This window comes from Condylostylus longicornis, unplaced genomic scaffold (assembly GCF_029603195.1).
Source record: "Condylostylus longicornis isolate FDR11 unplaced genomic scaffold, ASM2960319v2 ptg000004l, whole genome shotgun sequence".
NCBI classification, from domain to species: domain Eukaryota; kingdom Metazoa; phylum Arthropoda; class Insecta; order Diptera; family Dolichopodidae; genus Condylostylus; species Condylostylus longicornis.
The window spans coordinates 14,272,482-14,416,660 of NW_026577973.1; the positions used below are offsets into that span (position 1 = coordinate 14,272,482).

Consider the following 144,179-nt stretch of genomic DNA (forward strand, 5'->3'; position numbering starts at 1 on the left):
TTTTGGCTTTTTAAAAATTTCCTTGGAAAAATAAATATTTAAATATTTCAATTGCAATTTACTCGAAATGTCATTTTTGCAAATAGGCCACTAATGCGCTGAGCACCTCGAATATATATGAATTTTTTGATGTAAAATTTAAAACTATAAATTTTTTATGGTGCATAGAGAGATGCGGAAAAATTTTTTAAATTTTCCTTAATATGTCCAAATAAATTTAATAATCTGAAATAGTAAAATTTATTTACGTATTAGTAAACATAAAATTTTTTAGGTTATGTTTAAATTAACTCTCAAATCTTTCATAAATTAAGTTGAACAGTAAATTATAAGAACATATATACATATTATATACATATATGTATGTATAATGTTTCATTAATAATTAAAATCTATAATAAGCTTTATTGTTTTTTTATATGTAAAACACCTTAAAATTTATCAGCTCAACTATTGTATTTTTTCTTGTATGCCTTGTATGTACGTATAAATTTAAATATATTTATGATAAATGAAATTCACCAAAGAAAAGTTTCCACAAAATGCATAAGTATAAAATTATAAATTTTGTTTTATGCATATGTATGACACTCTTTTCTACTATGTTTCTTTTTTCTTTTCTTCTGTTTTTTTTTGTACTCACATTCATTTTATAGTTCTTGTTTTATATTTTCTTTTTTTACCTATATTAAACTTAAATATAGTGTTTATACTATATATATGTACACGTATATAGTAAACCTATTTAAGTATATAAACTATATACAATGCAACATCCATATATACGAGTATATGTATACATTTGTAAAGTATTATAACGTAGGTATTTCCTAAGTATTAATGTGACAATGCATAACAATAACGGTATAGGATGATAGCCATCTTTATTAAAATAATAAAAAATGAAAAAGAAAAAAAAATATATGTACATGTTTATATATGTACATATTGTATGTGTGTGCATAAGAAATGCAATGTAGTAAAGTGAGTAGCTTTTTTTTTGTACTGTTTATTGTATAGTTTTTATGATTTTCTTTTTTTTTCATATATATAACCAATACTTGCCGGTTACACTTAATTTTAACTAGATTTTATTTAGTTCTATCGAAAACTCTATAACGAAAGGATTGTGTTAATATTTTTGTTAATTTTTGTTTTTAAGTTTTTGATTTTCTTATTTTGTATAGTAAATACATCAATATTATAATTATACATATAACAATTAAAATTTAAATGTGAATATATTATATACATATGTATGTATGTATGTGTATATTTTTATCTTATTTTTGATTACAAAAAAAAATTTATAAACAATTTATGAAATGTGCGCTACTTATACAACTAAAATAAAAGAATAATAATAAAACAAAAAAAAACATAACTTTTAAAATATAAATTAGGTGCGATAATTATTAATAAAAACATTTGTATGTACATAAATTTTATACATAAAAAAGAAAACACGGTAAAACTCTTTTACAACGATTATTGCTTTTTTTTTTCAAATTTTTCTTTACCACAACGATCGTTTTAAAAAATAAAATTTAAATTTAATGAATTGTTAATATTAATATTTAAAATATGTTAGCACCGGTCTATATTAAATTTCGTTTTTTTTTTTGGTTGCTATATAAGAATTATCCTTCATAAATGTATTAGTTTGTGAAATCGGTGTGGTTTAAATAGCTCAAGTTTAATGCCGAAGCAGGAAAATAAGACCTTTAAGTGCACTCTTAGAGTATTGTAAAACCTGATATATTCATGAAACACAAATAATATTTCTTAAGTACATCACTTGGTATTATAGCAATTTTAACACTATCAGCTATTTTCTGATAAGGGCACAACGTTTTTTGTAAAAACTCAAATTTCATTAAAAAAAAAGCTTATTTGGAGTTAAAAACCAATTTAAGTAGTTTTATTTGAAAAAAAAAAAACAAAAAATAAAAACTAAATTTTATATAGCGTTATTCTAATTAATTGATTTCTTTTCGAAAATTTGTATTCAAAACGCTCCCAAGTAAAATTTACTATTTAGCATATCTTTGCACTTCACCTTCAATATACAGGGTAATTCTTTGCTCTTTATTTTCGGTATTATGCAATCAATTGGATTTGTTTAAATTTTCATTTTATATTAATCAAAATTGTTTTATGTAATTAATAGACTATAATTTATAAAATTTAATTACAAAATTTATAGAAGTTATAAGCATTCATTTATATTCAGAAAAATCTGGTCCCTTTTTTTTCACCAAGCTGTAGTACGAAACGCACGATAAATTCCTTTTTTTTTTTGAATGAAATTATAAATTAAATTTTTAACCAGGTACTTTAACATTTGAAATGTAAATTCAAACCAAATCTTTGATGCAAATATGTACATATGTATAATTCATACTTAAGTTAATTAATGATATGTAAATAAAATACGGTAATTGAAAAATTTGAAAATCTAAAAATATTTATTTGGTTCCCTGATTTAAGTTGACCCTTAAAAACAAACGTAAGGTTAATAAATTACAAATTAAATTTTTAATCAAATTAAATTACTGTAGTATATAGCATAACGTCCTTACGATAAATTTTGAATATTGATGTTTTAATCGCAGGCTCTCTAAAATAGTAGATTCTATCTAGTAACAAAAATAAGTTTACCATTAAAAATAATTTATTGTAAAAAAATTTTAAACATGTGTGTATATAAACATAAATTCATACCCATATTAAATAACAAATTCACCATTGTACAAAAAAAAAAACGATTAATAAATGTAAATTATTGTATACGCTTATTTATTTACCTTAAATACATTCATAATATTTATGTAAGTATATGATATTGAACGTTCTTTCTATGGATTTACACATGTATACATGCACATACTTCATAAACGCACTACCATATCATGTAGGAAAAACATACTTGCGAATTGTGGGTATTGTTTGGTATGGTGAAAAGAAACGTTTTTTTTTTTTTTGCATTTCTTATACATTTTAATTTTTGTTCTACTTTCAATTTATTTTTACTACTATTTTTCTCGCACTTCAGTTGCATTATTGCAATAAAAACAAAAGTTTGTTTATTTCTACTTTTGTAAATTTTATTGTTTATGTAACATTATTTAAATGAAAATTTTTCTTTTTTTATCTTTATTATTATTATTATTTTTCTTAAATTTATTTTTGTCACAATATTCGCCTACCGCTTACAAAACTATCAAAAAACCTATTACCTACCTGGGGTTTACCTTCTGAAAATGAATATAAGTATGTACGTATTGGCATATGTATGCATGTTTGTATATTCCTCGTACAACATAAGTTCATATTATATATATATAGTGCATATAATACAACATATTTATTTTATTTCTGTATTTTATTATCTGTTTTATTCTTATTTTTCTGCTTTTTTGGCTTTATGTTGATTAAAAAATGTTATAGATATTTCTATATAAATGTATATGTATGTAAGTATAGTGATCAGATTTTTAGACATAACAATGAGGGACATTTTTTCAAGTACATTCATTAAAGACCGTTTATGTGAAACAATTAAAAAGCCATCATGTAAATTTATTTATGGTTTTTGTTTTGCATTTTACATATAAATTATTTATGACGAACTAATAAACTGTTTTATTGTAGAAATCTTCATTTCTGTAAATTTGTATCAAAGATATTATATCATTGAATGTACATTTTCATTTTAAAAATTTAAACTCATAATATGACGAAGTAAGGAGACTTAGTTTTAAAATAAATTAACACGTTACGTAATAGACGCAAACTCCAATGATATAATATCACATTCGGTTTTATATTTTGAAAATTTAAATTGTTACGTTTTCCGAATTTTTTTTGGAAACGTGGAGTAAAGCAAAGCTTGCTTTCAAAAAGTTCTGGTTGCTTTTTGTAAACTTTCGGGGATAAAATATTCAAAGTATGCGTTTTTTTACAATACTAATTTTTGTCTTTTGGCTTTGAATCGCGTTATCGGTGTAGAAAATTGGCAATACGCAGTAGAAAAATACTCTTTCATTCAGCAAGTTTTTGTTCATTAATAAAATGTTGAAAGATTTTGCCATATTTTCATATTTTAAAAAATGCAAAATTTGTAGAATGGGGATATATAGTTTTATTGTAAGTAACATTCTCTGAGATTGATTGAAATGAGGAGCATTCTATGAGAAAAATGACAATGTGGGACAATCAATGTGATTGAATAGCAATATCATTATTAATTAGAAATATATGGTCACTATATTAATTTATAAAAAAGTATAAGTATATGTATATATATAGAATTTATTTATAGCATAATATTATAATTTAACATACGCAGGTATGTACATATTTATGCATATCTTACATGTTTATGTGCCTCTATAGAAAAATACATTCGGTTATAATATAATATTATACATATTATTATTTCTTAAATAATAATAATAACAATAATAATCATAAAAAGACAGAACGAGCGTAAAAAAACGTGTTAGAGCAAAATACACTAAATAATTGCAAATAAGAGAATTAAAAAAATATAAAAAGCAAAAAAATTGAAAAAAAAATTCGCGCAGTTTTCAACCTGCTAAAATTTTATTTATTTATTTTTTTTAAACTACGAATATTTATGCATATGTATATGTATACATATATATCAAGTAGATATACACACAACACATATAATATAATATGTTATAGATTAATCAGCTAGTATACATGAGGATTTGACAAAATCGAAAATTAAGATCCAGAATTGAAATAAAGGATAAAAAAAAAATTTATTTTTTTTTTCTTTTGTTGTTTAGTAAAAATTGCAATTTGTCGCTTTCGGCGCAATGAATTGAAAAATCGAATTAGAGTATCGGATTCCGAAAGACTTCAAATTTTTATAATAATCGTATTAACACGTTTCATCAACACTATATAAAAGCGTTATAATTACTAATTCAAATAAATAAAAATTATTTATATTATAAATATTTAAATATAATTGAATTTCGTAAAAGATTTTACTAAAACACTCTTTATGTATATAAAAATACTTTTACCCTATAATTTTTCAAGGGAAGTAAAATATATGTACATATATTGTTTTGGTCAATGATAATACGAGTATATATAAATGGTATGTTATTTATTCTTCTTTTCCTAATAGTGGATAACTATGCATTTGTATCAGCAATTATCGTTTTACCATTATGATTACAAAACGTTCGGCTCATATAAATATTATATGTTTGTATAGGTTATTGTATAAATTACTTTTCCTAAATAATATTTATAAGAATATTTATAAGAATGATGTAAATGTAAGATTATACTTGTATAGTACCTAATAAAGACGTAAAATAGAGTCTAATTATTATATGGACAGTAGGTCGAAGTATCGTACTAATTTTTGTGAAGTAAGTAGAATATTTTAGGTGATTCAGTCAACACCGAAAGTTTTACAATGAAAACTTTTAAAACATTCCTCTTAAACTTCATCCAAGAAATTCAAATTTTAAAATTCACGTAAACAAGATATTGAAGTGAAGGATATACTCGTATATATTTTTTTTTTAATTTTACGTAACAAAATAGGCACTTCTGAAGGCAATTTTTCGCAGTGCTGAAATATTAAACGATTTACATAGTATTTAGTTTTATTTAAGAGTTACAAAAATCTCACATAAGTGAAACATGTGAAAATAAAATAAATAATACAATTTTCAAAATAATTAGCACCAATTTATTCTTACTTTTAATTTTGGTTGTAAAAGGTTAAGGCTTCCCTTGGCAATTTAGTTTATTATTGTAATATGGAAATAAATACGCGAAATATCTAATAATTCTAATTTTCGCGCTAGAAAACTATTGTATATATTCTTGAACTCTAGATTTGAAAAGTTGAAAGAAGAAAATATTCATTGTATTGATTACTCCCCCAAAAGAGCAGTGCTGACAACTTATGGTAATGACTCAAATTTTAATTAATTTTACTAAATTTGTATTTTTCATTATCATATTTTTATTTAAGTATTAATTTTCAATTTTTTCTAGTTTCCTTAATAATTTTTTAATTAAAAAAATTTAAATTACGGTCATATACCTTCTATACGCATACATGCATGTACACACATAATATAAATAGATACAATAAATTATTAATTTGTATTATATGTATAATATAACTGTTCTTATATCATCTGTATTTACATACATATAGCAAAATAAATTAATTAAATAATAGTTATATTAAATTCAAAGCATAAGTATTGTATTTATGACTACATTTATACAAATAATATTTATTAAACTGAAATCGACTCAACTCTGATTAAAATTTTTCTCTAAAAATTTTAAAATTACACATGTATACAGAATATACATACATAATATTATATGTACATATGTATATATGTATATTTTATAAATATAGATTTTCGTTTAAAATTGATGGTGAATGTTTTCATTATTCACCTTATAACCATAACATAATTTAATACTGATTTTATCGTAGTGCACAACGGTTCGAATTTGAAAAATAACAAAATATATATGATAAATAATTATAATAAATGAAAAAAAAAGAAAAAGAAAAAAGATCAACAGAATAACACAAAAAAAAAAGAAACGATAATAATAAACGCAGCAGCGCTAACAGCACCACCACCATCCGAAGTAATAAAATCGCGCGGATTGTATTGTGTGAAATTTTAATGTGCAATAATTAATTATTTATAGCGTTAATTATTTTTTGGCAGCAACAAAATTTAATTAATTAATAATAATTATTTTGCGTTAAAAATTTTATATTTTTATTATTAAAATTAATAAATAAAAAGATAATTATAAAAATAACGGAAAAAAATAAAAATATGTACGTAAATATTTAAAAAAAAAAAATTATATTAATAACGTGATGCAAATTTTCTAAATTTATTTTGTTTTTGTTTTTCTTCCTTCCACGCACTTATGTATTTACATATTATTTAGATATAATTATGTACACGGATGTGCATTATTAAGTGTTATTTAAATAATAATTCTAAATTAAAGTTTTATTAAAAGTACTAATAATAAAATTTAAATAAAAATTAATTTTATGAACATTATTTAGTAATTCTTATTATACGTGTTATATTTATGTCGAATCAAATATTTTGAAAATAATTACAAATAAATAATTCATATACAAATGCGTATATATTTGATATATGTACGTTACATACATAAAAAAGAAATATAATATATGAGTGAATGAAAAATTAATATAGTTAAAACTTATTCAAATAAAGTACGTACATATATATTTTTTGTTAAAATTTTTAAATAATTGTTTGATTTTAATTTGTAGATAGTACCTGCCTATATAAATACATATATATTTATAAGATATGTCTTCTATGACTCGCTTTATAGAAAAAAGGGACTAGAAATGTTTAAGTTTTAAAAGAAAATTCTATAACTGATTTTTTCCTTTTTCACTCCTAGTGAGGAGCATAGGGCTACTAGTGCATGATAATATCATGTCGTAGTTTCATTGCGTCATAGAGATTTAAGTAGGTAGGTGACTAGCCTGTCGTAGTTTTTTCTTTATATTAAATATTTAAGTTTAGTAATATATCTTACTGTTTATTTTCCTTAGTGTAATTACTTGTGTAACATTTTATAAGTATTGTATGTATATTAGTTATAATATTAAATATATAATTTTTATAAAGACCTGACCGAAGTTTGTCCCTGCGTCCCTTAAAGTTAAAGGATTGGTGCCATAACCACTGCACTAATGGATAACTGATTTATAATAGTCATATTTTATAACGACACGTATGTATGTATGTAGGCAAATACACACACATAATATACAATCTGTATGTGTATTTATGTAGTTATTTTTATATATTTACATATTACAAAATTTTTTTTTAATTTTGTTATTTATAGTTTTTCATATTTAAATCTGTTCAGGTGGCATTAAGAAAACATTTTATTAATAATATTTTTATAAATTTTAATAACATTTTATTAATAATAATTTTAAAAAATTATTAAAATTAAAAAAAAATTCACTTGTTTTTGTCAAATTTTGAATTACCAAATTAATTTATGGTTTATGAAATTAAAAAAAAAAAAACAAATTATGTGTACCGTCGCATTTCAAACCTGTTATCATCAGCACACATAATACTTACATTAAATTTTAATAGTTGAATTTATGTTTTGAAAATAGAATTAAACGGTAATTTTAGTAAAATAAATATATATATATATATACAGCTATTTTTTTTTATAAAATCCTTAAACATCTGAATATTTAAAAAAAAAATTGCCTTGTACAACTTTAAAACACAAAACTGATGTTATCGACTCTTAACCTTAATGTATATTTTCTGAATAGCATTAAGAAATTTCTATTTTCTAATTATTTTTTTCTCTAATCCCTATTAATTAATTCTATTTTTAATTTTTATTAGATTGACAATTCTTAAAATTAAAATAATTTTTCTAATAGAAATTTAGATACTCTATATGGCATGAACAGGTTGAAAGACATGCTTTTAAAAAAAAATTTATTAATATTTCTCTTTAGAATGGAGAAGTGCATTGGCACCGATATACGAAATTTTGGTGTACTCAAATAATCTCCCTTGTTTTATGCAATAGTTTTGATAAAATAGTGTTCTCGTTTAGTAAAGAAAAAGTGGTTTTGAAATTCAGCTAAACATTAATTACTGAACTCAGATTGAACAAAAATTTTTCTATTAAATTTAAAAACCTTGCTACAATATAGAACTTGAAGAAAGATTATATATACAGATACAAGCTCAATAATTTTATTTAACTTATATCATAAGGATGAATTGTTTGTTTTGCAAGTCTCCAAGTTAAACTTTCAAGCTAAATAAATGGTCCAAATTTTTGAGTTAGCTTAAATGAAAACGTTGCAATATTGCGCTTACAATTAAACTTGAAATTTTCAAAATAAGCCATTCTATAATATTGTCAAAGGATTATGGTAGATTTATCCATGAAACCATATTTTCATAAATTGAAAGAATTATGTAAAGATTTTTAAATCTTTATATAATTTTATAAGAATAATATTTGTTCTAAATATTTAAATAATAAAGTTGAAATGCAATTCAAGTGTGTTTACGCAAGTATGAAAATACTATTCGCATTAAAATAAATCAAATACGGCAAAATAACAGAAACATAGAACGTTATTACTAATAAATTCTTGAGTATTAAATTATTTTTTAAAAATATCTCGGTATTATGTACAGGAATTTTTTATTATTTATTTGATAATAATGGAAAGTAAAAAAGTTACCGACGGTACTAAAGTCTCGTTACTATTTTTATTTATCTATACTACCTATGTTACACTCATACTAGAATTAAGCATAATAAGGTTAATCACGGAAAGCAATTAAAATTAAATTTCGTATACGTTTATAATTTAGAATGCTTCTTAATTGAAAACCGTAGAAGACGTTTCGGGTACATACCTACAAATATTGCAGTTATTTAATATTATCTTAGTTTCTGAGGTTTTATTTTTTTCACGAAATCAGCCTCGTTGAACAGTTCATAGAGTCTGCATTATATCTCTTTCGCCAAAACCCCATTGACGTTAGTAGGACCAAAAATAAACCGCAGAATCTTCCACTCTAAAGTGCCCAAGTGATTTTCATCCGTTTTTGGCATAGTCCAGGCTTCTGATCTATACATGAGGACGGGAATTACTAGTGTTTTATATAAAATCAATTTTGCACTTCGCGGGAGAGCCTGTTTGCCATAATTATTCTGCGATTTATTTATATATAATAAATTATTCCACTACCTCGAAGTTATACTCTCCCGTACCTATATTTTGCCCGATATGCTGGCGGAGAGATTGGTTTGGGGTTTCCTGCATGTATTTCGTGTTTTGTTTCACTGAAAGACCTAACCTTTACATTCTAACGTTTGAAAGGCTGACGACACCTCTCGTTGGTTCCGTGATATCTATGTCGTATGTATACCTTATAACCCGGTGTGATCTTTGGAAAATGGTACCACGGGTATTAATATCAGCATTAAAGAAATCACACGAGTTTCCGTCGCCTTGTGCAAAGCCTTTTAGAGTTTGGAAATTACTAGAAACAACACCATCGATTTTTACAGCACAGAGCGTGCGCGCCAAGACTATTTTGCTGATGTGAAACAGTTTATCCGGAAAACCAAATTCAGTAATGGCTTCATTTTCCCCTTTCGATCTAGTCGTATGCAGCCTTGAAATCAATGAAAAGATGATTCGCCGCCCTGGTATTTGCCGATGGTATTATCCATATACGGCTTGACGCGGACATGCAACTTCAAAATTTATTTACACAGGCCAATATATAAGTGGGGCCAATATATAAGTGGGGCCAATGTGTTTGTTAAAATTCTTTGAAATTGCTTGGCTCTTTCTGGTAACTGCCATACAACTTCAATAGTAGTTTGGCCATATCTTAGAAAATATTGAAAACACAGTACTGAAATTTTGTATAAATTAATATTGTAATACGGCAACTTAAAGTCATTGTCTGTTCCATAGTCAGTTATGGCTTATGTATTCGAACATAGGATAGCAAATTCGTACAGGTATCACAGATCTAACACGATCAACTCTATTTTTTATTGTCACTAAATAAAATTCCATTCAAAGATCTTAAATTCTTTGTATTTAGAACATTCTTTACCAAAAATTATTTTTTTTAAATGAAAGGTAAACAAAATGTAATCATAAAGAGTATTGTGATGGAAGAGTACAAAAATTTATCCTTGACTTCAAAATTATATTATAATAGATCTGTATTTATAATATATCGCTCAATTCAGCAATAATAATTCGTAAGCTTATGTATGGAATATGCAATTACTAAAATTTTGAAGTTAGGGTTTGCGTATTTTAAACTGAATTTCATATATTTATAAATATACATAGATGTGTATTGCATACTTCAAAATTTCAATAATACTTTACCAGTAGACAAATTACTCAATTTTTATTAGAGTATTTAGAACAAACGCCGTGACGTGAGCATAAATAAATTCTGACTGCCAAAATACCGTAAAATGGTATTAATTAACTAATTAAGCAGTTCACACTTAAAAGCAGAATTATGTATTACATAATTACATTTACATTTACTCTTTATTTACAACAAAATTCATGAAAAATTGGAAATAATTCGATTATAACGTTGACTTTGTTCGGTCATTTCTTCTCTTCGTTCAAGTTAATAAGTTCGTTTGTATATGAGTTTAAATATTTCTTTAGAACAATACGTTTTCATCTCTTTGTCTTCCTTCCCTCTTTTTATCTCTTTTTTTTATAACTACCAACGTTATTGTGTTGAAACCACAAATAAATTTTCAATTTCATAAAAGCAGAAAACTAACAACTCCTCTTTTCAAGATCGTCTAAAAACATGGAAAATTGCTGATAATTTCCTCACTTTAATAAAAAGTTCCTGAAAAGAAAAATTGCACTGAACGATACAGTCTCTTTCCGTCCCCTTAAAACTTATAAAATGCCAATTTTCAATAACTTTTTCGTGCAAAATTTAAAACCGTATGTCAATTGTATATAAAAGCAAAAATTAATAAAACGGAAAATATTTTCCTATCAAAAAATGTTCAGTTATATTTTAGTAGTACAATTTAACCTCTATAATGTGCACTAACATTCTTTGGTTTATTAAATGCTTCTCAGGTGTATGGAATAAGAAAATAACTTTAACAAAAAAAAGTGCGTTCTTATCAAAAATTTATTTTTAACAACTTAAATTATTAAAGAAAAATTTGCTACTTTAAAAACTCATTAGTTTGGACTCAAGTTTATTATTTTGTTTCATTTTAATCTACATTAGTTAACATTGCTTTAGGGCAAATACATTTTAAAATCTTCATTTAAATTCCGTAACTTTATTTTAGTATTCTTATGTCCGTTATATTACAATATATATTTTGATTTTATATATACATACTTAGATATGTAAAGTACAATATACTTGTGATATTGTAAATATATAATTACTTTTACAAAGAATTTTTAATACTTCCGAAAGAAAGAAATGTTTTCATTGGGTCGGAATGTTATTTTTCAATTTTTTATTATGATTTTTCTTTTATTTTTATTTTTATGTTCTCCTTCAATAAATAATAAACACAAATAAATCGTTACGTTGAACAGTAAAATATAACTTGCAACATAATCATAAAAGATGCAAATAATATTTCTGTTATCTTACAAAGTTGCAAATCAAAAGTTGCAAGTCAGGCAAGTAAATTTGCAATAAAGATTTACGTATATTACACATTTTTTTTTATTTTGAAATTTTCTGTATATACATTTGTATATTTTGTAATTACTTTGAAAAACAGAGATGGATTGAAAAATTTTAACGAAAATTTTCATATTCATGAAAATAATAGGGAAGATTCACTTTTAAACCGAAGGCGGGCTGGGTGTTAATCATATATAAAATTCATCTTTTATAATATTATATATAGGTTTAGTAAAGCAAATTTTGTTCCAGCATATTATAGACTATAATAGGTAAAAAATATTTTGTCTTGCATTTTTGGTACACTCCGATGAAATTTTAGTATCGGAAACACAATTTACGTAAATAAAAAGTAAATAACAAGGAAAAGTAGAGTTGAAATGTATTTGCTTCGAGTGTTATTTGAGAAGAAACTTAATTAAACAAACTAAGTATTTCGAATGAATTTTTTTAGAACAGCGATACCGGTCTTAGGCCAGAATGCATGAACTATTTACCATTATCCAAATTTTTTCTCATGAATTTATTATATTTCACCAGTGTATGAGCATAATTATTAAAATACAAATTCAACACATATAATCCATATTCTGGTAGTTAGTTGACGTGATGGGTTATTATTCAAAAATTTTTAATATTTTAGATTAAAATCAATTTTAAATTCAATTTTAAATTCCATTATGAAAACTGAAATACTTTTCATTAATATTCAATCACATCAAGTGATTTGACTAACAGTATATCAGTAATTCTTAATTTTAATTTACTACTCGTATTTTTGAAATCTTAATATTTGGTTTTGTTCTGTAAACTTATTCTTTTTCTAATGGGGAGTAATTGAAATTGAAATTTATATAAAGTTTTTATTAGTTAATTTCAAATAAACTATAATACGTATGTACATTTATATACATATGTATATGAATTTTTGTCCAATATCTTTTTTAAAATAAATCCTTGTTATTATGGGTGCTTAAAGTATTTGTTTGCACTCCTACAAATTTATAAAATATGATTTTAGTGTAATTTTGACTCTGAATATTTTTACGAAAATAATTTAATTTTATAATGCATTATGTATATATGTAAAATGCATAGATTCTTGTTATATACTTATAATGAAAATGTAATTTTTATTTGAATTCAAAGCATAATATAGATTACTTAATACTACATTTTCATTTTCATACCAAAATATTTATTTATTATAAAAAAGAAAAGCAAATGCGAAATTATTTATGTACAAATTAAATGTGCGTTTATGTTATATGTTACTACTTATATTATATATATATTTATGTACATAATATTTTAACTAATATGGTATATTCTACCCTATTTATGTTCGCACATTTATATAAAATATTTTTTGAAAAGTTATCTGGATATGAAAATATGTAAGTATTTAAATATTCATTATGTATGTATTTTTAAATAGAATAAATAAATTATATACTGACATGCTTTGTGAACACAATTTTATATTATATATATAATATATGCGTTAACAAAGAAAAATTCTATATACAGAACAGGATACATATATATATATATATATAGATATATATCTTTATAAATACAATTGAGTTGCATACCCTTCTACATATAATGTTATTATAACATATTTAATGTCCTTGTTTGATTTTTTGTTTTGTTATTAAATTCCTACGCATATATACGTTTATATATTAATTTCTTTTCTTTTATATTAAAACTTTCATTAGAATTATAACATTATACAATAAGAATTATTAAGTTGGGGTGCCAAACGTGTTATTTAAAAAAAAAACAGAATAACATTACATAAAGCTTACCAACTGCATCATGCTCTACATTTTAAAATATGTATATAGGTGTACATATTTTATTAAACCTATAAAATTATTCATATACTTATATGTATGTTTGTGTATAAATATGTTAAATACACAATATATGTATATACATATGTATATATATACTTATGGATTAATTTCTTTAATTGTAATATAATAAAATTTCTATTATACTTTATGTGAGACAAAAAATCTTATGTTATTATAATATTTTAATGCGGGTTTTATAAAAGTTTTCCCCCATATACATACATATATACATATACATATATTAATATATTATATATGTAAGTGAAATGTTTTTTATGTATAACTATATATAAAATAATATTTCCAACCTAATTATTTTTATTTTTAATTTCAAAAGTTATTTAAAATTTCATTTAATTAATTTTATATTTACAATGAAAAAAAAAAGTGTGTTAGTTCTTTTTTTTTTTAATTTGAAATTTATGCGGTGTGGGATTTAGAAGAATATTTTTTTATTTTATTATAATAAAATGAAGGATTTTTAATTTTTAAAATAAAAAATCATTTGTCAATTACATAAGTATATATAGACATGCAAGGGGATGATCGCAAGCACTTCATATCCTTCGTATTATATGAAGTACGTGCGTATAATAAAGGGTTTTACAAAAGCAGCTAAATGTGCATATAAAGTATACACTGTAAAAAATGTAAAGTACAATTTTTAAATATTTGGTTTGACATTTCGGTTAAAAATGGACTTTTAAAACTACTTTGGTAATATTTAAGGTAGAAATGTTTAAATTCTACAATTTTAAGCCGTGAAAATTCAAAATTAATTACCGAATTATTTATTTAATATTTTATTCAAAGTCAAAACTCTTACGTTTAACATTTAAAATTTGTTCGTTTCTAAAATGATCAGTTTAATATATTGTAAAAGTTCAAGTGTTAAAACTTTACACCTCACAATTTAAATTTTTTAATTTACGATTTAAAATTTAAACTTTCTGTGATTAAATATTAAATTTAACATAATATTGGGGGTTTTCAATAATTCAGATATGCACTTAAAGTTCGTTCTTAATTTTACATTATTACGGATCTACAAAAACTAACTGATTCATATACTCTTCCAGATTTTTGATATCTTAAATTTTTAAGTATTTTTAGTATCTTAGCATTTAAAAAAAATTTTTAAAAATGCTGAAGAACATTAAGCATGCTATAATTTTCGGACATGCCTCTTTCGTTTAGAAAATATTTACCGAATTTGCTACATTTGAAGATTTTTTAGTTTTGATTTATCGAAAAGGCTTTTATATTAAAATTTGAGTTAGACCCGAATTTCGTGCAAGCGAAAATTTTATTGTGGATTTGTGCCATCATATTTTTTCAAACCAGTAGAACTGTGATAGAGCATTAACTTTCTACTCAAAAGGAATCAGGTTTGGTTTTAGATTTTGTTAGGAGAATTGAGAAATATATGCAACAATAAGAAAAACAATTATTAATAAAATTATTACTGTTGATGTTCATTATTTACAAAATGTTTAACTGCAGGTGATCACTATAATATTCTCTGAAAACATTGTCACTGCAGTATATTAGATTTTGAAATTTGAAGCTGAAATTTAAAACGAGTAAACTGTAAATGAAATGAAAACGCTATTGATTTATATGTCAATTTGCCTTTGTGATTTTATAAATAGGCTATGAAATAAACTATGTGCTAAAATTTAAATATTTTAAATAATTTTCAAAATAAATAAAATTTTATTGTGAATTATATGATTATAATTTGTGGGTATTAAAGAGTTAACGTTTACTACATATTTTATTCATAGCTGGGACAGTAACCTCGTTTCATAAATATAATATGAATGTGGAATACAAAAATTCGAGAAAAATTTTAATATTAATAAATTTGATTTTCATAATATTTTAATTATACTTAATTGTTCACATACATTATGTATGTATGTATATAGCTACATAAATTGAGAGTAAAATTTATTTCTTCTTTTGAAATTTTTAATTTTTGATTTTAAACACAAAATCTAGTCTACAACTCTGTAATATTCAAAAAATAGACTTTTTATCCTTTGAATAAGAATAAATTTATACCTTGATTACAGAATATGTGACTTACATAAAACTGTGTGATTTGTTATTTTACATATTCTATACAATAAATTTTTTAATAAAATCCTTATTCTTTTTTTAAAAAAAATCTTCACGTACACTAAATCTCCAACTCTGTTATACGATTCTTAAAAGTACACAAGTTCATTATAATAAATACTCTATATACATATATGTAAATTGTATACGCATATTTACTTAACCATAGTTATGACATAAAAGCTGTTTGTGTCCCTAAAAAGAGTATAATATAAAAAATACATAAAAAATGTGTGAAATTTAAAGGAAAAACTCATCGATTCCCATTAAAGAATCATATAGGTTGCAATATTTTTTAGATTCTTTTTGACATAGTGTCCCCTTTTTGTCCAAGTTTTTACAGTCAAATCAAAAATATTTGTGTTTTATTTTTTCGTTGAAATTTAAAGAATTATTTTGAAATTTTTTTATACATTTTTATATATTTACATACATACATATGTAATGAAAAGTTTTAGTATAATTAAAAAGCTTCTCTTACTATTTTAATATATTAAAGATACCAAGTTGTATATAATGTACGACATAGCACATACATACTTATATGTATACACAAATTATATGAAGCATATTATTTTTTTCTTTGATTTTTAAATAAAATTAATATAACTTCAATGGAATGACAACAATAACCATAACTTTATGTAAGTTGGCATGCATAAATGCGTATTTTTATAAATTTTGTGTTATTTTTCTTTGTTCGTTGTTCTTTCTCCTATGAAGTTAAGCTAAAAAAAAACAAAAAATACTTGTTAACTTTTTTACGTAGTATGTACATGCATATATGTATGTACACAGTCATCCCCTGATATATTATATGCACTATGCTAAAATGAGTTTTCCGTCTCAGTACAGCGAAAAGCGGAGCGAATTTTTAACCCTTGCTTTTACGTTTTCGCGACGTTCGTTTTCGAGTCATTGTGTATTTAACTTAAATGCGTCAAAATTTCAATGCTCTAATCTTAATCAAAAATATATGTAAATTTTCTCGGTTAATTGATAAATTAAAATAATTATCTTTTGGAATTGCTGGAATCACTGACGACTGTAATTAAGAAAAAATGCCCAACCAATGGCGAAAAATTTAAAGTTTTATTCTTTAAAGTAAATGTTTTTGAGAATTGGCTAGAAAAATCAAAGATAAATTTTAAAAAGTTAACTAATATTGTAATAAATTTAAAAATGTTTATAATTTTACATTTTATGTCGGGAAAACAAAGACTAACATTAACTCCTAAAAGAAAAATATAAAATTATAATTTTATTTAATAGCTGGAAGTGCTCGAAAACAGAAATAAGTTACATGTTTAAATGTTACATCTCTACAATCAATAAACCTAAAAAAAATATCCATATGGATATTTATGGAAGCAATATAATCAATATTTAATAAAATTACGTTGATTTTTTACGTTTTTTTTTTCCTGCATTTTATAATCGCTTTCCAGGTCTATATTGCTTAAAAGTTTTAAAAAATCAGGTGACGCATTTATCAGGGAATTACTGTAAATATATGTGGTGTATGTAGATATTGCGGAGAAAATTTTTGCATCTTAAATTAGTAATTAACTGATTGCGGCTTGTCAAGCAAGATTCTTCTCTAATTGATTTGGTTACATGCATGTATGTAATTATTTATATTATATTACATACATTTTAGCAATATGTACATATATGGATATGATGTATTTATATATAGATACAGATTTATTTTATTTTTAACCAAAATAAAGAATTACACACAACAAAATTAGTAGTATATAGAGTCATAATTATATTAATATTTAAGCAATGAGAAGAGTGAATTTCTTTTACAGAAGAGTCAATACATCAGGCGAAGTTCATTACTGTTGCATTACTTTACACTTTACAAATAATATTTTAGTTGCAATCTTAATTCGTATACAAATAAAACTTTTGTCTTGTCAAAACATTTTTTTTTTTATATTTTTACATTGTTAATTTTTTTTTCATATTTTCTTTTCTTTTCTTTTTAAATCCTTCTTCTGTTTGCCTTTTAATTGGAACTTAACTATATTCTTCACAGTATAATTGTTACATACTACAATAATTTTAATATATCTCGTACAAGTAAGTAAGTAATTTGTATAACAAATTCATACAATAATTTTTATAATATATTTTTACATTTCTACTTAAAACCATTTTTAGTATAATTTCTGAAATTAAAAGAATAAAATTTAATGTCAATATTTTAACACACATATAATGTGTTTTATTCGGTAAATCAACGTTTAAATTACCAGGGTGAGAAAAAAGTGAATGATGAGTGTCATGAATCACTATATAGATTATACTATTTTCAAGTGAAAAGAATATTTTTCGTATTACGTAACTCGTTTTTTTTCAAAAATATATAAAATCAAACATACACACAGTTAATTTTGGAAAATTCTAAGTTCAGTCCGGCGCTTTAAAATTTTTAGCAGGCATTATTGAGAAAAAATTGAAGTGAAACAAATACAGATAATATTTGTAGATAATCTATATGTGAAAGATAGTAGGCAAAATTTATAGTTAACAGGCAGATGGCCAAAGTTGTGAGTTAAATATTTAGATTTATTGATTTTCCTTATTCATTAAGCTGTTTTCAATATGTAACACAAAAAACTTAAAAAGTTTTCAATGAAGTGGTAATAAAATATTTTAATCGAAAAATTGATGTCGGAACCCTAGTTTCTGAAATATTGTAAGGGGGATCATCGAACGGAATTTCTTATACAGCATAACAGTATAAAATGTTATATGTAATTAGACCAATATAAGTGAGTTAAATATTGGTTCTATAACTAAACATAATAAATTAAAATGAAAGTGATTTGTGGAGTAGTCCACAAGTCAAAACATTATGTTTAGATACAATGATAACCCACTCTAATTGTTTAAGTAATGGCAACCAATTGTGAAAAAAAATTATAGCATACTTTTCGAGGAAAAAACAAAAATTAATATAAGAAGCGTTAACATAATGGTCGAATTTGACAGATAATTAGTTGAGTTGAGATAAATAATTGCTTTCATAAAAATTTGAAAAACTTGCAGTTAACGCTACTAAGGCTTCCAAATAAAAAGCGGAAAATTGAAATTTTGCTAACTTTGGGAGGCTATAAATTGAAAGGCAAAAAAGAAAGTCGACAAAAATCTTGTTCCAAAATAAATAATCTATTAACTTCTGAAGATAATTAAAATATTAGATTTCTGACACACACAGACTAAGAGAAACATAAAAGCTAAGATAAAGAGCAAGTCGCTATTTTTCTATGATTACAGGATTAACAAAATGTTTATAAATTCAATATAATAAATTGTATCCAACAACAAATTGTATTTTTTAGATTTTGTGAGGCTAAAACTTTAGGAGAGGGAAAGGTATAGGTAAAAATTTTGTTCAATAGGGAAATAAGTTTTCCAACAAAACTTATTTCCCTATTGAACTATTTCCCTATTTCCCTACTACCGAAGTTTTGTATAGAATACGACTAAAACTATAGAGTAAGGTTAGAAACACCATATAGAGTAAAACTATAATATCTAATCATATTAGAAAATATCAAGCCTAATTTGTTGTAAAGTGTCAAAATTTTGACGATTTGAAATTTAAATTGCCAAAATATATGCAACTTACAATAAAATTTTCTAAACTATAATTTTAATTAGTTATTTTATTTTTTATTGTTATACATTCAATAAAATTATTACACGTTTCACATTATATGTAACTAATATGATTTTGTTCGACGATTTGTTCCGTACATAAACATACACATGTAAACGTTATGTGCATTAAATGCGTATATGCATTTCAAAAACTTAACATTAATTTTAATAAGTAAATATTTTAATTATATTTAAATTTAGGTCGTAAATTAACAGCTTCGTATTTTGATAGACATATGTATTATAAATGCCTTGAAAATTTTATAATTCTGAAATTTAATACAATTTTTAAATTAACATACAAAGTAATTTGGTTTGACAAAACATGATTTTTTTTACATTGAACAAACATACAGATTTTTACCTCAAAATCATTCAGTATAAATCAATCATTAATTAACAATCATAGTTATGATTTCAATTACATATTCATGTTGTATATAATATATACAATTAAAATATATTGTGGCCAAAGCATATTACCGTACGGTTTGAGTATTGTATAAAAGTTTATTTAATTAATATTTTTTTTCCGAATTTTGTCATTCTATTAACGTAGTTTAGCATTATGTGTATACATAACCTTCTGAAAAATATAACGTAAAGACATACATATAACGTATGTTTAGTCACACATTTACACATTACTATCATACCATGTATAAAATAGTTTCTTTTTAATAGAAAATCAAAGCGCAAAATTTATAATATCTTAGGTCTAATTTCATGTTATTTAAGTAGGATATAATTCAAATATTGAATTTAAAAAAAAAATTAAGAATATTATAAATTAAGTAGGTAAATATAATATTGACTGCTATTTAATATTGTACAAACACTATTCAAATATTAATATTGTATATTTTTTTTTTATGTTTACCTTGATTTCTATATATTGAATTTAATATAAAATTAAATTCTGCAGTGATTGCATCAAATTATTTTGAATAGCAAATTTTATTCATATTCAGTATCATTTAGATATCATTTAGACCATAAGTATTGAATAACATATTGAATATTCTTTTTTATAACAAAACTTAATTTATATTAGAAATTATTAGTTACAATGTTACAATTAAATTTATTTTAATTTTTATACTCGTATTAAATCAATATTATTGAAATTGAAACGCGCACTGTAAAGTAGAGTTTTGTGATCTTAAATTATTTTTTGAAAATTATAGGGTTCCTATATGATTTAATATACATATTATGTAATTTAATTTAATTTAAGAAAAAAAAAGACAAAAAAAAATAAAAATTTATTTTCCTGATCGAAAGTAAGTTTTGTCATATTTTTGATATGTATATCAAATTCATTTTCAATATCATTGTTATACATTATTAAATAATTTTCTTAATTCGTAACACTATACTTAGTATAAATTATTCTCAAATTATTATAAGAATAAAAACTCCCATTCAAACAGTTTTTTTTTCAAGAAATGGAAATGAAAAGAATGCAATACGGGTAATAAGAAAGAGTTCAATATATGGAAAGAGTCCGAAATTAAGAAGAGTTCAATATGAATTTGGAATTGCTGTAATTCTAACCTATAAATATAATAGGGGCTAAAAATAAAATAACTACTCTCTTATAAAATTTTAATTTATAACTAATAAACTTGTTTTTACTATATTATTAATTTGTTTTAATACTAGATTCTTAGAAATTTTCTACAGAAGTTTACAAATGTAGTCGTCTTTATTTTATTTGGTCGTACTCGTATTTCCATATGAATTTTAAATTCATGTTTTAATATAGTAAATATATTTTATTTTTTTTTTCTCAAAGTATAAAATCAACTGAAATTTCTATGACGAAAACTCCATATATGCATAAAGAAGATCTCTATATTTACAATTTAAAGAGATCTCTATATTACGAAGTTTCTATTATATTATGAATAAGCTTATGCGATTTTGAGAGATTCTATTGTAACTATGTATATATTTGCATGTATTCATATCTAAACGTACATATATATGTACATATGATACATAGACGTATCATAAACTTTACAAACACACATAAATCATGGATAATATTCACAAAACGAATGTTTTTAAGTGCAAATGCCATTTTTTTGCCTATTTTTGAGAAAATAAAAAAAAAAAACAAAGAAAATTCTTGACACATGCACATACATACATATATATAAAGAAGAAAAAACTAATCCAAAAATGGTAGTGAAAACAAAGAAAGTTTATTGTAAAAGAAAGTTAATCTGAAATGCAATTGAAACCAAAACGAAACCTTTATGGGTTTGTTTCACATAGCAAAAAAAAAAATTTATAAAAATATCACTTATACGTACATTATAATGCATACTGTTAAGCACTTATAAATATCACTTGACCATTGCAAAAGTCTTACAACTCCTAATTTCTTAATTTTTACAATAATTTTTATTTTTTTTAATTTATATTAAAAAGCTTAAATAACAAGATCAGAAAGAGTATTACAAATGCCATACGCATCTAGCAGGTTAATAAAACTCAGAGAGTAAATCAAAAATAATATCCAAATTTGCAATAAAATCTTAATGGACTAATATTTTTAACTATGCAATTTTACATATTAATTGAATATTCAACGTTCAAATTTTAAAAAAATTGGTTTTATAAGTATTTTATATCTTTACTAGAAACTTATTTTCATAGAAGAAAATTTTTACCTCTCTTCCCCCCCTCCCCACTCTAAAAGTTTTAGACCCACAAAGTGCTAAAGATGCCATTTTTTAAGTAATTATTCTAGGAAAACCAGAAACACTTTTTAAATTCTGCAAATTCAAAAAAGTAGCTGGCTTATTCTACTACGGCATATCATATTTGAACTTTAAAAAACAAAATATACGTTAAAATTTACCTTTATCTAAAATCCGTTTTTTTTTTACAAAATTTTTGATACCATTTTTCTTCTAGAACTCAGGTTTTAGGAGTCTGAAATTTTAATAGCTTTTCGATATTTATAAATTGCTCACTTCCTTGAAAAAAAATTTTTTTTCAACTCCACCCCCCGCAGTCAAATTTGTAAAATTTGAATTTTTGGTATTTCATATTTCCTAAACTGTAAACTTTTCCATATTTCTATAGAGAGCTAACCGTAAATGCTATGCCATTAAAAAATTAACCCTTAAATTCGAGCATTATGCTAACGTCTCCTTAAATTTTTCTTTTTTGTTTTACGAGTATATCAAAGATTGCATGCATTATTCATCCGAAATGTATGCAATCTTTGAAACTTATTCTTTTAACTAATTTTAATAAAGTAGTACACACTGTTTACATACCATTGGTTTGGCCCAACTTTATTTCATTGTATGTTAAAACAAAAACGGAATTTTACACTTAGACAGACAAAACAAAAACCAACTCAATTGTTGTATTAAACTAGAAAATAACAATTGTGGAGTTGTTACAGTTCTTCAACAATCTAGTGGTATGCAAGCAAGTATGTACATAATATAACTTTATCAGAAGTATTAAAATAAATTTTTTTATATATGTATGTACTTACATACATAAATGTAATATTAAAAAAAAAATGTAAGTTTCAAATAGGAATGATATGTTGTATGCTATAAAAATTAGAATAATAATTATGTACTTAAATACATACATATGTAATTATGTAATTAGTATATATTTATATCAAAAATAGAATAGTTATTTAAAAATTTATGTATATAACATATTTAATTTTAATTATTACAACAATCTATAATATATAATGTAACTTCTGTTCTGATACGCATTGATGTTCGATTTATGTTGTACTTATACGTATGGTGAGTAAGTACATATAACGTATATAACGTATTTACGAGTATTATAATGGATGATTCATAATAGCATATGCATATATTGTACGGTGTATCCTGTATGTTTTTATGTTGGTCAAATATTAAGTACCTTCATATGTATATAAATAAATAAATATAAATTTGTACATATTACATGCATAGTTAAATTTTAAATTTAATAAATTAATAGTATTCTATATACAAATATAGGCTATAGTATGTGTAAGATTAAATTGAAAAAAAAAATTCCAATATTCTTTGTTTACATAATTATAAAATACAATTAACATTCATAATATTATATATATATATATATACTCGTATATAGATGGGTACATTTGTACATATAAACAGTAAGAACGGATTCTCAACACAACGGATTAGATTGACTTTATGGAGACAAAATTAATATCTGTCTTTTATAATATTATTACGCAGTGGTTTTATTTATCGCTAAAAAACAAATGAAAAAAGCTTTGGAAAAGTATTTTTTATTATACGAATTTATTATTTTTTATTGTTATTCTAAATAAAGCCAATTTTGTTTTTTTTTTTCTGTTTCTAAATGCGTATACATAATATTTATAAATTTGTATGTATGTTGTATGTGTATATATTTTGTATTGTTTTAAATTGCATGCAATTTCAGTTCATTTAATTTTGATATTATTATTTTTTTTTTTGTTTTTTGTTTTATTGGCAAGCAAGCGCCAAACTGTTTCTAACTACTATTATTTTCAAAACTGCATAACAAGACTGCATAATTTACATAAATTGAAAGTGTGAAATAATCACTTCTTATCTGCATACATTTTTATGTTATACTCATATGCATATATATGTACATCATATGTACATACATATATAATAGTGTATATAAACAAAACAAAAATAAACATAAAGATAAGAGTTGAATTAAAACTCATTTACTTTGAAATTTTCTTTGTTTTTGTTTTGTTGTTTTTTTATTACTCTTACAAAATAAAATTGAAAAAAAAAAAATAGCTATGTAGGTATAATCATACTTACATACTTATAGTGTTTTTTTCACTAAACGGGTGGTTTAAAATTTCACTTGAAAGGAATTTGCAATTCCTTATTAAGTATCAAATTGTTTTTTTGTTATTTTTGTAAAATGAGTGTGGCCAATGGCCGTAAGTCTGCCAAGTACTGATTTTATTTTTCGTTATTGTTTTTCTATTTTTGTTTTTTGTTGTTTTTATCGAATATAATATGCGTTTTAAAATACAGTGATCCATTGTCATTTTTGCGTTTTGTTTTCCTCATTCAATTTAAAAGTACATTATTATCTTTTTTTTTTCAGGAAATGAAAAAAAAAAATTTGTTTTTTTTGTTTTTTCATTATTTTTTGTTTCAGAATGATTAAAACATATACGCAAAATTATTTATATGCATGCATTTTGTATAAGTATGTACATAGCTTTCGAAGAGATTATTATATACGTATACACGCATACTTATGATATAAGGTTAATCTAATGTATGTATATATTTATGTCTTTGCATTTAGAAAAACTTTTAAAGCTAAACAATAAATGAAAAATATGAAATTTTGTTTTTTTTTGTTTTTAAATATTTTTACTGAATTAGTTATAGCAGCTAGCTATACAAAAATAAAGCAATAAGGAAAATTTTGAAATTTTAAAAATTAAGAATCTTTTGTTATAAATTTTTACCAATTACAAGAAACAGCACACAACAGATCTTTTTGCAAAACAAAAATTATTGATAAGTTATGATCAAACCGAGTATACTATATAAAATTCCTCATTAAAAGTTTGAAAAAAATTTGAAAAATTTCTCTTTACAGTAAGTCCATCAATTTCTTAATATCATTATAAAATTTTGTTTTATTGCATACTTTTAGGGGGAGATTAAAAGGAACGTTATGATAATCAAGGAACTACTTTCCATAAATTTGGTTAATGATCATTTAAAATATAAAATTTAATTTTCTAACAGAAAGGCACTAGTCTTTACTTCTTTCTTAAAAAAAGCTTACAATTTCAAAGAAATGCATTGTTGAATATCGAAAATGTATTAAATTAAAGAAGCGATACTTCGGGTAATAATAATGATGCAAAAGAGTTATAAATGAGGGATTCAAATTGGGTTGAAAATAAAATTTATAAAAAATTAATAAAATCTCAATTTTTAACAATCTATGTACAAATCTTTTCAGGGAAAATTTATGTTTTTTAAAAATTTGAGAAAAAGCGATTCTCAGGACAACTCTGAATTTTGACGCTACTTTGTTATTCTAATATACTCGTAGTTTTATTATTTTGTCAAAAAAATAGTGTTTTTACAACTTCGAACAGCATAGTTTATAGAAGACGTAAAGTAGATAAAGCACTTTCTTTTATTATGCGAAATGAATTTTGCAATGATATATTATTGCGTATATATAAAATTCTCTCTCAGAGAGAGAGAGTAGGGAGGGAAATTTTTGTTGGAAATTTTCTTAAAAAGATAAATGTTAGTACCATAAAAAGTGATAGTAATTTAACTTTTTCAATCTGTTTTTCCAAATTTTTTAATATTTAATTGCGTGACAATGCATGAATCTGGTAGAATCACAACGGCCCGAATGTACTCTTCGAAATGCTCTTCTTATTCGATTAAGAAAGGTTAGTTATTTAATTATTTTCCAAATTTTAAAAATTCTAAAATATTAGATATGCAAAATATTAATAAAATTTTCTAAAACATTCCTGCAAGGCTAAAGTGGAAATGCGTGATATATACTCCTATATGTAGGAATGTTTATTTAATAGGGTTCGAGATTTTGAAAACAAAAATTAAAATTATTCTTATGCTTTAGAATTTAAATTTAGTTTTATATTTGGAGAAAACATCGTTTTTTAATACCACAACGCAAATCACATGGTATTATGGTACTTGAAATAATTATAGTTTCAAATCAAATAATAAATCTTTTTTAATAAATTTATTGAGTTCATTGCTCTAAATATTTTTGAAAATAATTCAAAAAAATATCCGTAATTAAATGGTTATTTTTTTTCACATTCATTCATTATTATTGAATTAAAAATTTCTTGTTTACCAACTTTTCAAAAATTTCTCACAGTAATAACAAAAATTTTTGTGGAATATTAAAGTGTAAGTGTTTAAATATGTAGGTAGTAGTTTGGAATTTTTAGATTATATTACAAAATTTTCAATATTTTTAAGTTTAAATTACATTTATAGACTGTTTTGTTATTATTTTATTAATTTCAATTATACACAATGTAAAAATATGAAAAAATTTTATGTAAAGCCAATCATTTGCAAATTATTCTTGATTTTTATTTTGCAAAAAAATTATTTGTAGTAATTTTTGTCTATAATTATAAATAATTCAACAAAAATGTTAAAATTTAAGGATTACTACTAACATTATAATTAAAAATTATTAATAATTGAAAATTAAGGCACCCTTAAATTAATAAGAAGCAAAAATAGAGGTTATTGTTTGAGTTTTAAGCTTGAAATCTAAATGTTTTTGTTTTCCTTTAACTCTCTAAAAATTCTTTATATCTAACTTGATATTTTAAAAGTACATAAAATACAAAATAACATTATGTGTTGATTTCAAGATCTTTCAAAATTAATTAGCCCTTTATTAGCCTTTTCAAAAACTATTTGTTTGGAGTTTATTTCTTTCTTATAACGGGAGTTATAAACATAAAGAAAAAACTTGAACAAGTATAAATTTTGTGGAAAATCGAGAAAATTTCGGAAACCCTTGAGATTTGCAACCCGCTCTGGAAAAAAAGGTTTAATCATTTTTGATCCTCTAACGGTCTAAAAAATTGTATATATTTTTGTATGCCTTTCTAAATCATCCTGTATGATGTGGAATACGAAGAGCGGCATTATACGGACGTACCGAACATCGTTTAATTTTGCGTTCAATGAAAATTATAAACCACCGTTATAGAGTGAACTTGTCTTAATTTTATGTGTTGGACGAAAGGTCGTTAAGTTTTTTTGCTTTCAATTCAGAAATTTGTATTTTCGTTAAGTTTGATTTTTTTTCGTCAATTCGTCTTTTACCCTTCCTACTCAGCGTGTAATAAAATAATTAATAAAAACAAATTTTTATTTTACATATAAAAAAAAATTGTATCGATGCTATCTCGAAAATTCCAATTTTATATTATTAGAATCTAACAAAACAATATTGTTATAAATGGCACTGATTAACAAAAAAGAAAAAATACATAAATAAATTTTCCTTTTCGGAAATTTTAATTAAGGTGCCTTAACCCTAAGACCATTATTACCTTAAAAAAAAAATAAACTTCTTCTCATAGCTCAAACATTGCAACATTCCACGTTTACAAAAAAAAAAAACATGAATACAAACATACTAACATTCATACTTACCATACATAGATTATTAAAAATGATCCTTTTTATTTATCGTTTAAAATTCTTTTTATTTATATATATATATATATATATATATTTCTTTTTTTTCGCTTTCTTATAATAAAAACGAACGAGCGAATTCAGTAAGTTCAAACGAACGAAAAAGGAGCAGAAAAATTTTCGCGTGATTAAAATTTTGCAATAGATTAAATATTTTTACTTTTTTGTTTCCTTGGGTGAATTTACAAACCAAAAAAAAAAAAAACAAAAAAAAAACAAAAAGGTCATCAATCTGATAAAAATGTTCTCCTTTTAATAAATAATTTTGCAAGGCTGTTAAAATATTTTTTATTGCTGGTTTATTTTAGATTTGATTTTTTCTTTTTTTTTTCTTATAAGAGTGGTAACACACGATCGACGAGTTTTCATATACATATATTATATTTAAAATTTTCTCATACATAAATATGCGATTGTATATATGTATATAATAACATATACACATATTACGGTTAATGATATTATAAATTTGTGATCCACGCAACATATTAGAAAAATTGATGATATAAAAATATTTATTTGGGTATTTTTCATATAAAATAAATAAAAAAAGAAAAATATGTAACAGGATTGATGCTCAAATAAAGAAATAATAATTTCAAGTTTTTAATTATGAAAAAAAATTAGTTAATATATTTGAATATTTAAATAAATATATTCACATACTAAGTCAACAATCTTATTTCAATTTATTTGCTCTTGTATTTAAACTTTGAATTTTAAACTTTTCTGTCACAATGAAAAATTTTATTAATTACATACTTTAATTTTATTATTTTGTACCTATTTCAATTTTATATACATACTTCAAGATTTTAAAATAATTTTCTAAAATGAAATATGATTTGGGTGTTATAAATGTTAATATAATAAACGATTTGAAAATTTTCAGTTAAGTTTACTTAGATATTTTAGGGTCTAAGTTCAAAAATAATTATTACTTTAATCAATGAATATATTTTTGCTGATTAAATTTTTGTGTAATATGTAGCTAAATATATAAATAATTTTGATCTGCTTTGGTTCTAAAGATAGCTATTTTAATTTTTTTATAGAGAATTGCTACATTAAAATTTCTCAAAGTTAAATGCAGTAATGACACTTATTACAGAAATTCAGCAATAACATTTATGACAGAAATTTATGACCTGCAAATTGCAAATATATAACAATGCAAGGCATTGTCAGCTTGTAAATTTATGAAAATTTTCAAAATTTATAAATATTTCCTTCAGTTGTCGCGTTTAACAAGTTTTTCAATTTCTTCATATATAATTTCTCCATTTTTCTAAGTTTTTATTTTTAACAGAGTTTATCACTGACAAGTTTCACATATGTATTCCTAGGTTAGATTAGGTCTGGTTGACTCGAATACGATAAGCTAGACTTCGGCTCGATAAATGCATTGTGATACAGTTAATTTTCACATGAAGTCGTAATATTATTTAAATTTTTGTGTTAAATCTAAATATAATATGGTAGATTTGAGAAAAATATTTGAATTTTGTATTAGCTTTTTATCGAACGAAAACTTAAAAATTATTAACTCTTTATAATTTTGCATATTTTAAGGGGCATGCATCTTTTGTATATTTTTCGGGGATTGAGCTTAATAAAAAAAATACCATAAAATGTGTATACGCGGTTTTAGAATTTTCTTTGTAGTTCAATGGGTAATGAACAATTTTTTTTACAAAATTTGGAATGTTTCTACAAAAATATATGTATAGATAAGTGAAAGGGGATAATTTTTAAACAGCTAGCGTAACGGGTACAACAATTGACATTTGAAAATTCGATACAATTATTAACACCCCAATTGCTATAGCGCTTTTTAAGTATTTGTAATTATGACATTTTTGTAATTTGTAACATTTTGTATTTGTATGACATTTTTGTAATTTATGACATTTTTGTAATTAATTTGTATTTGACATTTTCTTGATTTTTTGTTTATTATATACTCAATTTTTATTAATTATTAGGTATTTAATTTTAAAAAATGAAAAAGGAATAATAAAGAATTTATTTTGGGGCAAAAAAATAGTGAAAGAACTTCAATATGTAAGTTTAGTAATTTTTAAGGTTCTTGCAATATTTTTAATATAATTATTGCTCTGTTTGAATAACTGAATGTTCAATTTCATATTTATATTTAGCAGTTATTTAGCAGTTATAAAATAGTTCCGTCAATAATTTTCGATAAATTTCTATTATTGACAAGGGGTGTCAATAGCTTAAAAAAACGAATATGCGTTTATGTACTCACATAGGAACACATACATACATAATATGTTCTCAAATATCAGTTGCAGCAAGTAGTTCTTCAGTAGTTCTTCCCTTTGCTGATTTATTTCTTCTTAAAAATTTGCAAATTGTGCAATTTTAAGATGATGTCAGTAATTGTAACCGGTACGCTATTATATGAATGAGAAAAACACTTAACAAATATTCATTTAATTTGCGTTTGCATAAAATAAAATATAATCAACTACATTTTACATGTCTTCTCAATTTGACTGAAGAAAGAATTTTTGCAATGAAACTTCTCACAAAAATTATGGGCAATTTTACATATCTAATTTAATTTTATTTTTTCCCCGACAAAATACTTTATAGTCAATTTTCATATTTTAAAGAATTAATCAATTTGGAATTAGAAAAAGTGCCACTTTATTTTAAAATTCAAAAGTGATACTCAAAATAGTGAAGGCTACAAACGATATTACATAAAAAGTTTGTTAATCGTGTGTGTTGTTCTTAAAAATTATTTTAAATTTTTTTAAATTAAAATCAAAAGGACTATAAAAATTCCATCTTTTTATTTCTTCTTTTTTATTCTCAATTTTTTTTTTTCTCTATCATTCCTTTTTTCTCTTTGGTGTTTGTTCTTAGTTTCTTTTTGCTTTTGTTGAAAAAGTTTTCTTACATCACCATTCTTTGACAAAGGTAACAAAAACATAAACAAGTGAATAACGAACCTTGAACTAAATGAAATAATAAAATAAAAAAGAAAGAAAAAAAAATAATAAGAGAAGGACAAAATGAATACAGAACGGAATCGCAAGGAGTGCTTATAACTATACAAGAAAAACACTACACTTATAAAAAGAAGAAAAAAAAAAGAAATTTTTGAAAAAACTTAAGCCTTAGCGCCATACCGCCAATTTTTGCGTTTTTATTTTATTGTTTTTTATTTTTTGATTTTTGTGTTTCTGGAACATAATTTTGTGTCTACCTCAACACATTTTTGTTTTTGGTTTTTTTCCAAAATAGTTTTGCATCTTCTTTTGCCTAAACATAAAAAAAAAAATTTGATTTTTTTTTCTTTTTGAATTCCCCAACTTTACTTGATGAGAGCGGTCCAATTCCTTTTTACATTTTAGTTTTATTTTAATTTCTTCTTCGGATTGTTTTTTTTTTTTAGTTTCTTGCTCTTTGTCTTTGTGAAAAGAAATTCAATCTATGTGATTTTCATAAAAAAAAAAATATATAACAAAAAAGGACAAAAGTTGGAAGCTATGGTGCAGATAAAATTTTTTTCATTTATTTTCATTAAGAATGTGAGTAGAGGGGAACGAAAGAAATTTATTTAAATTTATTGTTTAATTAAAATAGACACTATACAGAACTCAAATCTTTTATCGCACCCAAAATGATTTGATGACGAAAAATTTATTAATGTTTTGAAATATTTTAGAAAGACATACTTATGCCATATATAAGTGTAGAATAGTAATTTTGAAGCATTTAAAACAAGCTAACCTACATATTTTACGAAACATTATTGCTGTCCATAAGTAGAGCCATCCATAGGTACCGGAACTGACCCTATACATTTATTTTAATTGAATATTTTACTGTTTAACTACTTATTTTAAAATAATATTAAAAACTCAAAATCTTAGTTGCAAGTAGCATTACTCATATATAAGTTTTATTTAAAAAAAACCTTGTTAATTTTATAGATCCGCAAATAAATAAATTTTTTTTTTATTTTTCATAAAATTTAATTTTATTATCTTAATTCTCATCTTTTGTTTACTATACATACATATATAATATGTCAATACTCGTATTTTAAAACAAAGAATTGTATGACTGTTTTCATATTTTTATTCTCATATAACTAAAATTAAAGAAAAGGAGAATTCTTTTATATTATTTATATGACTAATTTTCATATAAATATCACAATTTATTCAATAAATTTTAGCATAAAATATGTCTACAATTACAGAATATCATTCAAACATATAGTTTACTATAGCTTACAGAACATCTTATCTACAATATTAGTCAATTTAATTAAATTAGTTTTATTGTAATTTTTATCAAAAATAATGGGCTAACAATAATAGAATACAGCAACTTTGTTCCTTAACCAATATTTTAAGAATTAGATTAAAGATATAATTTCTGAAGATAATTCAGAAAAAGAAAAAAAGGTGGAATATGTAATTATAACAATGAAACTATAAAGCATTCAGGTCCAATCATTCCGAGCTTTTAAATATAAACATTGAATCATTTAAGCGGTATAATACAGTTGAGAGGTTTTACTACCTGTTGCAGCAAATCTATTCAATATAATTTTGCTAATTATTTATGCGTCATCGAAGTTCATATATTACAGATCACCGCTCTTTAATACTGGTATAGTGGCAAAGTAAGAATTTGTTTAACTTCATAGACTGACTGCTACATAATAAAATAAATTTATTTTGTGCAAAATTTATTTGAAGTATCCTCGTTTTAAATTTTCAATATGTATGTGCATGTTATGATTTTTTTTATTATAATATTTAAGTATATGTATGTGTATACCTACGTATAAATAGACCATGAGAACTTCAATATAAATTTTTGAGAATTATAAGAAAAGATGCAAAACATACAACTGACAAATCATATATAAAAAAAGGCATACTAAATAAATTCATAAGGTCTTATATATATTTATAAACATAGTAATACATGTTCATAAGGAACCCAGAATAAAAAATATTTATTAGACTTGAGGGCATGTTAGTAAATGATTCGTAAATCACAACCATTGCGCTAATATTATACAGAAGGATCTGAAAAAGGTTTCTTATTTTCACACATCTCGGTTTTTTTTCTTTTAATTCTTTTTTTAAAACATTTATTTTTTTATTTTCACTTTTAATTTTTTTTCTTCGTCACAATCAAATAGTTTAAACTTGGTCCTACTGAAGTTGAAGTTTTTTTTTCTCGCATATTTCTTTTTTATTCATTTGAAACGGAAATAACCGGAATTTTCTACTTCTTTTCAAATTAAAAAAAAAAAAAAAGAATTTTTTTTAAAACATTTAACTGAAAATCTAAACGATCTTAAAATGAGAGATTAAATATTTTAAGCATTTCAAAATTAAACTGAAAAAATATTCCTATATATATGTACATGTGTGTATGTATATAGAAAAGAAGCAATAAAGTACAATTTAAGAATGTAATTTAATATTATAACTAAATTTAAAAATGTGAATTTTAAAAAAAGAATATGGACAGAAGAGCTCATAAAGAACAAATTATGCAATATAACGAATATGTCTAACCAATTTCTGAAATTATATATCATTTAATATTTAGTGATCAAGAAATGGAAAATTCAATAAAAATTTAGTAAATCTTAAGATTTATTTCTACATCATAAATGCTTTTGAAATTCAAAATTCTGCAATAAATATTTTTAAATATGGTTTTTGATTTTACGTCATCATGGCGAGGGTAATACGTTTGTCTAGCATTTTTATTTTTAACGAGAATTTTGCTATATAAAAAATGGCTAAAATAGAAAGAAAATATTTTCGTTTTGCAATAATTTTTTATTAATTAAGAAAAACAACTTTCACACATTAAGTTTTAAGAACATTTTCAAAAAAGAAAATAAAAATTTTATAGTTTTATTAAGTTTGCCTTTCTGTACGTTCACTTACACGAAATGCAAAAGTATAAAAATTACCAAATAATAGGGCAAGAAATTGTGTGCCGAATAAATTTTCCAATTTAAACATTTCTTCGAATCAAGATTTTTTTTTAGTTTTTACTATCTTTTTTCACTTTCGAACTATAAGTACATATAGTGAAATTTTTGGCGATGTTTGCTTTATTCTTCTTTTAATTATCATGCGATCGAACTGACGGACGGACGGATACATAAAAATCAAAGCATATTACTTGATATATGACAAATTCCATACCAAAATTAATTTCTTTTCTTAATTTCGCAAGTAGAAAAATTAAAGATCAAGGGCCTCTTTGCAAAATACATAATACATATATAAATAAATATACTGTTTTATAGCAGACTATATATAAAAACTTCTCCTGAATATATGCAACGCAATAAAAATTCTAATTGAATGTAAAACTCTTGTCAAATTGTACAGTTGTTCTAAAATTTCTCGTGAATTTGTTGTTATCATTATTAGAATAAATTGACAAAACTTATAGAAGATTTATAATATAATAATAAATGTGTTATGGCAGGATATAGGAATATACTCGACTTTCTTCGCATACCCTCCAATGTAGGTCGTAATCCCATCCCCCATATTATATGAGTACTCGTGTACCTTATAATTTACTGCTTGATTGTATTTTTTACTTTTAATAAATCGTATTTTACATAAAATTTTTTAATTATAGTTGACTTTTTAAATTCATTCAAACAATTTTATTTATGACTATTTAAAAGCAAGCCGATAAATTTAATTTAATGTAAATATATTTTAAAAAAGGAAAAATAAAGATTTTGTTATAATAAAATTTATTAGAGTTATTAAATAGTAAAAAAATATGGATAAAACTCCAAATTCGAATATTAATACAAAAAATTTAGATGAAATTACTGCATCTTCGCATAATCAATATGATTCACCAACATCAAGTCAAGAAAATCAAGCTAATAATGAAATGTTAAAATTATATTTAGAATCTGTTCAAAACCTTCATAACATTCTTCAAATAGAAAATAAAAAACAAAATAATTCAAATTTATTAATAAAAGCGGCATTTAATGATCCAGAAACTATAAATTATAATATTGAGGACCATGAAAATACTACACAAGTTGAAAACAATTTAAGAGAGAAAACAGAAAATTATGATGTTCGTTTGAAAGAAGAAGAAAAATCTAAGAGTACATAATTATTTACATAACAGTAATTTCTGTAATTTTTTAATATACAATAAATTTTGATATAATTTTCATTTTACATAAATTGTGTAACTATTAAGTAATTATTAATTTCATAAGTAGATATAGCAAATGATATATATATAGGTATTGTGGGCTTTTGTAGCGGAAAAGAAGAAGTAAAATTAATAATGTTAATAAGAGATTTTCTTCGCAATAATAGAATAAATACAAAATAGATTAACACACATCAGAATATTAATAGTCCTTCAAGTTTCCTACGTTCTATCCGGATTTCAATTTCTGCTTTTAAATTCTAGTTTATTCTGCGTTTATTCAGCGTATTTCTTTAAACCGTTTCGTATCATTTTTTAACTAGTTACAGAAGACAAAGTTAATTTTTTTCTACTAATAATTTTTAAAACGCAACTACTTTTTCTAAGCTGTGCTTCCACTAATCAATTATTTTTTCATTATATAAGCTACATTAGATCTAGTTAAGTTGTAAAATTCTAGGAATTACACCATAAGAATGACCAGTATATAACGCTTTTCATAATAATTAATTTCTTGTTATTTTTACAAGTATAGGTCATTCATGCACCATGGCAAATAAATAAGGCTAAAATGAATCATCAATCAATAGATTTTTTAATTATTTTTGATAAATCTTACCTTTTAAATCAAATCGGCATCTCATAAATAACTGATTTTTGCTGTAACTTCTGAATAGCAATTATAATGTACTAATTATTAATAGTCTACAATTTGTTTGAAAAAATTTGAACTTTGAAATTCTTTATTGTCTCTCAAGAAAATTTTGACCAATAATGGTGAAGAAAAAGTTGTTGCCTTATCAATCTATGACGTCACAAAGTATAAATCTGGATTACTTATTTATTAACCACCTTTAATTACTTATTATCTTACTATTTAACCACGTTTCTACTACTTTCACCATATTTTTTTACTATGTAATCTTGCGGAACAAAAAAATTTATATTTCAATTTTGAAAAAAAACCTTTTTGAGAAGATAAAAACATTGTATTTAAAATTATTAGAAAATCATCATGAAGTTATTTCATTATATCTTTCTGTTTCTTTTTCTCTTTCTCTCTCATTATTTTTTTTTTTTTTATTCCAATATTTCATTTGTTGCAAAAAAATATAAACGATAACTGGGTGCTAATTTCTAAATTTACATAACGCATTAAAAACACCAACGCCATTATTTTATTTTTGTTCTTTTTTTTTTGTTTTTATTTTGTATTTACCATTAACCATTTCGACAGAGATAATCTAATTGCTTAACCTATTTGTTATTCTTCATTTATGGTCTAATATAAAATATGCAGAAAAGAAAAATTATAAAATAAATCTCAAAGCAATAACAGTAACAAAAACAACAACAAAAAAAAAAACTAATTAATAATTCTTAATATGTAACGTCAAGTTTATATCAATTGAATATTTATGGTTGACATGTGCCAAAATCTTTAATTGCCTTAATGTATAAATTAATCAAAAGTCGTGCGCTCTATTGAAATAAAAATAAAAAAAATACAAACATTTTAATATTATGTATGTTAAACTTAGAGCCACGTATAATATAAAAAAATAATTTACATAAAAATTATTCTAGGTTAAAAATAGAAAATGTCTTTGGAATTGCAATATACTTATGCTATATGTGTATGTACATATATATTTGGATATATGTAAATATTGTAAAAGTAATAAATTTTAATGTATGTATACGGTCATAGATATTTGTAAGAATATACAGGAACAATAATTATTCTAAAATAATATTATTTTATATTACTATTAAACTTCATATGGACATAGAGTATGTTATGTATATATGGCGGGGGTAGCAATTTTAAGCTGTTTTTTTCAACTGTTATATATTTTGAAATTTATTTCAGTAAATTTTAGTAATTATTCAATAAATTAAACTTTGTTAATTTATTTACAATGACAAAGTCATCTTTATTGACATAATTAACAAATCATTTTCTATTTTTATATACATACATACATTTGATTCTAGATTTTGAAATTAGACATAATTTTTTTTAATGCAAGTTTAAAATATGTATAATGTACATCTACGTTGTCTAACAAAATGCTGGGCTTACTTCTTTGATTCAAAATGATGAAGTTCATTAATAAATTTAAGACAAGTGTTATTATGCAAATAAGTATGGAACTCCTGAAACATACATATTCACATTTATATGTACATATTTAAAATTTAGTCAAACAATGTTCCGAAAATATTTGAAAAGTATACATAACATTTAAATGTTATTTAAGCATTTTATTTAAACTCTTAAATTTTGAAATTGATAGGAACACCTACCTATTAGTTTTTGCATTATTTTTTGTAGTAATATTGCTCTATACAATCATGTGCTAACATTATTGTATTATAGTAAAGAATAGATTAGGTTTCAAATCATATAATTTATTTTTTTATTTAATTTAATTCTTAATTAACCGACATTTCCTAGATATACACATAATTTTATAGCTAAATAATCAATTATTTTGACCAAGATTAAAAAAAAAAATTTTCCATTATACAAAAAATTTTACTAATAAAGTTAGATTAAACCAATGGATTGTAAAGTAGCACTTTTTCCTTGGACAATTCAAACAGTTTGATTTGACAGTTAAGTAATTGAATTAAAATAAATACTTATATTAATTTACGAAATAGCACATATCGTTAGTTTTTTGTTTTTATAGAAATTGGGAAAACCTTGCAGTTTCGAATATATAAGGCACCGAAGATTCAAATTTTAGCAATTTCTAGACATTAACTCGAGGGAGAGTGATGGTGGAAAAAATTCTTTTCTAACAGAACAATTTTTTATTATTATCCAAAAACTGCTTTAATTTCTGAGTTCTGTAACCTACCGTCTATAAGAGAAAATGGTTTATTTTCTTTTATGGTTATGGTAACAGCTTTCTTGTTATTGCAATGTTTCACTATATGCTGTATCGTAGTAGAAGAACTCGGTAGCCACTATTCTGCTATTTTAATAAAATTCGCTACGGTAGCTATTTTAATGAAATACTGGTTTCGATACAACTAAAAATTAAAAAATGCATTTGTGCATTTTTAGTGATTACGTATATAACTTTTGTGAAGTGGGATGGAGGGGCGGATTATGCAAAAATTTCTAAGTGAGTTTCTAGATCTATTTGTATACAAAATTTCAGCTTTCTTCAGAAAATTTTTAAAAGTTATTTAAACAGACACAAGGACAAACTGAAAAATAATAAACACTTTTTTCCATTTTTTTTGGAAAAGTGTTAAAAGTGAAATAATATTAATTAATAAATTTCCTTACTGTTTTGTTCATAGTTTAAAATATAGCACACTCTTGTATATTCATGGCTATAATAAAAGTTTGTAAAATAAGCTTCACGAAATTGCAGTTATCATGTTATGTGAAAATAAAAGCCATAGAAATAAGTATGTAATGTACATTCATACATATATATATATATACATTTGTAACTACAAATATTTAAAATTTGATTAATGCGTATCTATATATATGTATGTATGTATGTTTGTATATTAAACGCAACATTAAAATTTTTATATTATGATAATTCATTAAAAACATCTTAAATTTATTTGAACATAATAAATTAGGTATTTTGCATTAACTTGAGAAAAAACCAACATTATTAACATAAAGCATTTATGTATCCATACATAAACTTTATGTATGCGTATGCATAAAGTACAGTCATCCTCTAATATATACGCTATGCTTAAATACAATACTCATTTTAGTACTAAAAAAAGCAGAGCACATTTTTATCCGTATTCAAAGTGAATTTAATAAGTGGGTTTTTCACTTTTCCAGTGTTCTTGTGTCATTTCCCAGTTATCTGATAAATGTAAAAAAAATGATATTTTTTAATTGTAAGCAGTTTTTCTTTATTTTAGCCCGAAAGACACAAATGTATCTTAATGTCGTGAATGAAAGACACAAATGTAATTTTTTATGTCATGAATGATTGGGGGTTTTCGTTTATTCAGTTCTACAATAGTTCTAACTTGTAGTACGTTCGAAAATTCACGCTACACGTATAAAAATATAGATCTTTCCGAAATTTTTGGCTGCAATAAAGTGCGTTCGGAAATTTAATCTGAAATAAAGAAATGTTAGAAATTTAGCGCAGACCTCTAGTATAAATTTTGTCGCTGCCTCGTGAAATTTTTTTTTTTTTAATTTAAAATTCAAAAAAAATTTTAACTTTCAAAATGACAGATTCAGATATTAATACAGTGTTAAAGTAAGTTTTCTTTAAGTCTTCAAACCTTGTTAAAATTTCCTTATTTTGCAGTGAATTGGGAGGCGAAAAGTATTGGGATATAATTTCATAAACAATGCCATTTATATTATTTTCGAACGTTAGATTATTTAGAAGTTTCGAAATTTGTAGACTGCGTAAACAAAAAAAGCTTAGAAAAAGTTTTTGCATATTGTTTAACGCTGCAACTTAGAAATTTTCTAATGTAGAACGCAGCGTGCATAAAAGAAAATCCTCATTTTATTTCGAATGATGTCAATTATCAAATTCAACAGCTTATGAAAAAAAATTTGAAGTTCATTCTCTTGCAAACGCATTAATTTTATTCAAAAGTTTTATTTGAAACGTTTTAAATTTATTTCATAGCCAGAAAGTTCGTGTAATCAGAATTAAGTCGCGTGTTAAACAGAACTTAATTCTGATCTCTACAATAATAGAAATTATGAATGAAAGTTATGTACTTCAATGATCCATATTTATTAAAATTAAAAAAATTAGTAACATTAAAACATTTTTTATTTTTGCCGTTTTATTTGCAGCATGAAAGCGGGGTTTTTTTTTTTGTAAGTATAGTTTTCCCATTTAAACGCTTTTAAAATCTAAAAAGTTAGGCGATTCATTTATTCGGGGATGACTGTACACTAAATACAATTTCAATATGTAAATTTTCAATTTGAGTACTTTAAACATTATATTTTTTTTAATAAATGACATATGGACGAACACAGTGAACGTATAATTAAGGTTAAATACTGATAATTTAAAATTGCCTTGAAAACCAGTATGCGTTTTAGATTTATACAAGAAAAAATTGAATTTTAAAAATTTATACTTTGTGAGTTTTTTTTTTCCTCTCATTTTTTTGTTTTGTTTTGTCATTTCGTTAAATCAGGATTTTTTTTTCGTAGAAATTGTAATAAATTCTCATAAACATTGTTGCTTGCAAATTTTACGTTCATAATAGTATGTAGATTTATATTCTATAAAAATGTTATAATATATAAGTATGTGAACATAAAAATATTGACACACATATTACTGATTGTATGTAAAAAATTATATTATCAAATATTTTGGGCAATAGAGATTAAATAGCAAGATAATCTGTATAAATTATTGTTTCCAGGTGTGAAATTTATTTAAACATATACATACGAGTACAAGTACAGATGCATGTAATGCAATAATTTATAGAACAAATTAATTTAAATTTATTGATTCCAATAATATTATATTATATTGTATTATTTATTTATTAAAAAATTTTAATGTTAAAACATATTATTTAAATCTAGAGTAGATAAATTGAAAAAATGTATGTATACATGAACATGTTATGTTTATTTTGTGATAATAAAGCATTTTTATTTATAACCAAAACCAAAACAGCTTGATTTTATAGCAACAGTGGCTCTTGAAATATAAAAATTACCTTGTATTAAATAATTAATTTATGTGGTTCAGTTTTAATAAATTTAATGTACATAATTAATTTATAGCAATTGTACTACTATACATATTATACTGCGGTTATATGTTGTCCTAAATTTATAATAAAATTAATATTGAAGGATCATTAGATTTGAATAAAATTTAAAAAATTAGAGAAAAATAATTTTGAAAAAATTGAATTGATTTTAGTATAGTTTACCAAAATGTCAAAGAAAAGTCAAATTCATGTTAATAAAGATTTCTACAAAATAAGTTTACTTTTTAGTATGCAGTCAGTCTTAAGAAAAATTCAATTCTTCGATTTTACAAAACAAAAGCATATGAAGAAAATCACATAGGGAAATGTAAATGTATTTTTATTTCGCTGCAGATCTGTAAAAAAATATAAAAATAGATTTTTAGGATTATAGTTAGAAATTTAAATTCACATCTGAATTATCGAAAATTCCCATAGTTTAATAAACACTTCATTCAAATTGACATACATACTTTTTTAATTTTTAAATATATTTTGGCATTAAATTCAATGTAAATTATTTCTAATTGAGTTAAGAAAATTAGAAAATCAATCATAAACGTCTTAATTCAAATTAACGCAACTTATACTAAAATTATAACCACTTGTTCCAATTTATAACCTTTGTATATTAAATTACAGTTATTTTTGGTTATTAATGACAATTAATTCAAAAAATCCGTAAAATGTCAAATTCATATGTTCATTTTTCAATATGTAAAGCCAGTCTTTCAAATTTAATGTTTTTGTGATTACTTTATTTCAAAATTCAAGATTGCCCCACAAATTCAATTAAGGTGAAGATATTTATTACCAATATATGTATATAGCAAAAAATATTTTACAATTCTTGGAAATCAAATCAATCTATGCATGTATATACATATGTATATGTAGACATATGATACTTTTTTTTCTTTGAAGTAAGTCAAAGAAAAAAAGTATGAATTTTAAATTAATCTTATTAGAATTCGAGATTTATTAATATTTAAAATTATATTTATGATTTTATTATATATATAAAAAAATGCAGTTTTGCACACACTTCTATACGGTAAATTATTACGTATATACATACATAATTATGACACACGTATACATTATAATTAATGGAGTTTATTAAATTAAACATAGTTTTATTTTTAATTTTTTTTTGTCTAAATGTATTTTGGTATTATTAGAGGCTTGAAAACTAACCTTTTTTTTTTTGACTTATTGCGTTAAATTAATCGCTGTTTAATTAAATGATAAATTATTGACAATATTTTTTCCCGAAATTTATGCAAATAAAATGTGTACATAATATCGTATTTGTTATCGTAATTAAATGTTGTGCACTTGTACATATTTGAAATAGATAAACTTCATGTCGTATATGGTAACATTTCTATTGTACACAAAGCTAATCTGTATTATTACTCTGTCAAGGAAGAAAAAAAAATAAATATCCGGAAATCGAATGTACGAAAGAATTTTCAAATTTGTCATTATGTCTTGTTAAATTTTTTCTTAGCTACTTCTTAATTTTTTCGAAACTAGTTTTAATAATTAATTTTGTTGTATATAGTTGTTTTTTTATACACACTTAAGAATAAAAAAATTATTTGAGTCAATTAAATTTTGAAATACCTAATAGCCAAAAAATAAAGGTTTCATCATAAGCCTTCCGCTTTATTTTGTATATTAAAATAAAATAATTTCTGATATTTTAATTAAATACAATAAAAAAGCAAATTAAATTAATTTGCAAATTAAATTAATTTTGTCTTTAACTACATAATTTAGTTTTAAAATTATTAAAAATTGCAAATTTATTTTGAATTTAAATATTAGGTTATTTATTTAATAAACTGCATAATTCTAAATTTCGATAAAAATTATTGTTTATCAAGTTCTTTTTACCGATCCGCATTGCATACAATAAGAAAAATTATGTGATGGCACCAAATTTCGAATGTTAAACTTTAGGTGGGAACGCACTTCTTTTTTATTATTTTAATAGTTCTCGATTAAATTTAATCAGAAATAAAGTATAAGTATAACATATATAGATTATATATGTATATATAAAATCTTTTATAGTTTTTGGTTTAATACAAATAGGTGTTGTTTTTCCTGTTTGATTTTTCATATTTTGACACTTCCTACATGATTTTGTACCATTAATGAACGTGAAATTAACGCAGTTTTATTTTCCATTTCAATTTAAGTGGCAGCCATTTTTGAGTTATCGCTTTTCATATTTCACAAAAGTTCATTTTCCAATAAATTATGTGTTCAAAAATATCATCTTTAACGAGCCTTTAACAAAATTAGAGGGTATAACAAAAATATCGAAAATTAACATTGAATTTCTTACTAAGTATGTATGTATGTATTTGCAGAATTTGACCATAAAATTTTAGTGACTCCTATATGTATGCAAAAATATTTTTCGTTAAAGTATGTGAATAATTTTAAAAGAATTTTTTTTGCATTTAACAGTCTCTAACTTTTAAATGGATTAGTTTTCATTAAAATTATGGAAATAATAAGGGCCTATGGTAATTGACCAATTTTAAAATTTTAACAAAAAAAGGAAATGGTGACCAATAATAGTGATTTTTTATTAAACTAATGATTAAAAAATAAACAAAATTAATCTTAATATTATCAAGTAATTTTAATTAAAATAAAAATATTTTTTACGCTTTTAATATTTAAAGAAATGACTTTTAGTTTCGGCAAAGATTTTCCTGTGCGCTATACAATATTTAAGGTGTGCTACCAACAAATGGAAAATATATTCATTTTTTTACAAGAATAAACACACCTAAGAAAAAACTTTAATATTTTATGGTTTATAAAATAACTATTTTTTAGAACACACCGTTAACACTATTGAAATTGTGAACTGCTCTTTATTGATTTTAATCAAATTATTGCACTAAATTTATTTAAACTGCATTTTAAAAACACCAACAACTAATTAATATATATACATGTGTGTTGGAATTCATTTGTAAACATAAAGTGTACTTTACTTCTACGTGAGCAGTAAGTGATCAATAATAATTTCTTTCTAAAGTAGTCAACACTCAACATTGTCATGCAAATTTTAGTTCTTGTCAAATCAAAAAAGTAAAACGGAGAAAAACATAAAAAGAAAAGTCATGATAATTTTAAAAATTATTTAATTTTATATAGCTAATTTAATATTATAATTAATATTCCATTGTAATATCGTATTGCATATACAAGAATAATTAAAACTGAACTGAACTTTTGTAGAATACGGCTGAATTACTTTTAAAGCAAGTGTGTGCATACATACATATATATACAAAAGCCAGGGTAATATTTTCTTAAAAATTCGTTCTTACATTTTCACGGAAATAAATTGCAAATCGCATATCTAAGATAACTGAAAAATTTGTTAGATTGGATTAATTTGGTTAAACGGAAAGTTTATATTGACCAAAGTCCATTGGTAATAACCTCAGTACTCACAGTAATAAACAAAATAGGTGAATAAGTAAGGGCCTATTTTCGACATTTTTGATGTAAACGGTAAAGGTATTCAGTAAAATTCGTCCAAGATAATTTTAGCAATTTCCGATCAGAATTCTCGAAATATTCACATTATATCCGTATATGTACTACATTATGTTGTTATGTTTGCTTTTTAAAGCCATCTATATTATTGTATCTACACTTTTATTATATTTATTATATAATATACATATATATACATATAAAACACGTATGTACACGTTTTTTCCTTTATTATAGAATTTTTTTGCAATCTTCTTGTATTTTAAATAAAAAAAAAAAAAACGTAATGCAAAATATTGAATTAAAATGTTTTCCTAAAACCGAATCACGCAATGGAAAAACGAAATTAAATTAAAAAAAAAAGAAGAATCTATAGTTAAAATAGTTGAACCGTTATACTATAAGGTAATTTCATTAAATCTTTAACATAATATATAAGATAATTTAACAGCTTTCTTTTTTTTTCCTTTTTGACTCCTAGGAGGAGCATAGGACTAATGCATGATATCATAGATGGTTATGCCATAGTTTCATTGCGTCATAAAATTTTAACTAGGTAGGTGACTAGCTCGCCATAGTTTTTTTTTTTTTTTGAATTAAAGTTGAGTCAATGAAATAATTAGATATTACTAAGTAATCCCAAATTTTAAGATAGAAAATCACAAAATAATTTGAATTTGAATTTGAAGTTATATTTAGACTTAATTACAACTACATATGTGGCTCCCATAATTTAATTATTTAACTTGGTTATAGAAATTTAGAAAATTACGGCTACAATAACTCTTTTTTTTCTAATATGAATAAATAAAACAATTGAAAACGATTTAATAAAAGGCAAGTTCTTTATTCTATTTTTAATAATTATTGATTAAAATCATATGAAGTCTTTATTAAAATTTTTAATAAAAAAAGTAAAAGTGTCATTTATTGGAGGAACTGCTTGAAAATTTTGATTTGAAATTCTCAAAACTACATTCACTTAATAAAGTACTTCCCTCATAATAAAAATTTTGTTGCCCTCGTTGGACAAACATTCGATTTGCTTATTTTTTTTTTTTTTTGAGAAACAAAGAAAACATTAAAAAAAAGATTTTCATATTATTATTCCTGTTATTAATAAATCATATTTGTTAATAAGAAAATCATAAAATCACTTAAAACTTCTTTCGTGTTTCATAGTAATTAATTACATAAAGTTATGCATCGCATGATTAAACCGTAACTGACATCATAAACGAATATGCAAACATATACAAAAAAAAATTTTTGTCTTATTTTAGATTTAAAATGAAATTCGCCTAAAGGCGTGAAAATAATAAAATATTTAAAAATCACAAAAAAAAAAACTTTAGCATATAGCTTTCTACGATGAACTTCAGAGCTCAACGCATTCGAAATGATTAATGGCACTGATCTATTTATTGATCGGGAATTCATGTTACGTTTTTGTTTTATTTTTATTTTTTCGCCTCTTCTTTTTTGTTATTTTTTTAGCATTCCTTTTTGTAAACTCAGCGATTAAAAAAGCGTAACATTTTCTTTTATTTAGTTTTCATGTTTCGTTTTTTAAATTTTTTTTTTTCGTTTCTTCTGACTTTCATATGTCCAACAAGATGGATTTATGCATTCATAATAAATTTGCATTTTCGATTTGTACTGAGGAATATGAAAAAGTTTTGAAGAAATATTTTTGCTCGAAATTTAATGGTATGTAGTAAATTTCACGTTCATACATTGTATATAGTTTATAGTGATAATGTTGATCTGTCGATCTGTGTATGTGTACATGTGTATCCAAAGTTCATATCAACTGAAGTGAACTTTTCTAAGTGTTGATTTTACGTTTTTAATAATTTTTAAGAAAGTATTCAAACAATTTAAATTGCAAGAAAAATATTCAACTTGGAGAAGATATATCAAGTGTCAGTTACTTGATATTTTACTACGGGCCAAATTTAAATTCTTCTTCATATAAAGAAAAATATGTAATCAACCAATTTCCTTGAAAATTAATATTTGAGTTCAATGTTATAAAACAATGAACTTTAAATATTTTCGGGAACATAAGAATTCGGAAACCGAACTAGGGAACGATTTTACAATTTTTATCCTTGAAATATTACAAAATCCTTGAAACCTAGTCTATGAGTTCTGTTTGCTACCAGAACCAACAACTTTACAGGCAATTCAGATGGCATTAATTGGACCTTTATTTTAAGAGTCAAAACTACATTTTACAGTTATTTAAGCTAAAAGGGCTCATAAAATTTGGAAGAGAGTTCTTTGGGATTTGGAAGGGGCATTTTCTTAGTCATGTGCAACATCTTTGCTAAATTAGACAAAGCAAGTTGCGCTTGGTTATTGTGCTAACCACATCTGTTTTTTTTTTGCTTTTAATTTATTCATATCGAAATTTTCAAATTTATGAAATTTTTGATCGCCTTTCGTAAATTATTATATATGTATGATACGTATGCACGTATTTACATTTTTTCTCTATTGACTATAAGAAATTTTTTTTTTTATTATTTTTCGTTATTTTAATAAAGATATTGTTTTATTAAGGAATTCCAAATTAATTAACATTGTTCAAGAAAAATAAATATGCATGTGCATATATGTACATACATACGTATATGTAAATATCTACATTATGCACATTATAAATATAAAAAAAAATTATTTTATTTTAAAGGTTTTTAAGTGAAATTCATGGTTATTGAATGTAGAAACGATCATTTTTTTTTACTGCAAATAGTGCCATTTATATTTTTTGTCATTTAAATTACGATTAAATCTTTATTCAGTACCTACATATGTACCTACATACATATGTACATACATATTTTATAAGTATTGAAATAACAAAACTTCGATGCTTCAGTATTTTTAGCTCAGATTATTTAATATGTAAATTATGAATTTTAGTTTCACAAAATATAACCGGTAAAAATAAATACATTGCATGAATCAAAAAATATTAAAGTGCAAAAGCTCTTTTAAACGTATTACTTTATTATTATAAAAGAAATTGTTCAGACAACAATAAGGGTTTAGAACATAATAATGATAACGTAGTCCAAGAAAGTTTGAAACAGAAATGTGTATACATACAAAATGTTTAAACTCGTTCTATTGTTTTACTGTGCTACGGTGATCAGAAAGGGGAAGTAAAATGTTCTACCTAAAGAACATTTTACTTCCCCTTTCTGATAAACTAAACTGCTTTACTAACTGAAACTAAAGACTTCAACACCCTCTCTGGATAACTTCTGTCTAAATTCGCTTAGTTTAAATAATTTCTAAAATAATTAAGATTAAGGCAATATTGATTGAATTTTATTTCGCATGTAACAAATACGCACTTCATTAAAACTGAGTTTTTTTTTTCTATTAGGACAACACCATTAACAATCTGCAACTGTTTACCTAAACACTCTTTCCTAGTTTAATTTCTTTAATATATTTATTCATTTATATTGTTAATGTTTTCATTATTATTGTTAAACCTATCTGTGACTATACATGTTATCTTGTCCGTCACCATCCACATTTAATAGCTAGTTCTTATTAGTTTTGTATATCCGCATAGTCTCATAAATTTATCTTTAGCATATCTTCCTTTTAACTCTTTCATTATAACATTCAAATTATCTTTCGTTATTATTTGATCCATTTCATATATGTAAATGTTTTTCAACTATAGACTTAAAATGTCTAATTTTTAGTCTCCTCGCCCCTTTCATTTCATTCAAATGTTACTTTAATCTTATTCTTACTGATCTATTAGTTTGCCCAATATAAGTAAAATTTGTCGCACATTTTATTTCGTATATCTTGTAATTCTTGTCGTTCTTAAATTTTTCGCTCTAAATGAATTTAATATTTTCCATATATTCCTCCTTTATCCACTATTGCGAAAGCGATGCCAACAACCATAACAAAACTCTATGGGCATCCTACATTTTTTTCCCCTTTTTCTTTCCAGCTTCGTCATAAATAATTGAAGAATAAAATTGAGTTAGTTGTTCCTGTTGATACTTACGATATTGTTGCTGTTCTGATATTGAGTAAATAAAATATTTGATGATTCGATGCATGCTCAAAAATTGATTTTAGGATAGTTTTTAGATAGTTCAAAATATGAAATTGTGTTTTATCTAGTTTTATTTAACAGTTCATGCTATTACAGTTTAGATTTATTTTATATTATTTTATATTATATTAAACAGATCTGTTATGTTGAACAGAAAAAAAACTTTATTTTCTATTTGAAATTTTGTCGAAATTTTTTTAATAAGAAATAATGTGTGCATCCGAATTTTCTCTTTGAGGAACTAGCTTGCGTTAGAATGTGCGTATATGTAAATTACATTCGCACATTCGGAATAAAATTTCTAATATTTAAATTTTAGATTAACATTTATTTTAGATTTGTCATGCATTTTAATTATATTATATAATATATTTGTGTATTACAGAATTATGATATTCAAAAAACTCACAATATTGTCGTTCCTATTTCAAGCCACCGTTTTACAAACAACATTTGATAATTATGCTGAATCAAAAAGGCGTGAAGATGTTGATGAGAATTTATTACGAAAGAGATGTGAATTAATTAATTATGGCTTTAGACTAGATAATGTAAGTATGTATGTACACGTAGTCGGATAACTAACAAAAATTCGAATTTCTTAAACGTGTGGTAAAATACTGAATATAATATTATACCTATAAATATATTTAAATACTTGAAATTTGTTAATTAAATATCAAATAATTTTCTTTCTTTTTTATTTCGAAAGATTTCGTTAGCTCAATGTATTAAAAATCTTACAAAACCGGGACATTGTCCATCTACATCGTATGATAATCGTGAATATTATGGTAAAATGATATGCCTTGAGACATGTCAAGGTCACGATTATAAATGTCCAGGTACACAAAAATGTTGTCATCAAATCGATTGTGGTATGATTTGTCAGGAACCAAATGATTTACATTATGATAATAGTATACCACCAATACCAAGAAACTTAGTTCCAAGAAATTTAAAAAAAAAAGGACGAACATGTGAATTATTTTGGGATGTTCCGTTGATACATGCAAAAAATCATACAGGACATTTTTTATATATAGTTGAATGCCGTTGGCATTTTGGAACTCAATTTTCGCCAAGAAAACTGAGAGAATGGGAATGGTTAGATTATGAGATAACTGGGCATATTTTAACATATAGAACATCAGTGAAAAGGTAAATATAAACGTACAAGATACTTTTTTTTTAAATATTATGCTTGCGAAATCGCAGGCGGTAAGCAGTTGTAACAATAATATATTTTATCGTTAACAGCTGCATAGTTGAATTAACAGTAGCGATGACATATTTTATTTTATATTTCTTATAGAATGCATGCTAGAATAAAATTAAAACGGGGACGTTTTTATCAATTTCGTGTTGCTATGATTAATGAAAATGGATTTAAAGGATATTCTGAACCATCAGCACCATTCCGATTACATGATGGTAAGATAGAAATTAATTTTATTTTAATTTAAAAAGATTTGAGTCTCGTGAAGCTTCAATAAATATAATTTAATTTACTTACTTTTATTTGCTTTTTCTTTCCATTGGAAAATTTTTAGTTTTTCATACATAAATATTAACCTTTATTTTAGTTGCAACTCATATTACAGATCCTAGGCCACCAAAAGCACCGAAAAGTTTTAAAATAACACTGCCGAAATTATTACCAAATAATTCCATATATGCAAAAGTGACATGGTTGCCTAATAAATCAGATATTCCAATTGAAAAATATCATATATCTTGGGCTCTTTACATTAAAGCTGAAAATAATTCTCTTCTTTTAAATGATGCCTTTGTTAAAGAGGTACAAAAAAATTTATATTTTATTATTTAAATAATTACAAACTCTTTAATTATTAAATATATGTATGAGATAAAATTTATTTTTTTTTTTCTATTTTTAGCCAATTCATTCGTATGAATTTTGGAATTTACATCCAAATTCAATGTATTATATACAAGTTCAAGCAATTGCTGTACATGGAAAACGTCGTCCAAAATCACCAAAATCTTCAATTTTTTATAATACAACAATAGAAACTAGTAATAGCTTAGATCATATTAATAGTGAACTTTCAAATAATCAGTATTATAATCGAACAAATCATTATGTTCAACAATCATCAGCTTCATCATCTATAAATTCTAATATTGGAACCTATTCTATTAATTCTACTGGTTATAATATAATTGGAAAATCTAAAAATACATTTTATTCAGAAAATAATTTTCATTCTAATTCACATATGAAACAACCAATTATTACAATCAAATTTTTACCAAATAAAAAATACGGATTACTTGTTCGGGCGGTATTTTCTAAAGATACAAATAATGAAAAATAGTAAGTAAATTTAAAATTTTATTTATATTAAAAAAACTCTTGATTTGATCAAACTAAAAACACAAATTCCAAAGACATTTAATTGGTAAATTAAGAATGTAGCAAAAAAAATCGACTCCATGGCCCGATAACTTCTTTTATTTTGCTGCTTACTTTCTTTTTAATAATGGTAATGCTTTTAATGTGCTTTTTCAATATGAACGCTAATGAGTATACGCATTGGAACTAATATTTATGAATGCATTATTTTATGCGTTTCAGTTTTTAAATATTCTTCAATATTTTAAGTTTGATCTAAATTTTGGACTTTAATCGATATTTTACTGCTATTACAATCTAACTGAGTCTGACTGTATAATTAATTATTCTACAATTAGCGTACAAAATTATTTTAAGTATTCTGCAGACTTTGTTTTTATTAAAAAAAAATTAATAATTTTTTAGCTTACTTGAACTATGTCCTGGAAATTTTTCAAATTGTGAATCAAAGGAATATGAAGCAGCTAAAACAAAGGTAATAATCACTTAAATATACATTTTTTTTAACAACTTATTGTTTTAATGTATCAATTGTTAAAAATTGAAGAAATTTTTCAAAAATTTTCTATTTAATTTTTCGGCAATCATTAATTTGATCTTCATTCTCTAAAACGGGATTATTCAAAACACAACTTTTAGTTAATTAAATCAACAAAAAAAAAAAAAACATTAATCTTTTAATGCATTATAAAAATTTCGAATTTTACTTATATTAATTAATATATTTTTAAAATTTTAAATATTTTTTAGAAGGATCAAATCGATTTCAGTCAATTGAAATTCAATAAACAATACACATTACGATTAATTGATACAACGAATCATATTGATGTTAAAGGAGATGGAATTGTACTTACAAAAACATTTTTAACTCCAGCATGTTCAGAATGGTTAAAAAAGCATCCAAATTTGAAAACAAATTTTAAATGTTAAACAATTGAACCTTGCTACTATATATCTTTTATTTTATATTTTGTTTGAATAAAAAAAAAAAAACTGTTATAATATTTAGAATAATGAATTTTAAAAGAAAAATGAAAAATACTCATGCGCCATATAATAAGTTAATTTTATAAACTGAATATTCCTAAATCTCAGAATTCAAATGACTGGGAACCCACTACTAATTAAAATATATTATATATTTTTTAACAATAACTTTTTATTATATTATAAAGAAACTATTAAACATATCGATTTTAAGTAAAACTTATACTTAATAGTTTTTTAGGATTTTTTTTTTCTTTAAATATACATACCAGTAGAATTAAATTTAATATAAATTATAACGAATGCAAAAAAAAAAAATAAAAACAAATTCAAAGTTAATTTTGTAAGGCATGAAAAAAGGTAAAATAAAAAATATAAAACACTATTTTTGACAAAATTGAGTTAATTACTCAAAACGAAACAGTATTTTGTAAATAAACGTATATTTTACGCATTTTTAAAATCAAATCTTTTATTTTTATTAATTCATATTTTGTCCTTAAGCAAACTGACATTAGGTTTTTATAAAATAACCCTACATATATTAAGCGACATAAAACAAACAACCGGATTAATACCGGCACTGAATTCTTAATAAAACATATTAACAAACGTTTATGTGTATATGTGATTTTTGAGTTATAGGGTCTTAAATTAGGTAATAATTTCAAATCTAATAAGACCGAAATTAAAACAACCAGGTTACTCTCAGAACAATATTAATTTAAATTGATTAAAATAGTTAAAAAATAGTTTAGTTTATTTTTTATTTAATAAAAAATTATTAAACGTAAGATTTTGCTAAATTTACAATTTAAAAAATAAACACAATTACCTATCTGATTTTAGTTCTATTTTTTTTGTAACCCGCAATAGTGCGGGTTTCTTCTTCCTTACTCACCTATTTGTTATAACTATTCGATCATATTATTCAACATAAACTAGAATTTTGAATTTTTGGATTATACTTAAAAACAATTTTTTTTAGCTAACTTGATTGTTATACTACACATCAACTGTAGAATAATCTCTGGTCATATTAACTTTTATATATATAAAATAATATTATTACTATAATCAAATTTAATAATAATAACAATTTTAAATCAAATTTGGCTTCATTAACAGTAAACTCTACTATATTAACTTCAGAGATCACCTTGTGCATTAAGTGACACGGTAAACACACGGTTAAAGTCTACATTTATGAGCATACATACATAATGTATTTTAAATCTTTATTTACATTTTACAGTATGAGATCGAAAATACAATAAAACATTTTAAATCTACAAAAATATTTTGACTAATGGACAACATTACATTGTATTTTTTTTAATAGTTATCTAACGACAGAAAACAAAAAAACTGGTTATTAATCATAAAATTAATACGAACTAATTAGCTACATATTAACAACTGGTATTATCGTATTTCAAATTTTCAAGTCTGTATACCTACCTACATATATTTTAAAATTCACTGCATTTGCACTTTTTTACTAGTTAAGATAAGACATTTTTCTTAGATTCATATAATGAAAAATTTTATTATTAATATAATCGTCGTTAAGTTTATTATAATTTTACAAAGCTGTCAGAGCAGCACTAAACCACAATTTCAGCAAGTAATCAAAACACCATGTCTGACTGGAGCATTAAAAATCTTTAAAGGTGAAGAAGGTGCACCCGGCAAACGTAATAAATGGCAAGGAACTGTTTTCTTAGAGAAATGGCCAAATGAAGACCATATTATGTTAGAGTTACATTTAAGCCATAATGCTAATTTAAGTTTAGTAAGTGAAATATGAGTTGACAATTTTTGTTTATAATTATAAATTAATGATAAATTTTTTTAGGGAGACAAGTCCAGTAAACTAATATCAACAAAATATATTCACAGAATTAACATGACCGAACCAACATCAATTGTAAAACAAATTCACTTTGAGATTGATGGAAAACCAGATCTAGGATTTCCTGAACCAATTGGGCTATACCTAAATGGTTTTGATATCTGTAATTGTACTAAACAGTGTTTTAATAAAGATGATCATGACCCAATGATAAATAATATGTATGCTACCAAAGTTTCAAACTCAGTTACAACTTCTAAGGCATGTACAAGTTTAAAAATTAATTTATATATTGCTTACTTAATTTATGTACATACATTATTTGAAAATATTTAAATCTTTAGAGTGAACTAAATAATGTAAAGAAAACTGACTCATTTATGATAGATGTTAAAGTTGACAATACAAATAATTTATGTGGTCAAAGAAAAAAGTTTCATAAAACTTTGATACAAAATGGATATGATGTGCAGCCTGGTGAATATCCTTGGCATGCAGCTATATTTTTGCGCAAGGAATCTGATTCTCCGAATACTGATTATATTTGTGGCGGATCTCTAGTTTCAAAAAGGTTTAATGATATTACATTTAAATATTTCTGAAAAAATTATATTTTACATCTAATAAAAATTAAAAATTTGTATGTTTAGCACAGTAATTACAGCAGGTCATTGCGTCCACGAAAATTACCACATTATTATATCACAAAGGTTTCTGGTGAAATTAGGATTGCATAATCGCCTCTTGGCCTCATCAAATACTCAAGAACTCAGAGTTTACGAAATTTTGGTACCACCCATTTTTGACGTGAAGTCAAGTAAAAATGACATTGCATTACTAAAATTATCTAATTATGTTCAATTTAATGACTATATAAAGCCCGTATGTTTATGGCCAGCAAAGTATATTGAATTGAATTCAATAGTTGGAAAAACAGGAATGGTAATTGGCTGGGGCTTAGATGAAAAGTCTCAACTCTCTAATATATTAAAAGCGGCAAAAATGCCTGTAATTAGTCAGATAAATTGTTTGGAATCTAATAGAGCATTTTTTGGAGAGCATTTGTCAGTTAATAATTATTGTGCAGGTTATCGGAATGGAACGAGTGTTTGCAATGGTGACAGTGGTGGTGGTATGGTATTTGAAATAAATGGATTATTCTATCTGCGCGGTATAGTGTCGTTAGCAGAAGCGATACCTGAAATTAATCAATGCAATCCAAGAGAGTATGTTCTATTTACAGACGCTGCAAAATTCTTAGACTTTATACAAAATAACATCTAAATTAATTTGTAATTATTTTCAATATATTTTTATAAAGTGCTTTTAATGAATAATTTATATTAATGTAAGTATATATATATAAGTTTTAAATACCCTAGTTTTTGAAAATTTTATATAATGTTGTGTAAAAAGCTTTGAATAATAAATCTCACCATCTGAGGAAAAATATCGATTTTTGTTTAATAAAATCTATTCTATTATGCCTTTCAAATAATTTGCAGTCTTGATTGCACGAAAATCGCCCCTTAGTTGAATAAATTGACGTATAACAGACTTATCCAAATTATTCTAAAAATTGAAGATGATATTTCTAACTGCAATTTCTAGATTAAAATTTGTTATAAAATACTTCTATATCTCAATTTTTTGTCGTGTACTTTATTCACTTTCACTTTAACTTTTTCGATAGATGTCAAATAAAATTTTTGAAAATATTAACTAATCTTATTGTATTCGAAAACAAAGTACTACCAGAATAACTGACTAAACTTCGTTTATTTGTGAAAGAAGCGAAATTCATTTTCTTCTCATCCCGTGTATAAAAAAATGAGATATAGAATTAAACCCATAAATACTCACCAGTGTATCTCCGGTACACGCTTCTAATATATTTTCTGGTTTGACTAAAAGTAAGTTACAGAGAGCGTGGAGTGTATCAAAAAGTTGTGTAACAAGTGAACTGTTCAGTTCTCTTGCTAGTTTGCGATACTCATTTACATCACATATTACGCACATAGCACCAACAATGTTAAATTGTAAGCTTTGTAGATGTTCATAAATAACACGATGTAAACGTATCCCAAATTCAGTCAAAACAGTTTGCAAATTTTCTCCATCCAAACATTTTTTGATCTGTTTAACAGCGGGTTGTAAAGTCTGCACAACATGCAAACAAACCTTAAAAATAAAAAGATAAGATGAAGTAGTATCATTTTTCATAATTTTTAATAATTTTTTTTAGAACTTACTTGAGATGACAATGTGTCCACATCATTTTCAGGTTTGTAGTCTGTTTTTTTCTGTTCAGTTTGCAAGTAAATTTTTACCCAGCCTATAATGGAATTCAAAACGCGATCTAAACCTGTGTCTAATTTATTTTCAATTTGTTCTAACATTAGACGTTTCTTTTGTAAACAGTCAGCTAATTTAGTGGTATTTCTAAAAAGTAAACGCTAGTTTCACAAACTTTATTAGTTTTTGAATAAAATTATTTACTTACTTGACACAGGGAACTATGCTAGCTGTGTATAAGTTCTCCAATAAATGAACAATAGTGTTCGATTTTTGTATAACATCAAAAAAGTATATTTGAGGAAAAACTTTGCTTTCACCCAATGGTATAGCTTGTAATCCTAATTCTAAAGCATAATTTACATGTTCATGCATCAAATACAATAATAAAATATCAGCTATTTTTATCACATTTCCAGCTAAATCGTTTTCTTTCGAAAGAATTCTACAACGTTTCAATGAGGTTTTAGTTTGTTGAAGTAAATTTATAGCGAGTTCCTCAGAGAGAAATGTCTCTCCTCCGTAGTCTTCAACCTGCGCAATATTTATGTTCAGACGATTACTTAACGATGCTTGTACTTCTCGTTTTAAATCTTGAAATCTTTCTGTTTGCTTTTTTTGATGTTTTTTACTGTTGTAATATTTTTCCAATTCGTTTGTACACTTATTTTTTAAACAACGCGTTTCGGTTTCAAGGTAAATTGCAATATCTTTTGCAAAAATATTTGCAGTTAGTTTTGTAAGTAGATCATCATCTGAACTTGGCATATATTTTTGTAAATCTGTTGACAATTTCACAGTTCTGAAAGTGCGAACAAGAATATATAAGATATTAAAATAAAGATTAGATAATTTTCAAAAAAACTACATGTATACTAACCTTGAATACATTTCGTGCAATGTTTTCAAATATTTTTCATCATCTTTTTTATCCTCCAGTTTCATTCTTGCATATTCATTTAATTTTAATTGATAAATATTCAATATAAACTTTGCCATTACTTGATCTGGACTTAGAAAAACCTTTTTAATAATTTCGTTATGCTCCTCACACATAGGCACAATACCGAAAAAAATATCTTTTCCACCATACTGGGTCTAAAATATAAAATTCAATGTAAGTATTATGTTGTTAACACAGTGCAAATTAAACTAAGCGATCTTTTTTAAATACCATTTGGCTTTGTTCTATATACGCATTAATACATTGCGAGTATCCCTTAAAATTTAATAATATTATAGCAATTTTTTTCATCTTTTCAATGTCCTTCGCTTTTTGAGCTGTTGCAAATTCTTCTATTAAACCTCTTTCGATTTCATCATATTTTCTCTCAATTTTCCTTTTGGCCTCTTCAAATTTACTTGCTGGTAAGTCTTGAGATATTGTATATAATTTTTGTATAACATCGGCTGCTTCATAAAGTCTTGACGGATCAGTAAATAAATCGTTAACTATCGGGCCCGGCATCAAAAATTCTGACATGTGATTTAATAATTTTTGTGCTTCAACCGTTCTACTGCGTGGTGTGTTGACATTTTCAAGTTGTTCTCCCAAATGAATAATCTTTCCAGCTACGGAATTAATTTTTTCATCTAACTGGTGAAACCATTCTACAGAAGTCTAAATTTGTTCATCATAAACCAAAAATATATTTAAAAATTATTAATTCTCAATGTGAACCTATCTACTTATGATAAAAAGAAAAAATTAAACACACCAGTTCAAGAAAAAATTCGATACAAACCTGATGTCGCTCTTGTAATTTGCTTACACTTCTGGCATGAACTTTTTGCTCTTCTTTTAAAGATTCTTCAATTCTTTCACACTTGCGTTGTTGCTTTTCTTGCAAAATTTTCAAATCTTTAATAGTATTAACAAATGTTTCATGAAGAATTTCGGGATCAAATTGAGATGATCCCACTTCATTATTTGCTCGCCAAGTTAAACGCTCAACAAAGTCATTGGCATCGAACGGTTCCTAAATTTTAAATCTTGTTTATTAATATATGTAATTTTATTTAACATATAATATTGTAATGTATTACAAGTTCGAGCTCTTCCATATACTGTTGCATCATTTTTGCACTTTTAAATGAAAAATAAATATGTACAAATAAAAATCTTAAAGAAAACTAATTCACATATCTCTTAAAACACTCTGTTTACGTTAATTTATTAAGTTTTTAGTTTTTGTTCTTCAATCTGAATATACAGAAACTAATTCCAACCAAACCTTAGGGGAATTCTTTTTGACATCTCAAAAAAATGAGGAAAAATCCAAAACTTTAAATTCACAATAATATGTATTTGCAGCAGTATTTTTGAAATTCTCTCAATTCAAATGAATGTCTTAACTCATAACTTTTCAGTGCGTTTGCTAACATCGCCGCTGTCTATCTTGAACGCTTTGGCTAGAATCGCCATAAACATAGAATCCGAAAACGCAAGTTCATCTGCTTTAATTGTACATAGTTTCTGTACATTTTTATACATATATATTTATAACAATTCTCTCAACATTTTTTTCTCCATAATTCCCCGGAATAAATGTTTCTTTTTACTGATGCTTCATTTTCTGTTGTATAAAAAATAATATTGTTCGAACATTTATTCTCCTATAGTGTAAACGAGTTGTAGTATTATTATGTAATTTTAAAGCAATTGTGAATATTTATGAATACCCATGAGGCAGAAAAAAAGTTGAAGAATACTTACCCAGCATTTACACGTACAAGTTACTTGCAAGAAAGTTGCAATACATACAAAAATTTTACTAACACATTGAAATATTTCTACTTGCTTGTTTACTTGCAGTTCAACTTGCAAGAAAATTTTGCTGCCAGTAATTTGAGCAAGTAATTTGACATATTGAGAAATTCACAAAAAAAAATTTGTTGTTTTGATTTTTTTTTTTTTTTAATTTAAAATTTTTGAATTTTGTTTTGAAAAAATTAAACTTAGCAAACTTAGCTAGTTGTTTTCTTCTCAAAGACATTTTCAAAAATTAACTTGCTAAACGCCTACGTCATAATAGCAAGTAATTTGACATTTCGAAAAACTAATTGACAATTAATATTATACAAACTTGCATGCAAGTAACTTGTATGTGTAAATGCTGGGTTATAAAAATCACCTACCTAATTTATCTGTTGATATTTAAATTCTGCAATGTTTACTAATTTTCCCAGCTGACTATGTTATTTAGTTATAATAAAAAATTTGCAGATTTGTCGTAATTCACGAATGTGCAATGACAATCAAAATATACTTCATTAACGTACTTGTACAACCAACAATTTTTTATATGCTTTTATGCAGAATTTTGACATTTACACATTTCTGATTCAAAATATAAATTGGAAATGCATAAACTATGCATTGTTCGCATGTTTTCAAAATACATCTAACATATTTTACTGCAAAACTTTGAGGAAAATGTTACATGAATTAAATTTTAGCTCGCATTGTAGTAAATAAAATAAAACAAAAAATAAAATTTTTGAAGAGAAATTTTTGAAAAATTTCGAGTTTTTTAAAAAAATTGAAAAAAAAAACTTTGATAAGTTTTTTCTTGAAAACTGTGGTTTAAATGTATTGATTGTAGTGCCGACCGAAAAAATAGCAACCCATGGCCTGTAAAGCAAGGTTTACAGTTACTCTATGTCGCATGGTTTTGAAGTTATAACATTTATTTATAAGCAGGAAGAACCTGATATCTTTATCTTCAACAAGCTGTAGTTCGAAAAAGAGTACATATATCTGCACCCCTTCTCATTCAAACAACTTTTTGCTGAAAATTGATCAAAGAATCATCCCTGAAATTATTTGACAATACGAAATACCCTTTATATTGCGATATACTGTGTTTATGAAGAAGCCTTAAGTACGTATAGACACACATACTAAGGCTTATTCTGAGTCATAAGTGAAAGTGATATTTATTGCGAAAGCCCCCTGTTTAATAAAATACTGATGGAAAGAATTAAATACATTTTTGTTTTTCTTTAAAATGTTTAGTTCATAATTTTAATTTGTTTTTTCTTAATTTTTTTCTTTATTTTTTTTTTTGTACGACACTAAATAAACAAGAGACAAAATTTTTTATTTTTAGAACATATCATTTTTAACAGAATTATTATAATTTTGATAATCAATTTTTTTAATTTTTAATATATATAGCTATAATTTAATATTTAATAACTTTTATTTTTCTTTTTTTGTAATTTGATTTTTGAGAAAATTCAAAAATCTTTCTATCTAGTCTTTAACTAATTAATTTTGTTTTTAAGTTTTTGGTATGAGAAAAAGATGAAACAAACAGAAATATAAACAAATTTTGAATAGATTTTTAGAAGGCCGCATGTTAGGAGAGAGAAAATTCAAAATTGTACTGCAATATTGATATATTTTTGCAAAGCATAAAAAACTCTAATTAACAAATTTTATAAAAATTAAAATTTAAAAACGAATGGATAAATTTTGTAAATAAACACCGTTACCGTACAATTTGAGCCCTAAATTTACACACGAACTTTAGGTTTTTTTTTTTTTGATATTTCTTTAATGTAATATGTAGATAAAAGAAAAAAGAAAAATAAAATAACTAAAAAAATAGCATACACCTAACAGAATTAATGTTTGATAAAACCTTTTTGTTTGTATTATTTATATAACTAATTAATCGTTATTATTATATTTTCATTTTTGCTTTTTTTTTTTAATATATGTATATATTTTTTTTATCATTCAATCGTAAAAACTTTTTTTTTAAATATTTTTCAATTTTTTTCCTTATTTTGGAAACTTATCTGTGGTGTGTACTATACTGTTGATGATGATGATGATGATGATGATGATTACGATGATGTTGTTGACTTGGTCCGGGTACAGGAATATTACTAGTATTACTACTATTAGTTTGATAATTGGTTGATGCAACTGCGGCTGCAGCAGCAATTGTTGCAGTTGTGGGATTCAAAGAACTATTAAAACGTACAGAAGTTGATGATGTTGTAGTTAAAATTTGATGTTGCTGTAATTGTTGAGATAATGGTAAACTTCTATTACGTACAGCAGTTGTAGATTGTTGCTGTAAAGGAGCTGTAGGTGAAGCAGACGAATTTGAATTGCTACTTGGATTACTGACCGTAGTTGTACTTATATTAATTCCATCATTTGATAATAAAGAACTAGATGCTGATACAGCCACTACCGCCACTGATGATACTGATGATGATGCAATTGAAGAAAATTTTTGGGGAGATGATGTATTGATTAGGGTTGTTACCGGGGATACTACTGCCACTGTCGTTATTGTTGTTGTTGTTAAACTATTACTATTTGTTGCAGTGGCAATGGCTTGCAAATTACACAAATCGGTTACAGAACGTAAACTAGCTGATAAACCTTCACTAGACGCTAATGATGTTGACAAAGGCGAAGTTCGATCAACCGAACTAGCAATATCTTTGAAAACATAGAAAATATTTTGGCTTTTTAAAAAATTATGCTTAAACAATCTAAAAATTTTTTACCAATTCTTTCAGATTCTGGAGACAGAGCATTACTTATAGCACGATTTCGGTTTAATTCTAGCATTTTTTGCTCCATTTGCAAAATAATAGATTTTTGAGCTTCATACTTCTTATTTAATGCCTGCAATAAAAAATTCGTATTCTAATCACAATTTTAACAACTTTCCTCTAATAATTACCGCGAATTTTTCCTCGTACTCATCTTTAACAGCTTTTAATAGGCGTTTCTGATCAGTGAACATCATTTCCTTATTAACAAGTTGCTGTTGAAGCTCTGTCAATCTATACTTCGCGCTTTCGAGTTGCGGAATTTTTTCTTCTAAGTTTGAACGTAACTCTAAAAATATAACATTTTTTTTAATAATACAAAATAATAATAAAGTTAAATATTACCATGGATTTCCAGTTTGAATATCTCTTTTAATTGTTTTAACTCTTCATCTCGTGCTCTCAAACTTTCTAACTCACTAAAGTGTTCTTTACACTTCACTTGAACTTCTCCCATTATCATAAACTCTGACTGCAATTTCGCTAAATCTTCTTTATATTGCAAACCTAATTCAGCTTGATATCTTGTGTTTTCTAGATCTTGTCTTGTATCGAAGAATTCACCCTTTAAATTATCAATTTCGTTTTTGTAATTCTGACAATTTTTAATCTCACTATGGAGTTTCTTTTGCAATTCTTCAAAATTAAAACGCAACTGCTTATTTTCATCTAATTCATTTTGATACTTGTTTTTCCACATTGTTGCTTCTTTCAGCAATTTTTGTTCTTTTTCATTAAAACTCTTACGGGTTTCTTTTGATTCCATTATTAATGTCGCATTTTCTTTCTCTAAGTGTCTCAATTGATCACGAATACGATCATTTTCTAATTCCAAGTTTTTCTTATCTCGGCTTCGACCCATAAGGCGTCTATTTCTTTCGGCATGTATTTCTCTTCTATATTCAGCGTACTGCAGCTGTAAATACAATAACTGAATTTGCTCTCTATATTCATCATCTCTTGTTTTTTGCTCCGTAGGATGTTTAGTTTTGACAATTACTTCCAAAAATTTATCCAAAATTTCCCTAGGCTGTAATATTTCTTGTACTTGAAAGGATTTACGCATTTTAGTTTCTTCCTCAAATAATTCTAATAAATTGTGCTCATAGATATGAGGCCATTGTTCTATAGTTTGCGTGGCAACGCAACTTTTGGTGATCGCATTCACTGATTTTTCTTTTATTAAATTGTGTGCCCCAGTAAATTTTGATATCAATGTTTTATTTCCTGCAAAATTGGCTGTTGTTACATCTTTGCGATCTTTCTTTTGTTGAATCCGGTTCAGTTTAAAATGTGTGGCAGCTGACATTACATCGTCTCCAGAAGGGCTGCTTGAATCATTACCTCCCCCACCACCAGCCATACCAGTGAAACTACTATTCCCACCTTGGGTGATTTTTGATGCACCATTTTGCTGAGCTCCACCTTCGTTAACAAAAATATCCTGATCGGCTATATTAATACTACCATCTTCATAATTATAATAGTTAAAATTCACTATTGGCCAAGATCTTGTTCGCCGAAGTTTCGCATTCGCAATTACAGTTATATATGGAAAATTTTCATTTGCTAGAGAAACAGCATTTATTGGAATAGTTCCACAACTTAAGTAACAACTATTATCATTACTGCAATAAGTAGAAATACAAGAACGTCGTTTTAAATGATTCACGAGCATTTGCATAGATGTGTGGGCAGGCACATGCAGACCTCCTACAGAGCATAATGATTGTTCGTTTTCATCACATTCACCATATTCATTTGAAATATCCTAGGAAATAAAATTGCGATTGAATTTCTTATTGCAAATATGTATTAAAGTATACCTGTAAAGTATCTGAATGATGTGGACCAGTATCACCAAATGCTCCACTACTTGCACATATACCTTGTTGACTTGTTAAAGTTGTAACTTCCAAATCTAACTCTGTAGATAATGTTGGTGAATCTAATGATTGATTAGCCGAAATGAATTTTCCAGAATTAGAGATAGCACTTTGCACTGTTCCAATATTTAAGTCCTTTGTAAGTGTATTAGAATATAACCTTTGTCCACTGCCAAATGTGTTTGAAAACGAGCGATCATTTATTATTTTCATAAATCGTTGAGATGATGGATTTGGTCCAATATTAGTAGCAGTAGTGGTAGTTGTTGTTGTTGAAAATTTAACATGACTATTAATTGCAAAGTTTTGTTCTGTGATCATTGTTGGGAAGTTGAAAGGAGATTGCTCCTTACGCATTGGGGATGATGGTTGACTTGTAGGTAAGATAGCTCTCACTGCTCCAGGTTTGTTAATCATTGATCTTTTAATCGAAATATCTTTTAGCGGCGTTGTTTCAGGAGTGGCTTCAACCGCCGCTTCAGGTGGTGATGAGCCGCTTACGTTTAATAAACTGTTTGTTGTCATAGAGTGATCAGTGCTTGTTGAAACAGATGGTACTACATAGTGGGGTGTAGGTGTATGCGGTATTGCACCTGTAGGAGGTGGTGTAGCTAAAATTTCTAATTGAGGGCTCCAAATTTGACGCTCTGAAAATTTAGATAAATCTGTGATATTCTCACGTTGCATTAAATAATGAAGAGGTGAAGAAACACAAGACGTAATTGGTTGGAATGGAGTGTTACGCACCGATGCTGTTTGAAGCACTTGAGTAGGCAATAATGCATTTTTATATTTTACTGATGAAGCTAATAAATTATCGGTATTATCCTAAAATTGAATATTTAGAACTTATTAAGTGTAGAAATCTTCTCAAAATGTTATATACATATGTATATTAATTTTTCAAAATTACCTGATTGTAAAATGCTAAAGATAGTTTCGCGCACTCAATAACTACATCATGTGGTTGCATATCTCTCCAACGCCCTATATTTGCTTCACTTTCTTTTGATCCCGTAATTAATAATGGATGAATACGTACAGTTTCTAACAGCGGCTTTATTGTATGATGATATATTGCACCTTTTTCTTTATTGACAAAGTCTTTTAGAAAACTAATAAAATGCCAAGGATACATTCCGTATAGTCGATGAAAAAGCATATGTAAACCAATTTGTAAATGAATTATTTGATATTGCGTTAATCTATTAGGATTTTGAAAATTCCATGAAGCTAAATGCCCAAAAACATCAAACAATTCCGATAAAAGATTGGTTGAGGATGGTATAATTGGTAACAGTGTTATAATACAAAGCAATGCACTCATTAATGGAACTATTTCTTTCTCACTCTAGATTAAAACATGTAAAATATTTAAAAAAAAATTTAAAGGAAGAAAAAATTGAATATTACCTGTAAAAGTTTTAAAATATCCTTCATTAACTTATGTTTGGCGACTTTGTGTAACCATGTTGGATGCTTTCGAACTATAAAACCAAATAGAGTTAAGGCGGCTATTCTATTATGATTTCGCATCCATTCGGATAAACGATCGAAAACATAATTATCATGTGGCTGTTGAACTTTAACTATTACTTCAAGTATTCTAGCAGAATTTGTTTTCAGATAGTAATCCATCATTCCTTGTACTAACCATGGATCTTTTGCTAAAATGAGTTTTTGTTACATACATAAATATTTACATACATTAAATTGTTCATAGTTTTTTTGTTTTTTTATAAGTGATTTGACATATTCGAGCAGTATATTTATTATTATTTTATAATATTATTAAATCATGATTAATCAAATTAAAATTTGTTAAAAAAACTTTAACAAAAATGACTTGCTATCAATTAGAAACAGTAGCATTCGCATTACAAATATCTGCTTCAAATCAGATACGATCAGAAGCAGATTTATTGAATAAAAAGTGAAATTTGAAATCACACACAAAATTATCAATCCCAGTAGTGATTGTAATAAGCTTTTGAGCGAACCACAATTGAAACTATTTAAATACCTTTAGCAGATTATTGAAACGGTTGAAAATGGAATTTACATGGATTTTTTTCAACACATCATTTTAAATGCTTAATGTCATTTTACAGCTGTTATATTTTGTTTTCTTCCACTTTTCTGTTATTTTAGGTAAATTGGGTGTGGGCACAAAATATAAAACAAACTTTAATTCTATAATGAAAATTTGCATTTAAATTAAAATGGCTTCTCCTAATAAAATTTCTAAATCCAAGAGAAATGTAGAAAAACTTCAACGAAAATACTTGCAAGAACAACAAAGAAGAATCAAGCCCGGTGAATGTATTAAATACATTAAATGTGTGATTGAAGCATACTCATTAAATTCTTGTCTAATTTCTGAAATTCGACAGCAGTTAGACAGCAACAACATAAAATATTTAATAAATTACGACAAAGTTGAAAGTATTATCTTTTGGGAAAGATCTGATCAACAAACACTTCTAACAACATCAGAAACATTGGTCTCTGAGAAATTCACCAGGGAACCTAATATTTTGCACATCATTAAGGCTGAAGATTTTCTTGAAGGAGTTCAGAGTAAAAGTATAAGACAAAATACTGAAAAACTTATAAAAAAGTTTCCAAATTCAATTGTCACAATCATTATATATGGAATCAAGAATTTTAATACAAATCCAAATAAAAAAGAAATTGAAACAGTACTTCTAGAAATTCAAATAAAATATAATTGTTGTCACAGGTGCTATGAAACATATACAGAAATTGCTCAAGTTATCGTCCAATTTAGTAAAGCAGTAGCAGAAGCGCCATTTAAAATGGAACAAATAGAAAAATTTCGAGATATCGATACTTTTCTTTTGAACGATAATAAAGATTGCGTACGAGTTGAAGGGACAGCGGGACTTTCAAGACTTTGGCAGAGTCACCTAACCCGATTACCATTAATAACTTTAGAAGTTGCTGAAACCATAATAAATGAATATCCTAATCCCGCAAAATTAATCGAGGCATACTCCAATACAACAGAAGAAGAAGGTAAAGATTTATTAAGTAATCTAAAAATTCGTAGAGGATTTGGGCCATTACAAGCAAATAAGAGACTTGGACCCGAATTAAGCAAAAAGATATACATTTTATATAATAGTTTAAATTCTACCGATACCTTGTGACTGTGTTTTATGCTTAATGTATAAATATTTTAAATTTGATGAAATAAAAATTTATGAACTTTTTAAAACGCATTTTTGTTTATAGTTAAGATGTAGCAGAAATTACAGAATTTAAAGACAATAGGATGTAACATTATTTGTCCACTTAAAAGAACGAATAAATTGGCAAGAAATTTGATACTTTGTAAAAAAACTTCCAATTCTCTGCCCTTATTTGCTTTTGCTCATTCAAAATCAAAATGCTTCCAAAGAAGTTGTGAAACATTTTTAAACACAAATTGTAAAAAAATTTCTTTGAACTGAAACAATTCCACTTGAGCCCCAGTCATTTTCACAAATGTATCTTAACTAATAAAATAAATTTTGACATTAATATTCAGTTACTTACAGTGTATAAAAAATTCAGCTATTTTTTGCTTCGATTCATCATATTCTTGTACATTACTGGATTCCAAACCGTTGAAAAGTTTTTCTGGATCCATAATTTTTTATAATAAAAATCATAAAGAAAATGGAGGTAGTAATTTAATGAAATAAGCGGTGTCCACAATTTACACAAATTTATATATTGACTCCCCTTCAATTTTTTTCCTACGATTTTGCTTAATTAAAAAAATTAATTTAATATGGCAAATTTAAACAAATCTCTATTAAACTTTTCCATCGAACAATAATAAAATTACGCACTTTTTGTTCCCCTAATTACCATAATTTTATTCTTTTCTTATGAGAATTTTTTTTCGATGATGAAACTTTTTTACTTTAATTTTTTCTATTTTTTTAGTGCTATAACTTTATATTATTGTAAAATATTTACACTAAATTCATCACTACATTTTACAATATTAAAAAAAAATATATAATTCTATTATGGTACAATAAAATGTACAAATGTTTAAATAAAAAAAAATTACGAGGATTAAAAAGAAAGGAAACACATTCACACCATATTACCAAATTTACAAATAAAAACTTAGCCAAAAAATTAGCAATTATTTCCAAAAAAAGCCATTCTTCTTTCTAAGTAAAAAATTGCTACTTATAGATTGATTATTTGTTTAAACGTCAATGATAAATCATTAGAAATGTTCAGAACTGAATTATATTCAAGTTTTTTGAAAATCACTTATAATAAATTGATTTTATATGCTTGAATATTTCCTAAAAGATTTGCGAAATAATTTCTTACAAGTGCTAAAAAGCATACAATTTAATTATTTTACTGCTAACAACCAAATTTGACAAATATAAGTGTGAATGGCAACGCTACATAGCAAGGGGCCCAGAAAATTTTTTGTTTAATAAAAAAAAGTTTTTGTACCGTTTTGCAGACTTTAATGACAACTCACATTTCACCTTTTTTTTAACATTGTTAAAACTCAGATGACATATTTGACAATTATTTAACGTAATGGAAATTTTGTGGATGTGTAATATAATAAATAAATAGGTATGTTCACATGAGTATGAAAAAGAATTTAAAACCCATTTAAATATACATGGTCGTTTCACGAGATTATATTAAATTTTAATTAACTTTATTATAGTAAAATATAAAAAAATTTGTCTCGTAAGCATGCTTTTTTCACCAAGAATAAAGGTTTAATTTTTTTTCAAGTGGTATTAATTTTAATATAATATACTTTGACGTTGCCAAGCAATAGCTCAGTTCGTAGTAGCTTCGTAAATAGATAGCGTCGAGGCTTATTAAGTGCATATTAAAATTTAACTGTGTTTTCTTTTATTTTTTTTTCGTGAAGTACACATTGTAAATCACAAATAAATTAAACATCTATGGAGCAAAAATGAAAATGGCAACAAAAACTTTTAAAATATTACCAAATAAAATTACATAATATAATATGTATTAAGTATAACTGAAGAATAAACTGGAATAATGTTTTATCAAAACTCCTATCAAAAGACTTAAACATTTCTAAAAAGAATTTGAGGAAAATTAGATTCTAATATCAAGTTTACTTTATCCAATCTAGCCACGCGTTTATCATATTTATTAACAAATTAAAAAAAGTGAATAATACAAATGAATGAGTATCTATATCAATGATATGAATGTGCAATATCTGTCTACATATTTTTTTTATAATGTATATAAGAATAGTATAGAGAAGCAAGGCTGTCTTTTGGCCGCGATTTGAAAACTTATGTTCCAAGCTCCTTCTTTTGTATTTCATACTTATTGAATAGATGTACTTTAGTTATAACATAATAATTGTATAAATGTAGTCATTATCACTTTTACTTATTATATGAATACAAATGCTTTAAAAAGTAAATTGAAAGTTTATATTTATTTTCAATAAATATAAACAAGTCAGGTCACATTTTTCTTCTGATTTAGAACAGTTAAATTTATTAAAAATTACATATCTAAGTGATTGATTTGAGAGCAAAAATGCAGTACAAAAATAAACGTATGTAGTAATAAAACCATTATAGCAACTCTGTTTTGAATTTTGATACATATGCACATACATATATAATTTGGATGTACAGATTGTTTGCAGGGAAAAAATAAACGCAATTCTGCAAATGTCAAAAACTCTAGCAGTTTTTATAAATACTTGATTTTTGTTGAGTTATATTTTTTATTTTAAGTTCCTTTATTTTCTTGATAAAATTTCTTATAAGTCTGGCTCTTTCGAAAAATAAATTTTTTCAATTATTGTCATTAAAAGTTTCAATTGAATTTTCGTACTAAATTAGTTCATAAAAGAAAAATTATTAAATAAATCACTTCAAAATTAGTTGTTGAAACCTTAAAAGAAGATTTACTAGTTACGAATATCAAAAATGGCTGAGGAAAACTTAGATGTTAACGATATGAATCGCTTCATTGAAAATTTATTTGTTATTGATGTTGGTGCTAATTTGACGAATAAAAAAGTATGAACTAAAAAGTTTAAATCAATATATGTTTTAAAAATTATTTTTGTTTTACAGTATAGTCGTGATTTGGAATCTGTAGTGCAAAGAGCAAAAGATTCAGGTCAGATGAATAATTTTTAAGATGTTAATTTATTAAAATACTTTCAACAATTAAAAATAGATAAAAAGAAAACGGAATTTCAAAGATGAGTAATGATTTTATTAGTGTACAAAAAGCTTAAAATGATACGCAGAAGAAGTAATGAAAGAAGATTTTTCAATATCAGTTGAATTAAAATTTGGCAGCACACAAACTAATATAATTAATTGCGTACATGTGTTTAGAAAAACATAAATCGCCTTGTCAGTTTAGTTTACATATATATTTCTAACAACATTTGCATATACATACATATGTATGTATGTTTGTACATATGTGATATTATGCGGCTTGTTACAAGATCTTAAACTTTAATATTACCTTGAAAAAATGACTTATGATGTTCAGTTTTTTGTATAGTAAATCTTCCATAGTATTTTAAAATAATAGACATTATCGGTGAATATTTTTTGTAAATAAATTTTGCAAATGTAAATAAATTTTGCTATTAGAACAAAATTCAAAGAAAAAATTAAATTAATAATTAATTTCTCACATTTGATCTAAAGATCCATGCTCAAAATCTAATTTATATAAGTTGATAGCTACACATCTACCTATATAAATATGAAAATTTACTATATTCAAACTACATATATAAAATGAAATAATTTTTGTTTTCCACAATCGCAACATTCTATTATTATAATTTCGTTTATTGTCCTTGGCCTTTCTGATTATAAATATTTTATAGTTGCTTTTATTAAATCATAATTATTGGTTCATAAAATTTGAATTTAATTTTTTTTTTTTTTTAATTAAATTTAGAAATTCTTTTAATTTAGAATGTACTGATCATTAATTTTAATGATCTACTAATGAATATAGAATATAATACATATTGTACCAAGAAAATATGGTCATAACTAAAAATTTGTTTAGGTGTTCAAAAAGTGATGGTTCCAGGAACTTCAGTAAAGTCAAGTAAAGAAGCATTGCGTTTATCCAGAATTTATCCAGATTTTATATATTCAACAGCTGGCATACATCCACATGATTCAAAATCTATTATAGAAGAACCAAATTCTTGGTTTGAATTTGAAAAAATTGCCGAAGCACCGGAATGTGTTGCTATTGGGCCATGTGGTTTAGATTATCAAAGGGACTTTTCAGAGCCAGACATTCAAAAAGAAATTTTTAAAAAACAAATCAGTCTTGCTTGTAATTTAAAAAAACCATTAATGGTACACGAGCGATCCGCCCAAAAAGATGTGCTAGATATTTTAGAAAGGTTATTCGAAAGTAATTTAATACAAATATCTTTTATAAAACAATATGTTTTTACAGTTTTCCTAATGCTTCCCAAATTGTTATTAGAGGATTTATTGGAACTACAGAAGAAGCTCTTAAATATTTGGATAGACATTATTATATTGGTTTAACAGGTTATTTATGTAAGGTATAAAATTTGAACTCGAGAACATAAAAATTTTAAATTCATTATATTCATGGCAAATTTATACTTCAAATAAAAAATTTAGGACAAATCTGATAGCGGTGTAAGAAAATTACTAGAAGATGGTACATTACCATTAGATAAATTATTAGTTGAAACGGATTCACCATTTATGTATCCAAATACTAGAGCATCTAAACTTCCACAACATGTTAAGACTGGAATTTCTGATAGATCGTTACTTTATTTACATAGGTAAGATATTTGTAAATGCATTATAAAAGTTTAAATTAGACAAAAAAGTAATACTATATTATTATTTTAGATATTGTACTTTTCAACGAAACGAACCTTGCAGCTTACCAGCTATTGTCGAAATGATTGCAGCTTTTATGAAAAAAACACCAGATGAGGTTGCGTTAGCTACAGCTTTCAATGCTTTGAAAATATTTGGGCTCGCTTAAGTTTAAATTTTGCTTAAATTCATTATATATTTTTTTATTTAAAAGGAATGAAAATATAATAAGCCATACCAAATACATTATTGAATGTATACATATAACTAAAGAAATTTTCAAAGCTTAAATAATGTATGCATATGAAATATGCACATACCTGTAGCATATAGAAATTATTAAAAATAGATCTGGAGAGTTTTGCAAGGATTTTATTTTATTTTAAAATTAAATTTATTACGATTCGATTCTATAGTTCGAATTATTAATTTTCTTAGTAAATTTTTGATAATTTTACGCCAAACTTTTTTACACTTTAAATAAACATATACATAATTATGTATAAATATTTTTAAATAATTCTAATTTTTGCTTCTCTAGTAAAGTCTTGGCTAAAATTGTTGTACGTGTTATTATTCAAATAACTGAACTTAATTTTAAGATATAAGAAAAATTTATGGCCATTATAGTTTTGCTTTTTGATTTTTTATACATATTTTTAAATCTAGTTTGTATTTATAATGCCAAAATTAAGAAATTAGTATTGAAATCAATAAAAAATGTTATACATTCATTGAAAATTTGATTTCATATCTTACTGAAGAAAAATATTTTTCGAATAATTATATAAATAAAGAGTTATTAAACCATCGTCTGATCGAAATGTAAATATCAAAATTATTATAATACAAATTTTCTCTTCCATGTAGTAAATTTAAGTGCCATAAGTAAAAAAATATATACCATACTTATAAATATTCGTTTTTAAATATAACACTACTAAAACCCTAGGAGATTTTTAAGAAGAAAAATGAAGTTAATTTTTTACTGAAAGCTATTTAAAAAAATATTAATTATTATTTTTTTTATTTATAAGAAAATTGTACATTATTTACATTACAAATATATATATATTATAAAATATTAAAGTTTTGCTTGTAAAGTCCTTACGTATGAAATCCAAGACTTTCTTTAAAAAAAAGTTTATATAATAAAAACTTGTTATTTTTATATAAAAAATACAAAATGTAAAAAAAAATTTTGAAATTAAATGTGATCAATTTTTAAATGATAATTGATTAAATATATGCGTCTTAGTTAGAAATTAGTCATAAGAAACAATGAAATGCATGTAAATATTACTTCAAAGCAAATAAATATCAATAACTGGACAAAAATGTTTAAATTTATTATTTTAAAAAGAATATCTGCAATTAAAATTAAATCATAAACCAAATGAAGAATATGTATTTGTATTTCAATATTTTTCTAAAATACTGCCTCTCAAGTGCTGGAATTAATCTTTTTATTTATTCAGTGTTCTTTTTCAACTAGACTCTTTCATTTGAAATAAAAAGGAATGAAATATGAACTTGAAACAAACAAAAATGTAACTGTGAATTTCAAATAAAAAGAAACGTAATATTTTATTTAACTTTTTTTTTTATTTCAAAATAGATTTTTTCTAACTTAAGAAGTTGCCATTATTAGAGAAATCCTCCAAACCTACTGACGGCGCTTACTTATTAAATAAATAATTTTTTATAATTTTTTTTAAATTATGTGTTATAAAATATTTTGTGATATAATTTGCTCTTAGTCAGCCAAAATTAATAAGATATACTAACTATGTAACTCATGCTCTTAAATAATCTTTAAATTTATGTTAGTAACGAAATCAGACTTAAATGACTTGTTCATATCACGAAAAAACTATAAGTTTAATTTTTTTTATTTAAAAAAAAAAAAATTTATAGTAACTTTTGCAACTATAAGATGTGAAAATTTTTGTTACGCAAACCCAAATATAAAATAATTCATAATAATTAAAGTTTATAAAAAAAACAAAATAATTTGAATTGTTTTAAATTAATAAAACCGTTTTTTAGCATTTTTTTCCCTATAGTACGAAATAATAAAAACTGTAATGGCAACTGCTGCTAACATTCCAAATAATAGTAAGAAAAATATTTTTGCATTCGACATGCTTGGCTTGGGATCTTCATGTCGTTCCCTCGGTGGTTCAAATGTAGCTGATTTGGGAATAATTTTCGTTCGTTCAAGAGCTTTTTCATACTAAAATATTTAAAAAAAAATTGTTTTTAAATTTATTAGATTAGAATTGTAAGGATATGAAGACCTACAGGAAAGTTAGTATCTAAATCATAAAATTTAAACGAATGGAGATCATGATTGTCTGATAGATCTCCCGTTGTTGCTGAAACTCCAAAATAATAACCAGTTGGTAACTCTATACCATTAACGGAAAAACAGTTTTTCCATTCATTTTTATTTTCGAAATCAGTTGATACGTGTAAAACATCATTTTCGTAGCGAATACTAAGATGTGTTTCATAATTAGCATTACGAAAACGAGCTTCACATCCATCTATTTGAGTATGTGTTCCATCTCTATCGTGATCGTAACTTAGAGAACCATTATTTACCATCCCACTGATATATGGATGTTGATGCTAAAATTAATTGTATTTAATTAACAATAAAAATTGAAAATTATTTTTAAAATATTTTACATTATGTGGACCGTTATGATTACTATATGTATCTAAAATAATTGCTAATCCACTAAATAAATCTTTACTGCCGAAAACATCTCCTGGTACCATTCGATCTTTTGCGTACCATATTGCCATTCCATCTCCATACAATTCCGTACCTTTGCCATGAACCTTAAATGTTACTTGGATTTCCCAATTTCTTGACATACAAGGCTATTACAGAATAAGAACGTTGTTTTAGAAATATGAAAAAATATGTATGTATGTACTTATAATCAAGCTAATGCTCATATTTACCGAAGTGTTCCAAATTGCCCCGGACTTTGATTGTAAATCTGGCGTCAGCCTGATATAGTTTGTAGTAACCATTGTATGACCCAAAAAATCCCAGTAAGGTAGATTTAAACCACCACCTCAATCAAAAATATATGTATTTAATAAAATTTCAAAAAATATACTTATACTAATCTTACCTAGATAAGGTTTAATTAATGAGAATTCACGCTTGAAATAGTCATCCGAATTCATGGCACTTATACTATATGAAAAAGATAATATTATACAAAATATAAAATATTTACTTGATATTTTTGGCATTTTTATATTTTTTATAAAATATTTATATGGAAGTTTCATTATCATCGAATTTTACGAAAAACGAATTTCATTCAGTGATCAACAAAGTTAAATGACATTTAAACTACAAGTAATTTATTTAACTATTTGACATATTTCATTCTGAAATGTCAAAACCGGAAACTTAAAAAAACAAACTGACCGCTTAAGCAGAAAACGTTTAATTGTTTTTCTTGCTCTTTTTAAATATCTCTTTGACATTTTATATATAGTTTAAATGAAAGTTACATTACAATTTAATATAATAATAATTTGTTTTAAAGAAGGAAATAGTTTTTAAAAGTAATTTGTATTACCCATTAAAAAATGTTTAAATATACTTAAAATTTACTTATGCAAAATCACATACAAAAATAATATCAATCCTATTCTCGAACACAAAAATTTCATCATAAACGAAAAGTTAGATGATAATTGAAGATAAATCTGTTTAAAATTTTGGGCACCAGACGGATATGCATTTTTTAGTTTTGCAATTACTGGTTGATTGTAAAATTGTTGCGCGCACATCTAAGTAAGTAGTAAATAAACCTTGGCATCAATGCAATCAGATTGCGTTATCTAAAAATAACTAGCAGTTTGTAAAAAATTATACTTTTAAACAATCAAAATCGAATGCGATCGAACGGTTGCAATATAAACCTATGGAATACAAGAGAATTATGGAACAATTAAAGAGTTGTAAAGCTAAAAAGTTATATGGTTGCCTGCTTTGGTTAGATTTTACATTTTTTCCGTTTTTTTTATCGAATAAATTTTTTATGTGAGAAACGAAAAATTGTGGAAGGGAATAAGGTGCTGGGGATTTCGCGACATGAAATTTCGTAGGTATAAATCAGACTTTATTTTTTTAATCATTAATTAAGGGCTTTAAGAAATTAACGTATTATTATAAAACAATGAAATATAAATATACTAAAAACCTTAAAATAATATTATATTAGTTATATTTGCTACGTTGAAATTTTCCAAATTACGCTAACTACTAATTTGAATTTTACCTATAATTTTTAATAGCATTTTACCCAATTTTTTTATATTTAATATGGCAACACTAAACGCGAATAAAAAAGTCGGAGCTTAGCGGAAGAGTTTTCGGTGAAATATAATATTAATTTCTATTATAAATAATAGAAATCATAGCCTAAAATCAATAAAACTTTAAAGATATACTTAAGCTTAAATTAGTTATTAAAAAATTTTTATTGAAACTCTATGAAATAATGAGAAATTTCTTAAAAAATCAAAAGTGAAATTTCGCGAACAAAAGAATATTTTTGCAGCAGCAGCATAAGCAGCCACCATTGCCATTAAAAAGCGCGAAAACACTATTTGTCTTATTCACTCTTATAAAAAAATTCATAAGTGAAGCATGTAGTGATAATTGAAAGAAAAAATCAAAATTTGTCAGTGGATTGGATTGTGTATGTTCTTTAATAGGTTTTTCTTTTCTAATTAAAAAAATTTTTGCTTTTTAATAAATAAATATATGTAGGTACATATTTCAAATTTAAATATAATCATTAAAAAAAATAAATATAAAAGATTTTAATGTAATTTTTATTCTAAGTTAAAAATAAAAATAAGTATAAAAGTGTTTATTAAATAAGTTTGTAAACAGATGTTTAGTGCTATTTTCAAGAGTTGCGGTTAAAAAAATTTCCAAACTTAACAAAAAACAAAAAAAAAAATTAGAAAAACATTAAAAAATAAGAATTAATAATATATTTAAGAAAAAAAAAAGAGTTTAAAATTTGAAATTTAATTTAAAAATTTTTTATTTAAAAAAAGAATCATTATCAAAACATTGTATGTATATATGAATTAATAAGAAAAGCAAAAGCAAGAAAAGAAAACTTTGATTCTGTCCTTTGGAAGTAGATGAAGGTTGGTAGAAATTTAATATCTTAATTTTTTTTTCATGTTTTGTCGCAATATCCTTAAGTAGATTGCTTGCTTTTATGAATAAATAACAATTTTTTTTTTTAAATTTTAGATTTTTAGTTAAGTTTATGTAAATACATACCTATCTTATTTATTAAAAATAATACAATTTTTTTAATTAAGAATTTTTATGTATGTAAGTTAATGAACATAACAAGAATACCTATATAACAATCGAAAATGACTTCCTTTAATTTAGTAAAAAAATATAATCACTTATAAGTAAGAGATCAAAATAAAACATAAATTGTCCTATAGTTTGTATATATATATAGATAAAAATTATCTGACGGATTCAAATAATAACAAGAAATTGGAAATTGCTAGAAATTTACAAATCTCACTGATTTCTTTTTTATTATTTTCTATTTGTGATTGTATAGATGCACAATTTAAATGTAAACCATTATCAATGTATTACAATTTGCTATTTAATTGCACAATAAGTATTTGTTTTTAACAACTCCTTGTAGGTACTTATTTAAATAAGGTCCCTTTATCTAGTACGTAATGAGATAGCTGGGTAGGTAGGTACCAAATAAATTCTCATTAGTTTTGGTGCGAAATAATAGTCCTATTGCTATTTTTAGCAACATATGTATATTGCAACATACCGAAATCCTTTGATGTTATTTCACAATTATGAGGTTATTTCTTAATTATTTAAACAGTAACATAACATTTTAGCATTGGTAGGTGTAAAGTGTATATTTTTAATTTATTTTTGTTTTATAAGTAATTTTTAAATATACATATATGTATTTTTGGTTTAATATTGCTCCATTCATGTAAATTATGTAGGTACAGGTAGGTGTCTACTAATATCGATATAAATATTTATATGAACGTTTAAATCATTAAAAGGGAAAGGAGCTCCCCTTGACTGTTTTTTAGTTCAAGATCATTAATAAAAAATTAATTGAAATAGTTAGGGTTAAGAACGACAAAACACTACTAAAGTAACAATGACTATTTTTGAAATTTTCACTTAAATATAATCAAATGAATACCTTAAATTTAGCTATCATTTTTGAAAACAAATTATAAGTACAAGTATGTCTAGGTCCTATTTCATCAACTAATAATTTAAATAATAAAAATTAGTTTTAAATTTTAAATTTTTTATAATCAATTTGTCATAAATTTGTCATAAAATTTTTGTTGGAGTAGAAGTCAAAACTGAAATGAACATTAATAAAAAAGTACCTAAGTAGGTGCTTATATATTTATTACATCAATAGAATTAAATGTTAATTATTAATTACTAATTATTAAATGAATAGTTTAAAGTAAGTACCATTTGATTTCGAAAAAGCAACTTTAAATTGAACGTTAATAAATAGATTTAATTAAATAGTAAATTTTTTAATTAGCTACTTACTTTTTCAATACTTGTTTATTTATTGCTTATAGAAGAGGTACATACATATTGAAGTAATTACTATTGAATAAAAACTTAATAACTTGTTAATTATTAAAATATAAGTAAACATTTAATCTTACCTCTTCTTATTTAGATAACTATTCGGATCGACTTTTTATTTTCCTATAGAAACTAATCAAGTATGTAGTTAATTTATTATTAAGAAGATATGGTGCATTGGTATGTACACATTTAATAACAACTTCAAATATACTTTTGTCTAAATGGGCACCTATATACATTCATTAAGAATTATGATATTGGGCTGGCGCCCTTTTATATTTATTTTATTTACTTTTAATAGCTTAATTTTTCAATAAGTAGGTATCTAATTCAATATAAAGTGTATGTATTTAAGATAGCAAGTAACTATTTACTTTAGAAGAGTATCTACTTAAGTACTTTAAGTATAAATAATACCTTTATTTTATTAATTTATACTTAGAAAAAGGTTTGTGTTTTATTCTAAATTACATTAAATTGATTTAACTTTCAGTGTCAATCTTTATTAATTAAGATTGTTAAGAAAATTTCATTGCAATGTTTGTTGCTTTGTCTATTTTAAATTGGTAGTGTAAAAAAGATATAAATTGGATTAGTTATTTTTAAATATTAATTCCAAAATTACTTAAATAAAATTTTTTTTACCCTCAATTTGATACAAAATTGATTTTAAAATATAAATTTATGGGGCGCTTTTTTTTATATCTCAACTATTTTTTTACTTTAATCTGACATAATTGTTTAATTTCTGTTTATCACATCTCTAAAAGAGTAACGCTCGAGGCAGAACTTTTCTAAATTACAATTTTGTTCAATTGTTTCCACTTTTTTTATATCTATTTTCCGGGTATTATGGAGGCAATATCTTTTTTATAGTTCTACCTTTTAAAAGTTTTGTCCATTTTCAATTATAAATTCTTTTTACAAATTAACAATTTTTATGTTAATTACAAAATTTTACAAATATTTCTTATTGTATGAATATTCGCGGCTATATTCAATTCAATCGCGGCTATATTCAATTAGATATGTAAATGATCAATTTCAATGTAATTAATTTAGTTCTAATAAATTAAATTTAAATATTGAAACAGATTCTGGTTTTTATAACGAAAATGATGTTCTGTTTAAATAATTATCTTATTACCATATGGAGTCTACATAAATTAGGAAAATATCTGAAAGTAAAATTAAAAAATTACACAAAAGATTGAATTCGGTAGGTATCTATCTATTAAATAGATTAAGTTTTTTTTTTTTTGAAAAAGTGTGTGAAACTCTCATATTTTTTCAAATTGTTGTTACTCGTATTCTTTAAAAATTCATTTAGTATTTTTCATTTTCCTTTTCTACATTTTTTTCTCACAAATTTTATTTTATTTGTTTTTTCTAAATTAATAAGTTTTCTTCGAAAACAAATAATTTAATTAAAATTAAATTTGTTTGCCTTACTTTTGTAATTTAAAATTTAATGCAAATAAAAGTTTAGAAGATCTAAAATACTGAAATTTCGATTTTAATGTATCGGACAATTATGCAGTTAATGATTGAGATATAATCTACGACGTAGTCTAATTAAATATTTGTGGAAAATCCGCCAGAGAATACATGATAGGCGTGATGACTCATTTTACTAAAATTAAGAACACGTAAAAAAAATTAATGTTTAGGGTGTATTTACGCTTAAGCTTTTCTTATACTGTAAAATATTTAAAGTTAAATTTAGAAACACAATAATTTCTTTTTCTATGTAAGTTTTATCAACAATATAACTTCACGTTTACTTTACAACCATAAGATCAATAATAATTATAAATCTTATACACAATTTAATTGATTTTATAATAGTTTATTCATACCTACTTAATATAAATATTTAATTGTTGACAAATAACTTTGTTTATTAAGTTTTTAGTGAGCAAACGGAGATTTTTAAATTTGCTTGCATATTCAATTTTTGTTTTAATGCAAGTAAAAAATTCAAACAAATAGTGTAAAATCGCTAAAAGTGTTAATTTCATTTATGCGATGTCCTATTGTTACCCAATTGTATATCATATTTTTAACACAAAACCATTATTTGGATATACTTAGTATGGATCATATAAGATATGGATTTAAAACTTAGAAAATTTTAAATTTTCTTTCAAAGAAATCAAAATATGGATCTTACTATTAGGTACTTTTAATTCCTAATACTGCATTTAGGTTATATACTTATGACATTACATAAAAAATGGAATTATCTTCGTTCTAAACTTTTCTCTTATTTAGTGGTGAAGCCTTCCAATAAACTTAAAAAGGCTTGACTTTTACGTGTTTCGTTAAATTTTGAAATTATCTCCTAATCGGTATTTATTGTCAAAATAATGTCTATAGAAGTAAAGTAATACTAATTTAAATTTAAATTTACTTTAAATATTTTTGAAAAAAATATATAATAGGTATTTGATGTAATCACAACATATCGATCTACTATTGAAAGTTTTATACGAAAAACTTCGATTCAAAAATATTTTGTAAGTGAATAAAATATGTAAAAAATCTCCCCTCTAGCCTTATATTTTTGTTTTATGAAATATATATGAGTCATAAATGATCCAACCAGATGATTAGGTGACCATAAAAACAGAATAGAGTACTAAGAATAGAGCAATGAAACAACAAGATAAGAACAAGTGTTTATTGATGGCACTCTTTATATTTTTATATTTATGAAATTTTTCAGATTAAAGGTACATAAGTATATGAAAACATTTTCATTAAAAAGTACATCGAACTTTTTTTTGGCACCTGTTATTTAATATTATTAAAAATATTCTTTGTTATTTATTTACACAATAATTACACGTTATTACTTAAAAATAAAAAACAGTGAAAAAAATTATAAAAAAAACGTAACAAAAATACTTTTTATTTATTTACTATTCTTTTAATTTTTTAAAATATCTCTTTTTAAATATACTTAGTACATGTATATAATATTCATATATATGTATATATATATATAATTGTATGTTTTTTTGATATAGTTACTTACTTATATTTTTTAAATAAATAATTAGGTTATTGGAAGTCACAAAATAATATTAAATTTTTTTTTTAAATTTTTATTATAATTTATTTCTTTTTAATCAAATATATATATATATACACATATTACTATACATATAATATATATATGTATATATGTATTCATATATATACCTTCATATATATGTGTATATATATAATTATAAAATATTTACTTCTTTTTTGTAAAAGTAGTTATTGGTTTAATAATTGATAAAAATATTTTCAAAATTTTTTAATATTTGAGACTTTAATTCGTATTTTATTTATTTTTTTTTTTAAAGAAAGAAAAATATCTATATATTTATTTATAGAAAATTGACCTCTACAGAATTTAAAAAAAAAAAAAAACAAAAAAAAAACAGATACACAAGTAAAGAGAAAACAAATATATAATTATTGTGTTGCTATAATTAATAATTATATAATAATAAAATAAAAAAAAACAGAACAGAAAAAGCAAAGTCAAAAAAAAAAAACACATTTAATTCGAAAAATTTATACTACCTGACTTAGGAGAGTTGGTATTAAAAGTTGCATGTTCATGAGCAAGGGACGTCGTCGTATCCAAAACATTAGCAGAGTTAAACATAAATATAACATCGAAAAATTTTGATGATGTCTGGGACATTTAGATACCCTAGTTCGCCATTGACGCTTGGATTTCCTCAGCGAGGTACGATACAAGGTATTTCAAAAAAAAAATTATTTGGTTTTATTCTATTTTGATGTTGTTGTGACGGCGATTTTAAAAATAAATAAAAACAAAAGAAAATGAAATTTTTTATAAAGTTGAAAAGAAAAACATTAAAATATCAAAAAAGTGTAGGATCAAATTTTTTTTTTCCGATATACCTTAATCAATATTATTATATACTTACTATAAATTATTACTTACTTCATTTAGAACTATTTTAATAATATTTTGTAATAAAAAAGAAATCTACGAAAAACTGAATCTTCAGGCTTATACCTTGTAATCAAAACTCTAAAATTGTAATCTTTTGGCAAAACGAGAAAAATAACAAAAAAACAAAAATAAAAACATTTTTACTCTAGTAATTAATTATTTTTTAAGAAAAAAAAAAAACAAACAAAATTCAAATTATTTTCATAATATTTTTTATTACTCATTTACTCAATATTTTCTTCATTAATTTAATATAAATATCAATAATTCTATTTACATATATACTCGTATTTTATATTTAGATTTAATTATTTTAAACGCAATAAAAAAAACAATTACTTAATAATTATATCTTTTTTATATAATCGCTTTAAAAAATTAAAAATAATAAAATATTATAATCGTTATTTAATATTTTTAATCTATTCAAAATCATTAAATATAATATTTTTAAGTAAAATAATAAATAAAAAATAATAATTTTTTTATTCTTATTTCGTTTCGAATTAATTTAGGTAACTCTTTCATTATGGGATCTCGTAATAAAGAAAAATATGAAAATAATAATCGAAGACAACAAACATTTATGTCAGCTGAAGATGTTGCTGCTGGTAAAAAATCTGTTTGGAATGGTGTTGAGATAACAGGTAATTTAAAATGTTTCCTATGGATACTAAAGAATGTTCAAAGCAGTATACTTCTATAAATATTATTCAAAAACGATAGTACTGAATTAATAGAAAGAAAAAATTGTGTTCCTTCTTCAGGAAAAATATTATGACACAGTAAATTTTATTCATAATTCCTTAGAAAATACAAAAACCCCTACAAAGTGAGGTATAATTGAAAAACTTATATAATTAAATAACGGGCATCATCTAAAAATATTTTAAAGTTATACTTCTTTGAACGTCCACCATACAATTTTTTTCAAAATTACAAAAAAAAAAAAGGAATTTTTAAATTTTTTTTTATTGTAATTGAATTTTTGAGTTCAAATTACAAAAAGTATTATTTAGTTAAATAAAGAATTTATATTTAATTTATTTAAAATACAATTTGATTATACAATTTAAGAAATACAATTTACTTATTAATTTTATTTTTTCTAATGTAATTTTTATATATTTTTTTTATTTTTAGGCTATGTTAGAAATATAAGTCCAGCATTATGGCAATTTAGTCATCTTACTGCCCTTTATTTAAATGAAAATAATTTATTAAGATTACCACCTGATATTGGTTTATTAGTTAATTTAAGAGTATTAGATGTTTCATCTAATAAGCTTAGAAGTTTACCAGCTGAATTAGGTGAATTAATTCAATTAAGGTGAGAAAATTTAAAAACAAATTATAAATTTATGTTTTTTCTTTTTTTTTTTACTAATTTATTAAAACACGAAATAGAATAGTATTAAATTTATATTTGATCTTTTGTAATATAATAACCTATAAATTTTGAAAATTCTAATTATTAATTGCAAAATTTGTTTAGAACATACATTTTTTTTTTGCGTTAAATAATTGAAATCGTTGAGTTTTAAGATTTAATTCACATAGGTACATAAGTTTTATATAAAAATATGTTCAAATTTATTTTGCTTCTCAATTCAGCAATTATTGTTAAATAATCTAAATTAAGTAGTTTTCCTCTAAAGATTTAAAAAATATTAATTATTAAAGAATAATAAAGAATAATAATTTGTACAAGAGGGATAATAAATACAAGCTATAAAATTTTTTTTGTTGTCCAGTTAAATGTTTTTCTAAATCAAATTATACGAACAATAGAATTTCAACTAATGCAATTTAATATTTTCTTATTAAATTAATTAATATAGAAATTTTTATATTCGTACGAACATATGTTCGAAGTTTTAATATGTTTCATTAAAAATTGTTGAAATCTCATGAGCACTTGTTATAGCTGCCATACAACTCCAAAGTTATTTGGCATTATCTCAGAAATTATTGGAGCTTAATATAGAAATTTCGTGAAAATAAGTTCATTATTAGGGTTGTTATATGTGAAAAAATTCGTTGAAATTTTATGACTCCTTTTGGCAGCTGCCATACAACATCAATAGTAGTTTAACCATATCTTAGAAATTTAGAATATCAGAAATTTGCATAAATTAATATGGTAATAAGGCAACTGACAAAATTATAGTCAGTTCCATAGTCACCTAAGGCATATTTACTAGCACATAGGGTAACAAATTCGTACGGGTATCACAGAGTTGACATGGTCAACTTTATTTTTTCTCGTTTTAAAATAATATCATCATAAGTTAAGTATTAAAATTTGATATACATATTATTCTTTGAAATGTGTATTTAAATTTCTGTTTGATTGGTATAGTCAGTTCATTACTTTCATAAAACTTTAATGTACACATTAAAAAATTAAAAATATTTTTATTTTGATTTTTTAGAACAAAACGGTAATTAAATTACATGACGAGAATCAGAAATGAAAAAAAAGTCATTGTTTTTGTATTATTCGTAATTTTATCAAATTAATCGTAGAAGCTATAGATTTGAAACATAAAAACTTACTTCGCAATTATTCCATGGAAATAGGATCTTTTCTCCATTTTATTTAATTTTTTTTATAATTATTAGGTAAAAAACTTTGGCAAAGTACGGCTTCAATTAAAATTTATATAATTTCGATTATTAATTTAATTTTAGGAAAATTATAACGGTATAATTTTTTGATAAAATTTTTATTTGATTTTTATAGCTCACACATAAAATTCATAAAAAAATCTATAAATATTGAAAAAATTGCAGGACTTGTTCTTCCTTGTCGAGGGGAGCATAATGTCCAATGAACGTTTAGTGAGGGCATTGATGCTGAAACCCTTATTTAAGACACTCCCGTTCGATTTTATCTTAAGATAAAAACGTTCGGAATTTTTGGATAGCCCTTTTACTTCACAAAGGGCTAGTCAACATAAGAATAAAAATGCAATTGCATACAATATGCGCTTTATAATGTATACAAAATTATAAAGTACCTATTTATATTTATATTCAAATTATTTAAAAATTTGTTAAGTTGGCAAATTGTGTGTGTTGATTATGAAAATTATAGTTTACAAATATATGTATATTCGGATTTAGGTTTATTTCAAATCAAATTTATTTATCATTATTACAGGGTCTCTAACTTCGTAAATAATTAGAATTAGCATTAATTTAGATATTTCAATTTTCATAAGAAACATAAAAATAATTTCATAAAATAAATTCAATTGTATTAAATTCTTAACAGTATGATAAAATAATATGGTTTTGTCTTATTATTATTTTATTTGGCTCATGTTACTAAATTGTAATTATTTTTTAATAGCTAAAATTTATTATTTGTTTTACATTTTATTTCCAGAGAGCTGTTACTTAATAATAATTTTCTTCGTGTATTGCCCTATGAGATTGGAAAATTATTTCACTTATTAGTGCTAGGGCTTCATGGCAATCCTCTTGGTAAAGAATTTTTAAGTATTTATAATGAACCTAATGGAACAGCAAAGCTGTTGACGTATATGTTGGATAACTTAACAGGTAAGTCAATTTCACGTTTGGAAATAATTTTTTTTTTTAATAAATACTTTTGTGCGTTAAAATATCTTTTTTGTTTTTGTACAAGATTTGAAAAAATTATTTTTCTTTGTATATATCTCACTTCAATATAATAAAATTCAAAAAATTTTATTTTGACTTTTTATCAGAAGATGCAGACACATTATGCTGGTTTATGTCTATGATAAAATTTCGTATAAAAGTTTTTCTTATTTGCTACATATCATTTTTTCAATTTGTAGAGAGAAAATTATATTGTTAGCCACATTGTTGCAAAGAAAATATAGAAAGATACCGGAATGTTGACCAACAATTGTAGATTTTGTAAATATAATTTCTGTCTTGTTTTATAGCCATTAACTTACATTATAAGCCAGCAATATACTTTTTAAATTCGTTTCCAAAATAATTTTGAAAAAAAGTGGTTATTAGTTTCACTCTGTTCGTCCTTTGAAGATAGAGCTGAAATATGTAGACCTTTACTAGAAACCTATTTCCGTAGAAGAAATTTTTTTCGATCTATCCTCTAACAGTACTATTACCAGAATCCCAAAAATTTTCAAATTTTGCAAACACAGAAAAGTAGTGGCTTGTTTTGTCTAGTGCGGTAATCATTTCTGAACATAAAAAAAACAGTTTACCATTATCTAAAATGCGTTTTTTTAAATTTTTTGATATCGTTTTTATTCTAGACCGCAGGCTATAGACATCTAAATTTAAGCTCTTAGATCTTAATAAATAGTTTATTTCGTTAGAAGGAAATTTTTTACCACCTCTAATCCTAGTAATTTATCGTCTTTCGAAATTTGTAAAATTCGAATTTTCGGATAATATTTCCGGCAACTAATATTTCCGGAACTGCAAGCAAACTGTTCCAAATTCCTATATATGCAGAAAGCTAACGGTGAATGTCATGCTAATTTTTTTTTCTTCACTAATGATTCGAGCATTATATTAACGTTTCTTTAATTTTTTTTTTGTTTTATTTCAAAGATTACATACATACATTGCTCATCCTAAATGTGTGCAATATGCAATCTTTGAAATATTTTGTTGATGAATGAAAGAAATTTAAATTAAAGGCAATATTTTTTTTTTTTTTTTTTGAAAAGAAAGGTTACAAACTATTGGTTTGATCCAGCTTTATTATTTAAAAATTTATTTATCCAGTTAAAACAGCTCCGATATATTTACAATGTAATTTCTTTTTTTTTCTTCTTTGCAACTAGAACAAAGTTGTGGTTTATATAAACATATAATTAGATATTTTATCTCACCATACGTTTTGATTTTCACCTCATAAATTATCATTGTCAGGAGAGTATTGTTACAGTTAAACACAAAAAAATTATGTGAAATTAAAATGAAAAGTGAAAAAGTGTTGTATATTTTGAGAAAATACATAATACAAATAAACGCTCCAACAAGCTACATATGTATAATATGTGTTTGTATTTATGTGTACGAATTTGCAAAATTTTCACATAATTTTATATAAATAAAATTGGAAAACTAAAAAGTATGGGCGACTAAAATATGAAACATAAGGTGCTTGTTACTTTAACTTCCTTGTTAAATTAAAAAGAAACTCTTTAGTTTTGCTTTTTTTTTACAATATAAAAAAATTTTAATGAAAATCTCATAGTGCATAACTGATTTGAATGAAGTAATATTAATTTTTTCTTTTTTTGATTCTATTAGATTTGAGGTATAAAAATTATCACTTGAATGCAATGATGGTACCATAAAGATAAAAAATTATGCTTTTTATTTTGTGCTTCTGTAAGAAATGCAAAAATTTTTTTTTGTAATTTTTTATTCATTGGCTTTTTTTTTTCTCAATATTGTAAAAACTCCCTTTCAACTAGAAATTTTTTTATATTTTTATTTAAATTTAATTTTCACATGCTAATTATCTTATTTTTATTGGGTTACCATGGTGCTCCACAATTTTCACTTTCTGTTTTTTTTTATCATTTAATTTTTGTTTTTCTTGCATTTGCAAGCAATTCTTTTATTGTTATTTTTTTTATTTTATAAACAATCACTGGGATTGAATTGTTTTTTTTATAGTTTTCGGATTTCGGAATAATAGAATAAAAAGAAAGGGTTTCATTTTGTATCTGGGAAATTTTCATTGATAAAATATAAAAAATGGCTATAGAAAACAATTGACGATTTCATATGAAAGACACGATATGCAAATTTGGAAACAAAAAAATCTTAAATTTTTTTTTTTTGCAAAAGTTGAGATGTTTTTAGTTGATTTTCGTTTTGTCTTGCTTTCGCCGATTAAAAATATAAAAATTTTTTTTAGTTATGGGTTATAAATTAGAATTCATGAAATCTGAAAGTGTTATGATACATAAAAAATATTTTTGTTATCGTGCTATCATCCCGTTATCACTGTCGTACTATTGTCCTACACAAAACAAACAATAAAGGTGCAAAATTTGAGCTGGCACGATTAGTACACGGTACGGCTAACTGCTTAATTCACTAACTTATCAAAAGCAGTGGTACTACAAAGTGACAAAACTTTGTTACAAACGGCATTTGGAGGAATTGGTGAGAAGAGTATCAGAAAATTTGAACATTGACATGTTCAATTCCTTTTTTTTTTTTTTTACAACAATAAAATACAAATTTCGAAAATACAATCGAAATTCCTTTTACTTGCAAAAATTGTTGTAAGCTTTTGAATATTGTCATTTATGATACCTTAGAAAAGATCTTTTTGAGCTTGAAATGGTTTTTTTGTGGCGACTTTTAAAAGTTAGCATCATAAAACCTGCTGCAAAATTTGTAAGAATACTATTCACGAGTAAAATAACTTAAATCATAATAGTGAAAGTTGCTTCGTTTAATTGTAAAGTTTTTTAATTGTATTTTTTGATTCTGAATTATTCCGAGAACAATTTGAATCTGCTGTGTTCTACTTAATGTATAATATAGGTATTTGAAATATAATATGGATTTTAGCTTTCCTGTCGAATGAGCTTTCCTGTCGGCACGTATTAAAAAATATTTTTATATAATCGTTTAAATTTCAACTATAATTTTTTTTTTTTATTTTCTATAATTTCTTTTCCGAATCTTTAAATAAGTTGATCGCCGCCAACTTGTCTTAATTAATTTAATTTAATTTAATTTTTAATATAAGCTTCGCAGTTAATTTTTTTTATCAACTTGAATTAAATTAGTAAGTTATGTTCCATTTCTTTCCTACAAAAATTTGTGATTCTCAAATGTGTTACAGAATTATAATTTAATTAGACTAGACTTTAAATTACTTTACTTTTGCTCATAAAGAGATCACTGACTCCTTTGTTAACATAAAAAAATATTATTTATTTTTCTTTTGCTTCCAATGAAAGTTTGAAAAAAAAACATATTTTTAATACAAAGTAAAACGGTATTTCATATTTTGAATCTATAACGGATTTTTTTTTGTAAAAAATATATAAAAAAATTTTAACTGAACTGTCCCCAACATTTTGTATCTGCGGCATGTGTTATCATTTTGACCCCAAAAAAGAAAATATAATGAAAAAAAAAATAGAATTATTTTTACAATTAAACTTGTCAATTATGAGGTTCACAATTCTAATTCTAAAGATAGAAAAAGACTCAAACTGGAACTCTTCACTTAAAACATTAAAGAATTCGAAGAAAAGAATACAAACTTATTGGATTATTTAAAAGAATTTCTAAAATTTAAATGGTGTACCAACTTAGATATTATGATATCAAAGTGATGAGGACTCTTTTACATTAGGAAAAGATCTAATTAAATACTTTCTATTCTATACTAGGTGTAATTTTGAGTAATCTAGCTGGTGCAAGTTTTTCTACATCAACTGAATAAATTGTAATTTTGAGGCTTCGCTAAGATTGTAGATTTTTTAGATTTCAAGGGAACCGAGTGGGACAGGAGTAACCCCCCAAGCCACCGCAGCCATTCTTGACTTATTGTAGGCTTCGCTAAACTAACTAAAAAACTAATTACCTAAATGCTGTAAACTCATTTTCGATAAATTCTACTTGATAATTCTTTGAAGTTTTTTCTAGTTTTGAATAATTACAAACTGTTAATCAAATTTTTAACATTTAATTTTTCTTTAGCAAAAACAAAAAATAAACAAAAATAAAAACGTTTCTGTCTATCATAAACGACGGTGTTATACCCTACAATATAACAATTTAGCTATAAAAACTACAACTTCGGAAATATTTAAAAACAGTCTTTAGGGTTATATGGCATTTACGCAAACCCTTCAATCCATTCTGCAATCACTTTAAGAATATATCTGAACTGTAACTCGACACAAAACTGTTAAATTTTTTTTCTAGCTTTATTATCTTTTCAAATATTCAAAATAAGCTTTTTAAGAGTTTTGTGGTAGCTACTCGAATCATCGCCATTCAATTCAGAAAGTTTGTTGTTGTTTGCCTTTTTCATTTATGATTTGTGGTGCGAACGGACAGACGGACGGTTGAACAGGCATGTCTAAATTAACGGGGAGTTTTAAGTTGAACAAAAATGTTGAGAAACATGTTCATACTTCATATGAGTTTTTCAAGTGGTTGCGAAACTCCTCATATCCATCAAAATGTAGACTATAAAAATTAAAGTAAATCTCAATTATACTAACGAAATTCCTTCCTTAAAAACATTTTATGGAGATTTGGAGATCCCAATTGCTTTTTATATGCATATATGCTTTTTTTCTTTTTGTCTGTTGTGGAAAAAAAATGTAAAGTTTGACGTAAAATTGTTTTAACATGTGAGTGAAAATCGTGAATAAATAAGTAAATCACAGCAAATTATCTTCAAACACTGATAAAACAATTATTATAAATAAGAAAAAAAAACTAACGAAATTTAATGGTAGTAACGGTAATTATGCAATACAATTCATCGAGTTAAAAAAAAGATTAAGAGGAAAAAGAAAAGTGGGTAAATAATAAATCTTACAGCTACAAAATGTCAAAAAGTGATAAGATAAAATTTAAAACAGTAAAAAAAGAACGTGTATTTTTACATTATAAGCCCTCTTGTGTTAAAACCTCAAAAACAAATAAAAGCAATGCTTGAGAACAAAAGATGTGAGTCATGACTTTATTGTCGAAAATATGGTTTTTTGTTTTTAATTTCATACATATATAAATTATTTATTTGGTTATATGTATATGACATGTAATACATGCATTTGTTTATTTAATGTGTTGCATTTGTTTATGTAAGGAAAAGTAGGAAGACAGTTAAATTTTAATATTTTAATGTTGTACAGATGCAAGTAGCAAATGTGATGCATCAACTTAGTTTAAGATTACAGAATATTGGTCCCATAAGTTGAGGATTTTTTATAATGAAATATTGCATTAATAAAATTATACATATAAGACAATAATTTTCGTTCTAAAATTTAGCACAAATAATTTATAACATATTAATTTTTTATTATAGTTACGTTATTTAAGAGATAGTTAATTAGGAGATTTAATTTAGTTAATTTAGTTAATTAAGAGATATCATGAGTAAATTTATTCAAAGGGAGTATTTTGAAGAATTAGCAGAAAAATTATAATTATAACACTCTGAAGCTTTTAGCAAAAAAACGATAATACTCAGATAATATTAATAAAATAATCAAATATATTACTAATTGATTTGAATAATTTTACTTTTATCTAAATTTGTTCTAATGCAAATTTCTCGCCCTCGGTATTAATAAACGAAGGAAATTTTAAGTAAAAGTTTAACTTTTTTTTGATAAAAACTTTTTTTATATTGTGATTATTGAGTTTACCACTCTGTGTATACATTCGAGGTTTTCTTTGTCAACCATTAAAGTAATTTACAATTATCTGCCGCGTGTTGTCAATCTGTGATGTAGTTTTGAATTTATCACGGGGAGGAATTTGAGTCCGAAGAGGGAGGATTCTGCTCAGCAGGGGAGAAATTTTAAAATTGTTTTTCCAATTTTTTTTGTTATTTTAAAATTTAGAATAACTAAATTTGAATATCTTAAAAGTGAACCAAATCCTTTTGGGTTTAACATAACTCAAAATTTGGCTAATTAAAGTTATTTGCTTTTTAGTATGTTTATTTTCCTATTCGATTACATGAGTTTTCATTGAAACTATTCTCATTGCTTTGAAAATAGGAGTTTTTAAAAATAAAATATAAGTGCAAACGGATTTAGATTTTTTTTTAAATAAATCATCTATATATTGCTTTCGGTGCAAAACCATGGCAAAAATTAAAATAAAAACAGTTTATATTTTATTCAAAGTTTGAAAGAAAATTAAGTAATATTAGAAATGTTGTGAAAATACTAAACGAAAAATCCGAAAAACAAAACAAAAATACAAGTGTCAAAACTGAATATTTAAATGAAAAAAGATGGATTTCATTGAATTAACAAGAAAAGGAGGATTTATTCTTGAGCTTCTGTTGTAGCACATCCAACAGAACCCATTTTATTTAATAATTTGTGGTAACGAATCGACAAGTATTAGGGGTTGGAGGTGATTTTTAAAACTAGCGACGTATTATTCCCCTTAAACTCACCACTTGTTTTGGTTCTTGTGTACATTACTGTTAAATTATAATTTGTGAAAATTTTGTTGTTTTTGAAATTTCTTTAAGAATTAAAACAACAATAAAATTAATTTTTTGGTCAGAAATATTTTCCTTTGTTTTTTCTACTTATTTTTTTATAATAATAATTTCTTTTCTGGAACTATATACATTCATGCATACGCGTTATACACACACATTTATATAAAATAAATAAAAAAATGCTATGTAATCTTAAAATATGACGAAATTTGAAGTTTTCTAACTGCTTATGTGCACACGATATATAAAAATATTATTATTTACCTGTACAGGTAGTTTTATTATTCATTCAAGAATTTTATTTTTATTTTCTTTTTTCTTTTTCATTGTGTTATGATTATTCATTTTACTTATTAAGTAAACGTTTTTCATTCTGTTGTAATTTTATTACTTTGCTGCTTTGACTGCAAGTAAATCTTCTAATATAAAAGAAAAAAAAAATACCCAAAGAAAAAAAAATTAAACAAAGTTGTTAGTTAATTATTGTCAACGCCCTAATATTTTAAAAAACATACGAAAATTTGGGAGCAGAAAAGTAAACGTCTCATATGTGATTTTTTGACATTCTATGTTTGTATTTTATAATTTATAAACATTTAATAGGCAAAAACAAAATTGATAAATAACAAAAATAATCATAACGAAAAATTTGACTTCGTGACATACATACCAAGTATACAATTATTTACAAAAATGCAGAAGGAAAAAGAATTAAGAGAGTCAAAATTTACCTGTACAACTTTGAGATAACACCCCGGTGTCAAAATTGGTATTGGCGCTCGAAAAAATTATTTCTTCGATAGGTTTCAAATAAAAAGTTTGCAAAAGTGGCTACTGTTGACACTAGTAGAGTCTCGAGTAAATTTGACCAAAAGCTAATTAAAATTAGATAAAATAAAAATTTTTGACAATGTAGCTATCAACAAGTAAATTTATATCGTGATCTGAAAATATACACAATTTTGGGCGATGATATTTTGGCTTTATATTAAACATATTAATTAATTGTTACTGTTATAAACGAAATTAAAAATGTGCATTGCAAATTTTAATTTTAGTTATTCTTTTTCCTCAACTATTTTTTTGGGAAGTTTTTAGTAAGTTTAAAGAATTGAGTTATGGGGACGAAATATTTTTTTATGGTTTTCAAAGTTGAAAGAATGAACCCTTTTAATTTTTTATATAAAAGAGTATTATATATATTAAAAATGACAGTACAACAAACAATTACGAAAGATTTTCTTATGAAAACAATAAAAAAAAATAAAAAGAAAAGAAGGAAATAAAGAACTAAAATTGGGTCGGGTTTTTTGTTATATTAGAATTTTACTTTTACTTATAAGAATGCATAAAATTGGGCAAGAACAGAGTTTGTCGTTTAAAAAATAAAAAATATATTTATTTAGTCGTAATAACTTTTTACAGCAGATTTGGGTAGAAAATTTTCGGAGCAATTGAATTTTATCTTAAAAACGCTCTACATTTCCTATAATTATTCTATAATATTGTAGAAAAATCAGTTTAAATTTTGAAATACTATTCGGTTTTTTGGCCTTTCATTTTAATTAGCATTATACACATAGAAGCTTTGTCAAAACATTAATATTTTAACACTTTTTCGAGAAAAATTGGAAAATAGTTGTAGTTAAGCCCGTCAAAGTCCTAAAATTGTCAATTTTGACTATTTATTATGTGTTAAATGTGTGTGTTTATAAATCACAAATATTTTTTAATTTTTACAAACGGAAAAAAGTAGTGACTCGGTTCTTTTACCACGATACAGTACAGTCAAACATCGACATATCAAAATGCCCGTCGAAATTAATCGTTATCTGAAAACCATCTTTTTTCAAAATTATTAATTCTGTTTTTCTTCCAAATGGTAAGTCTAGGTAAAGACCGAAATTTTAGCTGTTTTCAGACACAATTTTAGCTAGGAAAAATTTTTTCGTAACATTTGAATTTTCGCCACTTTATATTTCAGAAACTGCAACTTTTTCCAAATTTCTAATGAAAAATGCCACTTCCTCAAGAAATATAGTTATTTATCTTAACCCAATTACTTATCCGTCGAATTAAAACATGATGTTTCTGCTCCTTTCAATTTTTCTTAAGTTTATCCTAGATGTATGCAATTCTTTGATGTACATAATATGAATGAAAGTATGCATGCAATTAAAATAATTAAGTGGATTTTTTTAAAGCAATACTTCTATTGTTCAAGAAGAAAATATTACTTTAAAACTATTGATTTATTTCAAATTTTATTATTAAATTTAGAATAACACATCTTGTAGTTTAACATGAGAAGTTAGGTAAATTCTATAAGTATTTTATATAGCTAATAAAACAGAAAAGAAAACAATAATAGCTAGTTTGACAACAATAATAATGATCAAAATATTTTTTATTGCTTGTGAAAAATTTTTGGGGATTTTCCATTGCACCTTGTTGATTTATAAAATTTTCCTTTAGTTTTTATTATTTAGTTGTTATTATAATTTCAATTTTCTTTATTATTTTACTATGAAAAAAATTTGAATTTTTTTGGTTAGAAAAGATTTGTTTTTAACGATCGAAGTCAAGACTTAGAATATTTACGTTAACTTTACATTTGCATTTTTAAATAATACCGTCAATTTTGTACAATTCTAGCATTGTGTAAACAAATTCTCTGGTAAATCCTTTCGCTATATATACTATAATACCAAATGATAGCAAACTTACAAGCTAAATACCAGTTATTGCCAGAAGTCGTAAGTTGTGTTTATTCAAATCTTAGAGTTATCTCCGAGAAAATTAATTTTAAAAGCTCTGAAACATCGCACAGAGATGACAAATTTTTGACATAATAGAGCCATGCTACTTTTGCCCTGAAAATAGTATTGTTTTGTTTTGCAATAATCATGAATGACAATAGCGATTATGATAATAATAATTTTTTTTTGTTCTTGTATTGCTTTGAGGCAATTTTTATTTCATTCATCTGTATAATAAGATTCAATTCTAATGTGTGTGAATATGTGCTGCTAGTATGTTATTGTTGCGAAAATATGTTGATTTACGTACTGTTATCTATGAATGATGATATTTTCATATACATTTTCTTTACTGTTGTACCAGTACAGAAAATACTTACATCTATGTACGTTACATACATGCTTGTTGACGTTTTTGCAATTAATTTATTGTTATTGTTGCTGTTTGTTTTTTCTTAATGCTTTTGTTGCACAAATGATTTAAGCGTCTTTCTTAAGTATACTTAACTTTAATGCTTTATTTTATTTTTTCTTCTTTTGATTTTATTTTCTTGTTTCGAGGCATAATGACTTTTGATGATTCTCTTGCAATTCAACATGAATACAAAAATAAATTTCATCATTAGAAATTGTTTTATTTTTGTGTTTTTTTTGATTTTATTTCTTAAGGTTATGGGTATGATATTCATAACTTAGAATAAAATGTTTGAAGTGTCATTTGGTACACATCGTATACCTACTTATTATTTTTACATTATATGTGATGTTGCGTATGTTAAATGCGAGAAAAAATGATTTTTTCTTGCAATTTGAAAAATTTGAGAATGGGATTTATCCCCATTTTCTTTTTCTCGTTCTTGCGTTAATATCTACATATATATTATGTATATTTATTTTAATTTTTATAATGAAAGAGAATTATATAATTTATTGACCGTTTTATATTATATAAATTCATGTTTGTACTCTTATAAAATATTCACTTATGTTTGTGTGAATATATGCAAGTAGTAAGAATTAAAGAAATAGATTCCATACCCGCTTTCTTCATAGCACATAATATTTTATGTGCATGCTAATGATTTTAAATAAAAGATGTGAATTTGAATTCAGTGAAGGATCGGTGATTAATAAATAAATTAATAATTTTTTGAAAGTGCAAAATTCAACCAAAGTTAAGGTAAACTTAATATACATTACGTAATTATAAAAAAAAATTTCGACATTTCTTCAAAACCCTCAATAATTTTTGATAATTAATAATTAATAATGAAAAATGAGTGAAAAATATAAGATTTTTGCGTATGTGAAATTCATGGCGACAACTTGAAAAGTAAAAAATAAATTTATTGTTGGTAAAACGTGAATTTTTTAGAATAAAGTTATTCCGTAACGCATTAGAAATGTTGTTTCGTGTGTGAGTAGCATGTAAAAGAATAGACTTATTCTTTTGTTCCTCTTCTTTAGAATTGTTTTCTTTTTCTACCACAATTTTCAAATTATATAAATTTATTTTACAATATTCAAATCGCCCTAGCAGTTTAATTAGACATTAGTTCAGCACTGTTGTTGAATGTTGGAACCATCATTATTTTATCATTTATCTTCATTGTTAAAGAAAGCAGCATAAAATCAGAAGCTTCTTTTCTCTATTTATTCTTTTCTGAAATGTCTGTATGTTTTTGTTTTTAATGAAAATTGATAATAGAGAAAATGAAGCCTTTGTTTTTTTTTTGTTATTGTTTTTTTTTTGTTGCCGTCTTTCTCCCTTAAATTAAAAGATTAATTTTAAATATTTTATTTTCTTGTCTTAGTGGCTGGTGCACTAAGGCTAATAACATTATTTTCCTTTTGTTTTTCTCTTATAATCTTTTTCTATGGCGATCAATTTATTTTTTTTTATTTAATTGTTTTTGTTTTTTTTTTTTTACAATAAATAACAGTGAATGAAGGCGTTCATTTTCTGATGCAATTTTAAATGTCGTTAGAAAATAATGCTTGTATAACTTGGGGGGCACATAAATAAATGAATATTTTTATTAATTTCAAAGAATTTATCTTTTTAAATCGTTAAATTAATTTTAGAAATATCTTTGAAAAACAACAAATGATTATGTATATATAAATTAGAAAAGAATAAGAATTATCCCATTATGAAAAGTAAAATAATTTTAAAGAAATTAAAAATTATTATGATTGATTGAGTTCATAAATTGTTTTAAATAAAAGGGGTTGATCAAGAAAATTACTTAAATAATTTATTAAATTTTTTTATTAATAATTTTTAAATGTTTTAGTAAAATTTCAATTAAAGTTAAAGTAAACGCTGATTATTTAGGGAAATTATTCTTTTGGTGGATACAAATGCAATTCAGTAGTAATTAGCAGTACAAATATGTATGTAATTTTGAACATAATTTGACCGCAGAATTGTGTATTTTTTTGTCTCCAATATTTTTAATTGAAAATTAACAATATTTGCAATATTAGTAATATTTTCCAAAAGTTAGGTGTCTTTTTAATAATTTAATTCGAATGCTATTTTACTTGTAAAGTAATAATTTAATGAAAAATTCGCATTATTAGTGATTTTTTCATCTTATTTTGTTTGAATTTGGTTCCAAATTAGTTCAATTGAAGTATGTGATTATATTATCAGACAAGAAAGTATTTTTTGTTATTTATTCTCTAATAGACCTTCAGTGAAATTTGCAGTCTCGAGGAACGGTGACAAAAAATTAGTATTTTTGAAATATTTAAGAAAAGCTGCTTTGAGGCGACAATTTCGTTTATATTTTTAAATTCTGCGTTTAATTTTAATTACGTTTCCCGAATTAAAAAATTGTTTATACGGTCCCAGATATTTTGAATAGTGACTAAACACACGCAATGAGTTAGTGAAACACATTTCGCCTAAAATTTTTTGGAACTGTATTAAAAACCTAAGCATTTTTAATTAAAATAATTATTTTACATAATTTAGTTTTATATTCTAGGAGTATATGATGGTAAATTTCACATATAAAAAAATTATCTATAAGTATTATATTAATATAATATGGCAGTATATTGAGGTTTTCTAAATTTAAATCACTATTATAGCTTATTTCTAAATTTTTTTTATTAATAGTGATAAACTGGGTGTAGTTTTATAAAATTCATTACATATTCATAACATTTCGTTAATTATATTATGTAAATTCATTCATTTAATTATAATACAATAATTAATTATTCTTTATATGAATTAAACTTATAATTAAAATTAACAAAATAATTAGATTAGAACTACTCCAAGTTAAAAATCAAAATTAGACGATGATAATATTTGGATCTTCAATAATCTACTAACCTACGTAATTTAGGAATAACATATATAGAAATTTTCAGTTTATATAATGGCATTATGAATTTGCTTAGCGAAACACTTAAATAGACCTCGCACATTCTATTAAATCTTTATTGAATTTCTTTTGTCAAAATGCTTAAATTTTCGTATTAACAATTCAGTGAATAGCACATATTCAATTTTTTATAGTCCATATTCATTTTAAATTTAATTTTTTATAATTTTTTTATAATTATTTTTCAAATTAATGTGAATTTTATCGTATAAAGTTCTTTAAATAAATATTAAATTTAAATATTTCATGGTATTTAAAAGTTAATTTAAAGATCTACCTATTAGAGTAAAAGAAACCTGATGTGAGCGTAATCCCCTCAACTTTTATAAAAATGTTTATTCCAAATACTTAGGTAAATGAAAAAAAAAACACCTTTTTTATCAGGAATTTTTTTGTTATTATTTTTAAGCGCGTGTTACACAAATCAAATATAAAAGTATTTACAGTTGAATTTCGAATAGAAGCACTTGAAACTTCATTAGGGAAGATTAAATTTTGAGTTAGACAAGTGATTGCAGAGCAAGTCATTGTAGTCGTAGAAAGTTATTACAAGGTCGCATTGTAGTAATCGCCTCATCTTTGTTATAGAAAAAACTATTCAACTTATTCTTCACAATCGTTTCAAATTCTGGTTATTATCATTAGAAATACTGTAATTATAATTACAGCAATTCTACAGTAACAGAATTAATCCGAAATCTCTCATCGGCGCCTCACTTTATGGACCGCAACAGCTCATTTAAATGTGGAATTTCTCGATTTTTTATCGATAAATTCGGTAATTATTCCTTCCCATGCTTTAGTAAAAATATTTTAATCATCAATGATCAAATGGGGCTTCTTTTCTATTACAAATATTAACTTATCTATTTTATTTTTATCTGTTTAGCGCATAAATTTACATTTGTGTATAAATGTATCCGAAAGATTTCTTATTAGTGTACAGCAAAAAACCTTAGTGAAATACTTTTAAATCTAGAAGAAAAAATCTCAGTCTCTTGAATTTACTCTATTAATCCGGGTTCAACTGTTTATATACTTGAAGTTCTATACATTTTTACACACATGTGTAATAAATACTCAACGTTTAAAATAAACCAATCGAAATTTCATTGAAGCTTTTTAAATATCCTGAAGAAGTGTAAAATTGTCGTATTCATTTCAAGTACACATATGTATACATAATGGTGTTTCCACATGTGTGTAGGTTTGGGTAAAAAAAAAATACCGTTTAATGCCACTTTTTGAAATTCTTTATTTTTATTTTTAACTTATATTTAATGTAACAAAATAATATGTATGTATGTATGCAAGCCTGTTCTTTCATTCACCTCTGTATATGAAATATAGAATATAGCTAAACTGAACGTATGTATACGATAAGGATAAATGAAAAAGAAATTAAATTGCCTTTTTGTTTTTTAGAAAAATTATTTAAAAGAAAAATTTCTTTGAATTTTATAAATGTTTAATTTTCTGATTTATTTTATTCTATCATTAATTTTTCCTTTAAATAATAAAAAATTACGCGTAAAAAATTCCAAAGGATTTATTGATTTTATTTAGAAAACTTTTATATATTAGTTTGCGTGTAGGTTTTTGTAATCGATTAATATTTTTTCTTATACATTTATAATATTTTCACGTTTAGATTTTTTGATTTTATTGAACTACAATTCTATTTTCGTGTATGTAAGTACACAAATATCTTTTTTTTTTTTTTATAAATATTTAAATAGTAAATTACATATAAATACAACGTATATAATAAATATCTACGTATTAGTTTGCTATTAAAGTCATCGGTATTTTATTGTATCCGAAGCTACACGCGGTAAACCTAGAAGTTTCTTTGTTTTTTTGTTTTTTTTTAGAATGAAAAGTTATAATGAGAAAGTACATTAAGAATTGAATTATTTATTTAAAAAAAAAAATCTTTTTTTATTTTGTCCTACATAGAATAATTTGTTTTAGGTTCTTTTCAAAATTGAATTATTGCTAAAAACAAAGAACATGAAATGTGACATGGAATATTTCTAGTGATTGATGTTATACATACATACATATCTAAAACTTTTACGGTGACACAATTTGTTATCCTTATAAATTGTAATTACGGAAATTATGGAATTTTTATTTAATTAAAAAAATGCATAACATATTTTATATTTGTAATTTCGTTTTTAATGTAAAATGTTTTGCCATAATTGGCTCATGTGATGTAATGGAAAATTATTATTTATTTATAATTCAGACTCAATGGTCACTCTTATCTATTAATATATGTGCTTATATAATTTTATTGCAAATTAAATTTTTTATCTTTTTTTATATTTGATCTAATAATTGAATTGCTTAAATGAAAACTATTAATAACAAATTAAATTAATAATTACAAATATGATAATCTATGACTTTATGGAATGGAATTGTAAATACTTTCTATACTGCAATGTGAAAATACTGCTTTTTAAAACAATCTGGGTACTAAATTATTAAAATTACTTTCATTCATATACGAATATATTTTAAAGTTGCATACATTTAGGATGAGACAAAAAAAAAAAAAAATTTTTTTTTTAAACAGGCGTTAACATAATGTTCGAATTTAAGGGTTAATTGAAGTTAAGGGTTAATAAGTGATTGAATTATATTTTTTTATGGCATTACCGTTAGCTTTTTGCATTTATAGAAATTTGGAATAGCCATTTTGCTTTTTTCAAATATGATATGTCGCGGTAGAAGAAGCCGGCCACTACTTTGCTGTTTTGCAAAATTTGAGAAATGCTTATGATTTCGCTGTAATAAATTTTGCCAGCCATGTTTTCCGATTTGAATGCCATAAGCACTTAATTATTCATTTAATTTACTTATTTTTTATTATTTCACAAAATTTAAATTTAAATATAATTTTCGTAAATCACAAAATATACACATACGTATATTTTCACAGACCTTAAAAATTGAAAATAAAATAAGGTGAATTTTTCAAATGAGAACTTGTTACATTTTGAATTTTGAACGTTTCCAATGCTTATATTACATCCCTATTTGTGCCTTATTGGTTTTTAGTTTTATTCAGAATTGAGAGTATGTCAATAATATTTTGCTTCAAATATAAGCTTTTAATGGAAATAGTACAAATAAAAAATTATTAATTAAGAAAGAAATTAAAAAAACAAAATGCGTCGACTTCTTTCAGACGAACTTTAATATAGTTAAGAAACAGCTAAGAATTAAGAATTTTGTGAATATGCATATATATATTCAAAAATTTACCCAAAACAGCTCTCGCTAGATCTTAAAGTTCAACTTCCAGTCCCCAATTTTTTTATTGTTTGTATTATAAAATAAATTTTTTCAAAATTTTAATTTATTCTTAATAAATAAAAAACTGATATATTTTAATAAATTTGTATTTTTTTCAGGTATGTGGTCCTTAAATATGTGTATTTTAATAAATTCGAAAAAACAATAACATACCGTAAGTTTCAAAATGTTTATTTACCTTATAAATTCAAAATTTGAAAACTGTTGTACTCTAAAAACAACTGATTAAAAAAAAAAGTTTTTACTGTTATGCTACTTTTGGGATATTGAAATTACAAGCAAATCATATAAGCGTTTTTATTACATTAAAAGCGTATACGGAGTTGAGATCAGTTTATTGTTTCGCAAATATAACATTTTTCTGCATGGGAACTCTTATATACATTAACTAACCTGTACACAATTCTGCTGTGCAGAACAAAAACTAGCCTGTAAATTTAAATATCAGGTATTTGACATTTATTTTTTGGTATTTAATTACCCCATTTTAACTGCTATTCCTTAGGTTGGTATATTAGGGGGAAAAAGAGCACAACCAATAAGAAACATGCCATGTAATCGATAACCATATTTGCTTTTAAAATTATGTGCCCGATTTTAATATGAAAAATTCATAATTTTACAGTAATTATTTTAACATATACAGTTATAAAAGTACTGCCAATGCTAAAATATAAAAACGTTAAATTGTTTGTCAATACTCTGCTTTTTTTTGTAATATTCGCATTTTTTTTTTCAACTTTACCACCATAGTTGTCCATTTTTTTAAAATTTTTTTTGCTAACAATTACAAATTTTTGTTATTTTTTTTTAAATAAATAATTAACATAAATATTAAATAAAATTACTTTTCTAGTTAAGGTCAAAAATTTAAAAGTGTATAAACAAAACAAGAAAAAACAAAACAAATTGGCATTAACTTTCAACAAAATGGTTTAGTCACTTTAGGTGAAAGTAACCAAACATATTTGAAAAAAAAATCAATATTCTCTACTGAATTCACAAGTATGCATAAACTTATTCTTTAATACTATTGTGAAAATTAGTAATTAGGTTTTTATGCATATTTAAAACGTTAATGCCATTAGAAAGTAATAAATGTTTTATTAGTAAATAATAGTAATGACAATAAAATGGTAAAATATAAATAAATTTTATAGTTATGACTTTTTTTTCTTTCTATAATAATGACATTTAATTAATAACATATAAACATATTTTAGATTTTGTTTTTGTAGTTACTGGCTGTTGTTTGTAGCAGTGTCTATAGAGTATAATTTTGATCATTATTAACAAAATTTTTCGTTTATGATTTTTTTGTATAATTAATACTTATTTTTTATGAAAATTAATTTTTTATTTATATGTAGTATTTATTGTAGAATATTATAATGAAATCAAAAGAAGTAAACAAAATATACATATACATAAGAAAGTATATGTATGGCTGCCAACTGAAAATATTTAAAAATAAATTGTGTAACACGCAACAGAACTGGAAGTAACTAACTTTTTTTTTAAAAGTTCCTTCTTTGCGGGTTCCATCATTCGTGTTTTTCTCTATTAAGCTCGAAAAAAATATCACGTTTAGAGAATTGCATTATTTTGCATATGGAGTGTATAAATTGAAGTTAACAAGGAGGGAAACTGACCACTATACTACCGAGGATATACCGAAGTTGACTTATTTTTACTGGTTGACCAATACTATAATTGCCTGCAAACCGAATTCTGTCATTTGCCTTAATTATTGTTATGACAAACTAGAATATGGGACTTAAATTTTTCCTTCTCAACATTTTAATAGATTGTACCAGCGTTTTATAAATTTTAAAAAAGACATTTGAAATATAAAAGAGTTTCTGTTCAATGTTTCAAAGGTAATGTGGTTTAAATTTTTTTTAACTTGAACGCTATGTTCATTGAAAATAAATTAAATAAAAATTTTATTACTTTTACTTTATTTTCTCTCATATTTATGAAATTATCAATACTTATATATATTTACATGTGTATAAGTGTAAAGAGAAAATGAAATTGAAATTTTTAATTAAAATCCAAAAAAAAAAAATGTTATCATTGTTATTCTTACAGTTTTTCCAATATAATACATAGTTTCACATTAAACAAAACTTTTAAAAATCTTTCACACTAATAATTATTAGCTTTCTTCACTCTATGACCTACCTAAATGTGTATGTGTGTACTTGTGAAAAATAGAATTCTAATGTCCCTAAGACCGTGGCTTATATTGCGTTCATTATTCAAATTTGTTGATTATTTGCAATTATAATATGTTGTGCAAAAGAACAAAAAAAGAAGAAAAACTAAAAAAAGTTCTTGATAATACAGAATAAAGATTTTACATTCTCTTTGTCGAATTATGCATATGATTTCACAAGAATTTTGTATTTTATTTGGATTTTAATCGAATAACTCTGCGAAAAGGTATTTATAGGATTTGAGACTGCTTTCTAATGCACAGTCATATAAAGCTTAATGTATGTACCAGAAAAATAAGTTGTCGGTTTAAGAGTCGATTTTTACTCTCAATAATAATTTTACTGAAAATTATGTCAGCCAAACAATCGGTTTCTACTCTAGTTTTGCTATCCTTTGTTATTATATTATGAACAAAATTCTTAAATAGACGTATTCTTTATTTTTCAGATTCTTTATTTTGATCTTCATAATCGTAACAAATATTTCCCCTTTCAATTTATTTACTTTAAGATTCTTCTGTTAATTTTATCCATTTCTGTTATCCGTTATTAAAGTGGGAGAAAAAAGAGAAAAAGTTTGCCAACAAAAGCAATAAATTAAAAAAATAGAGACAAATATACTCAATTAAATGAAAATGAATGAAACAAATATTTTTATCTGTTATACAATACATAAATTTTGAATCTACAAATAATAATAATATTGAGTTGTTTTTGTATAACAATATTTATAAATAGTATTGTATAATGTATAATCTAGTAAGAAAAAACTATAAACTTTTACAACATTGTTTATAAACATAATATACATATATATATGTATTTTGATTTCAAGTACAAAAATTCGTTGTGTTTTCATTACAATAATTGTGACGTTTTATATAAAAAATGAAAATTAATTTGTTTATAAACAAGTGAAAGGAAAAATATGTTGCTAAACAATTCATAAACAAAAAAGAGGGGAAAATATAAATATGTATAATGAATTTAAAGCGTTATATTATTTAAACGAGTTTTTCATTTTTATTCTTTATTTTACTTTACTCCAATATAAAAGTAGAAAATTCATTACAAAAGAATAACAATAAAAACAACTCTACAAGAAAAATATATATTACGGTTATTATACTCAATGTAAAGTACATATATTTATTTTACCATTATGCTATTGTTGCTTGTAATTATTATAGGTTGTATATGTTTTCAGTTTTTCAAAAGAGAATTTTATTTAATCTGTTTTTGATTTTTTGCTTGTTTTTACAAACCAAACCATATGGAAAAAAAGAAAAATTTCTCAATTTAAATTTTAGTCGCTGATAGACAGCCGACGAAGATAGTTGGTTGTTAACGGTATTTTAAAAATTATTTTACTCGAATATAAAAGCTTTTCTTTCACAATCTTTTATGTTTGAGAAACTTGGATATTATTCGTATTTAAAATTATACATATGTATATGTATGTATAAATACCTATGAAAACAAATATTTGTTAATACATAGAATTTTTTGTTAACACGTATTTTTCAATATCAACGTTTTTGTGTTGACATTCGGGAATTACAAAAAAAAAAAAAGAATAAAATCATTAAAAAACATTATAACCTTTTTATTGTCTCAAATGTACATACGTGTGTGTACCATTTAAAACGTTTACGGTTTTAATAGCGGTTTTAATACATATTGAAATTTATAAGGCGGGATATCGGTCGTCGTTATTGTGTTACCAAAGAGAAAAATAAAACAAGCTGTTACAAAATAATTTTTAATAGTGAATTCAAATTTTTTTTATACTAAAAATACAAGTTTTTCAAATGTTTTTTTTTTTTGTGATTTAATTCTAAACAAGAAATGAAATTAAATAGGCAAGTTTTATAATAAAATAGGTTATATTTAAAAGGGTTAAGAAATAATAACTTGCATTTATATGTATTTATATATATATGTCGATATTAGTTTTTCTTATATACATACATATATAAATAATATGTTTAAAAAAAAATTGTTGTAATACAGTTATGGTGAAATATGATATTTTGTATTTGGCTTAAATCAGTGAATAATTTATTTAATTAAAATTCTTAATATATGGATAAAAAATAAAAATTTTAAATTAAGGAAAAAATATCTTATATCTTTGGGAAATATATTACGAGAAAAAACTAAAATAAAAATAAGGAGTTATTAACCATATGTTTCGTGAGTGAAATGATTTTTTAAAATAAAAAAAAAATTGATATAACATATTGTAATGTTTAAATTTTCATTTGATTATGATACCACCATCACCGATAATAAAATCTCAACCACAGCAGCAACAACAACAACAATCATCACAAACAAATATTCAAGAAGCAAAAAGCATTACGATAATATCGAAAAACTTACAACGTTCAAATTCTTTAACAATTCCAAACAATACAAACGTAATTGCGGATACAAATCGTCTTTTGATGTCAAATTTAAATAGTCAAAATAATAATAATAATAATATAAATATAATTCACAATAATAATATCAAATTAAACAATTCAATAAATATTATTTCAAATAATGATTCAAAAATTGGCACAACAAATAATTTAAATGATAGTATAAGTAGTGATAAAAGAAGTGCCGAAAAATTATGCAGTATCAATAGTAAAGGTTTATCTAATAATTCTATTGGAATAAATCAATCGCAGAAATCACAGCAGCATTCACAGCAACCACAAAATTTTAATAAAAAATTACAGCAATTACAACAGTATCATCAACAGAGAATATCTAATGTAAATTATATGAATAATTTAATGACATCTAATTGTGGTCGTAATCCACACCAACATCAACCCCATCATCATCTTCAGAATCATCATCAGTATCAGCAGCAGCAGCAACAACAGCAACATAATTTTCATCAGTCGCATCATTTAAATAATCCAACAAATTTTCAAAATGGGCAACCGAATTTTATACCACCTCCAACGATTAATCTGTTTCCACCTCAAATTACAAATCAATCAAATTTTTTAAATTATGCACAACGTGTTTCTTATCAACAACAACCACAAAGTCAGCAACAGCAACAACAAAATATTTTGTCATCACCTTTATCAAATCAACATTTTCATCATCAAAACCAACCACCACCACTGCAACCACCGTCATCACATCCTCATAATCATATTAATTCTAGTACGGTTTCAAATTCAGCTAATGGGTGGGCAGGGATTCCTTTAATCTCAAATAGTTCCGCTATAAGACGACCAAGAAAAATTTCAACAAATTCTTATAACACTAATAATAACAGTGCGCCAACTGCAGTTTCAAATAAAAATGTTTTAAATGGTATTAGTTCACAACAAAATTCAGGTCATCAAATACAAAAAAATAATCAACATAAATTTTTGATTACAAATTCTACTTCTGAATATGATGAAAATGCAATGTCAAAGCTTGCAATACACGCACATGGCGTGCCACTAATTTTGGCTGGCCGTTATAAACATTCACGAAATAATTATAGTAAGAATAACGCAAATAGTCGAAATACACCCAGTAGTAACAACAATACGCGTTCTGATACTACTATCAAAAATGATAATGAAAATCATAATTGCAATTTAAGCGAAGTTGATAAAGCTAACAAAAAAAGGGATGATAAAAATTATAAAAATGATAAAAATCAGGTTGAGTTGATTAAAAATGATTCTGTTGAATGTGTACAAAAATTAAGTATTAGTAATGTAGAAAATTCTAGTTATAATGATTGTAATGAAAAAATTTCTTCATCTTCGTCACTGTCCTCTTCTTCGTCTGATTCGGTATCAGTAAACAGCGATGAGTGTAATACACAATCGAATTCAAATAATACTAAAAATAATAATTTACAGGATACTTGTTTACCGAGGATTATTAAGCCACGGAAACGTCGTAAGAAAGATCGTAAAATGCCTGGAAATGTTTATGTTTCAAATGACCAAACATCATCTTCATTACCATCATCATCTTCTGTGAATAATGGTAGTCAAACAAATGTAAACAATAATGGAAATCTTTATAATGATTCGTCTAAAAATATAGAAAATAAACATTTGAAATCATTTAGTATAACTCGAACACCATCAGTCAAAACGGAAATAATAAACAAAAATTATAAATTAATAAATCAATGTAATCAAACTATGAAAATTCCAAATAGTACACCAAAACAGTATATGAGTCAGTTTATGAATTATAATTATTTGAATAAAAATATTGATTTCAATTCGAATTTAGCTTTAAATTCACATCTTCAATCTGGCAACTCAGAACAATATCATCAGCAATCAAATTTTAATTCAATACATTTATTTAAACCATCATTTGATTTTGAATTCTTTAAAAATATTGAAGTGAAAAGTGCAATTCACCCGTATAATTTTAATAATTCTTCAATTAGCAATAACAATAATTATAATAATAATAATAATGGTGAATTAAAAAATAATACAAGTACAAGCATACTGAAATATAATGAAAGTGATTTTAAGTCAACTTCTTCAACATCATCAATAACTTCATCCTCTGTATCATCGTTATCATCATCGTCACAAGGAATCGGAAATGGTACAACGCCATCCACTACACTTTGTTTTTGCCGACAATGTGATCCTTCTTGTCGTATATGGGCATTCCCATTGCGGAGATCATGTTCTGATAATTCAGCTGATATTCAACGTACCAAAAATGTTGGTGTGATTGGTTCAGGTTCAACAAGAAATAATTCAGCTAACAGATCATCATGGAATTCGTCAGCAATGAAATTAAATAATAATAATGATAATATATGTAACAATAATAATAATTCAATATGTATAAATTTATTTAATATGAAAGATATTGATTTAAATACGTCACAACTATTTGATGTAATACAAGATAAATCTAATTGTAATAGTAACTATAATAATAATGATAATTTCAACAATAACAATATTAATAGTGATAATAAAATTATGTCAACATCTTTATCAACTGCATCATCTTCACGTAATGGTAGTTTTAGTGATTCAATTGATTCATCAAATGAAGATTCATTATCAGGATGTCAGAGTCATGATTCTATTATATTAAATGGTATTAGTTTTATTGAAGATTTATTTAATAATAATTCACAAAATTATCAGAATCAAAATTTAATAAACAACTTATTGAATAATTCGAATGAAATAGAAAATAGTTTAAACAATAAAAGTGAAATTAATATAAACCTTATTGATAAATTAAATGATAAAAATAATAATAATTATATTAGAAATAATAATAATAATGATAACAATGATTTTCCAACAGCTGAATCACTATTAACAGAGAGTATTAATGAAATATCAAAAAAATTAATGGAACAATGTGATTTGAAATCAAATTTGAATAACTGTTTTAAGGATATTAATAGTAATTTTTCAAATAATTCTATTATAATAAATAACACATTAGGATCTGATAATGTTTTTATGAATGATACACCAACAATATTAAATGGAAATGATATTATAATTTCAAATAATAATATAAAATCTTCTAGTGATACAATTTATAATAACACAAATATTAATAATTTCAATAATTTTAATAATGTTCCATTATTTGATATGAAAAATTTTTATGAAACTTTAAAAATAAATCAAAATAGTAATAATAATGACAACAATGTAGAAAATTTAATGATATGTAAGAATGATAATAAAAATAATGATATAAATATAAAAAATAGTAAAGAAAATTTAAATGAAACAATATTATCATCAATATTAAATGAAAATATATTAGCAAATTTCTTATTTAGTGACACCACAACAACATTATCAAATAATCAAATTAATAATATTTTTAATAATAGTAATAATATTACCTTATTAGATAATTTAGATTGTAATAATGACAGTAATAATAATGATAACAACATAAAAAGTAATAATGATAATAATAGTGATATATTTAATTGTTTTGATCTATTATGGAATGATTCAAATAAATTTCATTTTACCAATTTAAATTCAATACATGATAATTCATCAACCATAATGAAATAAATGGAAATTACAGTGGAATCAAGTGAATGCAAAATTATGAAAATTAAAAAAAAAATAACAATTTTTTTATACGTTAAATACAGTTATTAGATATAGAATAATTATTATTAGTGAAATAATTATTATTAGTAATAAATTAATTAATCAAAATTAAAATTTATAACATCTTTAATAGAAAAGTTAAATGATATGAAACAACGTTATTTCAGATTCATAATAATTTAATCGATGAAAATAATAATTTATAAATTATATTAAAAAATATAAAAAAATAATGAATTATAGAATATAAGATTAATCTTAAATATTAATTAATAGTTTTTTATATAATATATTCCAAAGCATCTTTAACATCAAGTTATTGTTCCTATATACGTGAATTTCAATTAAGAAAATTTTTACATTTTCGACATGCTTTTGCGAAAACTTTAATTTTAAATTAAATTTAAGCAGATATTTACACTAAAATTATAACAATATAATTGAGAAATTGATTTAATTAATTGCATCAAATTATTTTTTTTTTCGCCTTTGTTGAAATTATTTTACTATTACGAAAAAGAATATAAAAGATTTGAAATTATTTTGTGTATGTTAAAATGCTAAAAATTTTCAAGCAAAGAAAAAAGTGTTGAAATTCCAAAAAAATAATTAAACAAAAATTTAATAAAATAAAAAAATTAATTAATTCTCATTTAATTGTAAAGTTGTAATTATAATTATTATTATTTTAATTTAATAATATGAGAATTTTTTACACAAAATCTTCAAATATTCACTATAATTTATTGAAAATAAAATTTGCATTTAATTTTATAAAAGTTAAAAATAAAATAGAAATGAAAGTGATATGCGGCAACCCTTTATGATTACTAATTATATTTAATTATTGTTATAAGGAAAAAAAAGCATTAAAAAAAAATTATGAATTTTAAAGGAAATTGAAAAAAAAATATAACATTTAAAAATATGATTAAATAATTATTAGAATAACAAACAAAAAATACAACATATATAATTTAATTATTAAAAATAAATAAAATTAATAAATAATTGTGATAAATTACTTATTAAAATGAAAAAAAAAAATGAAAATTCACAACTTAAAGTTTAAATTTCAAAAATTGCTCTGGCATTTGAAAAATTTTCATTAAAAATTATAATAGTGAAAAAATCTATTTTTTACTTGTAAATATGTAAATGTTTTATGTGTGTGTGAATAATAATAAATAAAATATAAAACCTAAATGTGTGTAGATTTGAGATGTAACAAAAAATATATATATAAAATTAAAATATTATGCTTAAAATTATAAAAATAAATTCCATTAAATGTAAAATTTGTTGACCAAGTAAAAATAAAAGAAAAAAATAAAAGATGCGCAATAGATAATTGAAAAACGAAAGTGTAACAAAATGAAAAAAGGCCTCCACAACACCAAACCACCCAGCATAAGTTGAAGAAATAAGAAATTACTAATAATAATAAACAAAAGGAAAAGTGAATTTACTAAAATCATTACAATGTACAAGAAATAAAAAAAAAATGGTGAAGAAAAAAAAATTTTTTAAATTGCCATTGTGGTTGTTATTGTTATTACCATTATCGTTATTATTGTTACACTTTAATAATAAAAGGTAACATAAACTACCTATCCAAGGTAAAGAAAAGAGAAAAAAAGACCCATTTTCGTATTCTTAACTTAATGTTTTTTCTGTGTTATGTTGTTGGTTTGTTGCTTGCTCTGCTGTTTCAAAATAAAAGAATTCTGTTATAAACCATATCACAACATTTTTATGTGTACCATACACACCACATGGATTATATTCTATGACCAATTATGGATTAATATATGGGTGGATATGCAAAATGTATGGATAGCAGCAGTACAGTTCACGCTTTTGGATATAAAAGTATCTACATTTTTTGGATGAAAAAAAAAATACAATAACAATGAAAATAAAATATGAAAATTGGTTACATGAACCTTATACGAGGTTCAAATAATACAAGACACAAAACAAAAAAGGCAAAAATTTAAATTTTATTTATTTTTAATGTATGTGTATATATATATTATATTATTGTATATTGTCGGCTTAAAAGGAAAATTGAATATCTGCAAAAATTTTATTTTTCCGAAATCGCAAATAAATTAAGTAAAAGAGCGTGTTTATTCCTAGCTTGTTTTATACACTAAATCAAAACAGCTAAATTTGCAGATAGTCAACTTTCTTTTTTACATAAAAATATTATGTTTTTTTTTTCTTCTATTTTACATTTATATTAAAAACATATATATTAGATATATTTTGTACATTAAGGTGCAACTTTTAGTTCATGTTTCTTTTAATGAAATCAAAAAAAAAAAAAAATAAAATTTATATTATTATAGGTACTGTTGTACTTGTACATATTATAAGAAAATATTTATGCAATAATGTAAAATGCTAATAGGAATTACTTTTTTAAGAAATTTAAATTATACAGACAAAAAATAAATTTAATGTAGAAAAATTAAAATTTAATTTCATAAACATTCTTTGTTTTTTCAAAAAGTTGTCTAACTCTTATATTATTGTTAAAATTAATTTGGGTAATAGGGGAAAAATTTTGGGTATAAAGTGAAGGACTATAAAAATTAAGCCAAGAATTCATAGGTTTGTTAACTGAATTTAGTTTGTAATGTCGACTTTGGTAAAACACCGAAAATAATTCGAATGCGTGTAACTTGTATATTTACTTTTTGAGCCTTTGATTACATTTTTTGTGTTTATATTGTGATTTCGTGATGAACAATCCACACATTTATAACTACAATTGTAACAGTGAATTCGCACTGTGAGTTTTTTGTAGCTGCATAATTGTAATGTTGTGACAGTGTTATTAACTTTTGATTTTGTTTTTCGCTTGTTCTAATATCAAAAAAAAATCCGATTGCTCAAATCCTAAGACGTTTTTCTAAATTGTGCTTATGATGATTGATTGTCTGCAAAAATATTGAAATTTTTTAATAATCTTATCTAATCTAACATTAAAATTGAAAATATTTTAAAAAGTTTGTCATTTTGAAATTCAAGTATTTATGGCTTAAATTCAAATACAAATTTTTTTAAAAAACATTTTTCTAAAATTCATTTTGCTAGGGTATCTAATGATTTTCCACTGTTCTTGCAATCTCAAATTTTCTTCATATTACCATTATCTTTATTTGTTTATCTTAAACGCTTTTATTAAGTCAGTTTAATTTTTTTAATCTACATAAAATGTAAAGTGTAATTTTTTTTAGTCAATGATCAGTGTTTACTTGTATTATAACGATTAACATCACAACGATGGTAACAATTACAATGATGCGAAAATTAAAATTTTTATAAAAATTATTTTGGTATTATATAAAATTTATAAGCATAATATAAGCTTGTACATATATAATATTTAGATATACAAATAGAGAGGTTAATGTTCTTAGTAGGTTTATTTTAAGTGAAATATTAAATTGTATCTATGGAGTTTATATTAATTTTAAATATACAATTACTTTCGCGTTTCTAATTTTTTTTGAATAATTCATAATTGATAATCAGATAATATTAAACCGATTATTTCCTTATACAAACAAATTAAATAATAATTTCTATATGTTTATATAATTTAAAGTGTAAGAATAGAAGTGTTCATTATTGTACATGCAAATTTTTTAATATTATCAGGTAAATTATTAATGCATAATTTTTATTCAACATAAGTTCTTTTTACATAAAAAATTTTTTAATATTCTTTGAAAATTTTTAAAACGTATCCATACTTCTTTAATTAAAAATAAACATTTTTTTTATTAAATATTTTGTATTTAAATCACAAATTCAATTATTCGTAAAATTACAATATTATATGAAGTAATTGACAAATGACAAGTTGTTTATAAAGTGTCTTTTCAATTTTTATATCATTAAATTTCAACTATGTACTTATATGTCAAATAATATGACATGTGTCAAATAGATTACTTTGCACTTTATGCTGTCAACATGTAAAATTTAATATGCATGTGATTTGATAGAAGAATGAAAACAATTTTATTATTATCACAATACTAATTAACTTTGTAATTTAATGAAATATTTTTTTTATATTTGGTATATAATTGCCATATCAAGTATCAACATATTGATATAAATACGGTACAATAATCAAAACAATATGTTTTAACACTTTATTAAATGCAATGCTTATTTTATATTTATTTATGAGTTTCCATGCGTTTTCCTTGGAAACGAAATTTAATTCAAAGTTTATTGGTTTACCCTGTTCGAATCATTTGTGTTAACAATTCCAAATTGAAGTGACATGAAGAAGAAAAAATATTTTCAATAATTATTGTTTTTTGAAATGAAATGAAAATAATACTTTCTTTTATCAAACCATTTGGATAACTATTTAAAATAAGTTTCTTTAATAAAATTTAAGTATTGATTTTAGTTGATGTTTAGCTCAGTTTTTTTCTATTGTTAGATTTGTTTATTGCAAAAATGTAATGAATGCTATTGGTACTATATTATAGAAAATTTGTAAGAACAAAAAATTTCTCTTTTTCTATTTTATTCTAATCCAGAGATTTAAATCGTGTAATCAGATATTGAATAATGGTATATGTATTTGGTAAATGCTATATAATGGCTCCACATCGGGCTCCAATTTAAATATTTATTTATTTACATTTGTTTTTTACAAACTCTCTATCTAAGACACTTTCATCTTTAGTTCCGAAAAAATAAGTATGATTACTGAATTAGTTTAACTTAAAAGCAATTAGAATTAATATTTTAACAACCAGTTTATTAAAAGAATCTTTAAATTTAATTAACCTTTTTTAATTTTATATAAAATAATAGAAACCTTATTTTAATTTTCATAACCATATTTATAACCTGATTCAAATTCATTAAATTTTATTGTTAAAAATATTTTTTTTGAGTAAATAATAAAATATTACTAATTAATATAAAATTTTATAGTGTTTCTAACTAGTGTGTGTAGAAAATTTTAGGGAAACATGCAAGAACTATTCTAAGTTTAATAAATTGTAAGTAAGAAAAATTGAATTAATTTACCAAAAATTCTGCACTTTTAGTTCAAATTTCATTTGTATTTATTAGTTTCTAAAGAATTCAGGGACTTCAAAAGGATATTCCTAATTATTATATTTTATTGATTGACCTTTTTTTTTTGTTCTCTTTACGTTTCTTAATTATTGTAGAATGTATATGGAGGCTTAAAATCGAATAATTATCGTTCTAAATTTTTTCATTTTAAATTTCTTTTAAACAAATTTCTATTTCTTAATATTTTACTAAATTCATTTTTTCTACCTTTCAAAACAATTCAGGTCAGATTCCTTCTATTATTATATGTACATATTTATTCATGAGGTATAGAATCGTACAGATCTTTTATTATATTTATGGGCTCTGTTCTTTTTGTTGACTTTTTGTTGTGTACTTTTCCTCAAAATTATTATAAAGAGGAAGGTAAGGGATTCATGTTCAATGTCAATTTAATTTACGTGATATAAATTTATTTTAATGGAACCAATTAAGGGAAGAGCGGAATGTGAACGGCATATAACAGTTAGTATGTTATTATGTTTAACATAATTTTATATGAATATTAATACGCAACATGTAAATTGTACCCAATATTGAACTTTAGCAATTTATTTAATGATGATAGCTTAATGTCTTAAAATAGAAATATTAATAATGTTATGAAATTTAAAAAAGAAAGAAGAGAAATATTTTCTTTGTTTTTGTTTGGCAAATATAAGTTATAAATAAATAAGTTTATGTGTGTTTGTACATTCACGTACAGGTAAATATGTACGTAGATAAGTAAATGTCAAAATATTTTAATATTATAAAATTTGTGAACATAAAAAGTTTAAGAACTTTTTTTTTACCTTTGATTTTTTTTATCATTATTATTTTCATATAATATACAAGTATGTTATATAAGAAAGAGTATGTAATATTGTAATATGGTAACAATAATAATCGAAATTTGAGTAAAATGTGCGCAATTTTTTTTTTGTTTCATTTTCTCATTATTGTTTTTTTTTTCTGATCTCTTATATTTTTATTGTAATTTTTTGCGAAATAAAAATACAACCAAGTAAGAAAAGTTGGAAAATTTCTATTTAAGCCGCTCGAAAGTAAAAATAAAATTTTTTTTTTAACGTTTTTCTTTTGTCATCACCGATTTTATTTTTCTTTCTCATTTTTTTTTTTCAAAGTGGATTGGAAAGAAATTGTCTGGTAACAACGTCGTTTTTTGTTTTTCTTATTTATATTTCCAATGTTTTGTGTTTTCTTCTTACTTGCAACATTTTTTTTTTCTCTTCTTATTTAAGCAACTTCTACACAAGCTTAAAAATAAGAAAGTAATGATGAAAGAGAAGAAAAAACGCAATAAATTGAAAAAATATAATGTGAGAGAGAGGAGAAACAACTAAAGAAGAAAAAGAAGCAAATAAAGAAAAAATAAAAATTAAAAAAAAATAAAACAAAAATAACTTTCACTTTCTCGGCTCAGTTCGCTTGCATACCGTTTATGTTTACCGTTTTATGTTATTGGGGATTTTGTTATGTTGCCATTTTTTATTTAAACGTCATTTTCTTTTTTTTTATTATTTTTATGTTAAAAATATTTTTTTTTTGTTTTTTGAATTGACACACAGAATACATTCATACTTGCATTAAATTGTACTTTTGTATATACCTAAGTAATATTCTATTGTATTTTTATTTATTTGAACATAAAAAATAACATACTTACCTATGTGCATATATTAAAAGTGTAAAATAAAAATTTTAATTCGATTGCCTCCGTCTGTCACTCTTTTAGATGGTAATAAGAAATGAAAAGGTTTAAAAAAATTATTTTAAGTACTTTATACCTGACTCTTTTTTTTGTTGTAGTTCAATATTTTTTTTTAATAATACTATTAGTATTTTCGCAATAAAATAGCAAATATGTATGTATACATCTTTATATAGAAATATGTATATGCATATGTAGCTATATGTTTGATTAAATTTGTTGTTACCTTCATAATAACAATATGTGTTTTTGATAAATTTTGAAAGATATCAAAGTATGTTTGTGTATGTTTCGATAAACATTAAAATGTCATGTAAGGTGTGATTTAAGTACAAACATATTTCCTTTCGGTATAATTTTGCATTACTTGTAATAAATATACATACATTCATGCTATTATGATAATATAAACAAATTGGAAAAGTACGTACAAACAAAAATATTCCAAAATTATAATTTTTAATAAATTGTAATTTTGTAGATTAAATTTTTTATAATCACCCATTGTTGGGCGCCAGTCAATTCTTTTCGCTTTGGTATTGTACTAATTTTGTTTCCAAACCTCATCCTTTGTAACCTACCCATCATAACGTAGATAAAATGTTAGGCACATTTAAGAAAAATATTTGCTAAGTTAAAAAATTGGAAAACAATCTTTTTGAATTGAAACTCAAAAATATTTATAACTTTGCCTTTATAATTTAATTTCTTTATTTTATAAATTTAATAATGAATATTGAAATGTTATTTAAATGTCGTTGATATAAAAATATATGTATTGCGATATTTTTGAAGGGTTTCTATAATATTGCAATTTCAAATTAGATTTTGAGTTTAGATATACGAACTTAGTAATCATGTGGATTATAGTATAAAGCAATGTGAAAAACATTTTGTCGGCAATTTCTTGGTAGATTTCTTGGCAGTTGGTAACTAGAAAACGATAGGTAACTGGTTCGAGTCCAGTTCGAGGAGAAAATTTTATTTAATTTTTCTGCCTTTAACTCGTTCCTTTGATTACGTTATGCATTTGTTCTGCAGTTGTATGAAGAAATTTCCATTAAGTTAAAAAAATAAGATTTCAAATATAATTTTATGTAAATTTTTGTTTATAAAATTTTGAATGGTCCTAAAAATTAGTAAAAAGAAACTACTTATTAAAGTAATAATTTATAAACTTAACAATTTTTAATTTGAACACTTTAAAATCTGTTTGAAGTTAATGAAATTCAGTTAAAGTCTATCAAAATCTCTTTAGATGATTTTACTTTATTTTTTTTTTATCTTACATCGAATAGCATTAAGATTTGAAAAGAAAAAATCCTTAATTATTTTAAATAATAATAAAAAATTCTATGACCGGTTAAAAATACACCAACGGATTAGCAAGCAATAATAACGTTTTTCTTAATTCATGGTCTTTCCATCTTTGTAACTTCATTTGTGTTTATTTTGCTGCGTTTCAGTAATCTCTTAAATCATTTAAGCTGGATTTTTTTTTGTTTTTATTTTGCCTTGCCGAATGATAACAATCAACTTTTGTTTTTTTTTTCTTCTCAGTTCCGGATTTTCTTTTGCGTTTTTTTGTTTTTTTTTACTAAACTTCAAAAATAAAAATCGAAAGTGAAATTTTCCATATTTTTTTTGTTTACTTTTTTATTATTATTTTTTATTTGTTGTTCCTCTTCTAAACCATAAATTTGCGTTTTATTTAATTTTCCTTATAGCAGCAGAGATTTCAGCAGTATAGGTTTTTATTATTTATATTTTATTTTACCAGAATAACAAAAAAAAAAAAATGATTTCCTCATAAAAAAACATTTATGCTCTTTTTATTTTTATATTTTGAGTTGGAGGAACAGAAAAAAAAGATGAAAAACGAAAATAAAAACCTTGTAAATTGATGAAAGTTGTAAAATAATTTTATGCTTCGTTCTTTTGTGGTTGCTTTTTTTTCGATAAAGAAAAAAAACATAAAGGTTTCCCCCCTAATTTAACTTGGAAGTGGGTTTTGATTTGAAGAATCATTGATTACCGATTTTAAGTTGACTAGATAAAGAAAGCAACCAAGAAGAAGAAAAATAACAAAATAAAAAATAAAGTAAATACGAAAATTATATGGAAATTGGTTTCATATTTTTTTTTTTTAAGTGATTTTATTAGGTTTACATTTCTTTTTTTTTATGACAATGAGTTTTGTAGGGCCTTAAATTACAGTGATTACCATGTGACGTAAACGAAATGAAAGTACAAAGTATAACATTTGCTTTTACTGCAATTATGTAAATTTGCTTATTCGTTTTAAGGTTTCAGTTTCTTAACAGCAATTTCATTTTTTAAATAAATTCCAACATATCAATCTGATTTTAATTATTAAAATTTTTTTTTGGTCTTTTATTGAGGAGCAAACCAATATAGTGATTATGGTCTCGCAACATCAAACTATTGAAACCCAAATATTGTTTAGTTATTGAACTGCCATGAAGTTTAATCTCGATAATTGATTTTAAATTTTGTTGGTTCTCGACTGCTAATTTTTAGTTTTTTTTAGAATTTTTTTCTCACCATAATTTCTTTATTTTGTAGTACATAATCGAAATTTCAAAAAAATTGCCTACTGTTAGGAGTATTTTTCATTTTCTGAATTTTTTGAATTCGTTGTAATAAATTAGTATGAATTTTGTATAACGTAAGATCATTATGAACTACAATGGATCTCATATTAAATTATAATTAAACAATTATGATTTAAATGATATTATTGTGGAATTTTCTGTTCTTTTTTTAAATAGAGCACATTTTAAGGATTTAAAAAATTATTCATATCAAACTCAAATACTTTAATATAAGATGGTAACTCTAATATTGTTTTGGATTTTTCCATGCTTAAAAATGTTACAGAAACTAATTTTTTTCAATTCTGTTTATTGCCTTTCATATTTTTCTTTTTGTATAAAAATCGATTTAATGATAAAAGGTTTTCATTTTTTGGTATTTTTTTTGTGGTTTTTTCAATAAATAATTTTTTTTCTTTACATGTGTGTAGTAATTTTATTTAAAAATATCAATATTCATTTTTATTTTATAAAATTATTTTTTTTTATTTTGGTTTGTGGAAATTTTCAAATACGAAATTTTTATTGATAACTTAAAATGTTTAATGATTTTTTATGAAAATTTTGAGAAAAGAAATAAAAATCAAATTTTCATTGTTAAATCCATGCATGGTAATAAATTTTTTATTTTTATTTTGTATTGTTATCAGAGCATTAAGAGACTTGCATTAGTAATTTTTTTTAAAATAAAATAAAAAAGAAAAATTTTCTTCATAATAAAATTTATTTAATAAGGGTATCATGGAGTTGAAAATTTTGAGAATATTTTGCTTAATTATAAATTCTTCCATATTTAAAAATTTAAATTTTAAATATGTGTTGAGTTTGATGAATATTTAGAAAACTTCATTTATTCAGAACTACAAAGCACAAAAATCATAGTCAGTTTTATTGGTTTGTTAACTGGGTTTCATTGATACATTTAGATATGTAAATTATAAATTCGTAGGGTAAGAATGAAAAATATTAAAGAGCATTAAAAAATTTAATTTCAAATTTATTATGTGGACTAAATAAGAGCTTAAATTACTTGAGTTTAAATTTTAATACTAGTTTAAAAATCTTTTAGAATGGAAACCCAAAAAAAAAATGGAAAATTATTTAAACATACTTATTGGTTTTAACATGATTATCCCCTTTGCAAAATTTACAATGAATATAATGTAATGAACGTGTCCGAAATGATGACATTAATAATTATTATTATTTACTTAAACTATGCTATGTACAAAATTAATAAAATTTGAAAACAATAAATCGGAAATTCTATGAAAATATTAGTTGAATATGTTTTAGGGTGGTACGTTTTTAAATTTTGATTTTGTTTAATAGCCAGTTTTTTATTAAATTTTCTAAATAATAATTTTAATTATGTACTCATATAAATATAATTTAAATATATAGCTGTTAACTTCAATAAGAACTTTATTTGAATGGGAAGATAATTTAACATGTAATCATAATATATACATAAAATAGAGAAAGCATTATTCATATATTAATACAGTAATATTCATTTTTATATAGAAAGAGACAATTGTTATATTCATAATAATTAATATTATATATATACTGCTTTAATATAATACAAATGATATTCTTCGTTTACATGATGTTGACGATAAGTAGGTATCAATCACCCCCTTCAACTTCATGTACCATAGTTGTATAAATTCCAACAGCATTTAAAGATTTTTTTAATTTAGAAGATGTAACACCTTTTGTTAAAATATCTGCTGGCATGTCAGTTGTTGGTTGATATTTTATAATTACATGTCCATTTAAAATCGTATTTCTTATAAAATGGTGACGTATGTCAATATGCTTATTTCTGTTGTTAATTATATTATTCACAGCAATCATTTGGGCGCTTTTGTTATCGTTTAAAATAATTGTAGGTTCAGCGATTTTGTAGTTCATTTCCTTTAGTAACTCTCTTAAATAGATCGATTCTTTAGCAGCTTCGGTTAAAGACAAATATTCAGCCTCGGTACTGGATAGTGCCACAGTTTTTTGCTTTTTACTTTCCCAAGAAATAGGGCTACCAGACCATACGAAAATGTATCCCGTATAAGAGCGACGATCATCCAAGTTTGAGCCCCAGTCAGCATCTGTAAAGCCCATTAATTTGCTATCATTAAAAATATATTTTAAGCCGTAAGAAGCAGTGCCTTTAAGATATCTTAGGACTCTTTTGGCGGCTTGCCAATGAGCTCGCCCATAATTGGAATTAAATTGACTTAAAAAATTAACCACGTATGCAATATCTGGCCTAGATGTTGTTGCAAGATATAACAATGAGCCGATCAATTCCTGATAAGGAGTGTTTTCCATTTCATCTTTTTCCTTTTGATTTTTTGGGCACATAGACTTTGATAATTTAACATTATAATCCAAAGGGGTTTTTACTGGATTGCAAGCTTCCATTCCAAACTTCTTTAGCATTTTTTCGACAAATTTTCTTTGTGTTATTGTAATATTACCTTGATCTTGATTGATTTCGATACCTAAAAAATGTTTTGCCAATCCCAGATATTTTATTTCAAAATTTTGTTCTAATATTGATTTGAACCATTTTACAGTATCTTCGTCTTGACTTGCTACTATTAAATCGTCCACATAAACTAAAACGAAAAGTGTTTTATTTTTATACTTTTTTATATATAAACAAGGTTCATATTTTAACTGAATAAACCCATAATTTACTAATTTACTATTTAACTCAGAATTCCATTCTTTACCACTCTGCTTCAAACCATACAGTGCGCGATTTAGTTTTAATACATTATTCTTTTTCAATTTTACTTTATTTATTTGTTCAAAATATTTTGGTATTTCCATATATATATCTTCTTTTAAAGTGGCGTTTAAATATGCAGTCACAACGTCGAACTGATAAAATTTCATATCAAATTTCACTGCAATAGCTGCTAGGATCCTTAAAGACTTCATTTTTGCAACTGGCGCATAAGTTTCTGTGAAATTTACACCTTGAATTTGGGAAAAACCTTTTGCTACTAACCTCGCTTTTCTAATAGTATTCTGTTCTGAATCATTCTTTTGGGTAAATACCCATCTGCATCCAACTGGTTTAACATTTTTTGGCCTATCAACAATCTCCCAAGTTTTGTGTTTTATGTGTGATTCTAATTCTTTTCTAATAGCCGTTTCCCATTCACTTTTGTATATACTATTTTCAATATCCATTGGGCTAGAAATTTCTTCATAAACATTAAAAACATCCTCTTCAGCAGTCTCATAATTAATATCAATATCATCATTTGGAAATTTCTCAGATTCTGGACTTTTGTCTTTTTGTGATTTTAGGCGATATAATTTCTTTGGTCTTCCCTTTTTGCCTGTTCTCAAGAGTTTTGGCCTTCCTTTACTTATAACTTTTTCAACATTTTCATTATTTTGTTGACAAACATCTTTATTTAAATTTTCACTAACATTTTCATTTTCGATTTTCTTTGTCGGTATAATTTCAATTTCTTTTTCGGTATTTTTATTATTGGTGTCATTGTCAATATTCACAATTTCTTCTTTGATATAATCATAATCATCATAAATATTATTTGGGATTACTTTTACACTTTCTCGTTCTGTACCACATTCATTTACCATTGCTACTTCTCTGCTTTTGATTATTTTTCTATTAGTTTTATTCCACAATCTATATGTTTTTGAATTTTCGTCGTAACCGACTAAATAATATGGTGAAGATCTGGTATCTAATTTTCCTTTGTTAGGCGATTTATTCAGCACATATACTAGTGAACCAAAGGATTTAAAATAATAAACATTTGGATCCTTATTATACCACAGCTTGTACGGTATTAAATTATTTAAACTTTCTGAAATACAACGATTACGAATGTAATTTGCAGTTGATAAAGCTTCTGCCCACAGGTATTTTGGTAAGTTGGATTGAAATAATAAACATCGTGTCATTTCTAATAATGTTCTGTTTTTTCGCTCTGATATGCCATTTTGCTGTGGTGAGTATGTATCAGTTGTTTCATGTTTTATACCATTTTGTTTCATAAAATTTGAGAAGGTGTGGTTGATATATTCGGTTCCGTTGTCCGTTCGCAAAATTTTAATTCTTTTACCAGTAAAACATTCAACTTTCGCTTTATAATTTTTAAAATTTGTAAATACTTCTGATTTATTTTTCATAAAGTATACTTCAGTCCATCTTGAGAAATCATCAGTAAATGTAACGAAGTAACGTGCTCCACCTAACGATGTTACATTGATTGGACCGCATACATCACTATGAACAAGTTGAAGTAGTTCTCTTTTCGAATTTTCTTTATTTAATGTTTTAAACGGTTGACGACACTGTTTTCCTTGCAGGCAAATTTCGCATTTTGGCAGATTTTCATTATTCAGTGAAATTGAATTTTCATTAATTCCAATTATTTCTTTATTTCTTATCATTTGTTGTAAGCTCTTGTAATTTAAATGGCCAAAACGATAATGCCATAGTTTTAAATTATTTGTTGTCTGACTAAAATTTGCATATTCCAATGTATCAGTTTGTATTTCATATAAATTGTTTCTTCGTATAGCCTCAAAAATTAAATGATTTTTAAAATTGAAAATTTTTGCTTTATTACCACAAAATTTTACCTGCAATCCGTTGTTAGTAATTTTGCTTACCGAAATTAGATTTGTGCGTAATTTTGGTACGTACAAGACATCTTGTAATTTGATTTTTCTGCCATTCAAATAAATTATAATTGTACCTTTACCTTTGACATCGGTGGTGCTTTCATTTGCCAAGTTCAACCTAAAATTCTCCAAGTTTTGTATATTAGTGAAAAGTTTTATATCATTTGACATGTGGGAAGTAGCACCACTGTCCAAAATCCAAAGCAATGATTTATTGTTTTGATTTTTAATATTTAAACATAATTCCTCAACTAATGAACTTTTTTCGTTTTTGCAAAAATTATTTCTACACTCTGACGATTTATGACCATATCTTTTGCAGGTATAACACATGATCTTATGTCTTAGAGGCTTCTTAAATCTATTTTGAAAATTATATTTGCTTTTGTAGTATGTGTTGTTTTGCTGAGCTATCAAAACTTCTGATGGTTGAGTAGATCGTGAATAGTATTCTTCCAGAATTTTTATTTTAAGTGCACCTGGCTTTGGCAACTCGTCCCGAGCTTCGATAGCTATCCTAAAATTTTCAAATTTGTCGGGTAAGCTATAAAGTAATAAAATCGACAACAGGTCATCGTCTATATTGATATCTATCGATTTTATTTTATTTACTATATCGAAGAAATCTGAAATATGTTGTTCAATATTGTCATCATTTGCTTTTGTTAATATTAATTTTTTCAATAGAGCAGCTTTTCTTGTTGGAATTTTTGAATCAAATATTTGTTGTAACCTAACCCATAGCTCATGTGATGTTTCACAATCTTTTACATCTTTCAGTATTGGTGGACTTATAGCCAATAATAATTTTGCTTTAGCTTTTGCGTCATTTTTATTCCATCTAGTTAATGCTGCAAGTTCTTCTGGCTTTGCATTTACATTCCTTACGTATTCCCAAAAATCTTGTTCAATTAAAAGCGATTCCATTTGGATTTTCCACGTGTCATAATTTTCATTGTTAAGCTGGTCGAATCTAAACATGGTGTTTTGTGCCATTTTTTTTTTTTTTTTTTTTTTTTTTTTTTTTTGAAATATTATTCAAAAATAATTATTACGAAGAATTTAATTTTAATTTGCGATTAATTTTATAGTTGATTTATTCCAAAATTATCGTTGATCACCAAGATCTCAAACGATTCCTTTTTGTTTTCAAATTAACACGTTACTTTATTCAAGTGAAAATATATATATATTTATTTACTCAATCCAGACCGCTATCTAGAAGACCACATAATTTTTACTCTGGGCCCATAACCCATGTTAACTTCAATAAGAACTTTATTTGAATGGGAAGATAATTTAACATGTAATCATAATATATACATAAAATAGAGAAAGCATTATTCATATATTAATACAGTAATATTCATTTTTATATAGAAAGAGACAATTGTTATATTCATAATAATTAATATTATATATATACTGCTTTAATATAATACAAATGATATTCTTCGTTTACATGATGTTGACGATAAGTAGGTATCAATAGCTCCCCGTTATTTGATATTAACCAAACTTGGAATAAAAAATTAATTAAATATTTTGACTAAATTACCAATTCTTTTTTTTTCAATTTTACTAATATTTATGCAAATTTCATAATTTTGTTTTTGTGTTAAATTGTTCGAAAATTTTATATGTATAAGCAAATTATTTGATGATAAATATTAAAATATATTTTAATTTTTTTTTGCTTATGCTAAATATTTTTTTTTTTTGAATATATAATTATTAATTTTGAAATAATGCTACCACTAATTAAAATTCAACAAATTTCATATATTAGACTACAATATTTTAATATTTTAAATTGAAATTTGAATACAAAAAAAATATACCTATAATTTGTTTACCTTATTTATACCTAAATAAATTATGTATGAAATAGTTTTATCGTATTTGTAGTAGCAGTAGAGTGTGATATTACAAATTTTTCATATTAATACGGCTACAAACAACAAAATTTATTGAGTTACAACAAGAATTTAAGTACATTGAAATTCGTATATGATATTGAATTATTCGCATTGAGTCTCTTTGCATTTTCCCATCAATCATTTCAATATGAAAGAAATTAATTGTATTGAGGAAAACGTTGCGGAAAAACAAAACTAAAGAGACGTGCTTAAGAAAAAGTATCAATAAACACTGTGAAACTTTTATTAACTTCAACATCTTTATTCTTAAGTTTTGCTTAGATTCAGAAATAAAACTGATCTACTCTATGTTACAATGGAAAATTTTAATTTTTTGGAAATATATTTTAAATCTTTTTACTACACATCTACTATACATTATTTCAAAATTAACATAATAAACAACTTCTCATATTCACAGTTTTTCCCATATATATTCAAAATTTCAATTATTATTTAAAAATTATTGATTTGTATATATATTTTTTAAAAGTGGCGTAAACTCACATTAATTGTTTACACTAAAAATAATTATTGAACATTTCATGAATATTAAATGCACATGCAATATTGAAATGTTCAATAATTATTTTTATTGCTTTTTTTTTTGTAAAAAAATTTACTGATCATTAACGGTATATATATAATAAACATATTTGCTTTGAAAATGCCGTTTCTTTCCGTAATGAAAAAAAATGGTTTTTCTATAAAAATATTTTTAATATTTAAAATTTTCTTGAAAATTGCATTGATTTGCGTTTCTTAATTCGTAAATTTAATTGCAAATTCGAATAAAGCAAATATTTTATGACATTGATTTCAAAGTAGTGAAAGTGATTTTTACCACTTTAAAAATAAATGTTTTATTTTTTAAAAATAAAATATTTGTGGGTTTTAGATATGCAATCGACAAACAAAAGGACATTAAAATTAAAATACACTGATTAATTTTTTTTTAATGAAATAACTTATAACTTTTAAAGGGTGTACAGCTGTACATTTTTATTTAAATAAAAAAATAAAATAAATAAATAAAAAAAAACCTAACCACTAATTAAAAATTAAATAAGTAGTTGCTATAGTCATAAAATAAATAATTAGTTACACCTTTTGTAATTGAAGCGTATACATTAATTTATATTTTATGACATATCCTACATTCATCTTTCATAAACACATTTGCATATTACAAATACCTATATTATACATAGTAATTGTTATATTTTTTATACGAATATATTTTGCCTATATACACACTAGTATATTTAATTATACTCCCCACAGATATTGTACAAACATAATACCAAAGTGGAGAGGGTACCAATATCATAATATTTTTATTTACATGTATACATTTCGTTAAAGGTTTAGAGTACTTTCTGTTATGTGTTCATTTTAAACTCATTTAGTTCGCATATTTATGTATATAACTACTAAATTTTACAACCACATAATATTATTAATGTCATGCCACAGTGGGATTAAAATATATTTATTACTATATGTGAGAAATTCTATATTTATTTACATATACGCGTACTTATGTAAAAATTATGTTAAAAAAATGTTAAAAAAATTACACTATATAAACATACATATGTATGTACATTTCGCGTATGTTGAATTTTATGCATGCAATATATCAAAGTGTTAACAATACAAAAAAAAAAGAACCTAAAAGGAGGCAAACAGAAAATAAAAAATTACATATTTTTAATTATACACGGTTTATTTTTAGTTTGTCTTCTCGTTGATATTTTTTTTTTGCAACAAACTGTGTTTTAATAAACACCAAACTATCAGGTTCGCCTTCACCGTTACTGAAAACATCATGTTTGAATGCAAAACCTGCAAAACCTAAAAAAAAAAAATTGCAAAAAAAAAGTATAAATAACTCATGTTTTCCATTTCATAAAAAAAAATCAAAAAACAAAAATAAAATGGAAAAAAATATTGAAAGGCACATAAAAACCGAGAGACCAAAATTGAAAGTGGTGAAAGTGAATTTTTTTTTTGTGTTTTTATTTTCAAAGCTGTTACTTTTTAACTTGGTTTTTTTTTGTTTTATTTTTGTTTATAAAAAATTTTCAGTTTCTCTCATTCGTGACGCATTTAAGGTTTCCATCCAAAAAAAAAAACAGTAAAAAAACCATCCAACCATTGTAACAAATAAAAAAAAATAAAATAAAAATTGTTGGTTAGGTACATAAATTTTCATTTCTTTTGTGTTTCATTTCATTTATTTCCTCTTTGTCTCTTGGTGTTTCTCAAAACAATACTCCACTCTTAGCTCTTGTATATTTTGTGTATTCGTAAATGCAATGTGGCTTCTATACATTTTATATTTTGCTTTTTATTGCTCAAATTGCAGTTTATTTACTATAAAAGAATATACTTACAATTTACTTTCATATGTATTTAATTTTTGTTTTTTTTTTTCGAAAATTTAAAAATTTAAAATAAAATTGGAAATTATAAAGTTGAGCTTCGGTAAAACCGCATATTATATTTATGTTTGTAATGAAATTTTCGCTTGCCTATATAAGACATGCTGCGCACAATGTAGATAAAAACACGAGTTAGGTATTTCAACATTAAGTATTCCACATGAGGAATATTTTATTTCATTACTTTCCATTTAGCTTCTCTTCTGTATAAATTTAAAAAGAGAATTCAAAATTTTATTTTAAATTATGAAAGAGGATTTAAAATGAAAAGTGAATCGTTTCGTATACAAAATTGTCTAAAATTTTTTCTGTCATTGCTCGGCTGCTGTGGTATCGGACATTTCAGAAAGTAATTTAATATAAAGCCACGCGCATGAATTCAAAATCATTTTAAACAAAGCTTACAAATTTCGTATTATATTAAGAGTCCAATAGAAACTTAAAATTTCAAGGTCTAGAAAATTAGGAATATTATTTGATTATGTCTAATTTTTTAATTCTATAAATAACGTAATTTCAATTAATTAATTTCAATTATTTATTTTAGAAATTTAATAACATTATTTCACAATTTACCTTAAATATCTTTAAATTTTGTATCTGAAAGGGGAAATTATGGTTTACTTTTGAAAAGAAAAAAGATCAACTTAAAATCAGCTCCTATATAAAACCTTTTTTCGCTCTAAAGAGTAAAAGTTTCAGCATTATGGATTTTAATTTTTTTTATATTGAATGTAATTACCATACAATACGTATGTACAGGGGTTTCAAGTTAATATAAAGCCTACGTGTACAAGAAATTAAATGATCCATGCAATGACGATGAAATGAAAACTGTGTAATACTGTACAATTTTTTCTGTCCTCTCTTCCTTTATATCATCTCATACATTATGTATATATACAAATTTAGCAATTTTTATAAGACTATTGCGAATGTATGAAACTAATATCGTAAATTTTCTTAAAATAAAAGAGAAAACACCATAAAAATTTGAAATAAAAATCATTTACCATGTGGTTTTGTATACATACGCTTTAACTGTATACAATAAACTTTCAAATGTTTATTAACTTTTTCTTATTACCAATTTTGTCTTTACTCAACAAAGTATTTAAAAATATTGTCTAGCTAGAATTATATAGTTGTAATAATATCACAGTGATCACATGAGTTAAAAAAATGACAAAATTAAAAAAAAACTAAGTAAACCATACATAGTTAATAATTTGCTTTGAAATAAAGTGTAATTGCATGCTTATTTAATTTTTCTCCATTTAGTTTCAAATTTAGCATGTTTGTAGATATATAAAGAGATTGTACAAAGCCATAACGATGTAAGTTGATAACTATCTACTCGTTTTTTTTTACTATAATAATAATAACTGCCAAGATTTTTTGCAGTTAGCATTTATTTTGAATTACTTTTATTACTTCTACTTTTATTTTTTCTCTGAATACTTAGATTAGCTTTCTGAAATAGAGTATTATGCTTAACATATTCACTTCTAGTATGGTGTTATTTCACAAAAATTTCAAAATAATGTACACATTACTTGTAGTCGTATGTGTTTATGTGTGTATCTGTTAACTTTATCTTTTTTTTATTTAATATTATAGTACATCGTACATGTTGTAATATTATATGAAAAATAAAATGAAAATGGTTAATGATGATGTTTAAAATAAATTTTATTTATTACAAAAATTTAGAAATTTGATATTTGACAACATTTACCATCTTTCCTTAATTGCATGAAGTCACCGATTTGTGTCATATTTTGAAATATAGTAGATTTTTATTTCATGATTAAAATATTTTTTTTTCGAACTACATGTAAAATTTTATAAAATTTGTAAAGCAGAGAATAAATTTTCTTTGAAATTCCAAAAATATTTTACGTTCTTTTAAAATAAAAGTAAATTTAAGGGTTTATTAATGATCGTAAAGAATAACGATTTTAATGAATTGTGTAGCCAAAAATATTTTTTATAAATATCACATATAATATAAAATAATGTCAAAATATCAGATATGATACCGAAATTGACATTAATGTTAACTATTGACAAGAAAATTTAGTTTTTAACTTATATAACAAAATAATTTACGTTTTGAAAATCTTGACCAAGTTACTTGGAATTCTAAAAAAAGTAGAGTTGAATATAGAACACAAATTGTTTCTTCCTTCATCCTTTCGTATTTAAATTGGTTCTGTCAAGACAGCAGGAAAGTATTTATTCAAATCCAGTTTCTAAAGGATAGAAAAATTTTTTACCATGTTACCGTTTTCATCTGTTCTGCGGTTGCTCTTAAAAAATAAAGTTATCTTCTCTTTTTATTTCTAAATGAAATTTATACATTCTTTTTTCAAATAAACGAAAAATAATAGCATGTTTTTGAAACATTTTGCACTAAAATGCATGAAACTCTTATATAAAACTTATTTTTTTATTGCACAAATATTAACTATAAATGCTGTTTTTCACCTATGAAAAGTTTAATATAAAATATATAAATACAGGTTTTTTTTTTACATATTATTTAGAGAAATTATTTTCGGCTTCCAATAATATTCAATAAAATTTTTGATTTAATAAATATAATGAAAATTTTTTGTATACATGTTATGTACGTATATACACACAATATTAGAAAATGATAAATGACTCAAACTGTGAAAAATTTCAATTTTTAATTACTTTCCAAATCATTATTAAAATAAAAATATTATAAAATAAATTAAACGTTAGATAAAATGTAAAATTTATTCATAAATTATATGAAATTAAAAATTGTGGAAAGTTTTTTTATCGTGATCAGAGTTCACTCATTATTTTACAAGAAAAAATTATGAGAGATTTAAGTAAAACGAAAAAACGAAAGGAATTTAAAAAAAAAATCTGGCAAGTCTCAATGAATTCGTGAATGTGCGTTTTTTGTCATTTTGAAAGCGTCGAATTAAGTATTAATCAATAATGTAAAAGGCGCGTTCAATTCTTTTGCATCTTTCTCGATATTGTTGTTAAATATTGTAACTTTTAATGTTATCAACAGATTTTGCCAACAGAGAAATTCAAATTCTGACAAATAATTTGTTGCTAAATTGTCAACAGGGTGCATGTAAAAGTTGTATACGAAAATTGAATCCAAATATTTTTTTAGTTTAAATTGTTGATTACGGGTTGATGACCGTCAGATGCAATTGTTGTCGACCAACATTTGATATTATCAATAACAATTTTATATCATATAAAATTACTATATACAATACTTAATCAAATAAATCTTATCTACCTTCCATATAATAATATAACCAGAACTTTAAGAAATAACGAAATTTGATGGGAATAAAGTGATTCACGAGTGAGTAGTCAATAATAAAGTGAATTTTTCACTTAATTAATTTGAAAATAAAGATTATTTTTGTAAGATTGTATTTAATATGGTAAAATTCATTACATTTTATTTAATTTAATATTGTATAACACTTTAGTTTTTGTCAACATTTAAATTTCCTCGAAAAAATCTATATTGTAAAACTTGTTAATTATTTGCACAACTCAATTCAATTGAATTAATGAATAAATTAATTTCAAAATTAAAGTTAATTGAAATTAATAAAATTATTTGGAAATCTTGTTTTATCAAATAAAATCAAATATTTGAAATATGTAAGAGAAATAACAGTATTTTATACAATTTACTATTGAAATTTAATTAATTTAATTAATTAATCGAAAGGATATTATCATTTTTCTGTCTAATTGATGTTAGTTTATTGTTTTTTATTTTGTTTATTTTTTTTTTACTATCTTTAATTTATTTTCACTTAATTAACTTTCATTTTCATTTGATTTTTGTTTTTAGAGTCTTGTTTTATTTATTGATTACATTGAATTTTATGTGTTCACGTATAAAAGTGAAAAAATAAAAATTTTTTGTTTTTTGTTTTTTATTTTTAATAGGGAGTGAAATTCAATATTGTAGTTTTCTTTTATTGCCAATCGAATGAAATCGAAAGTTGAAAAAAAAAATTTTTTTTTTTATCTTCTCTTTTTGTTTTTTCATGTTTGTCTTATTTTTTAATGCCAATATTCAACAATCATTAAATAGAAATTTAAAAGAATGAGTGAGTAGAGGAACAGGGAGAAATGAAGAGGGAGAGCAAAAATAAAGGCATAAATTGAATGTCATTTTTGAAAAAGAAAGTGAATTTGTTTTGTTTTTTCTTTTTTTAATGAAGTCACTGTTATACAAATACCAGTATAAAAAGTCAAGAGGTCAATATAAGTCATTATTGGTATCATAAAGTTGAAATCTGACTGTACTAGAGTAAAAAATTATTTTCTTTTTCTTTTAAGATTTATTATCTCTCGACTCTCGAACACACAAAAAATTATAATAAATGTCGGATATTTCATTTTCTTTTTTTTTCTGCTTTGCCAACTAATTGGAAAAAAATATACACAAAAAACTTATAACTTATGTATATAAGTATATAGCTAAGTATCTTGTTGAATGAAGGTGAAAAAAAAAGTAAAGAAAAAAAAAAACCAAAAGCCTAATAAAAGTGTGAATGAACTTTTTGAAATTTCAGAAAAGTGCGTGTTGCGGATTTCCTTAATTTACACCTTTCTAAAAATTGAATGCAATGTGAAATCGATATCAAACAAATTAATGTTAAACATTTTAAAATAGTGTACATACAATAAATATACATTAATCAGTGTCTTATTGTATGCATGAATGTGCTTCTACAAATTATTTGGATTTAAGACTATTTAATTTAACCAGGGTGCGGAAAATAATAGATCAATTGTAAAAAATTAGTAGTTATCTACATTGCTGTATATGTACAAGAAGTTGTTGGAAAAGCTTAGATTTTATTGGATTTCGGAATTCATCATTAAAAAGCATAGAATTGATGAAATTGTAAAATAAAAATTAGAAATTGATTCAATTCTCTGGCTCTCAGTTAATTAATTGAAGAGAAAGCTTTGGAGATTTTTTTCAATTAGTCTGTATCAAATCAAATTTTATTAATTATTAATTCTAATTTTTTTTATAAATATTAATTTTCGAGATATTAAGACTAATCAACTGAAAATCTTAATATTAATCATTATTAAGATTAAAAATCTTAATATTAATGCATTTTTAATTAAGATTGTTTTAATTAAAAGCGCTTAATTCAATTAATGATTTTATTTCGCAAAATTTGTTAGTATTGCAATGATCTATAAACAATAGAAATAGCCATAAACTAAGAATTCTTAACAAGTGCATTCGGCTACTAGCGTGGCTTGGAAATAAAATAAAGTCTTTTCTACAAGTTACTGATTCATTTTTTGAAAATGTTTCTCTCAACTTTTTCTTTTATACTATAAATATGTCAACTCGAATCATAATTTTTTAGAAATTCAATTTTGCTTTTAATTTTTTAGTCAAATCAAGTATACATAAAGTCTTCTAATGTATTATTCTATTACTTACTTGATATTTAATATTTAATAATGAAACTTCTACATTCTCTTGTCAGATTTCTGTATTCAAATTTTCAGTTTTTGACATTTGATAATAAAGAATATGCCGACTTGTAATAGTTTAGAATAAGGGGCTAAATTTTAATGTAAATTTAATTTTTAATAATATTCAAATTAAATTTTAAATCTGTTATATAGTTTTGCTATCGCTTTTATAACTAAAATAGTTTTAATTAATTATTCTTACTTTAAATTAAAAATATATAATTTTTATTTTCTCACATTATCGCATAAAGTAATAATGACATTTTTAAAATTTGAAGCTCAACTATTAAAAATCAAAAACAAATGAAAATGATTAATTAATAATTTTTTAAATTTTCAAATAACAAAATCACTTTGACTTTTAACAAATACTCATACTTCCGGTATACAAAATACATTTTATATAATAAAATTCAAATTGGAATTAGTGAGGTGTATACTGGTATCTATATTGTGAAAAGCCTATTATCACTGATTTTATTAAAATAGAGATATACATATGTACATTGTACATTATATAGGAGAACGTATCTAATAGGAAAAAGAAAATATTCAAAAATGATGAGTGAATAGTGTAGTAGTAGAATAGATGAATAATATTTAAAATGTTTTTTTTTGTTAAAATGAAATTTATAGAAACCATAAAATTAAATTTGAATTTTATTGAAAATTTTATGGGTATGGCTTTATAATTTATTATAGCATTAGTAATCAAGCAGCAAATTATGTATATTGTATATAAATATACACAGGCATTTATATATAATGTTATAAATGTTAATTAAACTGAATGATTATACTAAAGTATATACATACATATATGTATACATATATTATGTATATAATTCTAAATAAATAATTGTATTGTTTCACATTTTTTCTCATACTTGTTTCTCTTTTATTTTTGTATAGTTCTTGGAAGTATTGATTTAGGGTTAGGCAAAGTTGTTAACTTTAATAACAAAATATAACAATAAAAATAGCTTCACTTTAAAGTTCTATATAATAAATTTTCAAATATTAAAGCTGGAGTTAGATACATCTATACATTTACATGTATAGATATTGTATAAATATCTTTCATATAGAGAAATTAAAATACATATTGTTTTGTAATATACATACAGAATTTTTAACAATTTAATAAAATAAATTTTAAATATCAAATGTTAATTAAATGTTATTAAACAATATAACAATTTTTGTTGTACGGAACTGTGAGTAGGTGTTCTCAAGCTTTTCGATAATTTTCAATATAATAATAAAATAAAAAGAATAATTAAATAATTTTCAATGTAAAACATTCTCATAAAATGTTTTCTAAATTTAATTTTTCACTCATATTGTACTTAATTAATTTAAAAATGTTTTGAAATATTATTAAGGAATTTAAAATATTTTGAAAAATGGGATTTTTTGCTTTGCTCTTTTGTATATAGAAATAATTGAAATTTTAAATTTTTACTTTATATTTTTATGATCACTTTAAATTAATTTTTAATTGAGTATTTTAAAATTTCATTGAGTATTTAGAGAATGAAAAAATAAAATAATAAACAAAATAATTTTATTGGAAAAGAGCCTTAATATTTAGGGCTCTTATAACTTAATTAATTTAATTATGTTGAACTCAATAATTTGATTGAATTTCTTACTTAATTTATTGAAATTTTTTAATATTATACTACGTCACTTAATTTCTGATAGATGAATTGAAATTATGGTAGAATTTGACAGAGCAGTGATGAACAAATTTGTGTTTTTTTTTATTTTTTGAACCCGAAATTTTTGCTTAGTTGCAAACAATTAAGCAAAAGTACAAGTGAAATAATATTTTTTTATTATCATACTACGCTCCTGGACAGAGCATAGGGCTGATGCATGATATCGTAGATAACCATGAACTTGTTTCTTGCATCATTGAGGTTTACTAGGTAGGTGGCGATCCTACCGTAACAAGTGAAGTAAAAGTTCAAGGGAATACGATAGTGTCAACAGTGTGATGCGTCAGTGTTATATGTTATATTTTATAAGTACGATAACATATTGTATTTCTAAATTATTTGTTCATTAACTCGACGATTTCCGAAAATTTTAGTTTCTTAGAAGTATTCATTTAATCATGAATGTAATTTCAATATTAAATAAATACTCACTTTTATATGTACTTCTATGATTTGCAATCAGCTACGGGTAATTAACATTTAAATTAAGTTGTAATGTAAACTTAATTGCAGAATGTATCACATTTTAAATCTTGTCTAATATAAATAAATAATTTCGTATTTAGTAATTTTCCAAAACAATTTCAAAAAAAAAATATAATGAATTAAAACATATGCACGTAGAATTAAATACGTACACATTTCTTCATTAACATTTATAAAAAATGAAAGTACACGTATATGTATGTAAGTATATTTATACAAATATGTAGATATGTTTATTTTATTTTATATCTAATTAATTGGAGAAAAAAAATCATTAAAAAGTCATTACTATTGATGTTAAAGTATAGGAAATTAGTAATTCAATATACGTCAGTACCTTGTACAATGTGCATTTATACTTAAAAAGTCATCGGAAATTTAGATTCATTAATGTATAAAAGTAAAAGTGATCAAGAGGGTACAAAAGTACGAAAGGGTATTATATAGGATGTGTTATCGATCATATTCTGTAAGCATGTTAAAAAGTCAAGTAAATATTGTAATTAAAATAAAATTTATTTCCGAACTTGTTAATTATTGTATTTTGTACCATAATTAATACTACTTCATTTGCAATTTATATATGTATATGAGTATACACATAACATAAACGTTAATAAAATACGCAAATATTAAGAATTAAGAGTAAATATTTTCTTTTTTATTTAGAAAAACAAAAAATGCTGTAGATAAATATTGACGGTGACAATAATACTAATATTATACAAATATTATGTACAGAGTGTTGAAATTTTTCCTGTTTCTCTATAAATTTCTCTCGATTAATTATTGCAAGTTTATTTTGTTGGTTGCCAATTTCAAAGATTTATAAATTTGTTTATTCTTCGCTTCCCTCGATTAAAATTGGATAATTGATGTTCGAGTGTTCTTAGTTCTATCTTATCAGTATAATGTAATAATAAGCAGAATTTTTTTTCTGCTTTCACCGAATATATTGTAAGATATTAGGGCTGCATCTGTCCTGGCTTACATTCTTTGCCATTGTTTTGGTGGGTTTACTATCCAGTAGTCTTCCAATATTTTCGATTTTGTGAGCTTAGTTTATACGTAGTTTTAGTTTTTTGGGTATTCATTTCACGTATTGAGTTCTTTAACTTTTTTCTCCGGTAATTTGGAAATGATCTTTATTATTACTGCTCACTTCGTTGTCGACTAAATCGATAAAATTTTAACTTGAAAATTAGCTTTACTACTAAGATTTACTACTCAAATTATACTAAAGTAAGGCATTTAATTGTGAAATAAAATATATGGAAATATTTGGAATTATATGATGCTACAGTTACAATTTTTTTCTGGCTTTAGAGCCTTAGCATTGTTGCGGCTTATATTTTTTATGAAAGTTTGTTCTTTGATAAATAAAACTCATTCTTAATTTTTATTTTTGGATCTACAAATAGATTTTTTCCTTTTCTTTGTTTTTCACTTTAAAATCTACATTTCAAACGCCCTATTTTATTTTTTATTATACAATCAGACTAAAAATCAATTTGAAGTTTTAATATTCAAAAATTTAAAATTGAATTCAATTTATATTACAATTAAAACTAACCGGACACAAATTACTTTTTCAAAAACAATATTTAGCAATTCGTAAACAAACCTAATTATGAAAAACATGTTTTTTTTCTTTTCTCTTTTAAACTAACAGTGGAATCCTTTAAAACGACAATTTTAGTTTTAATATTAAATGATTATTTCAATATTCTCGCAAAAACATATTCAATGTATTCACACCACGGTATGTTATAATTAATAATACTAAATTAATAAAAGTATTTCAGCACAATTTAGGGAATTCAAGAATTCAACAACATCAGTACGATTTTGGGAATACCAGAGAAATAAAAAAATATTAAATACATATACATACTTCACATATAATAACTTGAAAATTATTCATACATTTGGGGAAAAAATTAATATAACAAAAAAAAATTTACACATTTTTTTTGCAATTATTCTGGGAAAATTCTAAATTATTTTGGTTATTTCTACTTACTATTGTAATAGATTGTAATTTCAAAACAGGGAAAAAAATTAATTTCATTCGAACATTATTTCTTGTAATTATTTTAAGTAGTTACAACTAATTTGGAAAATATTTCTTAAATATTTTTCTTATATATTTTCTGTTCGAACTACTTTTATATTGCATTCATCAACTTCAACATAAATATTATTTTTGAATATTTTTATGTAAATAAATAAAAAATGAACCTGTATATATATATTTTGTGTATGTATGTTTTTAGAATATATCAATATATTATTGTACGCATTAACATTTAAAATGTATAACAATTTTGTTTTAAGGTCATTTTCATGTAATTACGATGTAAATGTGTTTGTGTTTTATGTAAAGTAATAATTTAATAAAAAAAAATCTGATGTGGTCAGCACATAACCGACCGCAATGTGTATTGTCTAGTTAAGTGAAAGTGTTACAGAATATTATAAAAATATCTGTTAAATACTTCTTTCCGATTTTTAGGACATTAGTAAGCTTATAGTTAACATACCTAGAAAAATGTAAATTTGGCTCTTAGTAGAGTTTCGCTTTGTGCTACCCGAATTCCCTGAAATGCTCGCCAGTTAGTTTCGGTAACAACCAGAACTCAAATATCAAATTTCAAGAAACTCCATCAATTCATTCCGTAGATATGGTGAAAAATGTAAAATCGGCCCGCAGATCAGTTTTCGAGCCCTGATCTTTCCAAAAAATTTATATGTTCATAGTTTTCATACGTGAAATTTATATATTAAATTTCAATGAAATCGGTTGATTATTTCTCTTTATATACACAAAAATGTATATTTGGCCCGTAGTAAACGTCCAGTTGCTGACGCCTGATTTCTTCCAAAAGTTAGGAGGTTTCATCGCCGGTAGAGCAAAACTTATATATGAAATTTCAAGTAAATCGGTTGAATATGTTCTTCAATATGCTCAAAAATGTAAAACAGGCCCGCTAAAAAGTGCAGTTCCCGAGGCCTGATATATACCAAAAGTTGATCGATCCGTGCCATGGTGGAAATAAACTTACATATAAAATTTCATCAAAATTGGTTCAGCCCAACTTGAGATACACGCGTGCACACACAGACCGACAGACGGACAGACCGACAGACCGACAGACCGACAGACCGACAGACCGACAGGTTGCTAAAAATAGTTTATTTACACTTCCCTACTATGGAGAAGTACGTTCCCACCGAAAACTCGATATGCAAAATTTGTTGCCATCACATAACCTACCTATTGTTTACACAATACGGTCGGTAAAAATAGACTTATGTATAGAAAAATAGAAGGAAAATATGAAAATTTTTTATGAGTTGGAATTAAAAAAAATCATCGCACAACTGTTGGGACCCAAAATTTTTTACTTATAGTTTCAGAATTATAACGTTATAGTTGTAGGGTTTCTTATGTCATTTACTTTTACTTTAGGTTCATTCAAAATACGAGTGGTGAATTATATCGTAAAATTTACATAATATAGAATAATTTTTAAAAAATAAAAAGACAGAAAAAAAAATTTAAAAAGATGTTGTAAAATAAATTTGTGAGAAAATTTTATTTTACTTTTTCTTTATTTCCCACTTATTCAATTTCAACACTCAGAAAATTAAGAGAGAAAACATCATGTGAAATTATACTTAATTTAAACACATACAATTTATGTGTAACGTAACAATTTAATATTTTTTCACAATAAAGGCACTTTACAATAAGAGCTTTGTGTGTGGCTCTTAAATTGGTTACAAGATTTGTATTTTATTATGAAAATTGAATAAATTTTTCATAAATAATTTTTCACTAATTCAATTGTATTATTTTCAATTACAATTGAAATTATTTTGTTTGTTTGTTCATTTGTTTATTTACTAAATAATTTACGTATATGTATGTGCATATATTTCTTTGAATGAAATGTTATACAAAATGCAAATAATGCAAAATATGCAAATATAAGTTTGAATATGATTTATAAGTGCTTGTGACAACAATAATTTGTTGTTTTGAGAAGTAATTTAGTAAGTCTATTAAATATTAAAAAGATTTATGGTAGATTTTGATTAAAAATTTAATTTGAGATTTATACTAGTTTTGTGATAATTTATTTTATTCTTTCAATGTTGACATTATTATAAGGATAAAATTATGGTCTCATATATGTCACATTACAATTAATTCTAAAATAAAGAAAATTTGGGTTTAAGTAAAGTAAATGGATAACAATTTAGTTCTTACATATCATTCTTCGGATATCTCATAAATTTTTCCGATATCTCACAATTTTTTCTGTAAATAACATTTCTGAGTAACAATTTATTACTGTGTACTTTGTGCTTATAAAGTGATAATGATATTATGATGTAAATTTGCTTTAATTTTAAATTCAATTGAGTATAGCCGACAAATCAATTACAAGTAATTCAAATAGTTCAATTTACTTTCACCGAGTTCTTTTCAATGAATTTATGTTGGCCGAAACTTAAATTTCATTGAACGTATCCATTTTAAACTGCATTTTGGAGCAATTGTATTCAATGCAACTTTCGTATGTTAACAACCCTTGGAAAAAGAAATAAATTAAAAATTTTAAACTTTAAACATAACAAAATTTAATTTAAATATAAAACAAAAATAATATGTATCTTTATAATTTTAATATATATTTGCATAATAATAATACAAAATTATATATATGCGATTATAAATTATAAAAAAAATGTGTAATTTGTTAAAACTGATGTGCATTATCATAATGTTAACACTATGTGTGTTGCAATTAGTTTACTCAAACGAGAATAATTGGAAAAAAACTGCAAAAAATTCAATAAAGGCACAAAATAAATGAACAACAATAAAATATTCACAAATTACATTTTAATTGCTTTAACAATGACCTTTCATACAGAGTGTTCTAAATAAACTTACTTATACAAATTTTTTTTAATATACTCATACAATATGTTGTTGTCAATAAAGTTTGATTGAATTGATTTGATCAAAGTACAAAAGTTCTACGACAAATTTTGTTGTTTCTAAAATTATTAAAATGAAAACAACTTCTAACTGGTTCTAGCGGCTTACCACTTTAAAATTATGAAAATATTTTTGTTTCCTTCTCTTCTTGTTTTGAAATTTTCTTTTAAGAAATTGTTATTTAATTAAGGTACGGGTTTTTTTACTCTCTTATTTTTTTTGTTCAAATATTTCGTAAGATTGTCAAGTAATTTTTTCCTTTTTTCTTTCTGAATTTTCATGTTCTTGCGACATTTTATATTATGCACGAATATGAATTTTTTATTTATGAAATAACAAAAAAAAAAAAACTCAAATGCCGAAAAATGCGATCATACAAAATTATTAAATAATTATAATATGAGAAATAAAAAGAATAACATGAAGACATAAAAGAAAATTGCCTATTTAAAACTCAAAAGTAACTCATATTTTTATAAAATAAGCAAAATCGTTTAATTTCGTATATCTATACACAATAAACTCTAAGAGAAGCTACTCTGCTGTAATGTTGTACGACCATAATAAAAAATTGTTACAAAATTGTCAATTTCAACATGAAAAAATGTTGTTGTTAAACTTGTAATTGTTGAATTTATGCAAAATTTTAAATGGAGGAGAAAAACAGAAATTATGCAAAAACCTTAATTGTACATACTTACATTTATTTTTTATTTTTTTTAGTTAACTGTCTGTCAAACATGATTTTTCGTCATTTTGTTATTAAATTCTTTTGTTGACAAATTTTATTTTAATATCAAGTTGTTGTCAAAGTTGTTCTTGTCCTTCCGGTTTGGCTTATATTTTGAATTTTTTTTTGTCTCACTTGCTTGGTTTTTTTACTATTATTTTGTTATAAATGATTACGTCTATTTATTAAAAATTGTTTAAATATAAAGATTTCTAAAAAATAAGAAAGTAACAAAAAAAGAATATTTTAATTAAAAATTTAAAGTCGTGCGAATTTGACTGGTCGAAATAGCAGACGTGAATAAATAAAATATACAATATTTCAGTTCACGAAAGAGTCTTCAATATTAATTGCAATGAATTACTTCATATTAAAAATTAAATTATAATTGAATATAAAATTAATATTTGTGCATGTTGATTTAAAATTAGTAATTTTTAACTTTAAAATAACGTAATTATTATGATTAAAAAGTGTTAATTGTTTTAAAATCTAATTAAATATTATGAAACGTAATCATAGACTGTTCTGTAATCATACTGTATTTAAATTAAGAAAGCAAATTAAATCTTGTTATAAATCGATGATTCTAATTAATTAATTAGTTACTAATAGTTTTGTAGAAACTAACGTCTTACTTTTTAAAGTAGAAAAAGATCTCTGTTTTTGTAATTAGAGCGTTAAAAAAATTTAAATTTTTGAATAATACAAGTTTCGTCCGAAGATTCTAATTGCTGTAGCGTCAAATACAGACATTTTTTTATACAAAATATTTAATAGTTAAAGATAATCAAATTCTTACAAACAAATATTGAAAAATTCATTCAATTTTTAAGTTTAAAAAAAATTTAATTTTTTAGTTTCCAAAAAATATGCCTATTTGTTTTCCTAAGGCAATGATTTCGTTTAGACATTTAATTCCTGAAATATAATTACCATTTATGTAACAATAACAATGTGTGAATTATTTTAACGTCTATCCTAATTTTCTTTTAATTGTACATAAATTTTCTAATTCTAATACAATTTTAATAACTTACTACTAAATTGTGTTAATAATTTTATTGATAGAAAAAATGTAACAATAAAAATGTATAGAAACATCAATTAAGTTGCTAATAAAGTGAAACTAAGATAGTAATTAAAAATTAAAATAAAAAATGGAGACATTAATTATCATCACAATTATTATCACACCTTTGTTCACATTTCACTTATGCATGTTGCCGTCATACACGTAGTAATTTTAAATTTTGCAGTAAAAGTTACTTTAAAAAAATATTGCATGATTTTTAATTTTTCACATAAATGAAACACATAATATGATTAAGTATATTAACTGGACTTTAATAACTATTACTCATTACTACTATTAATTTTAAAACCTTGTTAACCTTAAGCTATTTTTTTTGTATTATGCACACACAATTAACATCCCATATGATTTTTTTTTTTTTTTAAATAGAACAGAAACTGGGTAATATTTTTTTTTTATTTCTGACTTTTCATGTGCTCCTGCGATTATAAAATTAATGATTATAAAATGTATAATAAATTATCATAAATATGAAATCGTGATGTTTTATAGAAGAATATGTATTTTTTTTTTCATTTCTCATTATTTACTGTACGCGAATATTAACTATGTGTTTGTGTAAAATAAAAACTATGACAAAAAACATGTTATAAATTTCAAGAATTCTAAAATTCTAAAATATTTACTATATAGTAGCTATA

At 24.0% G+C, this 144,179-nt stretch overlaps 10 protein-coding genes and 1 non-coding gene across 22 annotated transcripts; 8 read left to right on the forward strand and 3 right to left on the reverse strand.

The window, feature by feature from the left end:
* Positions 1–1,346: 1,346 nt before the first annotated feature.
* On the forward strand, positions 1,347–52,677 carry LOC129608614 (anosmin-1). Of its 7 annotated transcripts, none has more exons than XM_055520269.1 (9): positions 6,518–6,678; positions 6,994–7,294; positions 49,248–49,413; positions 49,575–50,023; positions 50,178–50,296; positions 50,449–50,663; positions 50,764–51,203; positions 51,648–51,717; positions 51,993–52,677. In XM_055520269.1, the coding sequence occupies exons 3-9, from the start codon at positions 49,252–49,254 to the stop codon at positions 52,173–52,175; spliced, it is 1,638 nt and encodes a 545-aa protein (XP_055376244.1). In that variant the 5' UTR covers positions 6,518–6,678; positions 6,994–7,294; positions 49,248–49,251; the 3' UTR covers positions 52,176–52,677. The 7 variants fall into 7 exon arrangements, with proteins under 7 accessions (XP_055376272.1, XP_055376262.1, XP_055376244.1 ...); XM_055520253.1 differs by lacking the exons at positions 6,518–6,678; positions 6,994–7,294 and adding exons at positions 45,052–45,168; positions 45,245–45,319 and having other exon boundaries at positions 50,467–50,663; XM_055520248.1 differs by lacking the exons at positions 6,518–6,678; positions 6,994–7,294 and adding exons at positions 45,062–45,168; positions 45,245–45,319.
* A 1,112-nt stretch (positions 52,678–53,789) lies between these two features.
* Positions 53,790–54,436, forward strand: LOC129613404 (uncharacterized). The gene is made up of 3 exons (XM_055527452.1): positions 53,790–54,027; positions 54,091–54,358; positions 54,432–54,436. Exons 1-3 carry the CDS (start codon positions 53,986–53,988, stop codon positions 54,434–54,436), a joined length of 315 nt encoding a protein of 104 aa, XP_055383427.1. The 5' UTR covers positions 53,790–53,985.
* Positions 54,336–55,386, forward strand: LOC129608976 (vitamin K-dependent protein C-like). Its single transcript, XM_055520786.1, has 2 exons — positions 54,336–54,658; positions 54,738–55,386. Exons 1-2 carry the CDS (start codon positions 54,468–54,470, stop codon positions 55,369–55,371), a joined length of 825 nt encoding a protein of 274 aa, XP_055376761.1. The 5' UTR covers positions 54,336–54,467; the 3' UTR covers positions 55,372–55,386.
* A 38-nt stretch (positions 55,387–55,424) lies between these two features.
* Positions 55,425–58,610, reverse strand: LOC129608966 (exocyst complex component 5). The gene is made up of 8 exons (XM_055520776.1): positions 58,429–58,610; positions 58,128–58,361; positions 57,557–58,003; positions 57,263–57,480; positions 56,591–57,184; positions 56,340–56,529; positions 55,951–56,268; positions 55,425–55,659 (listed from the first exon to the last, which is right to left on the reverse strand). Exons 1-8 carry the CDS (start codon positions 58,459–58,461, stop codon positions 55,561–55,563), a joined length of 2,133 nt encoding a protein of 710 aa, XP_055376751.1. The 5' UTR covers positions 58,462–58,610; the 3' UTR covers positions 55,425–55,560.
* Positions 58,611–60,443: 1,833 nt separating this feature from the next.
* LOC129614138 (hamartin) lies at positions 60,444–67,938 on the reverse strand. Of its 2 annotated transcripts, none has more exons than XM_055528554.1 (9): positions 67,712–67,938; positions 67,413–67,615; positions 65,265–65,518; positions 64,765–65,202; positions 63,792–64,679; positions 62,311–63,736; positions 62,097–62,254; positions 61,918–62,038; positions 60,444–61,849 (listed from the first exon to the last, which is right to left on the reverse strand). In XM_055528554.1, exons 2-9 carry the CDS (start codon positions 67,504–67,506, stop codon positions 61,188–61,190), a joined length of 4,041 nt encoding a protein of 1,346 aa, XP_055384529.1. In that variant the 5' UTR covers positions 67,507–67,615; positions 67,712–67,938; the 3' UTR covers positions 60,444–61,187. The 2 variants fall into 2 exon arrangements, with proteins under 2 accessions (XP_055384529.1, XP_055384518.1); XM_055528543.1 differs by having other exon boundaries at positions 67,413–67,626.
* On the forward strand, positions 66,019–67,068 carry LOC129614155 (crossover junction endonuclease EME1). Its single transcript, XM_055528574.1, has one exon. The coding sequence runs from the start codon at positions 66,074–66,076 to the stop codon at positions 67,022–67,024; it is 951 nt and encodes a 316-aa protein (XP_055384549.1). The 5' UTR covers positions 66,019–66,073; the 3' UTR covers positions 67,025–67,068.
* A 1,671-nt stretch (positions 67,939–69,609) lies between the features above and the next one.
* Positions 69,610–72,973, forward strand: LOC129614162 (3'-5' ssDNA/RNA exonuclease TatD). The gene is made up of 6 exons (XM_055528582.1): positions 69,610–69,931; positions 69,989–70,034; positions 70,956–71,304; positions 71,361–71,472; positions 71,555–71,724; positions 71,795–72,973. The coding sequence occupies exons 1-6, from the start codon at positions 69,839–69,841 to the stop codon at positions 71,931–71,933; spliced, it is 909 nt and encodes a 302-aa protein (XP_055384557.1). The 5' UTR covers positions 69,610–69,838; the 3' UTR covers positions 71,934–72,973.
* A 147-nt stretch (positions 72,974–73,120) lies between these two features.
* Positions 73,121–75,127, reverse strand: LOC129614146 (vesicular integral-membrane protein VIP36). Its single transcript, XM_055528565.1, has 5 exons — positions 74,917–75,127; positions 74,741–74,856; positions 74,459–74,656; positions 74,069–74,398; positions 73,121–74,000 (listed from the first exon to the last, which is right to left on the reverse strand). Exons 1-5 carry the CDS (start codon positions 75,083–75,085, stop codon positions 73,794–73,796), a joined length of 1,020 nt encoding a protein of 339 aa, XP_055384540.1. The 5' UTR covers positions 75,086–75,127; the 3' UTR covers positions 73,121–73,793.
* Positions 75,128–76,151: 1,024 nt separating this feature from the next.
* LOC129610983 (CCR4-NOT transcription complex subunit 6-like) lies at positions 76,152–103,218 on the forward strand. 5 transcript variants are annotated; one of them, XM_055523862.1, is made up of 6 exons: positions 76,152–76,966; positions 81,806–82,209; positions 82,947–83,078; positions 83,575–83,761; positions 85,826–86,001; positions 102,239–103,218. In XM_055523862.1, the coding sequence occupies exons 2-6, from the start codon at positions 82,137–82,139 to the stop codon at positions 102,286–102,288; spliced, it is 618 nt and encodes a 205-aa protein (XP_055379837.1). In that variant the 5' UTR covers positions 76,152–76,966; positions 81,806–82,136; the 3' UTR covers positions 102,289–103,218. The 5 variants fall into 5 exon arrangements, with proteins under 5 accessions (XP_055379837.1, XP_055379827.1, XP_055379859.1 ...); XM_055523852.1 differs by having other exon boundaries at positions 81,836–82,209; XM_055523884.1 differs by having other exon boundaries at positions 81,836–82,197.
* Positions 85,234–85,361, forward strand: LOC129614626 (U4atac minor spliceosomal RNA). The gene has a single exon (XR_008697391.1). It is a non-coding gene; the product is annotated as a U4atac minor spliceosomal RNA (small nuclear RNA).
* Positions 103,219–106,632: 3,414 nt separating the features above from the next.
* LOC129613412 (hybrid signal transduction histidine kinase A) lies at positions 106,633–110,632 on the forward strand. The gene is made up of 6 exons (XM_055527460.1): positions 106,633–106,814; positions 106,953–108,554; positions 108,864–109,133; positions 109,326–109,459; positions 110,153–110,266; positions 110,625–110,632. The coding sequence occupies exons 1-6, from the start codon at positions 106,633–106,635 to the stop codon at positions 110,630–110,632; spliced, it is 2,310 nt and encodes a 769-aa protein (XP_055383435.1).
* Positions 110,633–144,179: the final 33,547 nt, after the last annotated feature.

Bases quoted from the DNA above. Each gene is read 5' to 3' on its own strand.
- LOC129608614 (XM_055520248.1), top strand. From the start codon at position 45,261: ATGCATGATATCATAGATGGTTATGCCATAGTTTCATTGCGTCATAAA. The intron at 50,297-50,448 runs GTAAGATAGAAA...CCTTTATTTTAG, and splicing joins ACCATTCCGATTACATGATG to TTGCAACTCATATTACAGAT. The intron at 51,718-51,992 runs GTAATAATCACT...AATATTTTTTAG, and splicing joins ATGAAGCAGCTAAAACAAAG to AAGGATCAAATCGATTTCAG.
- LOC129613404 (XM_055527452.1), top strand. From the start codon at position 53,986: ATGTTAGAGTTACATTTAAGCCATAATGCTAATTTAAGTTTA. The intron at 54,028-54,090 runs GTAAGTGAAATA...AAATTTTTTTAG, and splicing joins ATAATGCTAATTTAAGTTTA to GGAGACAAGTCCAGTAAACT.
- LOC129608976 (XM_055520786.1), top strand. From the start codon at position 54,468: ATGATAGATGTTAAAGTTGACAATACAAATAATTTATGTGGTCAAAGA. The intron at 54,659-54,737 runs GTTTAATGATAT...TTGTATGTTTAG, and splicing joins GGATCTCTAGTTTCAAAAAG to CACAGTAATTACAGCAGGTC.
- LOC129608966 (XM_055520776.1), bottom strand. From the start codon at position 58,461: ATGATGCAACAGTATATGGAAGAGCTCGAACTT. The intron at 57,481-57,556 runs GTATTTAAAAAA...TTTATATTTTAG, and splicing joins ATATAGAACAAAGCCAAATG to ACCCAGTATGGTGGAAAAGA. The intron at 56,530-56,590 runs GTAAGTAAATAA...TTTACTTTTTAG, and splicing joins AGCATAGTTCCCTGTGTCAA to AAATACCACTAAATTAGCTG.
- LOC129614155 (XM_055528574.1), top strand. From the start codon at position 66,074: ATGGCTTCTCCTAATAAAATTTCTAAATCCAAGAGAAATGTAGAAAAA.
- LOC129614138 (XM_055528554.1), bottom strand. From the start codon at position 67,506: ATGGATCCAGAAAAACTTTTCAACGGTTTGGAATCCAGTAATGTACAA. The intron at 65,203-65,264 runs GTAATATTCAAT...GTTTTAATCTAG, and splicing joins ATATTTTAAAACTTTTACAG to AGTGAGAAAGAAATAGTTCC. The intron at 62,039-62,096 runs GTAATTATTAGA...TTTTTATTGCAG, and splicing joins AGTACGAGGAAAAATTCGCG to GCATTAAATAAGAAGTATGA.
- LOC129614162 (XM_055528582.1), top strand. From the start codon at position 69,839: ATGGCTGAGGAAAACTTAGATGTTAACGATATGAATCGCTTCATTGAA. The intron at 71,305-71,360 runs GTTATTCGAAAG...ATGTTTTTACAG, and splicing joins GTGCTAGATATTTTAGAAAG to TTTTCCTAATGCTTCCCAAA. The intron at 71,725-71,794 runs GTAAGATATTTG...TTATTATTTTAG, and splicing joins TCGTTACTTTATTTACATAG to ATATTGTACTTTTCAACGAA.
- LOC129614146 (XM_055528565.1), bottom strand. From the start codon at position 75,085: ATGATAATGAAACTTCCATATAAATATTTTATAAAAAATATAAAAATG. The intron at 74,399-74,458 runs GTAAAATATTTT...AATTAATTTTAG, and splicing joins ATCATAACGGTCCACATAAT to CATCAACATCCATATATCAG. The intron at 74,001-74,068 runs GTAGGTCTTCAT...TAAATATTTTAG, and splicing joins ATTTAGATACTAACTTTCCT to TATGAAAAAGCTCTTGAACG.
- LOC129610983 (XM_055523862.1), top strand. From the start codon at position 82,137: ATGATGTCTGGGACATTTAGATACCCTAGTTCGCCATTGACGCTTGGA. The intron at 82,210-82,946 runs GTATTTCAAAAA...GAATTAATTTAG, and splicing joins TCAGCGAGGTACGATACAAG to GTAACTCTTTCATTATGGGA. The intron at 83,762-85,825 runs GTGAGAAAATTT...TTTTATTTCCAG, and splicing joins GGTGAATTAATTCAATTAAG to AGAGCTGTTACTTAATAATA.
- LOC129613412 (XM_055527460.1), top strand. From the start codon at position 106,633: ATGATACCACCATCACCGATAATAAAATCTCAACCACAGCAGCAACAA. The intron at 106,815-106,952 runs GTCAAATTTAAA...TTTAAATGATAG, and splicing joins GATACAAATCGTCTTTTGAT to TATAAGTAGTGATAAAAGAA. The intron at 108,555-108,863 runs GTATATGAGTCA...ATATAATGAAAG, and splicing joins CCAAATAGTACACCAAAACA to TGATTTTAAGTCAACTTCTT.